Raw genomic sequence first — 144,179 nt, forward strand, 5'->3', positions numbered from 1 at the left:
TAATTCCCCCTCTCTCTCTAACATGAAAGATATTATGCTGAGTGAAATTTGCCAACCATTCCATGACATATACCATATGATTCTGCTTCTATGTGGTATAAAGAGCAGCCAAATTCATGGAGACAGAAAGAATGATGGTACTCTCAGGAGCTCAGAAAAAAAAGGTCAGTATTGAATGGCCATACATTTTCCCTTTGGGAAAACAAATAGTTCTGAAGATAGATAATGATGATGATGACACAGCAATGAGACTGTATTTAATGCCAATGAACTATTCAGTTAAAATTGGTTTTAAATTGTCAATTATGTGTATTTGACCACCATGAAAAATTAAACAAACAAAAGAATATCTGAAGATTGCCAATGAAGCCAACAGTGATTAGCCAACAGTTTAAAACTTCTGGCATATAAACTTCCTGTGGTGATGGGACCCCATCCACCTGGTCACACAAGTACAGACTTCCTGTGCACTCTGGGATTTTGCCATCTGTCCTCATCCTCATTTGCAGGCCATGAAGACACTTGCCATTGCACTTCATTTGGAGCCATCCAGTGGCAGGACACAAGGCCTCATCCTACTTACCCACCAGGCAATGTGAACAAGAATTTCTCTACCAATAAAAACTTCACACAGTAAGAGTCCCACTATTTAGTCAAAATATTGCCATTACTAATACCTTTCCATCTTAAACTAATGAATACTAAAAGACAAAAAGCACTGGGTACAGTGACACACCCCTCTAATCCCAGTGACTCAGAAGGCTGAGGCAGGAGTATTACAAGTTCAAAGCCAGCCTCAGTAACCTAGTGAGGCCCTGTCTCAAAATAAAATATAAAAAGGGATAAAGATGTAACACAGTGGTAAAATTACCCTGGTACCAAAAAACACAACAACAAAACAAACAAATAAACAAAACCCAGAAAGCTTCACACCCAGGATTCCATTGAGAAGAAAGCCTCCTAGACTATGATTTGAATGCTTACACCAACCAATTACAGTCAGTTGGATTTTGATTGAAAGTACCTCCAACTGAAATCAGGCAATTAAGAGAACACTGAGAGCAGAGTTTTCCCAGGTGATTGCCCTTTAGACTGGATTCCTTGGGAAAAAAATGGAGCTGCCAAATAGGTGAAACAGGTATGAAGACTACAAAGTCAGCCTCTGGCATGCAGAATAAAATGATGTTAATAAGGAAAATAGTACCTGAATAAAGAAATAACTTGGAATAATACAGCTAAAATCAGGAGAAAGAAAACAAAGCAGAAAACAAAAACAAAGCAAGCTCAACTGCAAATTAAGCTTACATGAGAAAATAAATTTGAAATGGAATTTGAGAATGATATAATAAATTATAAATAGATAAGGATCAGTCTAGACATATTCTTTGAGCACCATCTGGGAGGACAAGTGAAATAAGGCTGCAGCAATCAGGTGGAATCCCTCCTCTTCTGGTGGGTTATACCGCTGCAACTTCTCACCTGTATCCTGAATTTATCATTTCTCCCTTTGCTTTGTTGGTTCTTGGCCTGCATCACAAAGAAAGCATTTTGCCCAACACTGAATGCCTCCTTGATGCTGCCTTATGAACTTGGGGAACCATGCCTGTTCTCTGTCTCACCCTTGCTAGGAAGACAGAATCCATATAGGCACCACACAGTTTGGGATCTTTGCTTTCTTGTGAAAATTTGAGAAAAGGTGACAGTCATCTATGAACAGGAGTACAGCAAAATGACATAACTCAGCATCCTCACATGAGCAATGCCCAGGACTCCTCTGGCCACTGTCCTCATGCTTGTGTACTATTGAAATGATTAAAACAAAGCCTGGTACACACTATATTAAATGACACTATTCTTCATCTTGATACAAACTTGGGCTTCCTTTCTGGATCTAATGCCACATATCCCTCAGAGTTGCTGTTCTGTCATGCACACACATTCTGTTTGATGAAGAGTCCAAAGCATTTTGTGATAAATTTCTTATTAACCCCCATATCTTAGTTCTTCCTCCCTTCTAAAAAACAAATCAAACAAAATGAGAAAATGCCTTTTCTCTTAGAAAACTATCACTTATGCCACCTCTGTCTTTCCTGGCTACATTTGCCAAGACTCACCAGAGAAAGAATCAACAGGAGATGCAGACAGATGACAGATATATAAAACAGATAAGACAGATGAATATATATGGAGGCTATTCTAGTAAATGACATACATCATTATAGAAGCCAAGAAGTCTCACAATCTGTTGTGTGCAAGATCTAAGCCTGAAGGTCTATGAAGAAGGAAGCCAAAGGTTTAAGTCCAAGCCTGTGTCTGAAAGGCCTCAGAACCAGGCCTGAATGTCCAAGGGCAGGAGGATACCAATATCTCAGCTCAAACAGGAAGGAAACTTGCTGTTCCTACTACTTTCCATTCTTGGCAGGCCCGAAATAGATTGGATGCGGTTGAGGGCAATCCTCTTTATTTAGTCTACCAATTCAAATGCTAATGTTTTTCAAAAACAACCTCCAGACATACTTAAATAATATTTTGACAACTACCTGGGCATCCCTTAGCCTAGTCAATTTAACACATAAAATTAACCATCACAGTGACCACTATCATGTTGAAATGTTGTCATGTTGTTAAGAATTTGTCTTAATCTATTCTTTTTATTGCTATGACAGAATGTCAAAGACCACATAATTCATAGAGAAAAGAGATTTCATTTTGACTCATAATTCTGAAGGTTAGAAAGTACAAAATAAAGTTATGCTACATTATAACATGCAGGATGGCGTCACTTAGGAGAGTGATGAGTGGGTACATGCAAAAAGGCAAAAAGTTTTGCATAAACTTGCTTTAGAATAAACCCTCTCTCACTGACTAATCCAATCTCATGGGAGCAAGGACTCACTGTTGCAAGACAAGCATTAATTACTCCTAAGGATTTAATCACCTTTTAGGCCTTAAGCCACCACACTGAGGATCAAGTCTCAACAAGAGTTTTTGTGAGGACAAAGTGTATTCAAACCCTAGCAATTCCAGGAATCTTTAAATGTTATCTTATTTGAAAAAATTGTCTTTGCAGATATAATCAGGATGAGGTGACTGGGGGGAGCTCTAATACAGTATAACCAGTACACTTATAAGAAGAGGAAAAACACAAATAGACAGAAAAGAATTCTTATGGTTTAGGAATGAGGTGTCCCCCAAAGGCTCATGTGTGAGACAATAAAGAAAGTTCAGAGGGAAAATAATTAGATTATGAAAGTCTAAACTCAATCAATGAATTAATCCACTGATAGGAATTAACTGGATGGTAACTCTAGACAGGTAGTTAGTGACTGAAGGAAACACTGGGGGGTTTGCCTTTGGAATTTATATTTTGTCCCTTGGGAACAAATCAGAAATACCCACCCCTCTCTATTTCTCCCTTTCCTGGTTATCATAATATGAGTTGTTTCCCTCTCCCATGCCTGTCCACCATAATGTTCTGCCTCACCTCTTGCCTCACCTCTGCCTCACCACTGACTAATCCAATCTCATGAGAGCAAGAACTCACTGTTGTCCAGAGCTATGGAGTTGTCCAATGATGGACTGAATCTCTGAATCCATGAGTCAAAATTAGCTTTTCCTATTCTAAGTAGTTCTTGTCAGATCTTTGGTCACAGTGAAACAAAGCTGACTAAAAGAGAAATCAGTAATGAGAGTGGGGCATTGCTGTGAACCTGTGGTTTACAAAGCTGGTTCACTGGGGGAGTATTTTGAAAAGTTTAGAGACACAAGCTGGAAAAGCTTCAGAATACTGTAAATAGAATTTAATTGGTGATTCTGCTGGGAATTTAAAACACCAGAATGCTGATAGAACTGTGAAAAGTAAAGACTGGGCTCATGAAGTTTCAGTAGAGGAGGATTTTATTGGAAATTTGATTAAGGGCCATTAGTGTTATAGTTTGGCAAAAAACTTGGCTATGTTTTGCCAATGCCTTGAGACTTTCTGAGACACTTAACTTAAATGTGATTAAATTAATCTGGTGGAGGAAATCTCAAAGCAATACACATTCAGGTGGCGGCATGGATACTGCTGGTGGCTTTTAACGAACTTTTATTTTTGTGATAATCAGAAACAGAAAGCGAAGCACACAGATTTCAAAATCATAGACTTTGGCCAGAAAAGTGTGAATAAAACTGGGACTGAGATAGTTGTGATTGTTAAACAGTTTATAGTCACTAAAGAGATGCTAAGGAATTGGCATAGAGAAAACAGGAAGATAGACTGAGGGCACTTTGGAAATTGGAAAGACCATACCCATTTCAGATTCAAGGGTGTAAAACAAAAATTCCATTGAGAAGAAGCCATAAGGGCATCCTGCTTGCATAGGGTGGGGGTCTAAGAAATTTTTTCAGCATGCTCAATTGCCCAGGAACTCAGAGACTGCTTTAGCCAATAGTGTAAGAGGATTGGGTACTGCTCAAGATGATGGCTGACCTTGGCTTCAAGCATGTGGTGCTTTGTTTTTTTGAAGGACTTTAGGATAATGGAGTTAGGGATTCATGGAGGCTTCCACTGGGATTTCTAAGGAAGACCTGGGAGACCAGGCAGAGTGCAGTAGGTTTGGAGTTAGAGGGCTATCCCTGAGAGGATAATACAGGAATATGTGAGAAGGAACCCAAAGCTGCACTGGAGACCATCAAGGGTGTTAGTAACATGGAGCATCTGCTGAGGAAAACTGTAGAAACATATCAGAAAAGGTAAAGAAGAAGTCCATGTGGACTACAAATAGCAAGTCAAGAGGTGACGTTATACAAGCCCTTTGGAAAGAATTGTGGTGCCAGGTGCTCCAGATATTGGACATGGAGCTTCAGAACTTGTTTTCCCAGGTGAATTTAGTTCTTGCTTTGGTCCCAACCCTCTATCTATGTCAAAATAGACTAAGTCTATTTTGCACTGTGAAATAAACATGAGCGTTTGGGGTTTGGGCTGAATGTTATAATTTAGACATGAAGTCAAAAGCTCATTTGTGAGACAATACAAGAATATTCTGATGTAAAATAATTAGATTGTGAGAGCTTTAACTTAATCAGTGGTTTGATCCATTGGTATGGATTAACTGAGTGATAACTGTAGGCACATCAGGATGTGGTTGGAAAAAGTAGGTCACTGGGGGATGTGCCTTTGGAGTGTATATTTTTCCCTGGTGACTAGACCTCTCCCTCTTCTTTCTTATTTCTGTGTCCTGAACTAACATCCTCTGCCACACCTTTGTACCATGTTATCTGACCATGAACTGAGTTATGAGCTATGGAGTTATCTGACCAAGAACTGAGCTTATAAATCCATGAGCCAAAATGAACTCTTCCTCCTTTAAGTTGTTTTTGTCAGGTCGTTTGGTCACAGTGAAGCACAGTTTACTAAAACAATGATGTAACACAAATAGAGTGCCACATGATGACAGATTGGAGTAATGCATCTGCAAACCAAGGAACACCAATAATTGCTGACAGCATTAGAACCTGAGAACAGATATTCCCCTAGAACCTTCAGAGTAACATCCCTGCTTGCACATTGCCTTTGGATATCTAACTCCAGAACCATAAGGTAATAAATTTTTGTCATTCACACCATCCAGTTTCTGGTACTTTGGTACAGGGCAGCTAGGAAACTGAGACAGAACTCTTTTCTTTCATTTTTAAGATTCATTGCTCTGACTGACAGGCAGGTGTATCAATAAAGCCTGGATATTGCTGGAAGCTAATTGAGTGTATACACTTTTGATCTACTTCAAGGATATACAGTTAATTCACCCTTTCTTTCATTACCTAGTGATATACAGATTAAAAAATAGTACCACAGCAATTCTGTATTCACTTCTTTTTATAAAATATTTATTTTTTAGTTATACACAATACCTTTATTTTTGTTTATTAATAATATGTGGTGCTGAGGATCAAACCCAGGGACTCGCTCATGCTAGGTGAACACACTACTGCTGAGCCATAACCCCAGCCCCTGTATTAACTTTTTAGAATCTTTTTTGATAGCTCTAAAACTTTTTTGCAATACATAATTGTATAGAATTCTTAAAATTCAAACTTCTAAAAAGAACAAACAAATATGAAATAGAATACAGGTGCTCAAACCCAAAAAACATGCATTTGCCTGGTGAACAGGAAGTGTGATTTATTTTGAGCATTGCTCAGTGTATTGCAGACATATTTTGAAGACAAGTTCTGGCATTTCTTCTGCCTGCCCTTCTTCTTTGTGCCCTGATGTTTTAATTTTTTTTCAAAGCTGTGCTCTCCCTCAGCTCTTAGCGAGGGAAGACCTGTGTTCTTTCTTGAGGATAAAGTGAAAAAAAGTCTTGTCAATCATAAATCAGGGAGAAGAGAGTACCTTGGATATGAACAGAAGGTGAGCTGCATGCTGCTGTCCTGAAACTGTCTTTGTAAGTATTTAGAAAGACACCATATCAGATGTAATAGCAAGATACATCCCTAGAGGACTTGTCCTTTTATCTTTTAAGCAGAAATATATTTTATTTATATCTGTTAAGACTATTTTTAACAAAACTCTAAGTAAGTAGAAGAAAACCAGTAGAGAAAAAGAAATGGAAGCGAGAAGGGGAGAAAAAGGAGAAGTACTGGGGCCTGAATTGGAACAAATTATACTCATGCTTGTATAATTATGTCAAAATGAACCCCAATTTTATTTATAATGATAATGTACTAATTTATTTTTAAAAAGGGTAGCTGGGCACAGTGGCAAACACCTGTAATTCCAGCAGATCAGGAGGCTAAAGCAGGAGAATCGTGAATTCAAAGCCAGCCTCCGCAAAGGCAAGGTGCTAAGCAATTCTAGAAGACCCTGTCTCTAAATAAAATACAAAACAGTGCTGAGATGTGACTCAGTGGTAGAGTGTCCCTGAGTTCAATCCCTGGTACCATAACAAAAACATTTTTTTTAATGCAGTGGTATTTATTTTTATTTTTTATCAAAGAGGTTGTATTAGGAATATATTCGCGGTAGAGATAAATGATTTAGATTGTATTGATATGAAGGAAACTCAAGACTAAATTATCACTTAAACAATAATTTCAAAAAGCAATGAGTTTTTCAAATGTATCAACTTAATTTAATTTTAATTTATTAAATTTTGCAAAATGATTAGAAATAATGTCTTCTAGCCATTATCATGTATATGTTATATATGACAAACTTTATGTCAAATGTATAATTGAAGGAAGAGATCAACATGGAAGACCAAGAGAAAAAAAAATAACTGAAAGTGCTTTAGATGCAAAATGGAAAGCTTAGGCAGGAAGCTGTAGATCTGCCAATCCAAGAAACTCTCTAGACAGTGGCAAGATTTTAGAAACCATCCCATAACAGAGGAGACTAGGCTCAGTGAAGATCATGTGGATTTTCTGGGCCTCCCTAAGTAATGACCCAGAGTGCAGCATGTGTGCTGGTGCACACAGCAGGGTGCTCCACAGCAGAGGAATGCTGAGCCACAGGAACGACAGCAGCAGCAGGCCTTCCCTTCATCTGAGGGGCAACAGCACCTCACTTCTCAGGACTATTGTTTTAAATACACCTGGCCTGGATAAGCTGAAGCCAGAGACTTGTGTTTCTGGGATATCAACAAGAAAATGCAACAATAAATCAGGGTGCTCAAACCCAAAAAACTTGCATTTGCAGACTTCCTTTCCCTACACATCCTAGGGGTACAATAGTCCCCCTATCCCAAAGGGAGCCAAATTTGGACACCCCAGAGGAGGCCCGATAATGCCAAATCCTAAATATACTATGTTTTGTCAATACATGCACAATTTTGATAAAGTTTAATTTATAAATTAGACACAGTAAGAGATTACCAACAACTGATAATAAAATGGAACAACTATAATGATATGATAAATGTTATTTATATGATTGTGGTATCTCTCTCTTCAAAGAAAAAAGACAAATGTTAGTGTTTTTAAGAAATGGTTGACCATAGTAACAAAACACAGAAAGAGAAACATGGATAAGAAAGAACTACTTACTATATTTCAATGGGTAAAGAAAATGAATGAAAACAATTTTATGGGAAGAGTGCAAAGAAATTACAATCCATATGTGCTGTTGATAAAAGCAAAATAATGCAACCACTATGGAAAACATGAAAGTTTCTCCCAAAAAAGAATTAATGTAATTTTTTAAAAAAATTAATGTAATCCAGCAATCCTACTTCTGAGTGTGTGTATATATATAATATATATATATATATATATATATATATATATATATATATATATATATATATATAATCAAAAACATTGAAATCCAGATATCATAGAAATATTTGTATTGCCATATTCACCAAAGCATTATTTGCAGTAGCAAAGAAGTAGAAACAACCAAAGTATCCATGAACACATTCAATGGATGAAGAAAATGTGGAATGCACATATAGTGGAATATAGGAAGCCTTATAAAAAATGGAAATCCAATCACATGCTGTAACATGGATAAAACTTAAAGACAATATGCTAAGAAAAATCAGTCTGTAATAAGAGGATATACACTGTATAATTTCACTTGGTAGAAAGTATTTAAAATATTCAAAATCATAGAAACAAAGAAGTTGCTTCCAAAAGACAAAGGGATGGAATTAGTGATCAGTGGTACAAAATTTTAGTTTTGCAAGATAAAAAAGTTCCAGGGAGCTGTAGTCTAACAATGTAAGCCTTTTTAAAACAACTGAACTACATACTTTAAAGAAGGTTAAAATAGAAAATTGAATGCTATAATTTTTTAAAATTCTATAAAGTATTTTTTTTTCTTTATTCATTTCAAATCCTAGTATTTAATTGAATAGCAATGCATGTATGTTGTTTAAAACTGGAAATAATTTTATATTCTTTACCTCTACTTCTATACCCAGAAAAAGAAATTCCATTAATATTTTCTTAAGTATTTTTCCAGAAAAACTCCATACATTTATGTGCATGAAAATGTATGTCAATCTCAAGAATATAAAATCGTCACACAATGTAGTATGTCGTATCTCATGACTAAACACTCAGGGTCACTCCAGGTGAACTAAGCTGCATGAAATAACCACACAGAGACAGAAATATACCTTTTTTATTTGGGTCCTGTGATGGCTCCTCTGATCTTAGAGGTCAATGAAAAGAGAGAGAGAGAGAGAGAGAGAGAGAGAGAGAGAGAGAGAGAGAATTGCTGAACCCTTTTATTGGAGAGGACACTTAAATGAGGCAAGGGGTCAGGTTTGAGGGGATTGAATCTAGTCTCATGATGTCTGATGTCAGCAGGTTGACTGACATCTAGGGAGGCCATGTCCATCTTATGAGTGTGTGGGGATTATGGCAGAGCAAGCAAAAAGACCAGAGAACAGAGGGACAACATCAGTTCATTTCACTTTGTGTTCGTTTTTTTTTTCTCCATAATACTAGACAATTTTATTTACTTAGATTTATGGAGAAATCTTTGCTTCCCTCAGGAAGAATATTATGTGAAAATAATCCACTGCAAAATCAAGAAGCATAGCACCATTCCTAACATCCACAGGCCTATCAGGAAAAAAAGATCACAGGGTGCAAATTTGAATTTAAAAAGTAACTAGGAAAAAAATAAAATACAAAAGTGAATGGAGGGAGAATCTTTAAAGGGTTACCAAACAAAGGTAAAACAGAATATACAACTTGATTTTTGTGCCCAAAATGGCTGTCTCCCTTGAAAGTCCAACTTTAGTATGCTTTTTCCTCCCACTACATATGCAAAATAAACTCACTTGTACTAAAAACAGAAAAGTGTTATCACCATTAAGAGGTAAGCCTCATCTTAGGAATCAGATTAAAATATTCTCCTTTCATCTAGTAAAGTGGAAAGAACAAAACAAACTACACAGATACTGTTTCTGGGTTTTAGGCAGTTTGGGTTTTTCTCTTCTCCAGAGGCAAGGGTTCTATCCCTCCCCATTACTGAAGACCCTCTGAAAGTCACAGTGTGATTCTTTGGTAGCAGATAGACAGGAGCTTCACTAACTGCATCCCTGGTAGAGAAAGAAGGCAGAAAAGGGCACAGACATTCATTATTTAGAGTCTGTCGTTAAATTAGCCTCCTTTATCATATGGCAATTCCATTACAGCACACATTATGCAGAGGGCAGGGTGTATAGCATGTGTGGGCAGAGCACAGCAGATCACATTTCGCCAGAACAAGATTTCATCTTTTCAAACACCACCAAAAATTGGCAAATATTTGAAACTGCTATTAAATGCTCAGGGTTAAATGACTGCATAATATCAACAAAAGTTTAGAGAAAATTAATTAGCAGGTCTCTATCTGCTCAGAGGTAAGCTACAAAGAGAAGAGGTTTGAGTATCTCCGTCTGCCCCTACCCAGGCCTGGGGATCTCGCCCTCAAGCTGAGTCTCTAGCAGAGGTATCAGATCTGGTCAGTGCCCAGAAAACAGGGGTGACGACGGGGCCCAACCCTTCCCTTAGTTGGCGCCCATGGGGCCTCCCTGGGCCCTGAACCCTGCCTGGTTCATCAGGCAGACAGGACGGAGACTCGACGGACAGACGGGACGGACAGACACTACAGGACAGACGTGCAGAGAAGCAATGCGTCCTACCCGGAGGGCTCCCTCCCAGGGACGGCAGAGTACCTGCTCCGGTCATCCAGGCTGCGGTTGTCAGCGGCTGCTGCGCGCCAGTCGGGCAGCGTGCTGGCGCACAGCACCACCATGGACACAATCACGAACACCACGGACACGCTGGCCAGGATCTGAGCGGCCAGCGACGACGTGGGCTCCTCAAAAGTCCTCCGCATGCGCTCCAGCCAGCGCCTGGAGGGAGCCGCCTCGGCCCCGCGGGGTCGCACCTCGTCGCCGCCCAGTGCGCCTGGTTCTTCAGCAGAGTAGAAGGTGTAGGTGTCGGACATGCGGTCGTCTAGACGGCGCTGGCAGCAGTACTCAAGGTGCACTCAAGGTGCTCGCCCTCCAGGCCCCAGTAGATCATCTCATTGTAGAAGGAGAGCTCGCACATCCGCGGGGCGAAGCGCAGCTTGCCCTGGCCGCGGCATGTAGAGCAGGATGAAACCGAAGGCCTCCGAGTGCCGGTTGAAAAAGTACTCGTTGCGCTCACGTCGTCGCACACCTGGAGCACGTCGCGTTCCGAGCCACAACCGTGCAGCTGGCTCACCGGGCATAGCGGAAAGTCCTTGAGCAGCTCCTGAGACAGCGAGTACGGGCGCCGCCCATGTTCAGCACCACCAAGGCCGCCCCTGCTGCGCCCGAAGGTCATGGCTGGCTGCCCTGGGGACCCTCAGCTCAAGGGTCGCCCGGCCGCCGCTTGGGGCCTGCCTGGGGCCTGCCTGCCTCGGGCAGACTGGGGAGAGCGCCATCGGGGCCCGCTCTCCCTCAGGGCTCCTCTCTGCCCTGCATGGGTCCGGGTCCACAGCCCCTCGGCTTTAGCCTCCTCTCCTTTAGCTGGGCTTTTAGCAGCCCAGCGTCGCGGCTAGCAGCGCGCCTTCCGCGCGGCAGTACCTGCGGGTGGCGGGGGAGTCCCCTCAGGTGCCAGCGCTGCGCCCCACTGGCTGGGAACGAGTCTGTGTTGGCGCCGCCGCCCCTCGTGCCGGGGATGCCCCCTGCGATGCTGGGGTGCCCTCTCCAAGGCGGCGGCGCCGTCCTCCCTGAGTGGCGCGGGCGCCGAGGGGAGGCGCCATGCGGAAGACTCCGGGTTCCGGGAGGCGCTCCCGCCCGCCGCAGCTCGGGCAGCTGCCTCCTCACTTTGTGTTCTTGATGCCCATAGTTCATACACACATGGACAATGGCTGGCTTGCCACATCTCCATATTCTCATCACTCAAGGCTAATGGGCACTTGTTTCCTGAGTGGCACCTCTCAACAGTAGTACATTGTTTTTCTGTGCTTTACCAAATGTTTCTTAAACCTTGTTTATCAATAAGTATATTTACTTCATTCCTTTAACAGAAAGGGCCTGCATATTCCAGTATTCCATAAAAGGTAGGTGTCATGATGTGTCATGTGTTCATCTATTTACAAGAGCTGGATAATGATTGTTAAGAATGAGGCAATGGGCGGGGGGGGGGGCTGGGGTTGTGGCTCAGTGACAGAGCACTTGCCTAGCATGTGGGTTCAATCCTCAACACCACATACAAACAAATAAATAAAAGGTCCATCAACAACTAAAAAATATTTTAAAAAAGAATGAGTCAATAGGTAGTTTGCGCACAGCATCTGTTCACCTCTGTGTCTCCTTGTGATTAATTTCAAAACAGTGGGTGTGTTATGTGGTGTAGATGGTATCTTTAGGGAACTTAAAGCACTGATCCTGGGGCTGGAAGTATAGCTCAGTGGTACAGTACTTGCCTAGCATGCACAAGGCCTTGCACAGGCCCATAGCCCTGTAAAAAAACAATCCTTTTTGATTCTCATTTCTTGTAGAATTGAAATACAGATGCTTTTAGACACTGACTTAATTTCACAGAAACAAACCTTGAAAGGGTGTAGTCATTTTTATGCACCTGCCTACACTTAGAGAACCTGCTTCCCCTGTGCCCTGAGGAAGAGAATCAACATGCTGAATCATCTTAACTTCACAGTCACAATTGCATCTCTGACCTGAATCCCCCATGCTGGCTGTGACAAGAAAGTTTTTTGTGTAGGCCTGCAGCTGATGGCCTGTGACTTCATAATGATCTGGGTTACACCTGGAGTCCTCTCTCACACAATCTCTTTATTCTTACATAGCAGGGCCCATGTGAGGATTCGGGGAATAAATGTACGTAAAGCACAGAGCATGGTCTCTGGCATTCACCAGGCACTCAGCTACGTTAATTTCTTTTGTTTGTTTCATAATTCTCTTTCTTTATTTTTATGCTCTTGCTATCCTGTGATATCATAGATCTCATATGCTATTTACATTTTAATCTGAAATTTCAAACAAGATGCACAAATTTAAAATGAAAAGCAGTTTTTACTATGGGAAAATACTGTTCTAAGCAATGGTACTGGCAAATATTTTGTGTAGCACACTGTTGTATCTTGCATGTCTTCATGAGTAAGAGGAAATGAACATATTATTAACATATCTCTTTTTTTTCATTTTGTAAACTACCTATTTCTATCACCACAGCTCTCCCACTGCCCACAGCATAGGCTACTTGCCTCCTCTTCACCACCTTCAGCCTCTTCAAAGAAAACTTGGCAGAATAAACAAAACAAAAGCAGCAACAACAAAAACCTATTTATAGAAATAAAAACATGTCCACAGGGCCCCCATTGCACAGAGCAAGATCCTAAAGTCTGGGAGGCTATCTGCCACAGCAACATTTTTCCGCCTGTGTAAAGATCCAATAAGAACATGTGTGAAGTGCCTAATAATTCCCCTCCAGGTACCATAACCTGATGGAAAACAGTCAGGCTGCCTGCAGCAGGTATTGCTGCCCTCATGGCAATTACAGCAAGAGGTCACACCAAGTGCTGCAATCTGTAGCAATTCCATGATTAGTCATCAGTCATCTGACAGTTTTACTACAGGTTCCTCAGGAGGTAACTCAAAAATATTGAATAATTTGGAGAAGAAGATGAGAAAATGAAGAAAACAAAACTAGCCACAATCATGTGAAAAGCTCAGGACTTTCCCTACCTTCATTACTCGGGCCAAAGATGATTACACTGGCCAATGCTTTGGTGGCCCCTGGGAATACACTGCCCTATTGAGTGTCAGCTTTTTAAAGAGAGGAAAATTACTTAGAGATGAAAGGTGAAAATAACTGCATGCCTTCCTCTATTTTTTTTTTTTTTGTCTGTGTGTAAGTACTGGGGTTTGAACCCTGGGCCTTGTGCCTGCAAAGCAAGCACTAACAAGCATAAGAGCACAGATAAATTAAAAGATTTGCCCAACTTCAGGGCATCCAGATTTCACTCAAATACATGCTAAATTGGAATTGTAGCCAAGGTATGTTTTCCCCCACTGTTAACATTGTTTCTAATTGCATTGGAACCAGCTCTGTATCTTTCCTCACTTAACTGCATCTGAATTCGCAGGTGTCTCATTTGGGTTTCTAGATAACCAGTGCGAGTTGGAGGGCAGAGAACAGGCAGTGTTCACAGGAAGATGCACGCAGCTGGATGCATGGTACTTGCTCACTCTCTCAGAGATCTCTGGGCTTTACACCTGAGGTTTTGCACATGACCCTGGAAAATACAAAAGTATTTACTTTAGCTTTCATTCCTTAGTGAACAATTCCAGTTATCTACATGCATGTTTTCTGGCTACCAGGTTGTAGAAAATGCAGAATCTTATCTCTAGATCCATCTAGCTGTGCTCTGATTCCCTTCTCCATGTTTCTTGCAATTTTCCAGAAACCTGAGCTGGTGTGCAATTTCCCAAAAAGTACATCCATAATTTAAAAAATCACACTCAAAAACCTAATGGTAAAACTGTTTCTCATGAAGTGCATACATACTCTACAGTGGCTCTGCAAATAAGCAACTCAAAAATAAATTGAAAATAAGTTTATATTGATCAATCTGAGATGTTCATTAAATGTCAGAAATACTGAGGCAAAAAAGTACATTTAAAACCAAACCCTTGCTAGATGGGCCACAATCATCCCTTGGGCATGTAGTAAAAGAACGACCTACAATGGTAAATATGTATCTTCTGTAGCTCAAAGGCTCCATCAAGGTCAACCTCCTATTCCCCACTCAGGTAATTCTCAAGAACTTAACCATCAGAAGAATTTGTCTCCCAAGTATCCAAGGGAAAAAAGAACCCTAAATTTGACAATTACTAGCCTACAGCAAACACAGCTGGCCTACTCTCACTTAAACTAATCAAGCCTTTGTACTTCTCTGACTCTGAGGCCCTATACTCCCTGCTTAGTTACTTCTTTTAGTTACCTTTAAAAATCACTAACTCTAAAGGTCATTCAGTTTAGCAAAATAATATTAGTCTCCTACTAGCCTTGCTGCAGCCAGCACCTCTGACACAGGTGTTACAATGATAATGGTTACCAAGATTATATTTCAGGCATGAGAAGGCTGTTTTTAATTTTGTTTTATTTTTTGTTTGTTTTTTAAAAAGGACTCTTCCCATGGGCCTGTTCAGGTATGCAACGGGTGTCCTATTGATGTCAAAAGGCCAAACCTCCACTCTCATATCATGCTAATGATGACATTTTCTGAACACACAACCCAGGAAGAGCCATGAAGATTGATTACACCTATAAAAACCACTGATTACCTCACCTCCAATTATGCCCACATCTTAAATACCCTGTTTCCAAATCCCATTAATGTCCCCAAACTCTATTCCCAGGAGGTCATAAGACTTATGCTTCCCATCTTCATGCTTGGCCAACTTGTGGATAAACTCTTGCTCCTTTACGAAACTCATTTCAGTGACTGGCATGCTGTTATGTGGGCAAAAGGAGCCTGGTTTGGGAACACATCATGAAAGGTCACCACTAGCTTCCTGAAGTTTTGTTTGTACCATCCCCAGCAACAACTTTCAGTGCCTTTTGGCATTTGATATGCACTTCTGTTGCTCTTCCTACATAAACAAAAATCTACCAATATTGTGTGTTACTCTTTTTTTTCATGTGCACAGTCTCCTGGACAAGTTGAAAAGGAAGAAGCCAGAGAGGCACCATGACATTTTGAAGATCTGTGTTTATCTGGTGCTTTCAGGTCTTAGTTGTTGGAAGTTCTTTACTGACAAATTCTAAAACAGTTCTGCTAACTTTTCACATTAAAAATAAAACTAGAATTGCCTAGAAAGCCTATTAACAATCTAAATATATACAGTATCTAATTTATGCATGAATAAGGTATACCACCAAGCTAATTTTCTCATGTAAAATCCTCACATTTATGAGGTGTTGTTTAAAGATCTGATCAGGGTCAATGAAAACATCTCTGTGCATCTTCCAGAGGTCCCCTGAGTTACTTCAATACATAAGATTTCAGATTGCCACACAGGAGGTCAGAACAGTAGTATGTCCCTTTGATATCCTCATAACAATTGGGAGTCTGCCCAGCAAGCAGGAGGCCAGGTACCCCAAATCTGAGAGCTTTTTGTTACTATTCCTAAGGAAGTTAGTTAGTCACTGTTTTTTTTTTTTTCAAAAATTAAATGTAGTATACATCCATGGCAGGAAATTCAATGGTGAGGCCCTCAGAAATAATTCCATGAGAACTAAATACAATGGTATGGTCTGCCAAATGATTCTGGGAAAGAAATCCTATTGATGGAAAGACATTTTCTCTAAGGATACTATGATATGTTAATTCACTGCAACTTTTAAATGTGCTGTGAGGGTCTTGGGAGAGAAGAGGCACAAGTAGATTCCCTGTCATAGGATATATATATATATATATATATATATATATATATATATATATATATATATATAATACACATGAGGTCCAAGAGGAGGTCCTAGAGGTGGTATAATAGAGGAGGTCCAAGCTTCACAAATGGTGAATTCCACTCATAAAGAACATTCCAAGAGGGGGCATGTGTCCCCATAGTTTAGACATTTGAACTTATTTCCATGGAGCAACATCATAGGAGTCAAACTTCAAGGATTATGGGGAAGAGAGGTGAGGGAGTCCCAGAAACAGTCTTATAGTCAACCCTTACTCAGAAAGGTCTCCACTAACATTCAGCAAAATGAGACATTCCATTAGTCTGGAGCAATTTCTATGCTACAAATTAGACCTGCTGTTTAGGAATCCCTTGTGCTTTCATTTAGAAAGGATCCATGCACTGTAGTGATCCCAACTGCCTCATAAAAGGTCGCTAATTCAACCTCAGCCTTTGGCTAGGAATGAAGGCTCCCTTTGTTGGTAGACCTTTTACCAGGATCTCTGAATGTGGAAAACTGAAATTTCTCATTCCCCAGAAGAGGCAATGCAGCTGTTTGTGCATGGATGAGAAGCCATGGAAAATATGGCAAGCCATGGGTAAAATACACCTCAATAGGGACAAGCATTTCATTCATAAACAGGTTAAGTAAACAAAGGCATCTTGGTTATATAAAGAGCACACACTAATATTCTCATTGTACTGCAGTGTATCATGAGTAATATAAGAAGCTAAAAAATAAGAATAGTTATATTGCAGAAGAAAAGAAAAAGAATTTGCTACCCAACTAGGTTAGAATTTGGTTGGTCCCAAGAGGCCTCCCAACACTATTTGGGAAGGTACCAAGTGAGCATTAGGTACTACTTATTCTCAAATGATTGGAAATTTTTCATGAAAAAATTGTGGTCTACATGATACACTAAACACACAGATCATATACACAAAAATAATTTTGAAATAAGTTACTTTAGTTGTCATTCCTCACCTTTAGTTATTGCTGTTTGCCAGGGATCATTATACTTTTAAGTCCCAGAGAATCCAGGGAGAGTAAGAACAATTCAGAAAAGAGGAAAGTAGGATGTGATGACTTTTGGTTGCTCAGGAGGAAGAACTAGCTAACACATGGTGGGACAGTAATCCACACTCCTTTCTCAGGGACAAAGGCCCAGAGGATCAGAAAAGTCAGAGGAAAAGTACAGGCAGTCTTTTGCTTTGTTTCCCTGTGGAATTTAGGGATATGATTTTGTAGGTCAAAGTGGTCATTTGCCTTTACCACCCTTTTCCAAATACTGTATTCATTCACTTTATATGGCATTAAAACAGGTAAACCCATCATTTAAAAATATTGAAAATGGAAAAAATGTATTAAATACACCTAACCTACCAAATACACAATATTCTATAGAGTACAGGTTGTTCAACCTTAGTATTAGATCATGTGGCCCAAGAAATGTTCAAATACAAAATTCAAAGTACAATTTATACAGAATGCATATCACTATCACACCATGGTAAAGCTGAAAAATCACATGTTGGACCATGCCAAGTCAGAGACAGTCTGCAGTTCCTGGTTTTACACTCCGTGGCAATGTAAAGCTTTTATTTTCCATGCCCTCTGTGGTTTCATAGGGCAAAGTTATTAGCTGTTGCAGCTGAGCTGATAGGTCATTTCTGAGCCTAACCTGCCAGGACAAAACCCATCAATACTTTTTTCCACTGGCTCAGAGTGACCCAGAATTCCCATCAAAAGGAGGCAAAGAAGTAAGCTGAGTCTAACAGAATCTAAACAGAAGATCAACATGACAGGGGCAAAATAAACATAATCCAGGCCCTGACTTTCTGCTCCAGCCATAAATGAGACTCACATACTTCAGGGAGGCCCCACCATCATCAAGAAACCAAATGACATGGGACACATTCAGCACAGGATGATGACTGCTCCCTGGAAACACTTAGAAAGTCCACCACAGGCTTCAGGAGAAGATGTAACATGTCTTCAGGGTTAAGGCCAGGCAAAATCCCTCAGCATCAGGAAGAGCCAAGGACCAGCATGAAGAGTTGACATATACCATGATGTCTCCTATCATGCACTTCCCCAAGTGCAGGAGACTGTCCTGTGCATCCAAATACCATATTGGAAGGAAGGAACAACACTAATAAATCTAAGCATTCCTGGAAATTGTTCAACCATTCAAACCAGGCAACTGAGTCAAGCAGAGCCCAGATTCTGAGGGTAATTCTATAATTTGATGTAGTTGGAGACAAAGTCACACCTCTCTGAAGGCTGCTGACTACAACAAACCTGGCCGATTTATTCTGTTTGTCTCATATGGTAACTTCAACTCTATGGAGAATATGGAAGCTCTTAAACTAGAGGAAGAGCAGGAAAGAACCAGAGCAGATCAATGTTTACCTTCCATATAATGACTCCAGGGCAGATTCTGTCCAAACCTTGTTGTTTCAAGGTGCTTCACCAATACTACCGTTTTGAAGTCTGTAAAAGCTGAATAAATAAAGCTATGTAGTTGCCAAGACAGGATTGTGTGCTACTATATGGAAATATTGAAAACACAAATTTTTACCTTTGGCCTGTCCACAGCACTTCACACTCACAGTGCATCTTGCAGGGTTTAAAAAAAAATTTCCCCCTCAGGACAAAAATAATGGTAGCTTAAAAACAGAAAATTTCTTGGCCCTCATAGGTCTAAAATTTTTAGAAAAAATAAATCGAATTAAATATCTGATGTGCAAAGGCAAAATCATCCCTGTATTTCATTCACCTTTATAGAAATCTGGTTTGCAAGTCCCTTTGCTGTGATTTGAATTGACCTACTTGATGGAACATAGACAAATTCCATTAGGCATCTGCCTGTTTATAATGATGAATATACAAAAACAAAACATAGCAAAACAAAAAAACAAACCTAGGTTCTATGGAAAAAAATATGAGGTAAGACTCACATTGAATATTTAGTAATATTTTGATTTGTATCAGAGATTGACATATTTTCAGATATTTTAAATTATCGTTTACTCTTTCAAGTTTTTAAGAAACATTCCTTGGATTAAAAGCCAATAAATTTTATATCATATGCTATTTGGAAAATTTCAGAATTCAAATAGTCAATCCTCATGTTGTAAGAATCTATTTAGTATCTTATGGACAAATTTAAATAATTTCCCTTATCTAATCATTTTATTTTTAAATTTATCTTCCTGATGCTCATAACATAAATGTATATACTATTAACTCTATGGAAGTGAGAAATAAGTATCTTAGTGTTAACAAGAGTTTCTAAAATGCTCAGCAATGACTAGTATTGGAAGTATTAGGAAAATATTTTCCTGGCTCCACCAACAGATGAGGTATAAACGTTAAAATACAAAATTCAAAGTACAGTTTCCACAGAACGCATATCACAGATTAGCTCATGCTAACTCACAATGGGGTAGGGGGAGAATAGAATTACTTTGGATTAGATAAAGGGGAATGAAGGCAGATGAGTGCAGTCCATGTTCTGTGGAAACATATTCAATGGCATTGGTAAGGCCAAGAATTACAAGGAAAAAAGAAACAATCAAATCAGTTCCATTTGTCTCCATGTTCTTTTGTTATGAAAAAAAAATGATACTTCATTCTCACTGCCACTTTTGATACAGTTGCAATAAAAGCAGTTTACAATTTCCACTATCTTCAATGTGATCACCCATGCAGGTGGCCACTTTCAGCTTTAGAGCTCACAAACTCAGCATCTGAGTTATGAACAAAGCAATCCTTTCCTGAAAAGGAGCATTTATGCAAGCACTTGGGGAAGTAGAAAAAAACTGATATGATTTGCTAGTCAATTTAACCACCTCTGCCAAGACCATGGCTCTGGTCTGGAGGTCTGCACCTATAGCCCCCATTACTGACAGAATGAGAAGGTGCCAATGAGGCTGGAAGGCAGAAGCATCTGAATGCTATGAGTCAGCTTTATCAATGGTCACTAGACTCCATGAACAAGCAAACTGTGAAGTGAAAGCTCACATGAAGATAGTTCTTTGGGTGTTTTTTTTTTTTATTTTTTAACATTTAACTGGATAAATGTGGAGTACAAAGATTCTTAAGAAAGTTTTTGAAAAGTAAAAGTGAAAATTAGTATTATAGCATGTTCTTATTTAGAAGGCATATTCAGCAATCTACTTTTATATGAGACATACTCTTAATTTTAGAAAATACAAATTTAATTTTGATGGCAACAAAGTAAACAGTCAAATCCAATTTTGTTAGAAATTTCACCTCTATCAATTGCATGAAAGGTGGAAAAAGACCCTCGTCATTATACAAAATACATCGATGATTATGTGAGGGGGGGGAAGAGAAATGTGTCACATTTGATTGTGTGGAGAAAGGTGATGGGAGGAGAGGGGAGGGGAAGGGGGCGATAATAAGGGCAGCAGAATAAAGTAGACACTAGTGTTGCTGTATGTATATACGTGGCCGTATAACCAATATGATACTGCAACCTGTACACTTGGAAAAATGAGAAATCAAACCCCATTTGATTAAAATGTATGATATGCCAAGATCATTGTATTGAGAGCAACTAATAAAAAAATTTAATAGATAATTTTAAAAATTGCAAGAATATAATTATTGTTGGACCATGTCAGTCAAAATACATCTCAGTAACAATGCATTAGATATGCACTTCTGGTCAAAAGCTAAAATTGAGAGTACTTCTTTAATGGACAATTCAAATAAGTAAACTTATAACCCCTAATTAAAGAGGAAAATATTTTGGTGCAAAAAGATGGCCATGTTCAAGGCTTTAAAATTGAACTGATATTTAATTGTAAATTAAACTTGTGCTGAAAGTAAACACCAATAAAAAGTGTCTTTAAAAAAAAAGAAATTTTACCTGTATCTAATGACATGAATTTTCTTAATTGGGAATAAGTTTTACTTCTTAAAATCTATCAATTTGGGGGCTGGGGTTGTGGCTCAGTGGTAGAGCGCTTGCCTCACATGTGTGAGGCACTGGGTTCAATCCTCAGCACCATATAAAAATAAATAAACAAAATGAAGGGTTTTTTTTAAATCTATCAATTTAAAAAAATTAGTGGAGACATTGTGAGATGTTAACTTTTAAACAGTTATATTTCTTGAAATAAAAAGTTAAGGCATATCATTTCAGGGCCACTCTATTAAATGTATACCTGGAATTTATTCTCAGGATTTAAATGGGAATTCCAGAAAAACCACCACAAGCAGAGCTTTGAAAACTAAACTCTTAAAATGTAGTATGTATACACAATGGAATATTACTCAGCCATAAAGAGAAATAAAATTATGGCACTAGCCAGTATATGGATGGAACTAGAGACTATCATGCTAAGTGAAATAAGCCAATCCCCAAAAAACAAAGGCCAAATGTTCTCTCTTATATGTGGATGCTAACTCATATTAGGGTAGGGGAAGAATAGAAGTACTTTGGATTAGATAAAGGGGAATGAAGAGAAAGAAGCGGGGATGGGAATAGAGAAGATAGTAGGATGAATCTGACATTACTTTCCTATGTTCAAAGATGAATACACGACAAATGTAATTCCACATCATGTACAACCAAAAGAATGGGAAGTTGTACTCTATTTTTATATGTTAAAATATATTCTACTATCATGTATAAATAAAAAAATGAACTCAAAAAGCATTTAGTTCTATGTTTAATGATAATACAAATCCATTACTATCGCTACAATAATTTTTCTCTTCCAGTAAGAAACTCAAAAAAAAAAAAAATCACTGACTCTAACATGGCCACAAGATCACTTACCATGATGCTCAGCCCCTTGGGAACTACCTCTCTGTCTTTGGTCACTGGAAACACCTGAACCTGCCCAGACTTCTCTACTCAGCCTTCTCAGTACAGTTCATAAGACAACTTTCCTTTATTTGTCACAAAAGTGTTGCTAAGAAATAATTTATTACTTTTCATAAATCAATAGAAAACAACACAAATACAGAAATAAATAAAATGCATGAGTATAAAAGGAAAATCATACACATAAAACTGAAAACACATAAGCACTCCTTCAGAAAAAGTATTGATGCATTAAGTTTTGTAAATCACACTTTAGGAATAAGCATGAAGTTTGGCAGCAATATCAAGGAATATTTATTGAAACACACATTACATGCAATCAGAGTTGCATCCATAAACAGTAAACCTATTCAGCTGAATGCCACTCTCTCAGGAAAAATTAACTTAAATATGCAGTGTAATCTAAATATACATGGTGAATTTAGTACTACCATTTTTTAATGACTGCTTATCATATTCTGAGCTGTTAACTTTTTAACATGATATATAATGGAAAAGAGTAGATTTGAAACTAGAAGACTTTTTCCTCTGTATGTTTATAACCTCCAAAGTACCTACTGCAGGGAAGCCTGAATCATAACAGGTTTGTGCCTTTGCAGATCAAAAACACAACATGCAAGCCCACTGGGCTTCTTTAAAATAATTGAATTGACCCTTCAGTAAATGAAAGGACAAAACAATGTGGCATATATACACAATGGGATATTACTCAGCATTAAGACAATAAAATCATAGCATTTGCAGGTAAATGGATGGTGTTGGAGAAGATAATGCTAGTGAAGTTAGCCAATCCTCCCAAAACAAATGCCAAATGTTTTCTCTGATATAAAAAGGCTGATTCATAGTTGCGTAGGGATGGGGAGCATGGGAGGAATAGATGAACTCTAGATAGGACAGTGGGGTAGGAGAAGAAGGGATGGTGCCACAGTTTGGCTGACTGGGCAAAATAGCCCTGGGGGAGTGACAAGCAACTTGTGAAGATTGATTCAGTGCAAGCCGCTTTATTGTAGGACAGTAGAGGTATATATACCTAACTCATTATACACAGCTTATTTCAATTAACATCAGCCATCAAGGAATCCTCATCATCTTAATTACACACAGCTTAACTCAATTAACATAAACTAGATACAGCAGTCAGTCATTAAGGTATCTCCACACTTAATGGCTCGCTGGCACTGGCATTACTTCACAAACCACTCCCTCTGGCAAAATGCCAAGCACCATCTTGACTTATCTGTGACTCTCAACAGGAGGGGGGTTAGCAAGGATGGTGGAATGTGATGGACATCATTATAAAAAGTACATGTGTGAAGACACAAATTAGTGTGAACATACTTTATATACAATCTGAGATATGAAAAATTGTTCTGTATATGTGCAATAAGAATTGTAATACTTTCCGCTATCATTTATTAAAAAAATAAATTTTAAAAATTTTAAAAATAAAATTTAAAAAAATTGAGTGCTTACTTAGTTATTATAATCTTTGCAACCACTGAAAATTTAGATGTTAACATGGTATTAATCACCAGATAAAAATTAATTTGGTAATTTGTTAATTTGATAATGTAAATAATAGTTGAACTCTGGTTTCAATGACAATATATTTTACAATATATTGAATGAGATTTGAAGTTTTATTCTCAGGCCACAGGATGCTCCTGCACATTATTTTTAAAGGGAGAGAGATAGAGAGAGAGAGAGAGAGAGAGAGAGAGAGAGAGAGAGAGAGAGAATTTTAATATTTATTTTTTAGTTTTCAGGGGACACAACATCTTTGTATGTGATGCTGAGGATCGAACCCGGGCCGCACACATGCCAGGCGAGCACGCTACCACTTGAGGCACATCCCCAGCTCTGCTCAAGCACATTTAAAAAAATGAGAGAGGATAATCATGGGCAATTTAAATATTTTATATTTAAGTATCACTTTCTGGATTTTTCTCTTGTATCGACTCTTTCCTATCAATGTATCTGATAACTAAGCATCATGCTTGATTTTAAATGGATAAAGAAACTCAAGCTATACTAAAACCAGATCTCTGGAATATTACATAAAGAAAGCACATACTCAACTCCAGGCTACATCACCAATACTTACAAGGATGTACTTAGAAGTGGCAGAGCTCATTTTAAATTGTATTTCCTGAATGAATTAGCTCACCTTTCACAGAAAAATCAGTCTACCTTTTTAGAATTTCTTAGAGAGATTTATTTTAATTGTATTAACTTATTTAATCCTCTGAACTACTATTTGTGCAACAGAAAAAGTAATTTACTCAGTGACACTGGAGTCCTAAGATGGAATGATTCATCTCCAAAAAGCAAGTCCACAGCTTCCTTCATACTACCTGGGAAGGAAATCCCTACTATCAGTACAGCCTTCCCCTGGCTTCCTCTCATATGATGTCCCAGGATGATGCTCATTGTCCATCAGGCAGCCCTGGACTCTTTCCATCACAGAGACACTGTGTGGTGGCCTGCTGACTAATCCCATTGGCTCTGATGTTGGCTCTTTTATAATATTGATATATTTCAGTTTTTCATGATCAGCTCACTTTTCATAGTCTATTGTTATACTAAAAAGATTTGGTATAACTGGAAATAATGAATAGCTCCAATAATTCCATTCTGACTTAATTTTGTTTAGGAGAATTTATTGGCAACTAATAAGGATGAAATTTATCCAAAGAAAATAAAAATACATTTAAAATACAAAGAAAGAGAACATGAAAAGTCTAAATTCTTCAATTTCATTAAAATGAAAATAATTAATTTTTGAACTACAGAAACAAAAATAAAGATGCAAGCTCTCTCTGAGGAAGGAGCAGAGACAACGGCTGACTCATCATCTCTCTGATTTAGACTTGCAAAGCCAAGGCCATGGCTCCTGGACAGCTCTGAAGAGCTGCTGAATGACACCCAAAGCACGGCAGAGGCCAGCAGAGCATCACAGATATCTGCAGAGAAAAGCAACATATGAAGGTTAGCACACTGGGAGAAGCTCTGCTTTCTCCTCTTTTTTTCCTTCTCTCCTTTCTTTTTTAGTTAAGAGTTTAGAATTTGCACAATTGTGGTCATAAGCATATTAGTCTATGCCTGAAAACAGACTAATAAGGAAAATAAAAGCCCTAGTTTCCAGTCTTTGTCATTATCCTATTATAATTATTCCAATCATGGCCACGTCAAAGACTTCAGTGTGATGTGACTGGAAGGCATGCAATCACTCACCACGGAACACTTCCATCTCGCAGACACAGAAGACATATAAACAGCCTGAAATGCAGGGATCATAGCAAGACACCACAAAAAAAGCAGAAGAGGTGAGTTTTGATCACTGATTACCTGTATTTTTAATATGATTGGCTTAGTTTCACATATCCATAATTTAATTTTACTTTTTTTCCCACAGATTCTATCAAGAATAATTTTATTATACATGTATCATATGCACACTTTGCTTTGAGGAATATTTACATGCAGGGAGTTGAATTCTAGACCTCCATTTCATCCATATCAAATATAACACACATTCATCTTACAGTGAATGAGCCTCACAGGAACAAGATGTGAAGCTATTGCTTTTTGAACAGAGAGCCCTGATTAAATAGAATCTTCCAAACTAAGAACAAATCTCTCTATCTTCTTACTTCTTCATATCCTGTGTACAGATTAATAAAATTGAAACACATGTTATGAATTATCCCACCACCATTAAAAGTTAATATTAAAATCGAATCCTGTTTCTCAAAAACTTGTAAGAAATGCACCAGTATTTACAGATCCCATTAAACTTTGCATAAATAAAGTCTGTATACTAAGCACACTGTTTCTCAAAATACAGAGCCTCCACAGGGGCTTGAGGGATGACAGGCAGCAGCAGATGCTTACTGCCCACCATTTACAAGTTTACTTGAAAAATAAAGATCTAAAATAAACATGCAAACAAAACTTTCAGTTCCTTACAGGAACGTGTCATTCCAAAGAGTCACCCATTTAAAGAGTTAACTTTCAAAGTTAAAAAAAAAGAGACAAAAGAAAAAATGAAATGTCAGCAGGAATTGTTTCTACAAGTTTCCTACAGTAGACGACCCCTCTGAGCACCGGGTTTGCATCAAGGTAGCATCTGTTCACTGGCAGCAGAGCACATGGTACCTTTCCCTCCTCCTGGAGGGCACCATCACTGAAGTAGGTAGATAATCTGAATATCATCAATCTGAACTTTCAACAGCTAGGCACATGACTTCTTGTCTGCCCCTGGGACCTTAGGAGAAGGTTCTAAAACTCTGTAGCACAACTTTAAGAGGAAGGAGAGATGGGGTGCCAAAAAATAAATGCTGAACCAGTAAAAACAAAACAAAAACCAGTACTTGTCACCTTGAGATCATGTGTCCAAGGAAAGACACTGCAGTGCTAGAGAAGCTGCAGGGATTCTGGAGGACAGGTAAAGATCCTGCATGCCTCAAGTGACAGAGGACTTTGGATCCTTTGGGTAAGAGAGGTTGGAAACTCCTCCCCCAGAAAGAGTGCCTCCAGTCTGTTCCAGTGGAGATGGATTCCTCTGTCCTTTCCCTTCCCACCATGTGCTCACCCCCATTTTACTTCCTGTGCTTCTCCATTTTCTCCAGGGTCTTATTAGAATCTGCTGGATTCTGGTCTTCAGGGTTCGTAGAGGATTTGTCTATGACAATCAGGGCTTCTTTGATGCAGTTCTGCACCCCACACACAGGGGGACAGATGGCCTGGCTGCTGAACCTGTGGGTAATCAGGCTAAAATGAGACAAGTGGTTGTGTTTGTAGGTTTCTAAGACCAGGAAGGGCCTGTTGTTGCTGTTGGGTGTTCTGTCTTGATTGGGGAGGTCCGTGAATTCTTTACACACTTACCGAGCCACCCACAGCATTATTCTTCCTTGTTAACATCTTGGTTTACCTCCCTAGGTGAGGCCTGGTTAAATATTTGGCCACTGGCCTACTAGAAAACTCCAGTTCACAGCCATATTCAAAGTATCAAGCCAAGTGAACAGCATTTTCTTCCACCAAGGATGTCATGAGTGTCACAAGAGCAGTTTTCTGTCTTCCAGGTGGAAGATTCAGCCCAGTCTTGTCCAACTTTTCCCACAACAATCAGCCATTTTTGGACTCTGATTTCCTGAGAACACCTCCCAGCAGCAAGGCATTTAAGCATTCAGAAGGTGACAATTGCCTCTGCACTTCAGCCACAGTCACTTATATTTGGATGTCGAGCTGAAGAGAGACAGTCTTCCCAGAACCGAGCAGAAGACTTCATGGGATCCATCAGGGCTACCACCAGCTCCTTCTGACAGGGGAGACCCAGGGGGTTCTTAGCCATGGAAAATGGGACTTTTGCAGATTACAGTCTGGTCAGGCCCAAGCAGATGTGGGTTGATGTTCTGCACCTCTTCCATCTGGTGATTCATGTCATGGAGCCCCAGGTACTTTGACAGGCCTGCAGCATCCAGGGCATGCCGTGGGGTAACAGTACATCTGAGCAGCTGTAAGCATCCCCAAGGGTGCCCACAGCACCTCCTTCTATCCTACAGAGTGGGGAAGCAGGCCAGCCAGGCACCCTAGGTGAAAAGGCAAGGCAGCCCCCTCCTGGCTCTGGCGGCCAGGCCAGGACTGTTGCTGGCTGCTGGTGGCCGCAGGCTGGTGCAGGGGGCTAATGGCTGCAACATAGGCTTTGCTCAGATGTGAATAGGGATCCACCGACTGAGTGTAAGCCAACTGCTGATAGGGTGGCGGAATGTAGGATGGTGGTTGGTATTCAGGGACTCCAGTGTGGGACAGCAGCCAGGCGGAGATGTGAAGATGCTGCCCTGCAGTTAGATGGAAGATACATGGGTGGGGGCGGGGATGAGTCCTCAAAGCCCTGTGAGAAGATCTGGGCGCTGGGTTCCCAGGGCATTCAGAAGCAACATCTCAGGACATCCGGTCCCAAGCCAGATAAGTCCAAGCCTGAGCTCCAGAGGTAAGTCAGCTTGCAGCAAACACACTGTCGAACGTGCTCACTCATCAGCCCCAAATGTTGGAGTTATAATTTAATTTTAAATAATGACTACATTTTAACACTGATTTGTAAAACTCATGAAAAGTTAATGGTTGGCTCTTGTTAGCTGCTGAAAATTGGTGCTAGAACATGACTCAATGTGGACATATTAGAAGGATTTTATTTAAAATCAGGAAGACGACTCACTGATATCACTGCTTCTGTTATCATTGTACCAAAAGTACTATCAGTAAACAGAAAAAAAACGTAAAAATGAAGACCATATAAACTGGAAAGAAGAAAAAGCAACTGTTAGAACTTCCAGATGATGTGACTGCATAGATAGAAAATTAAAAAATAAAATGATCACTTAGCTATTAGCTCAATATTCAAAAACTAATGCTATATGGGAACACTAGATATACTTAAAAAACAAGAGAGAATATCAAATGGTAACAAAATACACTGGCTTCTAAGAGTGCATCCTACAAAATAATGCAAGTGTTTATGGGGATCATTATAAAAACTGTGTTGGGAAATGGGGGTGGGCTACCTAAATGCACTCTGCAAGAACCACAAGCAGGAAGACTCCATATTTTTAAGGTATCATTTTCCCTAACTTGATTTCACTAGAAGCCCAATTGAAAGCCCAGGAGGTTGTTCATGAGACTTGAAGGAGTGCCCCACATGGCTTAGGGTTCTTAATCCAGGGGAATGAAGGGAAGGAGCTATGCAAACATGAGTAAAAAGCAATTACATCTTTGTTTTCACTAACCTCTAACTAAACTCAACATTTACTTCAATGACGGAAGTAATTAGGCTACATAGGTCCAGCATGCCCTGTGCATTTGTTATCAATATAAATTACATATTTTTTTTGGTAATCACTGCATGGTTGGAAATGTTTGTTTCTCTCATCTCTTCAAAGTAATAGTAGTTTTTAAGTTCACCACCAGATTTTGTTCTTTTACATGTTAATTAATAGCCAAGGATGCCTATCATATTAACACTTCTAGTATTCTCATTACTGCACTTTAAAATTTCTTTTGTCTGTAATTCCAGTTGCAAATGTTCTGCATCTACTAGCATTACTCTGAGAAGATGGTCATTGGCTTCAGCAAACTGCAGAATTGATTTGTTCTTGGTGCAACCACACACACACACACACACACACACACACACACACACACAAAAGTTTAAGAAGCCCCAAAGTGGTTGGGATGTTAATGGAACATTATATTACTGTGGTATTATGAGCATTTCAATGAATTCTCTTTGGGATTTTCTACCTGGAATGTTACCATGGCAAATTTTCCAATGCCAAAAATTTAGCAGTTCAGTCAGAGTTATTCATATTTTATGCAAAGGGGATTCCCCATTGGTGGGGGTCAAGTGAGTATTTACCCATGAACTGCTTAACATGAGGGCCTGCTTCCTTTCCCAGTTGCAAATGTTCTTGCATCTACTAGCATTACTCTGAGAAGCAGGTTGGGGTGGGGATGAGTCCCAACAGGCCTTCATTTATGAGTGTCCATTGACCATCATGGCCCATGATTCTCACTGTAGTCACTTCTGCACACATTTTTTTCCTCACCACTATGGTGTCTCCCTCTCCCTCCTCCCCAAACGCAAACCTTAGCTTGTTGAGGACCAAGCACAGATTTGAGAAGCAGAGCAATCAGGGAGCATGTACCAGTCGACTAATCTTGGGATGTTCCTCTGCCTCAGCCTTCTCACCTATACAGTGGAGATCACACAACCAACAGGGTTGCTGCTAGGATGAAAAGCATTTGTGTAATTTTCTTAATGGGGAAAAAAGTTATCACATATTAAGACCCTAAAAATAATCCTGTGAGGACAGTTTCCTCAGGTAATGAGTATTTATTATTTTTGTAACCTCCACATCCAATTTGAAATACTAGAGTAGGAGAGAGGAATTCACAGTGCCAAACAACAAATTCATTCATACCCCAAAGCTTATTATTAAGAAGAAAAAGAAAAAAATGGGCACAGTAGTGCATGGGATTATGAGTTCAAAGTTAGCTTTAGCAACTTCGCAAAAACTTAACCCTCTTATCAAGACCCTGTCTCTAAATAAAAAAAATGAAAAGGGCTGGGAATGTGGTTCACTTAACCACAGTGCCCCTGGGTTCAATTCATGGTATCAATAATAATAACAATAATATTTTTTAATATATTTATTTATTTATTTTTATGTGGTGCTGAGGATTGAACTCAGGGCCTCACATGTGCTAGGTGAGCACTCTACCACTGAGCCACAACCTCAGCCCAAATAACAATATTTTAAAAAAGAAAAAAGAAGTAACAACTTTTATAGTATAATCTTTCCTTGGGAAGAACAATTTGATACTTTCTAAAACATGATCATTTTCTTTATAAACCTTACTGGAAGGCCTTAAAATCAGCTATTTCAGTTGATTCCTGAGGTCACTGTGAAATCCTAAGATCAAAACAAGGTGCCCTGATGCCTCTGACCCACTTGGACCACTGAACTTAAGGTTGCTAATGTGAATTTCCAGGAATACCAAATAAAACACAGACACATACTCTACGTTTAAACAAGCTTCAGGATGGCTCCACCGCTCTCAGCCTCAAGCTCGCCAAATGGGAGAGCAAGGGAAAGTCAGGAGAGGCTGGCCAGAGAGAGGGAGCATTTTTGGAAGTGGACTTTTATTGGGAGGACCTTCATTCTTAGAAAGTCCATTAAAAAAAAAAAAGGTCAGGAAGGGCAGGGTTACATAGATCATTTGGGCGTAACTCTACCCAAGAGGCTGCAGGGTGACATTTCTGTGTCTGAAGACACAACCTCAACTTCAGGGACCAGGGCAATATCCAGGTCACTACTAGATGTACTGATGGTCAAAGCCTCTCTGCTCAGGAATGTAAAACACAAATCATTCAGAGTAACCTCCCACAGTGCCCACCTCCTGTGAAGACCTGGGACAGGAGCATCTCTCTACCAAAGCACTGGGACAGTGCATTTCCTGCACTTCTGCAACTTTCAGCTAATTGACATACACACAAGGTGCAGTCTCAAATACCGTCAAAAATCTTCACTCCTTGCTGTTTTCAATATGGACTGTTCTTTATTTTATACTATGATGCCTGAAGAAAAAGTTGGTAGGATCAGATGTCATTTTGATTCTCTGACATCATTATAAAATATGCATTTTCCTTAACTGAATATTATTCTTATAAATAATCTGATAAATAATGTGTCTATAAGAAACAGATAAATCTTGAAATGCTTCAAAGCTACAAAAATTTTTCAAAGTAATTTTTAATAGGTGAGATGATAAAATAATTGTGAAAAACTATAACTTAGAAAAAAAACAAGCTGAGGACAAATAGTAAGCTTATAAGAATGAACATAAGAGAAAAGAAAATACTGTAGTTAGGCCAAAGCAAATTTATTTCTTTGCATAATAGTCACTCATATACATGAGAATGATTCTGCAAAGTTATCTCATCTTTTGAATGCATTTATTCCTTCATAGGTATGACATACTCAAGGTTGTATTTCTAAAAGAAGCTCAAAAATTGGGCTGGGGCATAGGTCAATGGTAGAGTGCTTATCCAGCATGAGCAAGATGATGGGTTCCATCTCTAGCACCACAAAAGAAAAATGTTTAGTTGTGATGTGTTTTATAGAAAAACTAAAGACATCACAAATGTACACAATTGACTCTGACTCAGATCAGATTGCTAGGGATATCCTCTTAGACAGTCTGATGCAACAAATTCATATTTATGAAACACTTAAACCATATTGAAAAGCCACTTTAATCAATAGGCTATTGTTTGTCATGCTATAATAACAACCTTACACTGAGATAATAAAATAATACTTCAGCTTCTAATTTTAAAACTTAAGACACACTCATTCTTATGATTTGGATAAGCTCATATAAAATGAAGGAATGTTCACAGGTGAAATAATTAATTATGAGAGCCATAAACTAATTGGTAGATTAATCTATTTGAAAGACTAATGATTTAAATAGACTACTGGGTGGTAACTATCAGAGGTGGGGCAACAGGGAAATAAGCAGGTCACTTGAACAAGCCCTTGGGAATTATATTTTTGACCTGGCTCCTCGATGTCTGTCTGCTACCCCTATAATGTGAGGTAAACAACTTTTCTCTGCCACACCCTTCTGCCATGGCAATGTCCTGCACCACCTCAGGCCTACAGCAATGAATGAATGAGGCTGACTCTGGAACTCTGAAACTTTGAGCCCAGAATAAACTTTTTCCCTTCTAAGTTATTCTTTTCAGCAACACAAAGCTGACTAGTATACACACATACAAAATTATATATATTTTTCCCCAGTTGAATTTAGAAATATGGAACCTCTTACAGTTGGGCAAAATATAACTGACTCCTCCCAATCTAAATGAACAATATTACAGTTTTCTAGGCCATTTACCTCTTTCTAAAACTATTTAATCTATTCTTTCCTTCAAATGAAAAACAACTTCACACTTCTTTGTTTAACTACAGCCCCTCGGTAATACATTTGCTCTTACTTTCTTCATCACTTTCCAAATTCTATGCAAACACAATTGCATATAAGTGATGTATTTTGGGGATGAATTATCTTCTGAGCTAGATTAAATATTCTTCAAAGGAGAATATGTTTTTTATTCCTCAACAAATCATAATGGAACCTATACCCTGGACGGTAAAGGAGAATGTATAAAAACTCCCCTGGAGGTGGACTTTGACTCTACTTGGTCCTTACACATTAACTGCTGGGATGTCAGGAGGTTCCAATGCTTAAGACCCACAGACACACAATGACTCCCCTCTAACTCTGGACTTGGGCCAATGTTTGGATTCAAAGAACCTATAAATATCTGGGATCATTTCTCTGTTGATAAGAGTGATGTCTGAAACTTTTCTTTGGATCCAGGATCCCCTATTCCTAGTGCCTACACATTAAGGCCTCTAAGAATTTGTGAACATCAGGGTCCACCTACTCATCCTTCCCAAGTTTGTACTCACTCTTCTCAGGTTGCACTCACCCCACAAAGCTGGTCCTTAATCCATCATCATGAAGATTCCCATGGTGTCTTTGCTAGCTTATACCTAGTTATGAACTTTACCAAGTGTACTGGAGTACTAGACCATTTTTAACCCCCAAATATACAAAGTAGAGAGAGTGCAGATACCCCTTAAAACTCACAGTGCATTCCAAGCTCAGAAACTTTGCATGTAGAATCCTTGAATGCCTAATTAATTCCCAAACTCACCACATACCCATCTAACTGTTCCCTCATTTGCTTCTAAACATGTCAGCAATGGTTCCAATTTTTCTCTGTCAGCAACCACTCTACCTGGGTGTATGTCTGTCACCATTTTGCATACCATGAGCTTCAACAGCTCTGCCATATTGCTTAACTCCATGACCCTCAAAGCCCAGCCCAAAGAAATATGAAAATAGGGAAGGAGAACAGGGGTGATTTGGTATCTTTTCTGCTTTCTGTTAAAATGAACATGGATATATCTTTGACAGAACAAAGAAAAGGCACACTGCCTAATTTATTTATTTTACACATACGAAGGGTTTCTAGCTAGTAGCAGCATCCTAATTTAAGCTCTTTTGTTTTTACTTCTGCACTCCTTTTTCCTATTATAACAATATATTCATGAATTATTTCATAGGTTTGCTTTATGCCCATTACATTAACCCACAGATGTGTCATGAATCACTATGTTGCCTGTGAAATTATTCCTCACTGTTTGAAAATTTACTTGTAAATTTAAATCTAGTGGTAACATTTCAAGAACAATTTCCATTCAGTTTAGGGTTGCAATACAGTCAATAAGTACCCATCAATTAAAACTATTATTAAGCTCCATTTGGTATAAATGAAAACAATAATAATAGTGTTTTTAGATCACAGTATTTGTGAGAAGCCTTACATAATTATTATAAAAAGATTGAATTATAAAAGTAGTGTCTTCCAAATACTGAAATTTTAATAGCAGAGGACATTTATTTGGACGGGTACTTGCTACTAAAAAGAGTTTCCTGTGTAATAGCTGGTTTTAACCTTCCAGAAAATCTGGGAGAACACACAAAACCTGCTTTTAAAAAGGCTTCCTTTTTATGTACAGACCTATTAATTCAGTTAAAAATGAAGACTCTGATTTTAACCACTTTACATGAAATAAAACATTAAAACTTCTCTTCAACCAGCTGACATGGTTTTGCAGTTGTTTTTCTAGCTGTGTGGTAAGAGCGTATTGGGTCGAGCAACAGAAAGAATCAAGCCTGTTGCTTCATGGTTTTAAAATTGTAATAAATCTACAGAACCTTTATGGAACTGAACCTATGTTTTAAGACATATTCCTAGTTCTTACTGAGTATTCTGCTTGGTGCCCTAAAAATAAAATGATTTAGATTTTCCAGAAAGCCAATTTTTTAATAGTAGGAATTGAACCTAGAGGTGCTCAACCACTGAGCCTTGTCTTTAGCACTTTTTATTTCTTATTTTGAGACAGGGTCTACGTTTCTAAGTTTCTTAGGGCCTCGCTAAGTGCTGAGGCTGGCCTTGGAACTTGTGATACTGCTCCAGGGGACAGTTGGGGCAAGGCACTGAAAATAGCAGGAAACAGTTTTATTTGGCTGCAGCTAGGTTCAGAGGGCACAGTTTTCCTGTAATCAATTAATTAATCAATTAATCCCCCGAGTTCAGGCAATTTCAGAACTTTATACCCAAAGTGTAAGGGAAGGGGCTCAGAAGTTCACAGTCTGCAGAATTTTACACAAAAGCAACTTTTTCTTTCACTGTTCTAGGCAAGTTAATCCTTCAAGGAGAACATCTGAGAAGGAGAGAGCTTCTTCTCCCCTTTCTTCCCTCCCACTTCCAGATGTTACCATGGAACCCAATTAGTAACCCCTTCTCTTATGTTTGAAATGTAGATATCTCTGTGAAGTTGCATCTCAAGGTCAGAGGCCTAGTTAAAACAATCTGTTTTTCTTATCACACTCTGCATTTGCAAGCACACTTCTACAAACTATTATATATGTTGTTATTTACATTATACAGTCCATCAATGTTTGTGAAAAACTAGTAAAGGGGTATACAGCACCTGGAGCACTGACCTTTTCTAGGCAGTGGCCAAGAAGGACAGAGCAACAGGAAATAGGAAGTTTAATTTCATTGAACTCTTTTGTAGAGCTGCTTTTTCGGATAATCCTAAAATTCAATTATAGTGAAGATTTTTGGAGAAGCTAATTAGTACTTTCTATGGAGAAGGGGGTACCACCACAATACTCCTTCCTCAGCCTTCCAAGTTGCTAGCATTACAGGAGAACACCACCACACCCAGATTTTACAAAGCCAAATTTAATAATCATCCCAGTTATTATTCTCACCTGGCCATGGGAAAAAAAACATGAATTTAGCAAAATTAACATATTCTAAATAATCAGAGTGGTTCTAAAATTTTAACCAATGTTTCTTATATAGGCATATATATCTTACAGGATTAGCACATTTTTATAAAACTAGTATTTATCTTCACTTTCTCTGCATTCATCATCATATCAAATGTAGGCATTTGATAAATATTTCCTAAATTAAACTGACCACAAATTGGAGAACTCTTGTACAACATTCTAAAATCTATCTAAGTTATACTTTAACTCTGACATATATTGAACTCAAAGCATTTAAGAACCAATTTATCAGACCAACTTGGGACCAATGCCTGTAATTCCAGTGACTCAGGAAGCTGAGGCAGAGTATCTCAAATTCCAAAGCAAGCCTAAGCAACCTAATGAGGTCCTCAGCAATTTAGCTAGACCTTGTCTCAAAATTAAAAAGTAAAAAGGGTGGGGTATGTTGCTCAGTGGTTAAGCCCCACTAGGTTAAATCTCTGGTATCAAAAAGAAAATAAATCATAATAAGAACCAGAGTGTCTAAATTTTCCAGGTGGGTGTGGGGTAAGTAAGTGACAGCAAAAAGCAGGAGAACAGACTTGAAAAAAGGCTTCCAATTATCAGGAGACACTGTTCCATGCAGCACTAATTTCCAAAGACACTACTGACTCTGCTTAAACAAGCATATCAGCAAAATTCATCAACCCACCATACTCAGTTTTAATTTTCAGAAGAAATCCAAATATTGAACATTTAGGGTATTTTTGCATTATGAAAAAGTAACATCTCAGATTTGTAAAGATTGCATAATTCTACAGAATAAAATTCATGAAAACAGGCACAGCTGTGGTTTTGCAGACACATACAATAAAGGAACAATTTTCCACACACCAAATCATGCTGCTCTCCAATCTCAGAGTCAGAATTCAAAAGAATGTCTGCCTAGGGTGGGAGGGTTTTCAGGCTGTGTTTACTCAGTCTTTCCCAAGGCCCTCTGGCTTGTCTCAGACTTTCATTGATTTGGGAACCCTGCAGGTAAAGCAATAGTCTTCAAACTTGGAAATAAATATAAATTTCCTGGGATATTTTTAAAAACAAACAATTCTTCATCACCTCATTTAAAATTCTGACTTCCTAACTTAATATGAGTCCCGCCAATCCATAGCAATCAGGATAAAGTGGATTGTATTTGTACATTCAAGGCATTCAGACTATGAAATCCAAAGAAGGAAATACAGAGATTCATTTCAGCAGCCTTCACATCTCTACAGTAATGGACTCATGGACTATGCAGGGAGCAGTTCACTGTGAATCCCAGAGTTTGTCCTTCAGTGCATTTGCACAAGGGTAGTCCTGGTGTCTACAGCGTGCTCTGTAGTTGAGGATAGCACCACCACTGGAGAGTGAGGCAGTGTAAAGACACAATGCAAAATCCTAAAGCCCAATCAAGCTAGAGCTTGGGAACTCACAAATTGGAGGCTTGGCTGTTGGACTCGCATTAGTATTGATCTTGACTTAAATATTTAGTTTTAAAAGATTTTATCCATGGCTTGCTATCTGGAAAAGTGCCCTGCTACATAACTCTTAAATATTATATTTAATAACTCTTAAATATCATCTATGATTTTACACCCAAACATTTTGTGATTTTTGTAGAATTCTATAAAATGCTCAAATTTTTTATATGAATTATTAAACTGATCATAAATCAATCAAGTATATAGTTTTAATTTTTTGTCCATACATTTTTTATTAGTTGTTCAATACATTACAAAGCTCTTGACATATCATATTCATACATTTGTTTACATAATTTTTTCTTTAGTAAATAACTTATTTAGTAAGCTTTATTCAAAATTTTTACACTGTGAGTACCTCGATTTTCTCCATGGAAAATTGAAGACAAAATTATTAACTAGCTCTCTGTATGTTGTTGTGGAATAATTGAAAATTGCTTCACAATTTTATAAAAACCCTAGAAATTATATGAAAAATTTCAGATGATCATTTCTATTTAGAGAAATATTTCTTCTGAAAATAACATGAACTTTAAAAACTTACAAAAATTTAACAACTGTGCTGTCACATTGGATCCATAAATATAATAACATGGTGGGTATTCAGGATAAGACTTAGGCTGCAGGAGAATTTTTTTCACTATCTTAGAAAAAAATCTGATAATTTGAAAATTTGCAGTTGAGAAGAATTTAGAGAAATATTAATTAGTGATCCTGCAGAAGAGTAAAATAGCCCAATCCAAACACATTTCTTTGGCATATTTCAAATTGGATAATTCAGAGAAACTTCAGGCTCTTGAACACAGAAAGGGCTCTGAAAGGTGGTTCTTTTCCAAAAGAAAAGTATCTATCTACATATGTAAATAGCAGCTGTGCCTTGGGGTAGGAGATCCATTTTATATCCCCCACTTCTTTTCCGCCTGGGAGGGCTCTAAACGCAGCAAATAGAGATTGGGATTCTAACACCTGACCAAGATAGTTGGCCACAGGTGGTTGTTCCTTGGAAGACCCCATCTGCATCACAAGACACCCTTGCTTGCTGTTCATATCCAATCCTCCTGTGATCTCTCCCCACCCCCACGCATGCTGGGTTTTCCTTTTTCTACCTCAATAATTTTTTATTTCTCTTCTCCAATTTAATCTCCATCAGAATGTACCAGTGAACCTTGAGAAGGACCAACAGAAATGTCCCTCTGTCTGAGCAACACCATGTGTGGATAGTGACTTTTCTTTTATAAATCTAAATCTAAATCTGCACCCTATAAGTACTACTAAAGCAAGAAAACTTAAATTATAAGAATTAAATAAATTTTTAATTTCTCACAGAAAAAAAAAACAACTGTTTGTTCTATAATTTACCAGCAATAATGAATGTAAAAACTTCTTAAATATACTGGTAGGACTGTAGAAGCATGAATTAAATACACACCATGGATCCATCCAGGGATTACCTAGCCACCATGTTATGCTCGAATTCGGGACCCCAAAAGACCACCAGAGACCAAGATCGATGTAAACAGTAAAGAGGTGTTTATTGTGAGCTAGCTCAGTCCTCCGCATGCACACACTGCAACTGGTGATGCTGAGAGGCCCTGAGCCCATGGTTTGCAGCAGTTTTTACATTCTTTAGAGAAGGCAGGGACCCCCACATACATCATAGAATCTCTTAGGAAATCATCACACACTGTGGGAAAATCAAATAGCAACTCTAAAATATGATTACCACATTCACTGGTGGCAAAAATTTGGGTAGGGGTGATTGGTTACTAAAAGAGGGGGATTAATTTGAACTGATTGTTTTAAGCCAAGAGGGGTGTTTGTGCTGAATTACATTGTTTCCCAACACGTTACCAACCACCATAAACTACTGGGAGAGTCATCTGGCAACCCAGGTATTTCCCTGTCTCATGCTGATTGGTTGCTGCTAGGGGGTTCCTATGGATCTCCATCTAGCCTGAATGAGTCAGGGACACCTGGCACAGCAGATCTTTCCTGTTATTTGTAGATAAACAACTTAGAAGGGTGGGAATATGCCTAGGAGTGCACTGTGGGTCTTTCCAAGGGCAAAGGCCATGTCCCTTCTTTGGATAGGCTTTGCTCTGAGGTAGTGGCTGGTTTTTCATTCCCCCCTTTGTCTGGAAACTTGGGAACCAATCCTGGTTCCCTCAGTTGGGGGCCTATTTGGGCAGGCTCTACATTTTGATAAACAGTAATCCTCAGGGGATAGTCTTCAACTTTCCAGACTCACTCAAAATTGGCTTCCTAGATCCAACCTGACTCCATTTACCTATCTACACTGTCTATCTATTTCTGGCTTCATTCCCCCTAATTTTAGGAACTCTTTATTACTGTAAGGAGATGGGGTGATGGCTCGTTCTGGCTGCTTCACAGCTGAAAAGGGGTGTCAAACATGAGGGGGCTCGACAAAATGGGGGAAGACATGGGGGACGTGAATTCCCTTTTAGAAGTTAGTTCCATTTGAAGTCTGGTTGGGGAAAAACACGTAGTCATCTGGGGATGGGTGCTTTTATGAGAGAAACAAAAACCATGAGTACTGAATGAATGTTGCAGCAGCTGGAACATGTCACTGTATAGAAGTTCCCTCACCAGGCTTTAACATCGCCAGTTATTAGGACTGTAAACATAACATTTAACTTTTAGGGTTACAGATGTCCTTCCCCTTAAGATACAGTTTAATAATTTAATGTCATCTGATCTTGCAAAATTCTTTTACTAGTATGACCTCTGTGTCTAATAGAAAAACCTTTAATTCTGTTACTTAGGGCTGGATAACCATACTAGCAAACACTAAGCCTACATGTGTAGGTTAGGAATTCCTGTAGGCCTTAAACTAAAAACTACTCTGGCAGTTCATCTTGGTAGTTTCTTTTGATAGTTCTCAGGCATTCCTGCCTAAGAATCTCTTTTGTAGACTCCAGTTTACTTATTCTTAGAAGTTACATTTAACTATTATTATTATTTGAAATGCCCAGGAATAGCTGTGTTTTTGTTTTAACTGTCTTTGCTAAGTGTTTAAGATGAAGCAGTCAAACTGACTTTTGTTTCTATCTATTGTTAACAGTCAGCTGAGTTTCCATGGGAGTCCTGGGGGAACTTTACAGCAGTTTCTTGGTTCTGCTAGTGCCATTTGTGCTAGGATGGGTCCAGGTCTTGCTTGACCATGTGGATTCCCTTGGAAGCATCAGGGATGTCTCCCTTCTCTGGAGACAGTCCTCTTCATAGCAAATGCATTGATTGGCTTTCTGTTCTCCAGTGTCTCATTAATCTCCCTGATCAGGAGGTTATGTGGCCTAGAGTTGCAAAGCTCTTTAGAGAAGTCCCCTGTTCCCTGGATTCAGACTGACTCAGAGGGCAAGAGCCAAACATTGGTTTTCTTGGCCCTTTTAATTTAACTTTAATTTTAAAACTTAATGTTAAACATCCAGAAAATAAATTTCAACAGCCTTATATTAAGAGTACTGGGTTTTAATGTCTATCTCTCTATCCTGTAGGTGATAACTCATTATCTTAAATCAACCCAGGTTGTGTGTTCTTAAATTAGTACCTCTGCAAAACATTAACAGGCAATCTTTAGTCCATTTATAAGAAAACTACAAAATAAAAATATCAAGAGCAAAAATATATTTAGTTCATTAATTCAAGCTACCTTGAATTTTGGCAGAGTTATACCTTATAATCCCCTGTTTGAGGTCCTACTGATCATGACAAAAACCAACTTTTGGACACAACTTTAAATGTACAGAAATCTGGCCTATTTCTTTCGTAGTCATTTTTAACATGTTGTGAGATGGGAGACAGAGCCTTATCTCGGGTAAGGCGGGGCTCTTCATAAATCTCAAGTACCGTAGTTCTGAAGCTGATCTTTGCTTTTTAAACATCATTTTATAAAGCCTACATAAACTGTTGCTCAAGTTCACATAAATATTAGCTAACACAATATAATATCACATCTAAAACCTGAATTAAAAAAGGCTGAAAGCTTTTAACCTTTTGTAGAAAAATAGCAAAGTACTTTTGTGTTTTACAATATCAACCCTCACACAGATTAGGCTCTCATTAACTTAAAAATACATTAAAATTGTATCTCAGTGTAAAAAGCAACATAGAACTTTACATATATTATTGATAACAAGTCCAGTTTTAGAACACTTATGATATAAATACATCTCCAACATGTTTTTCTTTTTAAGCCTAAAATTACCATATAACTTTAGAACAGCAGCTTGATATGTTCTTTTAAAGCTTCTACCTTACAGATTTCTATACCTGGAAGATATGAATAAATTAATAGCACCACAATTACATTGATGTTTTTACATTAACCAAATTAGTTCTTAAAGAAATAACATATTACAATATTGCAAAATAATAGTTGTTGTTTAACCACAGTTGTATAATTTTTAATTTCTTTAAGATTACTTGCTCAGAAAACTTACACATATAACCAATTTACACAGACCTTTTTTACCACTTACTTAAGCCTTTTTATTAACTTAATCACATAGATTCTCTTATCCAGAAACACATTTTCCTTCTATTAAATCCATACCTAGAACCTTTAATTCCTCTTTTCCATTTGTTAACCTCCTTTTTCTGTTCAGATTTTGAAAAAATCCTTCTAAATTTTTGAATTTAGGCAGATTATTTTATAGACATCACCATTTTATTAGTTTTTTTTATCACCTAGGAAAAACTAATAAGCTTAATTTTAAAGACATCTTATTTACATCTGTTTACCCAATTTAAATTGAACCATTTGAATCACATGAATCAAAGATATTTGGATACATTTTTTTTTAATTTCATGAGGCTCCTGATATATCTGCCAATTGTCATATCATTGCATGATATATGGACATACACACACTGACATACAACACAAAACCCAAGTGGGCACACATAACACAATAGTGAAGGCTTTGTAGCTTTTCTCAGGTGAAATCTCCATTGCAATGTTTAAAAAAAACTCCACAGTTGATCAAAAATAGAACTGATCAGAAAAATATTAATTTAGGTCTATAGGATAAAAAATCATGATAGTTTGAGTCCAGGAAAAAGACACCTTTATTTTTTTTCTTCCTTGGGCCTCAAATCAGTCTCCTACTGAGCTCACAGGCTTCTTCTATTTGCATTTCAACTTAAGTCCTGGCTGAGGTCTGAAAGAAGCAGGAAAAACTGGAATTCTGAGCAGAAGCTTCATGCCTAAGGCATTTTTAACCTTAAGTCATAATATTCAGGTTTGAATGTTGAAAATTATGATACAAGTTTAAGATAAAATTCACAAAATTTCATTTTTTTATATCTTCCTACACTAGAAAAACTTGCTCACACAAAATTGAAAATAGGATCTTACTTGATAATATAAAAGCTACCATCAGAAGAAATTTCTTCAGAATCATTAAGTTACTTCCTTTGTTCTGAAGTTCCTAAAATAGTATTAAGTTACATTAAATCACCTGAAAAAAATTCCAAAAGAGAACCACGCACTACTTATTTCCAAAATTAAGCTTTAAAAATTCCCAAGACTCTTGCAATTCAATGTCATTTCAATAAGCCAGACCAATGTCCCAAGCCAACACTTTTCTTTCCTCAGTCCTACACACTGAGGGGAACAAATACCATATCATAATTTACTATCCTTGCCCAGATTAATGTATTGGTACACCTAGTGAAATCTTCCCAGGCCACCTAGTTCAAAAATTAATGAAAAAATAAAACTAAATGTTTGGGAGTTACTTGCCAACTTGTAAGTAGAGGTCTTTAATTTTCTATCCTAAGTATTTAAGTTAACTGGCATGAATTATCTGAAATCATAAAGTAAAAAAAAATTACCTAAACCCAACTTTTAATTGCAAGATTGTGCAATGGTTCAAAAACCCATTCAGATACTAGATTGTTTCAATAAAAAATCATCTTTTAGCTACACATTCAGTCAAGATCATTCCCAAGAAACAATCTATAATAACATTTTAAACATATCAGATAAGAGAAAAATCTCCCCAGGTTTCTAACTCCTATTTAATTATGACTCCTACATCAGTGGCACCATAGATTTCCCCACGAGTGGACCAGATGTTCTCACATAGGGGCAGCCAGAAGAGTAAAATCAAGGGTCTCCGTGTGGTGACTATACTGCATTTAATGTCCCCTTCTTTTTAAGTAGACAGAGATAGAGCAATCCTTACAGTGCAGGGAATAAATGAGGGAGGTCCCCTGAAGCAAAAGGGTCATCAGAAGCTGCTGGGAGTCCCTCAGTCCCTCCTTTTACTTACAGGATTAGCTCCTTTGGTTAAGTCTGATCCCAGGCATGCTGGCATATCTCCTAACTTTCCAGTAGTCACCTCTCAAAAAGTTAATCCTCTGCTTGCAGTTGTTTCGAGTGCTAGGCTTCCCCCAAGAAAGCAGAGTGGGGGGTCCTCTAAAGTCCCATCTTGGGTGCCAAAATTTGTAACTGAAAATTCGGTTCCAATCCCTGAAGTCAATTAATGCCAATTTAATAATGAGAATAGGGTTTTGAGAAAAAGTAAAAGCAAGATATCAAAGTTCTTAGACCCCCAGCAGGCATTTCCCTCTGCGGTGGGTGCACTCAAGCCAACTACAAGAAGAAAAGAAAACGTGGAGCCTAAAAGTTTGAAACTCACATTATCCCCACTTTACAGATGAGGAAACCAAATAGGCTAAGTAACTAGAGAAAAGTTAATAAAGTACAGCCAGGCACAGTGGCTCACGCCTGTAATCCCAGTGATTCAGGAGGCTGATGCAGGAGGATCACAAGTTTGAGGCCAGCCTCAACAACTAAGTGAGACCCTGTCTCAAAATAAAATTTAAAAAAAAAAAAAGAAAAAAAGGCTGGAGATGTTGCTCAATGGTAAAAAAAAAAAAACCCAGATTCAATCCCCAATACCAAAGAAATTGAAAAATTAAAAAATTAAAAGCAATAACAGCTAAAAAGTTACTCTTCTTGAAAGCATTAAAAATGTTAAAGAATTACAGTTGTAGCTCAGTGTTGGACCACTTGCCTAGTATGTGTGAGGCACTGGGTTCCATCCTTAGCACCATATAAAAATAAATGAATAAATAAAGGTATCATGTCCATCTACAATTTAAAAAAAAATAAGTTCAAAAAGTATTCTAATGCCAGACTGACTCAACTCATATCACATGAAATAATTTCAGCAGTTTCTTCTCAAGTTGACCAATTGAAAATGATGGACTGATGCCTAAAATTGTCAAGGGATGGTCCACACCCTCCACTCATCATCTTTACACTCATGTGAGAAAAAGGAAAAAAAATCTAGCTGAATCAAGAATAAAATAGGCCAGGCATGGACTAGCCAATTTCCTAGAAATTTGTTTCTGCCCAAACACATTTGGAATCAGCCTGACACACAGGCCAACTTGTGTCTAACTGAGAGCACCAGCCAAGGTGGGTAGGCCAGTCAGTACTTGTCACCCAAGGAAAATGGTCATTTGTAGTGTCCTTCTCCTAGACTGACCTGCTCAGAGCTATCTCTAAGCAACCGATGAACATGCATCTTCCTGCCATCCAGTCAACTGCAGCAGACTCTGCTGCCTTCTACGTACCTCATGGTCCTGTTTCTAGAACAACCAAAGCAGAAATGAGAGTGCTGCTTCTAGGTAACTCTAAAGCCAAGGCCCTTTGTGACACAATGACCACCAGAAGAAGAGATTATAGCCTAAGTTATTCCAGAATGGAGGTGAGCTTTGCTACCACAGCAACCATCCAGCACACAATGCTGACCTTGAACTAGAATACAACCTGTCATCAGAAATAGACAACATTGCTGGCCAGCCACCGAGGTGCAAATTGAGCTTTTCTGTTTTGAAAGACAACATCTACCCTCCAAATTCTCTTAAGGAAGACATCCACCTCTGACATTATTAACTCTCTAAGAGGATACAATACACAAATGTGAGATGTTTGGAAACAACATGCAATGATATTGGTGTCTTCTCAAATGTCCTGTGGTTCTTCTGGAGAGCATGATGCTACTCATCCTGTCAGTCCTCAAATGTGACTACTGCCACCTGGACACTGAGAATACAACAGATGAGAGAAGGGATGTGGGCCTGTCCTCACCGACAGTCTAATCAGGCGTGGGGTCACAGATGGAGAATCCGTTCCCTCAAGTCTTCTCTGTGTCCAAGTCAAAAGCGGGCAACTCTACTCAATAAAAACCACAGGCTTTCATAGGTTGTGTTGGAAAATTTAAAGTATGTGACACTTCTATCACTTCTTAGAAATTCATCTGCAAAAATCAGGGGTGCAAAAATTAAGTGGCAAGGGACCCACTAATACAGCATCTCCAATACTGATCTATTCCAATTATACTATATTGATCACTGGCCTCCTTTATTGGCCCATGTCATGATTTAGATACATAGTGTCCCCCAAAAAGTCATTTCAGAATTGAAATGATTCGGTTCTGAGTCTTAACCAGTGGATTAATACACTGGCATGGATTAACTGGGCAGAAACTGTAGGCAGGTAAGATGTGGCTGCAGGAGGTAAGCCACTGGGGACATGCCTTTGAGGTTTACATCTGGTCCCTGGTGAGCACAGTCTCTTCTGCTTCCTGTTGTCACATTCTGAGCTGATTTTCACCTTTAGCCCAAAGTTAAAGAGTCAGTCAACCATGAACCCAACCTCTGAAACCATGAACCAAAGTAAACTTTTTCTCCTCTACATTGTTCTCATCAGATCATTGGGTCACAGCAACAAAATCCTGACTAAAACACCCCACATCATCCCCATCTTGCATACTTTGATAACAAGAAAATCCCAAGAGAGCCAAACCTTCCATCAAAGGAGAGTATTTGAATCACTTTTTTTCATTGATCAAGTTAACAGTTATTTAGATCATTAACAGAAGTCAACATATGACTGTGAAACATGCAAACAGCAGGACATTTGCAGAGCCAAAAAAAGGACACAACTACCCAGCTGAGCTTCAGCTTCATAGTCTAGATAACAGCAAAAAATCCCATTGATTGACAGTCAACCACCGATGTGTGCTTACACTAGTGCCTGTGCACATACATGCAACCAATCCAGGCAGTATAAACCCTGAACAAGCATTTAAAAATAACCTATCTCTCAGGTAGTAATCACCTATCCAAGGGCAGCCAACACCACCAGGGATCAGCTACTGTTTTAAATAACCGCTGTGGGCCAGGTACACACCCCATCCCAAGGGGCAGCGGCTATTTAATTCTGGCTTAGCGACATTGCCAACCAGCGAGGAGGCTGCCTAACTCCCAATTTTTCCAAAGTAACCTAGTTTTTTATGGGAATCTCCCACGAGGACAGGAGGTTCCATCTGTTTGGGTCACCATTGTCTTACCAGTGCATAGAACAGCACCTGGCACATGGAAGTTTCTTGGAAGACACTCTAAGGTATGAATGTGAAAGGCTCCATATTTTTTCTCTTTTATTTTAAACTCAGTCTGGTCAAACAGAGCATCTGTTGGCTAAATTCTCTCTACCAAATCCAGATCATCGAAATAACTGTCCTCTCTCCACTTCTGTCTTCTACATTAAGACCAAAAATATCCAGAACTAGCCTTGAGTTCTCATTTTAGAGAGATTCCTTCCTCACCACTCCAACCATTAGATTTTTTTGTTTGTTTGTTTTATTTTTTTCCTGGGATGGAATCAGGAATGCTCAACCCCTGAGCTACATCCCCAGCCCCCCACCCCACTTTTTTTTTTTTTTTTTTTTTTTTTTTAGCGAGGCTCTAGCTATAGGCTGTCCATGATCCTCCTGCCTCAGCCTCTGGAGTTGCTGGAATTACAGGCAAATGACACCACACCCAGCTTCAGGTATTTTTAAAGTCAGTTTTTAAAGTCATCTCAAAACTTCATTGGCATGCACAAACTTCTGATTTTATTAATCTGGAGTTTTGAAGAAATAAGGTTGATTGTTCATTTAAAAAACACAAAAAAGCGAGCCTGGGACAGTGTTATTGAGGGGTATTATACATGTAGTCATGTTTCCTGAATCAGGTATTATTATCTTGTTTTAATGTAAAGAAATTCAGACTAACTCCTGCTGGACTTCTGTAGCAGCAGTGTTATCTTTGGGGTATGCAGCTGGGATCCAGATCCTTGGTGTACTCAACAGAGAGCGGAGCAAGACACACAGAAATAATAGCAAAGTACAGATAAGTTGAAGGCAAAGGTAGAAATAGAACTCCAAACGGTATAGCAGAGTAGGACCAGCAAGAGAGAGGCTCAAGGCCCCATGTCTGGAAGTTGGTACCTTATATGCTGAGCTGTGAGGCATTCTCTTCCCTATAGAGACCTGATAGAAGACCTTACTCCATTTGCTCCCATTGATTACCTTATGACACCTGACCGGGATGAGTGTCCAATTTTCCCCCATTAGTTACTCTAGAACACCTAATTAGAAAACTATCCACTTGCCAGGCTTGGTGGTGCACTGTAAACCCAGAACCTCAGGGATGCTGAGGCAGGAGGATTTCAAGTTCAAAGACAGCCTCAGAAAGTTAATGGGGCCCTAGGCAACTCAGCAAGACTCTATCTCTAAATAAAATATTTAAAAATGGCTGGAGATGTGGCTCAGTGTATAAGCATCTCTGGGTTCAATCCCTGGTACCAAAAAATAAAATAAAATACTGTCCACTTTACCCCCATTAGTCATTTTAGAATACCAACCCTGTCGCAGGAGTTATCATGGGATAACTCATCCATGATGCCTCATCTACAGGTCTTGACAATAGCATTCTTTTTTGTATCCTTCCTTGGCAAACTTGGAGTCCCTGAACTCCTACTAACAGCATCAGTTTGTAAACCTGATTTCTGTCTGATGTCACTGCCTTTGATCTGCACTTCTGCTGACATTTAGGGCACACTGTCACCTACTCCTTTTGTCTTATTTATGTATGTACATATGTATGTATTTTTTCAGTAACAAGGATTGAACCCAAGGGTATTTTACCTCTGAGCCACAACCCCAGCCCTTTATATGTTTATACAGAGACAGAGTCTCAGTGACTTTCTTAGTGCCTGACTTTTGCTGAGGCTGGGTTTGAATTCACAATCCACCTGCCTCAGCCTCCCGGGCATCTGGGATTACAGGTGTGCACCACCACTCCAACCCACCTTCTCCTTTTTCACAACTAACCCTCTGCAGTTTACTTGGTGCTTTTTCACCCACATTTGCTCATTCATGTCACCAACCCAAATACCTCCTGCTTATTTATAGCCTCAAAGACCAAGAACTCTGATTCCCAATCAGGGTGAGGTCCCTGAATTACAAACTCTTACTATTATACCCTGGAATGGCTTTGCTATTCACTACTGTAATTAAATGTCACAAAAGCAGATAATAAAAGTAGATGCCATTTATTATTATTATTATTTTTTGTGGAACTGGGGATTGAACCCAGGGTCTTGTGCATGCTAGGCAACCACTCTAAAAATTAAGCTAGATCCCCAGCCCTATGAAAGCAGATATAAAGTCCTTCTAGTTTACCACTCTATCACTACTCCTGGCCCATAGGTGCTCAACAAATGTCTGCTGAATAAATGAGTTTCTGGTGGTATGGAAACTTACAGCATTCCATTAACCAGAATCTGCCCACCACCTTGTTGCTACTCCATAGAGATATTTTGTTTTCCCCCCCCTTTTTTTTTGTATCATGCATTGAACCCAGGGGCGCTTAACCACTGAGCCGCATTCCCAGCCCATTTTTTTAAGTTTTCATTTTAAGAAAGGGTCTTGATATGTTGCTCAGGGGCTAATTAAATTGCTGAGGCTGACCTTGAAATTGAAATCCTTGGGGCTCCTGAGCTGCTGGGATTAACAGAGTGCAACACCTGCTCTGCTCAATGGTACCCTCTTGAAATTGTACAACCTATAGACAAAAGTGGAGGCAATATTTTCTTTTCTTTGGGATTTATAAAACACCTGGCTTTTCTAAAGGTAGCAAGGTTAGCAAGATAATAGAAGGGATCTTAGCTCTGTAGGAAGCAAACTCACAGGAAAAGAATTAGGAAGTGCACCTCACAAATCACAATAAGCACCAGGCATCTGATTTGCACATTGCAAAAGGGCCAGAACCCTGCCAAACTACTGAGCATAGGGTCCATAATCACAAAAATTCCAAAAGAATTTTAGAAGCTATTTAAGGGTGAAGAAAACATCCCCAAAGTAATCAAAACCCTTCAAATGATCACACAGCTGCCTAGCCAGCCACTTTGACATAACTCAGAGGAAAAAATTCAAAATCCAAACCATCTCTTGCCAAGTTCAAGTCCAGCTCCCTCCACCTGTGCCTGAAGTCACACATGATTCAGAGCCTGTAGCCTGCACTCAGATGATATACAGGATAATAAAAATACCACATTATTACCAAGTATCTATAGTCAATGCCCCCAAACTGTAGTTCTCAAACGACAAATCAAATTGATTTTGATTATTCTTAAGAGGAGTCAAAAAAAAAAAAAAAAACTTACCACCAACAAATTCACTCTATCTACACTTACTATCTGCTTATTCAGAAACTGAAGTAATTTGCTAAAAGTTCGTCCCTTTGATGAAACCAAATAAAATCCTATGCTAATTACATTACTTTCTTATTTAATTGTAGCAAATATAGGAAAACACCTTTATTTCACCCAGCATTTAGGGGACTTACTTACATAGGAAAAATAATAGTAGAAGGTGTAAAGTTGGGTCTTTTAATTGTCTCTCCTGTGCAATTAGAAAAAACTGGAAACTGCCTTCAAACAGCAACTGCTCTGAAAACCAAAATAATCCTGAGAGATGATTAGAGAAACCTACTATAGCCACCCCCACTAACTGCCCAGGTGACCTCAGATGAGTGAAAATTTCCCTCTGCTCAAGTTTGCTAATTCCAAAGTGGCAATAGGCAGGGTTTCTACTTACAAAGAGAATTAAAGGTGTATATAAAACTCAGGCACAGGGTCTAGGTGGTGCACATGCTCGGTGAGTATGGGCTATTATAACCACTGCACCCATTTTAGAGATGAAAAAGCTGAGGTCTGTTTGCCCAAGGCAACTGCTACAATGCACCTAGAAATCCAGGCTTAGTGAGTGAGGACTTGGTATCATTTCTAAATAAAATGTATATATGACCAGACCAGTGGAGCCGGGGCGCAGGCCGGGGGCGGAGGCGCCAGGGCGGGGGATGCGGGGCCGCGGTGCAGTCCCCCGGCCCTGAAAGCAAGGATAGCGCCGCTCCCGCTGCCCAGCGCCGCCCTGTCCGATTCTCGCGTCTGGGCCAGTCGAGCCCGGGCGTCCGGGCGGAGCCCTCGCCGCCTGGCCAGGGGGTGCGCGTCGCGGGAGGCAGAAGCCATGGATCCCGGGCAGCAGCCGCAGCCCCAGCCGGCCCCCCAGGGCCAAGGGCAGCCGCCCGCACAGCCCCCCCAGGGGCAGGGCCCGACGTCCGGGCCTGGGCAGCCGGCACCCCCGGCGTCCCAGGCGGCGCCGCAGGCCCCCCCAGCCGGGCACCAGATCGTACACGTCCGGGGGGACTCAGAGACCGACCTGGAGGCACTTTTCAACGCCGTCATGAACCCCAAGACGGCCAACGTGCCCCAGATCGTGCCCATGAGGCTCCAGAAACTGCCTGACTCCTTCTTCAAGCCGCCGGAGCCCAAATCTCACTCCCGACCGGCCAGTACTGATGCAGGCACTGCAGGAGCCTTGACTCCACAGCACGTTGGAGCTCATTCTTCTCCAGCTTCCCTGCAGCTAGGAGCAGTTTCTCCTGGGACACTGACCCCCAGTGGAGTAGTGTCTGACCCAGCAGCTACACCTACAGCTCAACATCTTCGGCAGTCTTCTTTTGAGATACCTGATGATGTACCTCTGCCAGCAGGCTGGGAGATGGCCAAGACATCTTCTGGTCAGAGATACTTCTTAAATCACATTGATCAGACTACAACATGGCAAGACCCCAGGAAGGCCATGCTATCTCAGATGAATGTTCCAGCCCCAACCAGTCCACCAGTGCAGCAGAATTTGATGAACTCGCCCTCAGGTCCTCTTCCTGATGGATGGGAGCAAGCCATGACTCAGGATGGAGAAATTTACTATATAAACCATAAGAACAAGACCACCTCTTGGCTAGACGCAAGGCTTGACCCTCGTTTTGGTAAAGCCATGAACCAGAGAATCAGTCAGAGTGCTCCAGTGAAACAACCACCATCTTTGGCTTCCCAGAGCCCACAAGGAGGTGTTATGGGTAGTGGCAACTCCAACCAGCAGCAACAGATGAGGCTGCAACAATTGCAGATGGAGAAAGAGAGACTGCGATTGAAACAGCAAGAACTGCTTCGGCAGGCAATGTGGAATATCAATCCCAGCACAGCAAATTCTCCAAAATGTCAGGAATTAGCTCTTCGTAGCCAATTACCAACACTGGAGCAGGATGGTGGGACTCAAAATCGGGTGTCTTCTCCTGGGATGTCTCAGGAATTGAGAACAATGACGACCAATAGCTCAGACCCCTTTCTTAACAGTGGCACCTATCACTCTCGAGATGAGAGTACAGATAGTGGACTAAGCATGAGCAGCTACAGTGTCCCTCGAACCCCAGATGACTTCCTGAACAGTGTTGATGAAATGGATACAGGTGATACTATCAACCAAAGCACCCTGCCCTCACAGCAGAACCGTTTCCCAGACTACCTTGAAGCCATTTCTGGGACAAATGTGGACCTTGGAACACTGGAAAGAGATGGAATGAACATAGAAGGAGAAAAGTTGATGCCCAGTCTTCAGGAAGCTCTGAGTTCTGACATCCTTAATGACATGGAATCTGTTTTGGCTGCCACCAAGCTAGATAAAGAAAGCTTTCTTACATGGCTATAAAGCCCTCAGGTAGACTGAATTCTAAATCTGTGAAGGATCTAATGAGATGAGACGTGTGCCTGAAATTTCCAAATAAGCCAGCTGCAATTTTCTGGCTAATAACAAACAATATATATATATATATATATATATATATATATATATATATATATATATATATGAACAAACAAACGTCCAGCAAGATTCTTTCATCCACTATTTTGCTCTTCCTTGTCCATTGCTGTTGTTAATATATTGCTGACCTCTTTCACAGTTGGCCCTAAAGAATCAAAAAAAAAAAAAAACCCAAAACAAAAAAATTCTTTGCTATTATAACTACTGTTTATTTGGGGGGCTGGGGGAAGTGAGCCTGTTTGGATGATGGATGTCATTACTTTTGCCCAGTTAGATATTTGACTCAGACTTGGAAATCAGATGCTTCATGTCACAGCATTTAGTTTGTTCACAGTTACTTCTTCAGCTGCATTTGGCCAGTGGAAAAACATGTCTTACTGGTCTAACAAGCCAAAAATGTTGTATCTGATATTAAGTACTTAATGCTAATTTGAAGAGGTAGCTGAAACCAATACTGAAGACTTATTTTTAGTGTTTTGTTTTTTCCTCCTAGTGCTATCATTAGTCACATAGTGACCTTGATTTTATTTTAGGAGCTTAAGGCATGAGACAATTTCCATAGAAATATATTAATTATTGCCACATACTCTAGTATAGGTTTGGGTGGATATTTTTGTGGATGTTTTGGGTTTTTTGGTGTTGTTCTTTTTTTTGTTTGTGTTGGTTGGTTGGTTTTATTGAAACTTAGGCAAATTACTCTATTAGTAAATCTGTTTAATCTGTTTATAGTTGTAGTTTGGGACATTTATTGTAGTTCTTTTGATAAAATTTATATTTCCTGAGTTTTTTGCCATCTTATTTAAATCTTGATTATCTGCTCTCTAAACACAAACACACACACATACACACACATATACACAGTGTTTATAATAGTGTGATAGCAGAATGTACTTAAGTTTCCCTACTTTCCAATTTATTTTTAAAATGGTAGCTTTGAATGTATACATTTATAATACATGACTAGTAGTGCATATCTCACAAGCAGTTTTAATCTGGTTGGGCAATCTGCAGATGTTTGAGATAGTTTTGTCTTCTAAAAGGGCTATTACTAAGGATAGTGCCTAAAGGAATACTCTTTGCTCTCTGGGCACATGATAAATACCTGATGAATTAGAAAGGAGCAGACTAGAAATGGTTTTATTTTCTCCCTTGTACAAGTTTGAGTCTTAGAAACCACTGAGTAGGTTTATGATGTACGTGACAGAGTGAGCTTTACAGCAACTCACCTTCCTTCAACTTTGGAAATTTATACTCGCCTTAGTTTTGGAAGTAAACTCTGGTACTTCAGTTCTCATTTATAATGAGTACATTGAAGACTAGATTAAAATATTTTCTATAAAATTGTTCTTGTAAACAGAGTAGACAACCCTCCCGAAGCCACACCTCCACCCACCCCACCCCAAGTGCTGGGGCTCGAATCTGAGGCCTTGCTTGTGCTAGGCAAGTGCTTGAGCTACATCCTCAGCTCCTACAGGATTGTTCTTAACAAAACTTGCTCCTACTTTCACATGCTGAAAATTAAACCTCTAGGTAGTATGTGGACTAGTATAAGGTCATGAGTTAGCTGGTAAAGTGATAAAATTAATAAATGTATATTGGTTGTTGAATTTAGCAAAATAGTAGAGATAATCATGATTATACCTTTATTTTTACAGGAAGAGATATAACTAGAGTATGTGTCTACAGGAGTAATAATGGTTTCCAAAGACTATTTTTTAATCAACAAAGTGAGCATGAATTTACTCTTCAATATATAAGCTATAAAGTAGTGGTTATGAATTAGAGTGGTATCAGCTAGTATCTCTGAGATTTAAGGGTCTTTCAGTGCTTCTAGCATAAGCCCTTATTTTCAAGGGTTAATAACAGACAGAATCTGTTTTTCTGGGTTCAATTACTATGAAAAAGGTTCAGCTCTGGAAGGTAGATTTTTTTTTCCTTTTTCCAATTACAAAATCCAAGTATTTTGACCCTTCAATTTGGAGGAGTGCAAAAGCGGAAGTAAGAAGTTTTATTTTAAGTACTTTTTAGTGCTCAAGAAAAATGCAATCACTGTATTATATAAATGATTCATGGGTTGTTGTTTATAATAATTTGACTCAGCTTTTATTTTAAAAACAGCAGAAAGATTCAGTGTTGAATCAAGTTGGGGTGGGGATGGCCAGTGTATGCAAATGCGTTGAGTTTTAGAACAATAATGAAATTCTACCTAGAATGCATAATTGAGCATTTGGATGAGATAGCATGTTGTTTTTACTGTGCAGATCAGAGCTACTTAGTGCCTATAATTTGCCAGTAAGTCACAAATTAAAATCATATCTTATATATCAGCGGAGTAGTTTTAGCTTAGGGGGAAGGTGGGAAGGTGGGAGTGGGTTGTGAAGAGTTAGTGACATTGGTGATATATATATATCCAATGTATCAATGTTACCTTTTGTTTTTAGATGTTAAGCACATGCTCATGTTAGGTACTTACAAAAATTGTTACATTATTTTTTCTTATGTAATTCCTTTTTTGTTTGTTTATGTTGTCCAAATATATTCTTTCCTTAAATTCTTAAAAAAAAATGTATATATACCTGGAATTCCCAGACCCTCAGCACCACCCAATCCCACTTCCAAGAGACGTTGGGTCACTTCCAGAAGGCAGTGTTGCCACCCAGTGACAGCACAAAGAACAGCCACCAGCCCTGAGCCTCCACAGTCCCCAAATGGCAACACTTCAGAAAAAGGGGTATTATTATTTATTTATATATTTATTTTTGGTACCGAGGAATGATCCCAGGGGTGCTTAACCACTGAGCCACACCCCCAGTTCTTTTTATGTTTTATTTAGAAACAGGGTCTCACTGAGTTACTTAGGGCCTCCCTAAGTTGCTTTGAACTCTTAATCCTCCTGCCTCAGCCTCCCAAGCCGCTAGGATTATAGGTGTGCACCCAGCTAAGGGGTATTATTTTTTTAAATGGACAGGACTATTAATACATAACAGACCCTCCTAAGAATTTTGAAAAATTTTTAAAAACAATCTTGACATCAACAGCATGTTCCTACTCATGGAGACTCTGCTTGGTAAATGGCTTCTGGCTGCACCCCCATACCCAATTATTCCAAATTAAAGAGTTTATCTGATTGAAGTGCTCTGAGGAATTTGGGAGGCAGCAGCAGCATGAGAATTCAGCTCTTTGATTCACAGAGTAACTGATATGAATTCCTCAAAAGCAAACCTGCTGCATTATACAACAACTGCTCCTCACTCACCTTGTTAGAAAGATAGTGTCACAGACCCCAAAATAAGACCAGTTGTCCTATTTTCTTCCATGGAAGTGTTACATATTCCATTAACTATGCTTTCATTCCTCCCTTTTCAGTTGCTAGATTTCAGTAGCCAACTGTGTCACTTTGCTATGCCCCAAGAAGAGCTAAACCGAGTTGTTTAAAATCACATTTTGTTGTTTGGCCAGAAAACCATCAGGCTAATTTTGGTTTAAAGGAAAAAAAATGATTAGAGGACAGAGGCCACGCCTGAGTCTGGGGGTTCCCTCTTGTCCCTTTGGCAGGTCTGGATCTGTGAAAACAGGGAGACAGGGACACTATGTGTTGTTCCAGGGTCACTCAGGTGCAAAGGGAGAGCAGCCAGTCAATAGTACTGTTTGCTTCCCATCAGTGTTGCCAAATTAAAGCCCCAGAATGCCAGCAAAAGAGCACAGGTCCACAGAAGAGGAGCCTCACCAAGGCATTCTTCCTGCAGGGGACCTGGGAGACGCACATGAAGTATTTTCAGCCTTCAGGAAGCATTTTTCCCATTGGAAACAGAATGAGGATGAGGAGGGATGAGGCAGTACCTTACACCTCATAGAGATGATCTCATCTCTTCAACCTCAAAATTTAACAGCTATACTCATTTGACCTGGGATGATCTCCAGCCAGTCCTTCTTCTCCAACCCCACTAGCAAGGCCAAGCACAAAAACTCATCATATGTCCATTATACAAATAAAAAAAACCCCCAAAACAAACAAACAAACAAAAATGTTTATACCTACGTGGTGTTTGACTCCGTTCTTCTCTTTCCATACACTCCTATCCAAATCTCTTTCATACCCATGAAAATGGTGAATGTATTGAGACTCACTATTTATCATGTAATGATAAGGATGATACATATGAATGATAAGTCTTTAACATGCATTTTCATTCAAGTCGCATAATGATCTGAGGAGTCAGGATATGATCACCATCTTATTTCACAAAGTGGAAAACAAAAAAGAGGGGCACAGAGATGTTAAGTAACTTGTCTAAGGTGGCAGAGCTAGTTAGGACAGAAGCAAGCTGGTTCCAAATGCCCAAGTTCTTAGTCCTCCAATAATCCATACAACTCTCCTTGGGAACCTGATTTAGAAAAAGTTAAATGCATTAACAAGTTCCAATCTACTACAGGATTTCTTCTTGCTCTGTGCTGGCCAAGATGCTCCTAAACTGGCCGACACATACCAAAGTTCTCATTTATGGTGTGAATCGCCTCCAACAGGACCAACCCCAAGGATAATAGAAACACCACCCAATTCGAGCTTCCAAAAAAGTGCAATGCATAGAGAGAAACTGATGCTCTCATTACCCAGTATAAAGAGCACTTGTTAAAATGTTTTTAAAATATTAGTCATATCAAGTGCACATTAAAACCATGAGCCCACACAGACCTGGTAAGCTATTTCCTGTTGATTTTTTTCTTCTGTCTGAAACACTAAATATTTTGTTACATATGACACCAAGTAAAATGGCCCCTCCAATTACAGGTGTCCCTAAAGGAGGACATTGTTCATGGCATCCTCTAGCTAAACCCACCAATCCTGCACATCCACTGCTTACAGAGCTGGTCATCCTTCTCAGAATAGACATCAAGTGTGAATCACCTGCTAGACACTCCTGGCGTCATGGACTTCCCTCCAAGTGAAATTCACCAGAGTTACTTCCAGATTTTTATTTTTCTAAGATATTAAAAATTCTTTGTCTCTGGAAATTGAGACAGGAGAATTGTGTGGGGGGAGAACAAGGGGAAGTAAACACAGAATAATGAAACACATCATTTTTAGAACGACTGTGTGCACACGTGCATGCCTGTGGTACTGGGGATCAAACAAGGGGCCTCATGCTAAGCAACTCTACCACTGAGCCAAGCCCCCAGCCCTGGGATCACAATTGTTTTGTTTTGTTTGTTACAATTTAATATAAACAGCATTAAAATAAGTCAAAACAAAATCGGTAGCTGATCATCGTTTTTCCTAAATGCTAAGAACATTCTCATAGTCACTGAACTTATTTGGTTCTTTGCAGGCAAGAAGGTCGCCCCCATTCCTCAGACAGGGAAATAGAGGTACTTGGTGTGTTAATCCTTTGCAAATATTTACCAAGGGCCAAAAGCATGCAAAGACAACTTTGGCCTAATATGTGTCCAGGCTACATTGTTCTGGGACATATATTCAGTGACAGTTGCCAAATTCCACAAGAAGATTTCACAGTCTCAGAACATTTCTCACTTGCCTCAGCCCCTCCCTCTACCTCAGCAGTGACTGCTGGCTTGACCCAGATTGAGCCTTTGTGGAGAATTCAGAATTGGGACCCTCTTTCTTGGCTTCCACTACATTATTAGATTTTATTCCCTACACAGGTGCAGCCAAGAACACAGCGCAAGGGATTCTCACTCATCATCTGATAGCAGCCAACCTGTAACCAAGGTGTACCAAGGACTTACTGAAAGACATAAAATACTATTGAGGGACTTCAAATGTTCTCAGTTTTTCCCATTATAAAATATGACCTCAAGAAATTTGTGCCCCAGGATAAAGGGTCAATCGTAACTTCTAATCTCCAGATTCCAAATACACACTCACAATCTTCAACCTGCTTTAAAACAACACGCATAGCCCCACATACTGCTAGCAAATCACTGGATGGAGATTAGATTAAAAACCACCACCACACAGAGTGGTGGTGCATGTTTATAATCCTGGGGCCTTGGAAGGCTAAGGCAGGAGGATTGCAAGTTTGATGACTTAGCAAGACCTCAGTGACTTAGCAAAACCCTGTCTCAAAATTTAAAAAAAGTAGGCGGAATGTGGCTCAGTAGTTAAGCATACCTGGGTTCAATCCATAGTATTACCAAAAAAGAAAAGCAACCACCATCACCTTTCACAGTCAAAGGCTAACTTCAAAAACAACCTACTAGCCTCCAGTGCTTAACCAAGTCAGATCAATTCCAATGCTTATACTCTTTTTTGGGGGTAAGAAGTTGCCAAAAAAAGGGAGAGGAGAGATAGGGAAAGAGAACAAGTAATAATGATCACATTAGGGCATTTAAAATGATATTACATGAACAGCAAGGAACTGGTGCACAATCATAACCCCATATGCACAATGTTTATCTTAGGAGATTTTCAGAAGAAAAGTAAATCTAAAAGTTTTTTTTTTGTGTGTTGTTACAAAAATTGTTAGCATTTCCTGGACAGCTTCATGTAAATAACATAATTTGTGTCCAGTGAAAACAGGGACCTGTTCTCAGATTCACCTTGGGAAAGCACCTTTAATATGCTAACAAACCTTTCCTACACCCTTTCTTCCTCCAGGGACCCTTACTCTCTCTCTATTTCAAAAGATCCTGTAACACCTATTTGTATTTATGTTCCTGCTTCATCAGTCCTCTCTCATGAACACTGTCTAGGAGGGAATATCAAAAAACTTATTTCATGAACATTGTCAAAAAAAGACCTAGTTTAGAGACTGGGTAAAGAGTCTTCCAAGGATACATTTGACATGGCAGAAAGGAAGACGCTGTGTGATGCCTCACAAGGTATCTGAGAGTAAGATGGCCAACTTCCAAATATTACTTTTGTCTTTTACTAAGAAGGCCAGAAGAGATACCCATCAGGACTAAGGCATGCAAAAACATGCAAATGCAGGAAGAGATGGCTAAGGGGATATTGGGATTCACAGGACATCAATCATGGATCTTCTAATTCTGATATATCAGGCTATACAGCTGAGCTTGTCCATCTGATGTGTTTCCAACAGCAGCCACCTGGAAGCAAAGGAATCACAGTACAAAACACTGGAATGAAAAAGAAGTTTCACTCTCAAGGCCAAGAGAGAAACCTATTTTTAAAAAGAGTTTGTGCTGAATAGCTGGAGAATGCAAAAGAGACAAAAAGGTTAACCCTTCCAGGTAACATGATTTTAACATCCTGTGACTGGAGATACAGACCAGATATTTAAACGAATTTTAAGTAGAATTTGCTTTAAAATAATGAGTAGAGAATGGCAGAGTAAAGGAACATGACCAGAGAGGGGAAACCGGGAGGTACTTGGGAATGAAATTAGCCAAATTAACTGTTATATTATGTGCATGTACAAATATATAACAATAATCTCACTGTTGTGTATAATTATAATGCACCAAAAAAGGAAAAGAAAAAAAAAATATTTGGACAGGGTGGAGTGGGGTGCGAAGGGGGCATAGATGAAATCAGACTGAGTTGACAATTGTGGAAGCCCAGTGAGAGATATAGAGGTCCATTATAGTCTTCTGTATTTATGTTTTTATAATATTTTTTGACAAAGATATAGAAGAATGCAAGATGCACAATATCAGGTTTGATAATCCTTCTGCTTTGCACTTTGAAAGCCATCACTTGAATCACTAAAGGGGAGGTGGATTCCACACCAGCCCTGCTGTTCAAAGAGTAAAAGCCACCCTTTGCTGATTCGAATCCCCTAGGGAAACACCTATGCAAGGGTCTGTTTTCAAAGCCCTCTTCAACTACAGAGACCCTGAATCCTGAACTGGATTTAGGTTAAGATTTCACAAAGAAGACCCTAATCGAAAACTAGAAGCATTTTTATCCCTCTGGTCAAACACTGAAATCTTTCAGAGGTATCATGGGAGTCCCCCAGAGAACTCTGGACACATGGCAACCCCCACGATTTCAGCCGTCCAAGGAGCTGCAGAGCAGAGCGGTGGCGCCTTCTGGTGCCCAGGGGCGTCGTAGCCCCCCATCCTGGGTGGCGGAGCCCCATCCCCGCTGTGTGGAGGTGGCGGAGCCCCACCAGTGGAGGTGGCAGGAACACGATGAGTAGCTCGTAGCTCGGGGGCGCCCCCTGAGATCCACCGGCAACCTCGGAAAACCAAAAACCGGTGTCTTTCAGGAATCTGACATTTTAACTTTGACTGGTTCTAAAAGCCACGGTACACTCTTCTGGCTGCACTTCTCCAAACCATGCCTCCCACCACCTCTCCTTCCCTTCCTACACCCCTCAGCTCTTGGACAAGGGTAAAGACTATTTACCTAGCATCACGGGCACAAAAAATAAAATAAAATAAAATAAAAATAAGGAAGAAGAAAGTGGTCCAAGCCCCATCAAGGCAGCATTCCTGACAAGTTTCATTTTGGATTTCAAGCTTTCTTCATCAGAGAGAGATAGAGATAGATATAGATAGGTAGCGAGAGAGGGAGAGAGAGAGAGAGAGAGAGAGAGAGAGAGAGAGAGAGAAAGAAAGAAAGAAAAATGAAAATCACAGTGGGAATATTAACTCCATCACCAAGTAAAAAGGCCAGAAATGATATTGGGAATTGGTTTCTCAATGCTGCCCTCCGCTGCCTTTCCCTTCCCCTATTTAAGGATGGCCTTCACAAAGCCCCTGTGTGTACCTGAACCGACTCAGTCGCCAAGTCCGTGCCAAAGGAGTTCCTAGCAAGGGGAGACGACTAATACAAACACTGATGGTGGCCTTTATGCGGGAATGGGTGGCTCATTCTTAGGAGAGATGCCCCATGGTCCCCAATCCCGTGGAGGCAGGACTTTGGTGGGCAAATACCAGGCCTCCAGGTTACTGTGGACATACATCCTCGCTCAGCCTCAGGGTTGAGTTTCTGGACTGTGGCAAGAGTTCAGTGATGCTCCGGGGACTGAAGGATGCACAGAGAAAAAAGGGGGGTGCGAAAAAAGGTGTGTTTTCCCTCTCTGTCCCTCAAGGCCACCCCAGAGCCTGCAAAGGGTGCACTCGCAGCCAGTCCCTCTGGAGAGGTTCCCGAGGGCAACCAGGATGCCTGTGTCTTGCTCTGGGGCACACAACGGAGCTATGGGACCTGCTGCACCAAAACCTGGAGCTCTGACTGCCGGGGACAGGCAGCTGTTGCCAGGGAAAGCAGAAACATCGGGACACAAGCCTCTTTTTTTTACTCAGATAACCCCACCTCCAAGTACCCAAGAACTGTGAATGAGAAGCCAGAAAAAACGGGAGATTCTATGTCCTTAGGGGAGTGAGAAATGAAGAGTTGCCTCCTTTTCCCCACTCTTTTCCCCAGGCTAAGGGAGAGGACATGGCCTCCATCCCCAGGGAAGGAGCTGGACAGCTTCGAGGGAGCTTGGGGATGCAGCACGGAGGCCCAGCCAGAAGGGAGAGAAAGGCATCTGGCCTCTGCCCTCCCAAAGCGGGGAGAGTGTTTGCCAGCTGCGGGAAGTGGAGGGTCGCAGAGCTGCACACCATTAGGTGCAGTGATTTCTGAATGTCAACAGTCGCCAATATTGTTCCTGTCTAAACCTGGCCAGAAAGGAGCGGGTCTGGGTCTGTCAGCTGTGAACAGCCTGCAAAAGGACAAGGATGAAGGTAGGCAGGGCGTGCGAGGCAAGGAAAAAATCCTCCCCGGCGCAAAGGGCAACTCAGATGCCGACCCGCGCCCCGACCTTCACCCCTGCGTCGCTACCCCGGCATCCTGGCAAGGCAAAAAAGCTAAGGAAAGGGGGTCATGGGACAGGAGAGAACCGATCTCCCTTAGCAGCCTACTCTCTGCCCTTCCACTGTACACAGGTCCCCACGCCCAGAGAGCTGTCTGGTACCAGCACCGAGGCGTAGCCCGCGCCCCAGATCCAAGCTGGGGTAAGGAGAGGCGCCCCCGGCCCCTGGAAACAGAACGGGGGCTGTTCCCCATCCTAATGCTACGTGGCCAGCCTCCAGTTACTATTCCCAACACCAGCGCTTCCAAGAGGTCGGAGAAGTGCAAAAGAGCTTCATTTAAGAGCCCTTTCAATCCCCGCTGGAGCGACGGAAGCACCCAGGACACCCCAAAATCCACAGAAACACCCTTCTTATGGCCTTAGTCTTGCCAACCATCCTACAAGTCTAGCCTACCAATTGGTGCCGGATAAGCAAAGCAAGTACCCTTTTCTCCAGACTTCAGCTTCCCGAGCCTCCACCCCCCCCTCCACAGCCAGAGGTGGAGCAGACCCCTGGGTTCCAATCCTCCTACCTGGCTGGCCCCTGCTTTCACCCTCTCAGACCAGCAGCCCCGCCAAACATCGCCAGAACCAGTGAAGCAGATCCGTTTTCCTCCCCAAGGAGCCCGCCCCCGCCCCCCATGGTCTCTAGGACTGGGTCCCAAGCTCAGCGCGCCGAAAACAACTGGGCATACCCAGCTCAGCAGGCCTGGGCTGCGGCCCCTAGCCTCCGGCAATCACCGGGGAAGCACACCACATAATGGAGCACGGAACTGGTGATTTTCAGGAATAAAATCCACCAACACGATTGTAGTAACCTGCGCATGTCCGAAAACTCCGAAAGAAGAAAGGGTGGGGGGGGTAAACTTGTTGAATAAGTTCTTGCTTCTGTGCGAGCCTCCGCTAAGCCTGGGCGCTTTCCCTGCTTGCCAGCTCCACGCCCCTCCACGCTCAGCAGTGAGTCCCCCTGGAATCCGGGAAAATGCAGACCCCCCCCCCCCAAAAAAAAAAAAAAAAAGAAAAAATCTCAAAAAGTGACTGAGGATGCAAAGCCACGCTGGGGACGATCCTCTCGGCGGAGAAGGGCTGGTTGCCTTTCAAACAGGACCAAGCAGAGCGGGCAGGGCGAGGAGTGGGCAGAATGCGATGATGCCTGGGGCAGGGACCACGCGCCGCGCCGGCAAGCAGCCAAGGATCTCCAACTTGAGTCGGCAGCCAGAGAGCCGGCGGGAGGCAGCTGACTGATCTTGGCGTGGCGGCTCCAGGCTTCAGGCAGGCAGCTCCTTCCAGGGCCCCAGGAAGGAAGGAGGCACATTTGAGATTGGGGAAGGAGAGGGCAGAGGTGGGGGGATCGAAGGGCCCCTCCCCCCAGAAGAGAAAGGGCCGGAGGAAACGCAGGAAAACACAATGGATCTGAGAGGGGCACTGGGGCGATAGCGCCTTCAATCCAAGCTCCTGAAAGTTGTGGCTCCATCGCAGGCTGCGGAGGAATCCGGAGCGCGGGGCTGAAAACTGGCCATGCCTCCATACAGGAAGTAACTTGTGAACATGGATTCTTGCAGAGACTTTAAAGCCAGCGAGGGGGCAAGCCAGCGAGCAGCAGTCGCGCGCAGCGGGGACGCGCTGTGACGACGGGGGTCACGCAGCCCGGTGCAGCCGGCGACGGGATCGCGCGTTCTGCCTCTTAAACGGCCACGCTTGGCTCCCGCCTTCCAAAGGTCCCACACCACAGCTTTGCAGACGCCCCTGGGAGCTGTGAGCTTTACTGGGAGGAGTTTTGGTGGCTGGGGGTGACTCTGGCTCAATCTTACAGACAGAGGAAGGCGGCAGCCTTCTGGGGCCTTGCCTGCCAGATTCCCATTGTGCCAGTTCTCAAAGACACTGCGTGCTCCACGCCTTTGGCTAGATTCCCCAGTCCGCGTATCTTGCTGATCCCAGACTTGGGGTGGGGTAAGGGGTGGCTTGGCCTGAGTCTGGGGAAAAGACAGAGTCAACCAGCTGCCTGTTCTAAGGCGAGAGGGTTTCCTGTTTGGCTTCACTGCCTTGACAGAGCTGTGGTGGGGCGCACCATCCGGGCCCCCGGTTAGTGCCCCCAGCCGAGCGCTACCCCCCCACACACACACCCGCCTTGAAACAAAGCGAGCATCCTTTGCACTCAGGTTGCCTTGAGATTTAATTTTTCTCCCTTTTTTTGAGGTTCCATTGGCCCGAGTCCACGACTGGAGAGGGGGAAGGAGAGGAATATCTATCTCAGGCTTACAAAATCTAGCCCTTCCAAGTCCCACACCCGATTTCCCGGCCACTAAGAAAGGTGGTGGAGTTTTCACAACTCGCATGTCCTCAGCTTCGTGCACCCCAGTCTGACCACGCGGAGGGCACAGGAAGTGCGCCTCTTACCCCTGGCGGGGTGAAAGCAGCGCCGCCAGGCAGGACTGATTTACTGGCAGCTACATGGGGAGCCACTGCTTCTTTAGCAATGGGGAGAGGCATGGGGGAAATGGTCTGCCTCTGTTTAAAAGCGCTGTTGACATGTTTTTAACGTGCCCCTGCAGTTTCATTCCACCCCTGCAGAGTCCCACACATGCTGAAACCTCCAAACCTGATGCTCAGTTTTCAAATAAGATACAAATGTTCGGAGATCCTCCCACAAGATGTAATTAGGGAAGCAATTTCACACCCACGCTTCGAAAGCAAAACCTTTGAAAAGTTAGATTTGGGATGACAAACTAATAAAAGCCAGGAAGTACCTGGGGAGGGCCCAAGCTCTATCTTTAGCAGAACGGGGTGAACACCCTGTGCAGGGTGGGGAATAAGGCCAGTTTGTTTGCTTTGGAATTTGGTCCTTCCTGGTTTTGTTGAAGTCCTGAATCCTTCATGAATGCTTCTGAGGGCCCTTTTTCTTGGAAGTGTTGTGTTTAAGGGACATTCGTGTGTTAGTAGAGGTTTGAGACAAGTTGTAATGACCCCAGCAAATCTAGTTCTTTAAAGGTTAAGTGATACAATGGGGGGGGTAATCTGTTGAATTTAAAGAACGCTCAGATCAGCATCCTGAGGCAAGTTTCCTCATCTGTAAAATAGACATAATAAAAGTTGCCCTTTGTGAAGCCCTTACTGTCTACCAGGCAGTGTGCCAAATTCATTCTAGAACTGTTCGCTGCTTTAACAAAGTTATTGAACAGTGATGTTGCAGAGCATGCTGGTAACACAACACACAACTCTGATAATGAAAAGAAAGGGCTTTCAGAGTTCCAGGGGAAAAAAAAAGGCAGATTTGTACAGTGAATCACCACTGTGCAGGAGCCTCATGCTAAAATTTCATCTCATAGTAGGTCTGGGCCTGACTGCCCTCAGGCCCCAGGTTGAAGTTTACCCCAAACTGCTCTCAGAAGCACAAACCAGGGCCCAACTGTTCTTATTAAAAAAGTTTTACAGGTACATTGCACAGATATGTTTCCATTCATTCTACAACCAACATAAGCACCAGACACACTTTCTTTTTTATTTTTTAAGAGAGAGTGTGAGAGTGAGAGACAGAGAGAGAATTTTTTAATATTTATTTATTTATTTTTAGTTTTTGGAGGACACAACATCTTTGTTTGTATGTGGTGCTGAGGATCGAACCTGGGCCACATGCATGCCAGGCAAGCATGCTACTGCTTGAGCCACATCCCCAGCCCCAGACACTCTTTCAATACTCTTGCCCCCTGATTACCCAAGATTACCAGGCAGTGACCCTGCCATGCTCCCACCTGATTACAATGTGCCCTGCCTCCACCCCATGTGGCTGCTGCACAGTCCAGAAAGCAGAGCTGGCCTGATGTCTTGGGGATGGGCGAGGAAAGAGGAGCTCACTGAAAACGGCACACATTTGTCTTGCAGATCTAAAAGTCTGAGTTTGGGGCTGGGGTGGTGGCTCAGTGGTATAGCACTTGCCTAGCATGTGTGAGACACTGGGTTTGATTCTCAGCACCACCACATACAAATAAAATAAAGAAAATAAAGGCATGATGAGAAGGCTTCAAGGAAAAGATGCTGCAGTCCACAGCAAATTACCCTCCAGTTAGCAGCTGAAAACGGCACACATTTGTCTTGCAGATCTAAAAGTCTGAGTTTGGGGCTGGGGTGGTGGCTCAGTGGTATAGCACTTGCCTAGCATGTGTGAGACACTGGGTTTGATTCTCAGCACCACCACATACAAATAAAATAAAGAAAATAAAGGCATGATGGCCATCTACAAACACCAAAGAATTTAAAAATAAAATACAGGTATTGTGTCCATCTAAAATTTAAAAAAAATGCTTAAAAGCCTGAGTTTGGGGCACAGCACAGCCGGATCCTCTGCTCAGGGGATCATGTGGCTGAAATCAAAGTGTGGGCCAGGCTCTCTCCTTAGGATCTGGGGGTCCTCTTCTAGTTACTGGAAAAATTCAGTTCCTTGTTGTTGTAGAACTGAGATCTTCATTTTCTTCCTGGCTCTTGGCCCAGGTTTTTCTTTGTTACAAGTTCAATTCCACACACAACATGGCAGCTTCCTTCTTCCAAGCTGGCAAGAGAACCCGAGTGATTGGGTTAAGAGTAACTATCTGGCACTTTTGCAATATGAATGATTAACTCACTCTTAGGACAAGAGGATTGTATATAAGGGAGTGGGAAATTTTGGGACCATCCTGCTAGCGACCTATGGGGAGTACAGATCCTCCTTAACATATGGGGTTACAGCAGGGTGGGGTTACAGACTTACCCACTGTAAGTCACAGATGCCATGAGGCAAAAACACATTTAGTACATCTACTGAACATATTAGCTTAGCAACACAGAAACTGTAGAGTATCAGTTCCCTTCAGGATCACATGGCTAATTTAGAGCTGCTGCTGCCTAGCATCTCAAGAACTTGTGCTAGCCCCGGTCAAAGTTTAAACTTCAAAATTCAAAGTATGGTTTGTACTGAATGCAGATCACTTTTTCACCATCATAAAGCCAAGCCCTCCTAAGGTCAGGGACCATCTCTATAAACTGGTGTTAAAAGCACTTGTTCTCAAGCTACCTTAGCTGGGTTATGGTGTGGCTTATTTAAGTGTCACCAACAGCAACTTAACCTCTTTGTGGAAAGTGGAAAAATAACAACATCTACTTCCAAATTGAGAGGATTAAAAGAAATTAATATACATAAAGTACTCAAAGTTGTGCCAGGCACCTAATAAACATTTAATAAATGTAAGCTATTACTGTTATCTGTTCAACCAGCAATGCCATAGAGAGTGAACATGTGTTATTTTCTAGCTGTGCAGGCTTCCATTTCTTCTAGTAATAACACCCCAGTTTCCCTATGTACAAATATCCCAAGATGGTCTTGGTGAGTCTCCTCCAATCTTTCCCCACCCCTTACTCTCTGCCTCCCTACTTCACTTACTTTGGGGAGCAAGCATCTCAGCCCCCCAACCTGACCAGCCCTGTTTCCACTTGGTACAATGAGAGTCAAACTTCCTCTTGGGTTGGCCAGGCTGATGAACTTAAGCCTTGAAGTTCAGAGGGGAGGGGCCCAGCTGCATTGAGGTTGCCTGAGGATGAAATGGACATAAGGAAGCATAACAGAGCAGAGGTGGAGGCCAAGGAACTCCCAATATCTTTGCTGGAGTCCTTGAATTAAGTTATACCTGAAGCCAGAACCAACTGGGCTTTTCAATTACCTGAGCTGATAAATTCCTCTTACTTGGTTATTCCTCTTTGAGCGGAGTTTTATTGAAACCAAAAACCTGAAATCTGGAACCAATGATGATGGGTACGTAAAATGTCCACATGTCACCAAAGAAAGAGGCAGGAGCTGATAGGACTAAGCGATTTAGTTGAGGTGATTGAGATGGTCAACAACAGAAGACTCGAGCTTCTGACACCAGATCTACTGTATCAATCACTTATTGTAAGGTTCACAAATCACTCCAAAATTTAGTAGCTAGAAGCAACACCATTTTGCTTGTCCTCGATGCTCTAAACTAGGAGTTTGGGCATGACCCAAATGTGCAGCTCTGCCAGCCTCATCTGGGGTCATTCATACAATGACAGTTCCAGCATGCCGAGGCTCTGCTGGGGCCACATCATTTAAGAAAACCTCATTGCTTATGCAGTGTAGTGCAGACTGTTCACATCCATTTTTCTTTGCAGCAGCCCATATTAGATCCATTCACAAAATGGTCTTTGGACTGATAGAGATCCATGCCAATAGCTACCAGACATCAGGAGACCCAGGCTTAGCAACCCTATGACATCATTTCCACTGCATTTTATTGGTCAAAGCAAGTTGCACCATCAGGTCAGATTCAAGAGGAGGTGGAAACAGACTCCAGCTCTTGATGGGAAGAACAGCAGAGTCACATCACAAAGGGATGTGACTGTAAGACTGGGAGGAATTGTGGTGACCTTCTTTGCAAATGGAAAACATCATCTACCAACTATTATTAAAATTAATTGGTGGTGCTTAGCATGTGCAAGGCCCTGGGATCATTTGCAGCATTGCAAAATAAAAAGAAGAAGAAGAAGAAGAAGAAGAAGAAGAAGAAGAAGAAGAAGAAGAAGAAAAGGAAGAAAGAAAGAAAAAGAAAGAAAGAAAGAAAAAGAAAGAAAGAAAGAAAGAAAGAAAGAAAGAAAGAAAAAGAAAGAAAGAAAGAAAGAAAGAAAGAAAGAAAGAAAGAAAGAAAGAAAGAAAGAAAGAAAGAAAGAAAGAAAGTTTTTAGTTTGTTTGTGGTACTGGGGATCTGGGGATGGAAACTGGGTACACTTTGCCAATGAGCTACATTCCCAGCCCTGTATTTTTCATTTTGAGACTGGATAACAAACTTGCAATCCTTCTGCCTCTGCCTCCAAGTTGCTAGTATGGTAGGCATACACCACAATGCCTGTTCTGACTGCTTTTTTTCCAAGCCTGTTAGGGGTTGAAAGTATTAATCTTTGGTGTTGAAGTCCTAACCTTAGGTTTCTCAGAATGTGACCTTATCTGCAAATAGGATCTTTACAGAGGTAATTAAGTTAATCATTAATGTAGGCCCTCGTATAATATCACTTGTATCCTTTTATTTTTTTTTTTTCAAGTTTTTGAAGGAAATGTATTTGTTCAGCAATACCATGATGTTTCTCACTTACATCTGTGACTTACCATCTGGTGCATTATGCTATCATTGAGATTTTATATTGTTTTATTTATTTAGTTCTTATTAGTTATACATGATAGTAGAATGTACTAGGACACATCATACATAAGTGGAGTATTACTTTTCATTCTTCTGGTTTGTACATGATGTAGAATCACATCAGTTGGACTGGGGATGTGTCTCAAGCAGTAGCTTGCTCCCCTGGCATGCACGGGGTGCTGGGTTTTATCTTTAGCACCACATACAAATAGAATAAAGATGTTGTGATACCACTATCACTGGTATCCTTTTAAAAGAAGAAGTTTGGACTTAGATACCAGCCAATAGTGAAGACACAAAAAGAAGACAGCTATGTGACTGTAGTGATGCATCTAGGAGCCAAAGAGTACCAAGGAGTACCAGCCACCAGCAGAAGTAAAGAAGAGTTTAAGAATTCCCCTAAAGGTTTTAGAGGGAGCAGATCCCCATCCACACCTTGATTTTGGACTCCCAGTTTCTAGAACTGTGAGAAAATAATTTTCTATCATTTGGAGCAACCCGGTTTCTGACATTTTGTTACAGCAGCACCATGAAACTAATCTTGAACCATCCTTTTCCTTGCCCTCCTTCCCTGACTCCTGGTGACTGCTGTTCCTGAAATATTTTCAGTGTTGATTCCCCCAAAAGATGTCATAATTTTTTTCATTAGATATTTCTTCTTAAATTTTAGTGGACACAATATCTTTATTTTACATTTATGTGGTGCTGAGGATGGAATCCAGGGCCTCGTGCATGCTAGGTGAGCGCTCCACCACTGAGCCATAACCTCAGCCCCAAGATGTCATGATTGATCTTGAGTCCTATTACCCTTCCTGGACCAAGGTCCTGGGATTGGCCAACCTGGTAGTAAAAGAAAAACTCACTCCTTGTTTTCAGCACTTTAGACAGATAAGGAATAAGTAAAAGGTAAGATAGGAGAAAGTGACCACAATCTCATTTAATTATCGACATCAACTTTCTGAGGTAGGAACTGTTATGATTCCTATTTTGAAGGTATGGAAACCGAGGCTCAGAGAAGTTAGGTAATTCAAACTGAAGCTTCCAAGGAGAAGCTTGGGAGAAAACCTTTGCCACTGACACCTCAGAGAAAGCATTAATCTCCAGGGACTCAGTTGCTGGATACCATAGCCTCAGAAATAAGCTGTGAGGCCTAGTTACCAGACCTCAATGCTGAAGTCAGAGTTAAATCATTGTAACATCGGATCAGTTAAAATGAATCATTGTTTAACCACTTAGTGGAAAACTATGCTGCTATTCATGATGAGGATTTTAAAACCGAACATGTTGAAACTTAAAACAGTTCTCACACAGCCATAACAATGCTTTCCACAATTTCAGAAAATAAGGGAACTTTAAATAAAGTGTGTGAAAACAATGTTTTTAGGATGTCTGTTTAAGTTTCTTCCATGTTAGTGAAAAAAAAAGAAGCTTCCCAAATATTTTTCAGAAATGATTGATTTCTATACACATAATATCTCTGCAAACCAACACCCCACCCCACCCCCCAAAAGGCAAGCAAGCAAACAAACAAAAGAGTGTGGGGAATTCACATGAAAAATATTCATTGATAATACTAAATGCTGGTTAAAAAATGCAGTAATAAGGGAACATGAATTGATATACATGTTCTGAAAAACAATTAGTCTATTTTTCATCACTTAACAAAATACCCGAGACAAGCTACTTCATAAACAAAAGAGGTTTATTTTGGCTGATGGCTCTGGAGATACAAGGTCTAGAGGTCTCATCTGCTACAAATCTTTTTGTGAGCATCACATGGCAAGAGACAAAACCATGAAGAGTCAATCATAGGAGCTCCATTGTAATGATCTTATTGAATCCTAATCACCTCCTGAAGGGCACACTTCTAAATATCTCAGTCAAATTAAATTTCTACCCTCTAAATAAATCACAATGGAGATTAAATTTCTGCATGAATCTAGAGAGCCAAATCAAATTCAGATCATTGCAGTAAGTCTGTATCAAGAACCTCAAACATTGTCATATGTTTTTGCCTAATAATTATACTTTTCATACTCTGTTAAGTTAGTCATAATAACAAGAAGGTGAAGAGTTTGCCTACAGAATGGGAGAAAATCTTTTCTAGCTGCACCTCATCCTGGATATACAAAGAACTCAAAAAACTGAACACCAAAAACAAAACAAAACAAAACAAAACAAAACAAACAAACAAACAAAAACCAAATAACCTAATCAATAAAAAAAGGGCAAAGGAACTGAACAGGCACTTCACAGAAGAGGAAAAACAATCAATCATTGATCAATAAATATATGAAAAATATTCAACATCTCTAGCAATTAGAGAAATGCAAATTACAACTACACTGAGACTCACTCCAGTCAGAATGGCAGTTCTCAAGAATATAAATAGCAATAAATGTTGGTGAAGTTGTGGGGAAAAGTACACTCATAAATTGCTGGTAGAGCTTCAAGTTGGTGCAACCACTATGGAAAGCAGTATGGAGATTTCTCAGAAAACTGGCAAGAGAACTATCATTTGATCCAGTTATCATTCTCCTTTGTATATACACAAAGAACTTAAAATCAATATACTATAGTGATGCAACCACCTCAATATTCATAGCAGCTCAATTCATAATAGCTAGGCTATGGAACAAAACTAGGAGCCCTTCAACAGATGAATAGATAAAGAAAATATGGTATATATACACAATGGAATATTACACAGACATAAAAAGGATGAAATTATGGCATTTCCCAGTTAATGGATAGAAATGGAGACCTTCATGCTAAGTGAAATAAGCCAGTCTCCCAAAAAACAAAGGCTGAATGTTTTCTCTTATATGAAGATGCTAGCACACAACAAGTGGGGGAACAGAACAGAAGTTCATTGAATTAGACAAAGAGGAATGAAAGGAAGGTAGGGGATGGGAATAGGAAAGACAGTGTAATGAATGGGACAGTACTTTCCTATGTTCATATATGAACACATGACCAAGGAAACTCCACATAATGTCCAACTACAAGAATGGGAAGTTATACTCCACGTATGTGTGATATGTCAAAAAATTCTACTGTCATGTATATTTAAAAAGAATAAGTAAAAAATTTTGTAAAAAATAGTGATAATTGCAAATGGAGCCAGGCATGGTGGTGCATGCCTCTAATCCTAGCTACTTGGGAGGCTGAGGAAAGAGGATCACAAATTATTAGCCAGTCTTAGAACTTAGTGAGACTCTGTATCAAAATGAAAACAAAGAGGACTGAAAATGTAGCTCAGTGGTGGGTAGGCTGCCTCATACGCACAAAGCCCTGGGTTCAATTCTCTTTACTAAGAGGGAGGGAAGGGGTGGGAGAAGGAAGTCACTCAAAAATACTTAGGAAGTTTTTCCTTCCAACAATATTTATAATGGCAAATTACAAATGCACAAAAATATCTTGAAAAACCTACTAAAACCTACTATCAATATAATAGGCTATTGCACAGACATTAAAATAGGTTTACGAAGACAGAGAAAATAGCTTAACTTTCTCTGTCAGGTAAGAATCATGGCATAAATTTAAATACATGGTTGTAGTTCAATTTTATAAAAAAGCTACACGCATATTTATATTATTAGAAAGAAAAACACTAAAATATTTACAATGATTATCTCAGGATGGTGAAATTACCAGTGATTTTATTTTCTTTAAATTTCTTACATTTTTTAACTTTTCTAAAATGAAAATTTTAACACAGAAACATTTACTTTGAAAAAATTTAAAAGAACTGTTGCCTTGAAATTGATTTGAACAGAGAAAATTAGAAAGTCAAATAACAACTCTTCAACTGTACAATAAACCCACTTAATTCTTATTTTTATGTGAAAATATGAGGTTTGCTGCTCAGCCAGCCCTCATTAGAAGATTCTCAAAGACCCTTGAAACATATTCCTTTCAGCATATCAAACAGGGGGACATTGAGAAACTAAGGGATCATTTGAGGAAATCAAATTGTTTTAAGAAAAATTTTCTGTAACTGCCATTTTGTATTGTACTTAATAAGACACCAACACCAGGGATTAACCCAGTGATGCTTAACCACTGATCCTCATACCAACACCTTTTATTTTTTCTTTATTTGTTTATTTTGTGTGTGGAGAGGGGGAGTTTTGGGGGATTGAACTCAGGGAACTCAACCACTGAGCCACATTCCCAGCCCTATTTTGTATTTTACCTAGAGACAGGATCTCATTGAGTTGCTTAAGACCTCACTTTTCCTGAGGCTGGCTTTGAACTTGAGATCCTCCTGCCTCAGCCTCCCAAGATGCTAGAATTACAGGCGTGCACCACCAAGCCTGGCATTAGTTTTTATTTTGAGACAGGATTTCACTAAGTTGCTTAGGGCCTCACTTTTGCTGAGGCTGGCTTTGAACTTGTGATCCTCCAGCCTCTGTCTCCCAAGCCGCTAGGATTATGCGCATGTGCCACCCCACCCACCTTTTTTTTAATGGTAGTGGGAATTCAATCCAGCGGTATTATACCACTCAGCTACCTCCCCAGCCCTTTTATTTTATTTTTTTTTAAATTTTGGAACAGAGTCTTTCTAAATTGCCAGGGGGGGCTCCAACCTGCCATCCTCCTGCCTTCAACTCCTGAGTAGCTGGGATTACTGTTGTGCACTGCTGTGAGCACCTCACTTTATTTTTTTTATTTTTTATTTTTTTGCAAATTTAATAGAATTTATTAGAGGGAGAGCAGAAAGATGTATTATATTTTATTTTTAACCAGGAAAGAATCATGATGTTTGCTATGTTTACAGATTAAAAACTATTATCACCAAAACAGAACAAAAACCTGTTTTTTTAAAGGGGGTGGGAGGGGGGGAATCACCAAAAGAAATTCTGTTTTAGAAGGAAAAATATTTAGGTTGCTCACAAGTCAAATTCAAATCTCAGACAGCCTGCTTATACATATTTAAAGACAAACAAAGGTTTGGTATAAGAAAAGCAACAAGCAGACTGTAAAAAGAGGAGGTGAAGGAGGGAGGTGGAGATGGCTGGAGATGATGTGGATACTCCTGGGTAGTCCCTAACCCAAGCCCATGTGTGGAATGTAGAAGATTGGGTGGGGGCCCTGAGTCCTGGGGCCTCAAAAATCTCAGGGAACCATATTATATCCATTGCAGATTCCTGTTTTCATAAAATTATTCCCTGGGTAATAGATGTTTTCTTCATCTTCTGAGAAGCTTACTCTTCTATCCATTTTGGGTTAAAATAAGCAGAAGGGGGTAATGAAGGTTTTCTTCATAGATATCTGGGTTTTCTTTTTTCAACTTGGAGTGGAAGTTTGAAATGTGTTCATCATAATTTTCATGTCTTTGGAGAGAGAAACCAGCTTTTTCAGCTAGATTGCAAAACTGGTTTAAAGTATTCCCTCGGTGTGGGGCGAACACCATTGCTTTTCCCATGGGCCAGAGTAATCTCTTTATTGCATCAACAAGGCTGGCTCTGTACTGGTCCAGAAACAGACAGTCAGCACACATAACAATGTCAAAATGTTCTTCCAGTTGAGAGACATCTGTCTCATTATCCCATCATAAAACACTGCTTGAAATGTTCTGAGTCTTGAATATACCAGCCTTCTGATTCCTTGTGATAATGTCTCTCACATTTCTGATGGCCTTTTCATTCCCATCAGTTAATAGAACTTCTTTGACATCTGCAGAAATGGCAACCATGAGCCCAGCCAAGCATGTCATGCCACCCCCTAGCTCACACACAGCAAGGTCCCTGAAAACATCCCTGTGCTTGAGGCAGTAGTAAGCTAGGACTCCTCCGACGGCCAGACACAGACATTTCCTGTATTGTCAAAGCTGGTAAGAACATCTTCAACATTCAAGGATCCTTAATTATGTCTTAAGAAGATACGATATTCAGGATAGAAGACACTTGTAAATTGGACCCATGTACCAGCCTCCTCTTCAGTTTCTGTTTTCTTGGCTTCTGTTACTGAAAACAGATTAAATGACTCAAATCTTCTTACAGACACACGTCACAGGCAATCATCCAGGTGCTTCTGCCTCAAAACCTGGGGCGAAGGAGGCGAGGTCTAGGGCGTCTCTCTGGCGCCGGCTGCAGAGCCCCCGCTGCACTCAGCCCAGGCTTCCACCGGAGACGCGACCCTGCCTCAGCCGCAGCTTTGCCCTGGGGTCTCGGCCACCGCCTCCGCTGCCTCGAGGGCTGTTTACACCGCCCGGCCCCTCAAGCCGCCGCCACCACCTCCTCTCCACCCTACAGCCGCTGCCGATTCGGCCGCCGCCACCTCCTCCGCCGCAGCCTCGTCTCTCTGGAGCATCTTCCAGCCACCCAACCCTGAGAAACAGAGACTCCAGCCACGCCGGCAGGAAACTCCACCACAACTGTAAGGGGTACCAGGCGGTCAGAACACCGGCGGCTTTTCCGCCATTGAGCAGCAGCCGCTGGGCTCCTTCCCACCTCACTTTATATATTTGACTTCCCAGTGTGCTTTGCAACTAGGCATAGTCATATGATCCAGTTCTGATCAATAAGATTGAAGCAGAAGATTTGATGGGCAGGAGAGTCATAGATAGAGTGTTTGGTGGAGCTTAATTTTAATACCTGCCTCCTGAGAGAAGACTACACCCCCACTTATAAAATAATGCTCTGAAAAATTAGCCCAGCACAGAACACATGCTTGTAATCCCAGATACTTCAGAGGCTGAGGCAAAGGGATCTAAAGTTCAAGATTACACTCAGCAACTTAGGGAGAATCTGTCTCAAAAGAAAATTTTAAAAGGGCCAGGAATGTCACTCAGAAGTAGAATAACCCTGGGTAAAATCCCCAGTACCTCCAAAAAGTTAATCAAATAAATTTTAAAAATTAAATATGAACTGTGAGTCAGATGAAGCCTGTAGATTCAACTATCATTTTATAGCAAATACAGAAAGAAGAGAAATTGATTTCATGACCTCACATCAATAACATCAGAACCCTGACCAAGGAAAACCAGGGGAAAGCCTTATTTTATCTGCAAACTCATTGCAAAGGAAGAAAAACAATATGATCTGTAGATTGAAAAGTGACTTGAGAGTCATCAACCATTAGCAGAGGCCCTGAATTTAAAAAAATGAATTTATTTATAAGAGTAGTGATGATATTTAGCATTTTATTCATGCCTCACCATTGGTTCTGGAGATGCAAACTAAAATGTTTGAAAATGAAATAATAGTGAAGGCTCAGACTTGCTTCAGAATATCTTTGGAGTGGGAGAAGTAAATAGGGAGATAATTAGACCATTTTGCCTATTAGTTGATCTTCCTTGAAACCTACATGATGGATACATGGAGTTTGTTACATTTATTTGTATACTTTGGCATAAGTTTAAAATTTTCCAGTATGTCTTAAAAGTGCACGTGGTGGGTGGATTTAGCTGATACTTTCCTTTCTCTCCTTTCCCTTCAGTTGGAAATGGATGTGATGTTGGAGCTATCATTCCTGCTACCATGAGGCTTAAGAGCATGAAGATGAGAAGGGCAGAGCAATAATATGGAAGAAATCCCGGGTCTTCAGTGATTTTCATGAGCTCCAGACTTCCTATAGCATACACATTTGTATTTGCTTAAGCTACCTTTGCAACAGTTTTCGGTTAGTTATTGTCCAAAGCAACTTTGATATAATTGCTATATAATAAATCTTTCTCAAAACTGAGGTTTCCATGTCCTTTCCCACCATTATCTGAAATGTAAAACTTCTTTATGAAAATGTCTATTTTTAAATATATATATTTGGGCATTGGGGACAGAGCTCAGTGGTAGAGTACTTGTGTAACATTTGCAAATCCCTGGGTTCAGTTCCTAGTACTGCAAGAAAGGAAGGAAGACAGGTGATAATGAGTAAGTGAGTGAATTTGGTACGGAGAGTTGGTTGTTAGGCAGAACAGTTTAGACAGAGAGATTTAATACACAAAATATATCAATTTTTGCTTAATTTTAAAAATTAAGGTGTAGAGGTGTAAATTCTGATGTGGGAAGACATCCAAAATTGTGCTATCTAATGTGGAAACCCAAAGTCACCCATGGTTATTACAAATGAATGAAAACTAAATACATATATTTTTTTTAAAATTCCATTTCCTAGCTACTTTCCAACAGCTCGGTAGCCATCAGGGGCTAGTGACAGTCATAATGGAGAGCTCAGATTAGAGTGTTTCCGTCACTGCAGAAAAGTCCTCTTGAATAGCACCAGTCTCAGAACTATTTCACAAAGATGAAATAATGATTCAATAGATTAATAACAGCTTCAGCTTGGGGTTGTGGCTCAGCGGTAGAGTGCTTGCCTAGAACATTTGAGGCCCTGGGTTTGATCCTCAGCAGTACATAAAGATAAATAAATAAAGGTATTTTGTCCAACTACAACTAAGAAATACATTTTTTTTTTAAAAAAAGAATACATTCTTCAATAAGTGGAGCTAGAGCAATTGGGCATCTGCAGTCAAATATATAAATATATAGCCAGGCACAGTGGTGTACTCCTATAATTCCAGTGACTCGGGAGGCTCAGGCTGAAGAATCTCAAGTCCAAGGGCAGTCTCAGCAATTTAGCGAGTCCCTAAGCAACTAGTAAAACCCTGTCTCTAAATAAAATATAGAAAAGCACTAGGGATGTGGCTCAGTGGTTAAGTGTCCCTGGGTTCAATCCCTGATTAATATATATATATATATATATATATATATATATATATATATATATATATATATTTTTTTTTTTCCCCAATATATAAAAAATTTTAGCCAAGTATATCATGTACTTAAATGTCAAATGTAAATTTGGAGGAAAAAAAGAAAACATCTTTAGGATCTAGAGCTGGGCAAAGAGTACTTAGAATCAACATCAAAAGCATAAGAACCTGATTAAAATTTACCTCATCAAAATTAACTGTGTTTGCTCTGCAAAAGTTCATATAGAAAGGTAAAAAAGACAAGGGTAAGAGAAAATATTTGCAAACCAATCATCCAACAAAGGACCAGTATTTAAAGTACCTAAAGACTGCTCAAAGCTCAACAGAAAAAAAAAATTAATCAATAAACTAATTAGAAAGTGGGCAAAAGACATGAAAAGACCCCACAGATGGCCAATGGACTTTTCCCATCAATAGCCTGGTTGTGATATCATGATATATTTTTGTGAGACGTTACCATTTGGACACCTGGTATCTCTCTGTATTTTTTTCTTTTTTTCTAATAACACTTTTATTGAGATATTATTCACAGATTATAAAATTTATGAAATTTAAAATTCAGAAATGCACAATATGTTGGAATTTGACATACTTACAAGGCCATGGAAACCATCCCGGGTACTTATTCTAGAAAATTTTCATCACTCCCAGAACAAACCCTATGCCCAATAAGTATTCACGTCCCATTTCTCAACCCTCCAGCTCCTGAAAACCCCTGATATTCTTTCTGTCCTACAGAAATGTCTTCCTATTCTGAAAATTTTATGCTGCCTTTACATATGTCCTGTACAATCTCAAAAAGTAAAGCTACTTCTTTAGTAAAGTAGCTTTACTTTTTAAAAACAACTTACTTTTGTGATGTAAGTCCAAGAATACATATTAAATCAACCATTGGAAACTCTACAATAATTTAATTCCATCACATTTTTTTATGTTTACTACTTTTTTTTTCTCAGTACTAGAGATTGAACTCACCACTTCTACCACTGAACTACATCTTAATTTTTATTTTGAGACAGGGTCTTACTAAGTTGCTTAGGCTGACCTCAAATTTGTGATCCTCCCACCAAGTAGCTGGGATTAAATGCATGTGCCACTGCACCCAGCTACTATTTGTGACAGGTATTACATACCTCTTCTGAGTAATCATCCCTGAATGTAACATTCAGAAATTATTCTATTTTTTCCTTAGTTCTCACACTAGTTTCTTGAACCATTAGTTGTAAGTGACAGAAATATAACTTTAACTGGCTTAAACAAGAATAAATAAATAAATAAATAAATAAATAAATAAATAAGGACTGGGGATATAGCTCAGTTGGTAGAGTGCTTACCTTGCATGCACAAGATCCTGGGTTCAATCCCCAGCACCACACAATAAACAAACAAATAAATACACAAACAAAATAAATAAATAAATAAATAACGAGACTTTGAAATCCTCAAAAACATAATGGCAAATTGAGTTTCACGATATATAACAAAAAAAAAGTATGAATGAATGAACCATAACTAATTGTGATTCACCCTAGGAATCCAGGCTGGTTCAATATTTGAAAGGCAGTCAATATATTGCATCATTCATGTATATGCAAATGCTCTACCCCTGAGCAGCATCCCCAGCCCTTTTTTTTAAAGAAGAGAGAGAGAGAGAGAGAGAGAGAGAGAGAATCATTTTTGTAGAAGGACTCAACACAATGCCTTTATTTTTTTATGTGGTGCTGAGAATCAAACCCGCGTCCCACCCGTTCTAGGTGAGTGCTCTACTGCTGAGCCACAATTCCAGCCCCCCAGCCCTTTTTAGTTTATTTTGCAACAGGGCCTCACTAAGTTGCACAGCCTGGCTTTGAACTTGGTAATCATCATGTCTCCACCTGCTGAGCAGCTGGTATCACAGGCATGAACTACTCTGCCTAGCTTATTTTATCATATTGACAGACTAAAGAAAACTATATGATCATATTAGAACAGAAAAGGATGTGACAAATTTTAAAGTCCATTCATGACAAAAACTCTTAGCCAACTAGGAACAGAAGGGAGTTTCCTTAATGTGGTAAAGGGCATCTATTTTTTTTTAATAATTAATCTCATATTTTTTGTCAAAGACTGAATTCTTTGCTTCTAAAACTGGCAACAAGGCAAGAATATCCACTGACACTACTCTTAGTCATCATTACACTAGAAATCCTGATCAGTGCAATAACACAAGTTACAAAGTCATATATGGCTGGGTGCTGTGGTGCATGCCTATAATCCCAGAGGCTTGGGAGGCTGAGGCAGGAGGATTAAAATTTCAAAGCCAGCCACAGCAACTTAGTGAGGCCCTAAGCAATTTAGCAAGATCCTGTCTCAAAATATAAAAATAAATAAATAAATGGGCTGGGGACATGACTCGGCAGATAATCAACTCTGGGTTCAATCCCTGGTACCAAAAATTAGCAAATAAATAAATATAGATAGAAATATGTTAAAAAGGAAGAAATAAACCTGCCCTTATTTGCAGATGACATGACTGTCTATATGGAGAAACCCAAGAAATCTATAAAAATAAATCCTAGTGAGTTTAGCAAAAATCTAGGATACAAGGTTAATCTGTACACACCAGTTGTTTGTTCACATATGAACAGGAAATAATTTGACACTGAAATTTTTTAAAGCACATTTACAACAACCCCTCCCATCAATTAAACACTTTGGTATAAATCTAGTAAACCATGCACAGGATTAGTATACTGAAAACTACAAAATGCTGATGAAACATAGAATACAAGTTAAACAAATGATAACTATACCATGCTCATGGATTGGAAGACTTGTTACAGTTCCGAAGTCCTTTTTCAATCAATCTACAGATGTAAGCATTCACTAACAATATTCCAGAAGGAATTTCCATAGATATAGGCAAGCTAATTCACAATATCACTACATATCTGTTAAAAGAGATTTAAGAAAGACTGACAAAGCCCAGGGATGCCTGGGATTCATAGTAAATTGGATTCTTATTCATTTCTAGTGGGAATATAGTATACACAGCTATTCTGAAAAACATTTTGGCAGTTTTCTAAGGTTAGATATATTTTTATCATACAACCCAAAAATATCATTTTAGACACCTACTCAAGTGAAATGAAAAACCTATGTTTGCACAAAACCTGGTATGTGAATGTGATCACAAGCTGTACTCATAACCACTCAAAAATTGGAAACAAACCAAATTCTTTTCAAAGGGAGACATATAAACAGTGATATGTCTTTCCCATGGAATACTTCTCAGTAGTACAAAGATATGAATGCTAATATGTATGAAACCTTGGGTGAATTTCAAAGGAATAATCCTTGGGGGAAGGCACCAGTCTCAAAAAGTTAAATTTTCATGTTTTTTTTATGTAATATTCTGGAAAAGATAAAACTATAGGGAAAGAAATAGAACAGTAGATGAGAAGAGTTAGGGCTATGAAAAATCAAGAAGGAGGGAGTTTCAGGGGGTGATGGAATTTTCCTGAATCTTAATTGTGATGGTAGGTTCATGAATATACACATATGTTAAAAATCATTAGAACTATTGCTGCTTTCTTGCATGTAATTTATATATATATATATATATATATATATATATATATATATATATATATATATATATATGTATTAAATGGTATACTGACTTCAGGCATGGCTTAATCTAGGAGCTTAAACAATGCCAATAAGACTTAACCTCCTCCGACTCTTGTCTCTTTTGCTCTAAGTTGGATGTAGTCTCAGAGAGACTTTCTTTTTTTTTACATTCATATTTTCAATATAAATTTATTGAAGGGCTATCTGTAAGTGCTACACTGTAGCAAATATAAACCAATGCACACACAATTAAAATAAGAACACATTGAATTGTTTTTGCAAAAGATTCTCTTTGTTCAGACCAATATCTCTAATGAACATAATAAAACAAATAACAAAGAAGCAAATGGGTGTCATTATGCCAGAGATGGAACCAGATATAGAGAGCCCATTTAACTTCAATACGAGGGTGTCAACAGACTAATTTTAGCATTAGAAACTTTATGATATGTACAGTGCTGTGTTGAATAAACCTAATGCATTTTAAAGTATTTTTCCCCACTTTGACTCAATTTACAATTTTATTGGAACCATTGAAGAATCCGTTTGTCAATATGCCAGGGTAGCCTATAGAATGGGACAATAAATTTTCCATTGTAATTTTCCACCTCCATCCAATGGCCAGGTAAAAAGCAGATAGTATCACTAGCCAAAGCAGGGTTAATTTCTGAGAAGTATTAGTATATTCCATAAAGAACAGGAAGTGGGAAATGATAATGCCATTAGAAAGAAGAATAAAAATATTGCCCCTACTTTTGCATATTTGTATATTATTTTTTTGAGAGAGAGAGAGAATTTTTTAATATTTATTTTTAGTACTCGGCGGACACAATATCTTTGTTTGTATGTGGTGCTGAGGATCGAACCTGGGCCTCATGCATGCCAGAAGAGCACGCTACCACTTGAGCCACATTCCCAGCCCCTATATATTAATTATCTATGGCTGTATTACAAATTATGTACAAATTTTGTGGATTAAAACAACAAATATTAATTATCTCCTACTTGCAGTGTGCCAGGAATCTAGGCATAGATGGATTGAGTGGGTAACCCTTGCTCAGAGTCTCTCAGAAGATCACATGTCTGGGAATGCAGTGATCTTGAGGCTCACCCCGCGGTGGCAAATCACTTCTGAGGTCATATTAATGGTTATTGGCAGGATGCAATCTATCCCTAATGAATTGAGGGTCTCATTTCCTCACTGGCTGTTGGTCAAAGGCCTCCCTCAGTTACTGGCCACATGGGACTCTTCATAGGGCAGCTGGAAAGATGATGGCTGACTACCCTCATAACCAGCAGGTGAGGGACCAATAGCTGGCAAGATGGAAGTCTGAGTCTCTAGATCCAGCCTGCCCTCAGATGGAGGGGCTTGCACAAAGGCATGAATACCAAGAAGCAGTCCAACACAATTTCTTTATTTTTTATTCTCAGATTATAAAAGTAATACACACAAACACACAAATCCAACCACTAGAGAAGCAAACATTGGCAACATGTTTTTGGAGTGCCTACTATTCTACTATGTAGCAGGCAGGGGAAATATAGTAATGTTCAAAACATGCAAATGTCTATGCCTTTTTGTAGCATACTTTTTGGAAGGAAGAAAACCATTTCAGAAATTTTATTATAGTGCCTGGTACATAAGAAGCCTCTCAAAAGATGTTGGTTATTTTTATTTTTGCAAGGCAGACATCCTATCACACAAATAGAGCCAAGCTCCCCAGTCTGTAGAGTTTCTAATCCTATTGTAGACAAATGTGATTTGCTTAACCAGGGCAGAAATGGCCTTTCATTCACTTATGCTTGAAAGAAGCAATTCATAATAGTTTGCAACTCTGCTCACTAGTGGCTGCCTCCCTCCACATTTGTGTTTTCAAAGTGGCCTCTGCCTTGCTGGGCACAGTGGTGCACACCTCTAATCCTCTAATCTCAGTTACTTGGGAGGCTGAAGCAAGAGGATCACAAATTCAAGGTCAGCCTGGGCAACTCAATGAGAACTTATCTCAAATCTTTAAAAATAAAAAGGGTTGGGGTTGTAACTCAGTGGTTGAGCACCCCTAGGTTCAATCTTCTGCATTGAAAAAAATAACAGCAAACAAACAAAATCCAGAAAGTGGCCTTTGCTAGAAAAATGCAAAAAGCACTAAAAAGTTTCATAGAAGAAACTGTTCTAGTAGTTTTCCTGGAGAATCAGCCACTGAATCCTTTAGTACTATGCATGCCGAGTTGATCTAATGTCTTCTAACTCTGAATTATTTTAATTGCTTTTTTTTCTAGATGCATATTTTTAGTCTCTCAAGTGCTCTTTAAAAATGGCTTCTTGAACTACAAACAAGATCTTCAAATGTGTGCCTTGTTATGCCAGTGTGCTGTGGTTACTTTTTCTAATTAATATTCCATATCTCAAAAACTGTCTCAAGATTTTAATTGACTTTTGTCACCCCCATCTCATTCAAGCACTCTGTTGGTCATCCTTGTACATTATTAATAAACTATGAACACTATGCATCTCACACCCCCTACCACTCAATGTTTAGTTCTTTCTCAAACTTTGTTTAGAATGACAATTGAAGGGTAATTTATTGAACTGGGGTTTTAACACTAGTATGGTCAGTTATGGTTGCTGTGCTAATTAGAAAAAAACCTGTCAAAGAAGTTACTCACTTGAGAGAATATACAGAGCTTGTTTGTCTTGGACATAAATTCCATTATGTGGTATAGAACTGACCTGACCCTCCACCCTACTGAGAGAAGTATACTAACAAATATGAGTTACGAGATTTTTTTTTATAAAAATATTACTTTAGTCCTCTAAGGTTTAGAAATAGGTTTCCCAAATATAAGAAATGTCAAAGAATTTTCAGGAACACAATGTTTGTTTATTAAAATTGATTCTTTGAAAGCAATCTTTAAAATATTTGCTTTTCCATTCATCATTCTTTGTTGTTAATTTCACAGATTCCGCCAAAAAAATTTTCTTCCAACTCCTTTTCAACGTGTCAGAAATTTCACATGGGTTACTAAATTAGCATCATGGATACAGTGGTAGTGTCCCTCAAAATTCTGTTGCTCTTCTGTGTAGGTTCATCTACTCAGGGGACTTCTAGGTGTAGAATATCTATTTATTATCTTACTCAGTTTGAAAAACATTTTTGTAATGATCTTATTGTTTGTTTGAGTCTTGTTTTATTTGGGGTGCTGGAGGTGAAAACCAGGGCATCCTTTATGTTAGGCAAGGTCTCTACCACTGAGCTACACACAATGAGTTATAATTTTTCCTCCTTGGTTATCAGAACACTGGACTCTAAGGACAGTAGAGTTACAAGAACAAACACTTGGGGTATGATGTTATTCAAATGAAGTCTTACAGCTGGAGAAATGTAGTTAGATTTTAAGAAAATTACCTTGATGTTTTAGCATATGATGGACTGGTCTTCCTCCAATTTCAAGCATACACAAGGCCACCCAAGAAAGACATTTTTTTCCCTGTGGCTTCTGATATATTTACTATGTTATTGCTGTTATCCTGTAATTCTGTTAGGGCCATTCCTATTCCAAATCCATAACAGCTCCGAAATAACTATCCATCCATGTGCTGGTCTTCTATTTTATTTTCCTCTCAGACTTAGTCTCTATCAATCCCTGCAAATTTCCAGGGCATCCTTGCCAACTGATATCTGGCTGTGTTTGACCATTGGGAGACACTGGGAGTGGACCAGAGGGAGAGAAGAGGGGTGAAGTCAGGGTATTTTTAAGATACTTTTTCCTATTTTTTGTTAGGGATAAGAGTCCAACTTTGGCTGCTTTGCCTTTATTGTTCAAATTAATGCTGCACAATCTCTTCCTCATTCATTCACTCTCTTACCAGAGAACTTCAGCCTCTGGGCTTTGCTAACGCTACCTACATACTCTTTGTCTTACTATGGCCCTAAAGTAATAGCCACATCCTCATATTGCAAATCTTTGGTTTGCCTTGTTATACCATTTGTCTTTTCAACTCAGCTATCCTTCTCTAATTAGTTCCCTATATTAAATATTACTTGTAAAACTACCTGATGTGAACACTGTTTCCAAGATGAATGAACATACTTTATGCTATTCCTTTGGCTGTGTGTGACTAAAACCCCTAGATGTTATATATAAAACAAACATAAGAAGACTGTGAGAGGTAGAAAGAAGAAGTCAGATCGGTTTCCAAATAGGACAGGAAGAAGTAAAACTCATTATTTGTCAAAGGCATGATCTTATATATATATAAAAACCTTTTAAAAATCTGCCCAAAAGTGTTAAAACTGATTTTAAAATCCAGTATATGTGTAGGAAACAAAATCAACATGCAAAAAATAATACCATTTCTCTACAGTAAAAATAAACTTTCTGAGAAAGAAATCAAGAGAATAATCCCATTTATAGTAGCTCCAACAAAAGAAAAACAAAACAATAGTAATAATAACAATGAATAAATTTAATCTCAGGTATAAATTTAACCAAGGAGGTGAAAGACCCATACATGAAAATCTCTAAAATATTGATGAAAGAAATTGATGAAGGCACAAACAAATGGAAAGATATTCCATGTTCATGGATTGGAAGGGTTAATACTGTTAAAATTTCCACACTACCCAAAGTGATCTACAGATTCAGTGCAATTCCCATCAAAACTCCCAAGTAATTTTCACATATATAGCAAAAATAATTTTAAAATTGATATGGAACCATAAAAATCTCAAATAACCAAGGTAATCATGAGCAAGAAAGAACAAGGCTGGAGGCATCATACAATCTGATTTCAAATCGTTATATAAAGCAATAATAGAGTACTGGCATAACAATAGACACATAGACCAATGGAGGGGAACCCAGAAGTGAATTAATGTACTCACACAATTAGTTGATTTTCAATAAAGTTGTTAAGTATATACAATGAAAATAGAACAGTTTCTTTAATAAGTGGCATCAGAAAAATTGGATAGCCAAATAGCAAAAGAATTAAGTTAGTCTGGTATCTTATCATACCATATAAAAATAAATAGAAAATAGTTTAAAGACTTAAACATAAAACTTGACACTATAACACTACTAGAAGAGAGTATGGAGGCACCAGCCGCCGTGTTTCCCCGGCGCTTCGGGGTCTCTATCGAGAAGCCGCTCGCCGTTGACCTGAGCTGCTGAGCTTTAACCGCCCCTGCCCTCGCGGCACGGCCGCAGGGCCATGCTGGCCTCGCGCCTGGCGCACCGCTCGTGGGGGGCCCTGCGTGCGGGCACCTGGGTGCTAGGCGTGCGGTCGGGTAAGGGGCGCTCCCGCGGGGCCTTGCTGCCGCTCGTGCCCTGCTGCCTGAGCTGCCAGGCCGAGCGCTGGTCGCTGCGTCCGGCCGCGCTTGCCCTGTGGCTGCCCAGAGCCGGCCCACGGAACCACTGCTCAGGCGCAGGCAAAGTGGCCCCCGGGAGGCGGGTGGGTCCCGGCAAGCGCCCCCAGTCCGTATGAAAATCCATGGACAATCCCAAATATGTTGTCAATGGCAAGAATTGCCTTGGCCCCAATTTTGGGATATTTGATTATTGAAGAAGATTTCAATGTTGCACTAGGAGTTTTTGCTTTAGGTGGGCTAACCGATTTGTTGGATGGCTTTATTGCTCGAAACTGGGCCGATCAGAAATCAGCTTTGGGAAGTGCTTTTGATCCACTTGCTGATAAAATACTTATCAGTATCTTATATGTTAGCTTGACCTATGCAGATCTTATTCCAGTTCCACTTACTTATATGATAACTTCAAGAGATGTAATGTTGATTGCTGCTGTTTTTTATGTCAGATATCGAACTCTTCCAACACCGCGAACACTAGCTAAGTATTTCAATCCTTGTTATGCTACTGCTAGATTAAAACCAACGTTAATCAGCAAGGTAAACACATCAGTTCAGTTAATCTTGGTGGCAGCTTCTTTGGCAGCTCCAGTTTTCAATTATGGTGATAGCATTTACCTTCAGATGCTTTGGTATTTTACAGCTTTCACCACAGCTGCATCAGCTTATAGTTATTATTATTATGGTCGCAAAACTGTTCAGGTGATAAAAGGCAGATGAGAGTCACCCATCACCATTAGCAAGGAAGCAATACACATCGTTCGTGGCAATGCCAGCGAAAATCTACAGGAGTTTCCCTATTTTGGTGTTCAGCTTTTAAAAGGACTTGTCAGAACAAATCATGTCATCAAAATTGAAGTAATGTGCATTAAAAATAAGCTTGATCATGGGCATATGCAGAATTTCCAATGTATTTTTAAGTATAAATAAAACTATAATTTAGAATTTTTAATCTTAGGTTTCTTGAATATAAAGAGATGAATGATTCCAATTATTGTCAGTCCTTTTTTATATTTTATAAAAATATAGTTCAGAGCATGGAAACTGAAGTGTTGACACCTATCTCTAGAATCTAAGTTGCTCATGAAGCCATAGGGACTTGCCTGGGATTAAATATATATCTTATATAACTTGGCTATTCGTTTTTATGTTTGATTTTTAGATTCATGTATACATTAACAGTTCATGTGGTTATTATTTGGTCATTTAGGGTAGTGAGAATAAAGTTAGCTGTGAATGAAGCTAAGTTGTAAAGAGATAAGTGTGGAAAGTTTTAAAAATAAATAAGATCAAACAAAATAGAAGGTATTGGAGCTCATCTCATGTTCAGTAGTCTTCCAGCCTCTCAGGTGCCTAATAGTTCATATATCAGGATAACAAGTAACAAAGATAGTTGAAATATGAGAACTTGTCCATTAGTCTTTCATCTAAAAGCAGTGAGTTACATCATGCCTTCCAACTGTGTTTCTAACATTACAATATTTGTATGATATTGGAACCTGTACTCATATATTGTGTAAATAATATGAAACTGTATATTTTTGAAAGATTTTTTAAACTTTGGGAAATCTTCTTTTGTTAAGATGTTAAAGGAATAAAAGCTGGAAAAAAATAAAACTGTACCTTCAAAAAAAAAAAAACACTACTAGAAGAAAATGGAAAAATCTACAAGACATTGTTCTGGGCAATGATTTTTTGGATATGTCCCCAAAAGCAAAAGCAACAAAATAAAAAATACATAAATGGAATTACCTCAAAATAAAAAGCTTCTGTCTGATAAATAACAGAAAAAAGAGACAACCTAGAGGGTGTGGCTCAGTGATGGAGCAGTTGCCAAGGACATGTGAGGCACTGGGTTTGATCCTCAGCACCCATAAACATAAATGAAACATTGGTCTAACAATGAGATGTTTAAAAGAAAAAAGAGACAACCTATTGAATAGGAGAAAATAATTGTAAGCCACACTTCTTCTAAAGGATTAGTATTCAAAATGTATAAGAAATTCAATAAACTCTATAGAAGACAAAAATTTGATTAATCACCAAGCAAAAATCTTTATCTTACCAATGAAAGTTAATAAGAATGAAAACACAATTGCCAAGTCGTGGAATCAACCTAAGCATCCATCAATGGATAAATGGATCCAGAAATGCAGTTTGTACACATAATGGAACACTAGTCAACCTTAAGAAATTCTGTCATTTGTGACAATATGGATAGAAAAACAAGGTAAATACAAGAAGAAAAATAATGAAGGTTTTTACTTACATGTGGTGTCTAAAATAATTGGACTCATAGAAGCAGAGATTGGAATGGTAGCTACCAGAGATTGAGGGTTAGGAATGATAAGGATTATTATCAAAAGGTAAAAGGCCTCAATTTGATAGGAGACCTAAGTTTGATTTCTTTCTTTTAAAAATTGTTTTGATCTTTGTTGCACAGCATGGTGAATATAGCTAATAGTTGAGTATAATACATTTCAGCATTGCTGGGGGAGGGGATTGGATCCCAAATACTGTCATCCCAGAATATGTCAAATGTTTGAGGTGATGGATAGTTGATTGACTTGATTTGTTTATTCTACAATGTATTAAAAATGATAGCATCACTTTGTATCCCATAAATATGTACAACTACAACTTAAGATGGAATAAAAAAGAGGCAAGTCTCAAATTAAAGGTCTAAACTCTGACTTTGAGAGACTAGATTGAAGAGAGCTTTATGAAGATCACTAACAAGAATCAGAGGACGGGTGGTGGGAGGGAAAGGGAGGGGGCAGGGGATTAGCAAGGATGGTGGAATATGATTGACATCATTATCCAAAGTACATGTATAAAGATACGAATTGGGTGTCAACATACTTTATATACAATCAGAGATATAAAAAATTGTGATATATATGTGTAATAAGAATTGTAATGCAAAAAAAGTACATGTATAAAGACATGAATTGGCATGAACATACCTTATATACAAAGACATAAAAAATTGTGCTCTATATGTGTAATAAGAATTGTAATGCATTCCACTGTCATGTATTTAAAAAAATAAAATCAATTTAAATAAAATTTTTAAAAATCAGAGGAGGATTAAAAGAAATTAGCAAGGGATGGTGAGCACCCAGATTTTGCACTAAAGGAATGTATTAGCCACCAATAGGCCTGCAGGTCTGAGAACAGGGAGCTTCTGCTAAAATGTAGTGAGAACTGAAGTTTTGGGCTAAGACAGTCTGGTAGGAGCTTGGTGTATTGATAGACAATCTTGACCAGCTTGCAGGGAGGATCCAGGGGTTGATTTGTGGTTCTTCTCCAGGGCCACCCATTGTCTGAACCCATCAGGAAGGCAGAGGACAAAGTAACCTCCTTTTTTCAGGAAGGCCTCCCAGAGCACTGAATAGGATGGAGAAGGGTACAAGTGGGTTTGAAAGGACAAATGGAGAATATTTGGCACATTTTCTTTCAAGCTTATCAAATAATTTCAATTATAAGCCCAACATTTTCTACAAAGTCTCTAAACTACCTTAATAACATAGAAAGTTATTTGTACTAATCAAATTTGTAGGGATTTGAGTATAGATGTTATATTTTAAAGAGCTTGAAATACTTGAAAATAATTGCCTTATTTATTTTAATGCCTGTCCTATCTCCATACTATATATAATCAAGTATATGAGAGGAAATATTGCTAAGCAATGGTAGATTTAAATTTAGGTTTAAAATGTCAAAAACACACTAGTATTTGGCTCTTTATTCTGCCTTTTTAATTTTTTTTCTTCATACCAGGGATTGAACTCAGGGGCACTTAACCACTGAGCCACATTCCCAGCCCTTTTTGTGTTTTATTTGGAGACAGGGTCTTGCTGAGTTGCTTAGGGCCTTGCTAAATTGCTGAGGCTGGCTTTGAACCTGGCCATCCTCCTGCCTCAGCCTCTATGCTGCTGGGATTACAATCATGCATTTCCGTGCCTAGCCTTCCTTTTTTTTTTAATAAGGTGACCTTGGGCAAGTTACTTAACCTCTCTGAGCTTCTGTTTACTCATCTGCAAAATAGATGTGATAATATGTACTTTCTAGAATAGTTGTGTAGCTTCAAGAATTAAATGAAAGATATCATGTGAAGGCACCTGCATTCAATACATTTTGATTGAATTTGAATCACAAATTCCAAATTAGTGGCTTCAAAATTCATGAGATAAGACCACAAGTTAGAAATAAGAATGAATTTTTCAAAAGAGAAGGAAATCTGTGTTTAGATCAATCAACAATTATGATAATATGATCAGCAAAAGGTTCTCTATTGATGGATTTCACCATGTTTTGATTACAAATGTGAAATCTTACCAGGATTCAACTCATATTAGGAATGCAATGAATTTCTTAATTATCTGATAAACTGTTTTTTTTTTTTTAAAGCAAGCCTTTTGGTAGAGGTTACTGGTTACATCAAGAGTTTGTACCTTACCCATTTAGTCAAAGATGGGAATTATTGTTGTATATCAGCTATAAGGCAGCCAGAGGTACATCTCTTTGCAGCCCTTTACAAACAGGTTGCCATAGTAATGCTGACAATCACAAACTCTTAATAGGAACAACTGAAGGTGTGGGAGGTAAAATAAATATTGCAGGTAGAGTTTTGATTCAGAAACATCTTAATTCATATGTATTAGCCAGGTTTCTTTTTTAGGTGCAAGCTCAGATTTGATTTTAATAAACGTTAATCAATTTCAGCAATCTTTGTTTCTATTAATTACCTTTTAATTGGCAAACTTGTCAATAACAAGCCGGGTGTGTAATTCTAACAGGCAGGTGTATTTCATACATAAGACTTACCCTGCTGGGTCAGATTCATAATCTTTGTAACTTGCCTGAAAGAGAAACCCCCTAGAATGATATCAATTTCCATTCTAAAGAAATTTTAGGACACTGTTGGATCCGCTATCACTACATACTTGTTTTAAACAAAAGAATGAGAAGTAAGTGATTATCTGCATTTGAATGATTAGCATTTTTTGCAGCAGAAGATTCCCCATTTGTAGAAATACACAAAATCTCGTGAAATCCATGATGGAATTATAACCACCATGAGAGCAGGAGCTTTTGTAAAGTTCTGTTTATCACAATCTCCCCAATGTCTAGAACAATGTCTGGTACATCATAGATGCAGTAGAGGATGGTAGTTTAGAGCAGTCCAGCAATGTTTTCCTATGGAGAATCAGTAAATATTTTAGGGTTTTCAGGTTAGATGATTTCTGGGGCATCTACTCAACCCTGGTGTTGTAGCAAAAGCAGGCATTGACTAGATGGAAATGTCTGTGTTCTAATAAAACTTTATTCACAAAGACAGACAAAGGAATGGAGATGGTCCATGGGTTGTGGTTTACCAGTCCATTCTGCCAACTCCAGTTTAGAGCAGGGACTCTGCAGCTAGAGCACTGGGGTGTGTATCTTGGCACCACCACTCACTAATTGTATGACCTTATTGTTAAGTTATTAATATGGGGAGCTATGAAGTTTTCTGTGGCTCAATTTCTTCCTCTGTGAAAAGGGGGCCTACAATTGAGTCCTATTGCTGGAGTTGTCATTGAGATTTCTTGAGTGAGTATGTTTAAAGGACCTGACTTGTGTATCAATATTCACTATTAGTATGGTTTGCAAAATAGTCATTAAATAAACAAATTAGTCTTTCAGACTGTAAAATAGGAACACCGTCTTAAATGTATAAAATTATATGTTCTTTAAAGGTTGTCAGAGACAAGCTGAGGAGTGCCAAATATGAAATTGTGGGTGTTGGGTGAGAGTTAACAATCACTGGTTCCAGCATCCTTTGTTGTTGTACCCTAGTAGAAAGAGCCTGAAAGTGGGTTTCAATAGTGACAAGGCTGAGTGTGGTACAGATGGACGGAACTTGCCTGGTGTACAAGAGGCTTGGGAATTGATCATCAGCCCTACAAAATAAAAATAAAAAAATTAATTGTGACAGTGTTTTTAATGATATCATCCTGCAATCTCAGAAGACTCTTAAAATAATCAGGAATAGCAAAGGAAATTTAAATCTTATGTAATACATAAAGGTGTTTATCTGACTCCACAAATTCATATATTAAATGTAAACTTGAAATATGATATATTTGTGTGCACATATTTTTAAATATTTCTTTTAAAATTTATGTATAGATGTATATGTGTATGTATATACACATCTATGAAATGCGAATCAGTTAAATATGTATTCTCCACATGCCTTATAAATAGACATATGTGTACATGTACATACACACATGCACACACACCAAGACACAGGACATGAATCCGTTGTGTGTAGAGTCTCTGGATGGCTTTGTGGAATTCCTGCATACTATCCAATGTGTCCTGCAGGACACTATGCTCTGTGGTTCAGGTTATAGTTAGTTTGCTCCCGAGTCTCTTGCCCTTCTATAATCTGTTCTCCATCTGGTCACCTGAGTGATCACCTTAAAATATGCATCAGTCACCATCATTCCCTTTTTTCTCACATCAGGAGCATCAAATCCAATCTCCTATCTGAGCCCTACAGGAGCTCATGCTGTCTGGTTTCTGCCTAATTCTCAACTTAACCTTGACTTCCTCCCCTCACTGTCTCTTTTAGCTCCCCACAGATGCATGAAGTAGCTGCAGCCTCTTGATAGCCTTTCAGCCGCCTCTCTAGCTCCTGCGGTTCTTGTGTCCTTTGCCTTTGCTTATGTTAATCTTGGCCTGAGCTCTCTCCAGGGTCTTGCCTGTCTGGCTCCATCCCAGTCTCAGGCCTCACCTGAGTGTCATTTCTTCCAACAAAGGCACTCTGTGTAAAATGGCACCCCGTGCTCATTTACTTTATCACCCCATTTACCTCAAGCATCCACCCTAATCTATAGTTAACTTACTGTTCCCTTGATTGTTCTCCCTTAAGTAGAATGGCAGCTCCATGATAGTGAGATCTTGCACTTCTCGTGACTATTTATTCCTCAACCCCTGCCCAAAACAGCACCCGATCCATACTCTGTGTTTATAGAATAGATGTCTCCAGGCAGGATCAACTTTGCTATTTGAAGTCCCCAGTGCAAAATGAAAATGCAGGTCCCTTTGTGCAAAAATTATAATTTCAAGCTAGCAACAAGGGACCATTAAACCAAGTGTCAGGGCCCTTTCAGGATCGCTTGCTACTTTATTTCTCTAGGCTTCAATTCAACCTCTGTAAGATAGTAAAGTGCCCCCTCATAGGATACTTATGAGCATTAAAGGGGATCACATAAGCACAGAGCTTGGCAGCAGCACCCTACCAACCATCAGCACTCGGCACATGACAGTATTGTAATTATCAAATTAATTACCAGCTTCATCCAGGTGAGGCAAAGCCTCTACAGCATCCTTCCTCTCTGAACAACCTCCCTTGTAACTCTCCAAAGTGACTAACCCAACTCTATCAAATGGGATGGGGATGTGGGTGTTGCTTGCAAATTATTTTGACACATTCCAAGGTATGGACCAACAGCATATTTTGCTTGCTGAAAAGAATGTGTCAAACGGAGTTAGCTGTTATGAAAACTCATTTGACAATAGGTAAATCATGTCACCCTTCTGAGTCCACCAGTGACACTGAAATGATAAATAATATCTGCCACCCACCTCTCTGACAAGAGTGAGGCAAGAATGAATTGGATGAAGAGAAAGCCAGTCGAACACTTTGATTTTCTTAGAGAGAGGAGATAAGCAGGCGCTGCCTGCTAGGGTACGTGCACCTTGTCAGTCACCCTGTTTACTTAGTCTGTGTGGCTCTGATTACCGTGTGCATTATGCAACATATCAATTGCATCTTGAATGGAAACTGTTCACAAACTCACATTTTGATATATTTTCGTGGTACCGCCAGTGATTCAAGTTAATTTAGAAAGGCAGAAAGGAAGAGCAGCATGTCGTTTACATTTATAGCATAGTTTCCTGGGTGCTATAGAAAGCCTGTAGACTGTAATATGTGGATTTATTCCCCTGGAGGGAGAAGGGTGAGGCTTTGTTCATTTGCTGGGGGGAGCATCGTGCCGTGTGAGGGTCTGGACACTGCGATTTTATCCATAGTTTCTTTTTGCTAATGAAAGCACAATGAAGTGGAAACGAAGTTCCGTGAAGCACACATTGTATATAAGGAACTCCACTTGGTGTTTTACTTGCTCCAACCATTTTACTTGACAACCATCAAGGACAGCGATTAAGAACATGTTCTCTGGATCAGTCAAGTGGCTTAACCTCTCCAAAGCTCAATGTCCTCATCTGCCACATGAGATGTGTTGGATCTATTTTCTATGACCTCCCAGAGCTACTTTTGCTGCAGTCTCTGGCTGGGCACAAATCACGAGTCACCACACAGCTTGTAGATTCAAACAGCAATTCTTTATTTCCGAACTCACACCGGCTGTCTACAAACACGTTCTGGGGGAATCCACGTTCTCTGCCCAAATCCACTACCTGCCCTAATCCACACTCTGCCCAAATCCACTACTCCTGGGCTTCTGTCTCCCGAAATATACTGTCTGACCCTAAGAACTCAAGAGGAACTCAGCAGCAGGATACGCCCTATTCTAAAGGGGGAACACCCTAATCTCCTATTATGCTAAACCAGGGACACCCTAAACATGGATCCACCCTGGTCCTTGAGCAAGGTCACCTTTCAGAAGTCCTTCCACTAGACAGCATGAGAGTAAGCTAGCAAGGAAATTGTCATACCTACTTGGCTGATGGCTCCCAGCATACTTTCTACCTCTATAGAAATCCAAACTTCTGTTCCAAGACTGGATGGTGGTTATCAGCAGGCCACTGTGTCCTCTTCTTTCTGTTCAGGATGGCCAATAAGGAGCACTTCCCATTGCTGGAGGGAGAAAGAAGAGTGAGGTTAGTGTATTTATTTCCCATGTTTCCTCACTGAGAATAGGTCTTGGATTGATTGTGCATTTGGCCAAACTAGTTTCTATGAAGTTGCATAGAGCATATTTAAACAACCTACCCCATTGTCCCTGCAGGCCCAGGAATGGTATCAGCTATCACTCCTACCTTCATGTACCTGTATTCTCCCTTTAGTTCCTTACATCCAGCCTACACTTTTGTAACTAACCTCTTTGCAAACAAGTCCTCCACAAAGTGATTCAACTTGAAAATGTTATTTGTTTTCTATTGGTATCCTGGCTGATACATGGAGATAACCAGAAGAGTTATATCCTATGTTTGATATGGGGATTAAATGAGTTTACTTATCTGTAGAATGATGGTGTCTGACATACAACTGAGACCTGAGCCCAATAATTTGCTTCCATTACCCAGAATAGTGAACACCTACTGGCCTGTTAATACAAATCTATTCATCTTTCTTTATCCCATCATCCAATGTTTCAATTTGAAACCTTTTGGGGCCTAGGAAAGCTGATTCTCCCTCTCAGGATGAGTTCACAACCTAAGCAGAATCAGTTATCATGTTCCATTCTCCACCCACCATGACTGGCTTAAGAGTGGGCACATGACTTAATCTAGCCAGTTATCCAGTGTGTCTCTAGGGACTTCCATTTGAAATTATGGAGCACAGATTGCACTGGCATGCCAAGCATTGGGTATGGTTCCAGCTGGCCTAGCTGTGAAGAGGAACATTTTATCAATGACCTTATGTCAGGTTGCCATTGCAGGGGATGATTGATCCAGTTTTATCAGTTTTATTATTGTTTAAAAATTCTCTGGAAATAGCATGCCTCCCATTATCTGTTCCCAATGTGGACAACTCCCGCCATCTTGTTCTTTGTAGACCACTGTACTAGAGTTGTGTTCTGAAACAAGATACACCTACATAAAGATACTAGGGGAAAACAGTCCAAAGGAGATGATACAAAGAACAGAGAAGAGTGTGGAAAAGAGTAAAAACAAAACTGGAATGTTGCTTCAATCACATTGCAAGCCCTCCCCACTCTGAGACATTTTTTTTCAGTTGTGGGTGCACACCATACCTTTATTTCATTTTTTTCTTTATGTGGTACTGAAGATCAAACCCAGTGCCTCATATGTGCTAGGTGAGCACTCCACCACTGAGCCACAACCCCGGCTCCTGCTGAGTTTTTTTTTAAAGCCAAAAAATCATCCATACTGATACTCTTGGATGGCATTTGGATTTGGAACCAAGTCTTTCTGACTCTGGAGACTGACATTTTCATCTGCACATTTTCTTCATCATTTGACTTTTATAGAGCAAACCACACCTCATTTTCCTTTAGATGAGGTTTTTCATGGTGCACTTTATTATGTGAATTTCAGGGTGGAGGCTAAACCCATATTGGCATCTCACTTGGTCATTACTGATTTTGAGTGGATTATTCTTCAAAGCCTCTGCTTTCCATCTGTATGAAAGGAGGTTGGACAGGATATGTCCTTTCTATTTCTAACATTATGTGTAATGAAAACCAGTCTCTGAGTTGGTACAACCTCTTTAGTCAGAGGCTAATGCAGGTTTGTGTCAATTAATAATAAAAATGGAGCAACCCTTGCTCATTACTATAGAGATGTGGGTCATCTTGTCCACCTTCAAATTAATTTCCTTTAATTCAGGCTTCTTGAAATAGTTGTGTTCCACATTTCGGCCATTTAGCACAAACTCTCTTATACTATTCCCAAATTGTCTCCCATCTGAAAGTCTCATTGCCCTGGAAGAATATTAGGTGACTTGAGGGCATGATACACTGTAATGGATCTTGTAAGTGCTAAGAGATTTAATCTTCATTACAGAGCTCTTCCCTGAATGTCCTTTAGGCACCTCCAAAGCAACTTGTCTATAGCCGAACCTATTATTTCCTCTCCCAATCCTTCTTTCCTCCTGTATTCCTCATCTCAGTGAAAGCACCAGCATTTGCTCTGATGGCCAAACCAGAAACCAAGGACTCTGCCTTCATTCCCACTCAGTCCTACGGATTCTGTCTCCTTTGTTTGTTTTGTTTAACTTCATATCCATCTTCTGAAGTTACTATAATGAATCAACACAAAGTTATAAGCTTTAGAGAACAGAAATGTATTTTCTTACAGTTCAAGTGTCTAGAAGTCCAAAGTCAAAATGTCAGTAAGGTTGGCTTCTTCTGGAAACTCTGGAGGTAAACTGTCCATATTTCTCTGCTACCTTCTGATGGTTGCCAGCAATCCTGGGTGTTCTTTGCCTAGTACATGCATAACTCCAGTATTTTTCCATCTTTGTAGCAATTTTTTTTGTGTCTCTGAGTGGTCTTTTATGTTTCTTATATAAATACTGGCTTTCAGGTCACCCTAATCCAGTCTGGTCTCATCTGGATCTTTACCTTAAGTTCATCTTCAAAGACCCTATTTCCAAATAAGATCCCATTTTGAGGTTCTGATTGTACATGAACTTGGGGTGAGGAGTACTCTTCAATCCACTCCCAGGCTTTTTATCCCATGATCACACTCTATATTCTTGTCCTTCCCACGAAAGCTTCCTAACATTTTTTTTTTATTTCTAACTTTGTCTTCCTCTTACCCCCAATTTCCCCTTTGTTTAATTTCAGGACTTTTTGAAATGCAAATCAGGCTAGTTCCTTGCTCTTCTTGTTAAATCATGCTCCTTCCTCCCCAATGTCAGAGGAATAGTCTTTAAGCTGTGGTTGGACTGTGCTAGCTTCTCCATGGATTGTTGGTTGATTGACACGGATTGTTGTCTATCTCCCCAGCGTCCCCTCTACCCTTCTTCCTTATGACCAGAGCTCTAATGGTTAGGGGCAGCAGTAGGTCCAGCTCAGACCCTGGTTACCAGCCAGTCCAACAGTTGTTTTAGTTGGGAACACGTGGCATACTTCTGCCCAGTAAGATATAAGATGGGTGCTATGGTTTAGATATAAGGTGTCCCCAGAAGCTCAAGTGTGAGATAATTCACGAATTCTCAGAGGTTAAATGATCAGATGATGAGAAATGTACCGTCATCAGTGTACTAATTCACTGGTGGATTGACGAGGCTATAGCCATAGGCAGGTCAGCTCACTGGAAGTGTGCCTTTGGTATACAAAGTTCTCTCTCCGTCTTTTGGTTGCTATGTCTTGAACTGCTTTCCTCCAACTTGCCCTTCTGCATGATGTTCTGCCTCCCCTCAGGCTCAGAGCTATGGAGTCAGCCAACTATGGACTGCATCTCTGATACCATTATTCAAAATAAACCTTTTTTCTCCTCTATGTTGTTCTTGTCAGGTATACAGTCATGGCAATGAAAAAGCTGACTCAAACAATGTGCTTACAGAAAAGGTGAAACTCTGGCCTCCCTTTTCTTCCTGTTTGGAATCCATGTAAGATGCTGAAAATTCAGTAGCCATCTTGTGACCATCAGAGTCAAGCATATACCCAGAGTGTCTGCACAGAGTAATAGAAAGATGTCCCCTAAGTGCCTCATGGTGACGTCTGCACCAGACCTAAATTGCCTACTCTTGGAGTCATTGTTGTAATAGAAAAATACAGCCTTTAAAATGTTTAAGATGCTCTTTTAAGGAATCTCTTGTTCATATTCAAATGCAGTGCTTTACTGACATGTGGAAACATATCTACCTCCAACATCATCCTGTACCTTCCCAACTTGAATACTAAATTCTGGCCATACTGAAATGCTACTTGTACTGCAAAAACCACGTTCTATTTTTTACCCCTGGGCCTTTGGAGATGATGCTTCCTCTGCCCTGGAATGCTATTCATTCTCCTCTGAGCCCTGCTAACTTTTAACTTATCTTTCACACTCAAGTGCCACCTTATCAATAGAAACTTTCTTAATTTTCTCATCTAGGTTTAGTATTTTTATCACTTCATATATATTTCTAACCTAGTTCTTTATTGTACTTCATTATAATACTCTACTTTTTTGTTTCTTTCTTTCTTTCTGAAAAATGGAGATCTGGATTTCTTTTTTTAAATGACCCCAGGGTGCTTTAAATTTTTATTAAAAAAAATCCCAGTCCTTCTAATTTTTATTTTTAAAGTGGGTATCACTAAGTTGCTGAACATTTTGCTGAATTTCTGAAGGTGGCCTCAAACTTGTGATCCTCCTGCCTCAGCATCCTGAGTTGCTGGAATCACAGGCATGCCCTAGATTGTCATCTAATGCATAATGATTTGCACAATTTCAGAAACATACTTGATATTAAATAAGTATGTGAATGTAAGAAGGGTCGTGTTTGAAACATAAAAGCAAGCACACAGGAGGGATGGAGGAAATCCTATTGAATTAGATGTGCATGAGCCACATTCTATCCTTTGTTATTTCTATGATTATGAATACCATCTATAATAAAAGCTTGATACCATACTGCAAACCAGATTAATCATCCATTGTTCAACAAACATTTATAAGTTGACTATTATAGATTTTTTGAGGACTGGCTCCTTATTTTGCTCACATTGGCATTCCAAGCACACTGTATGGCAGTTGAAAGGTGCATGATAATATTTTCTTTTAAGTGCAAATCAGTACTGGTGGTTTTCAGAGGAAAGAGGGTTGAACTCAGAATCCCAGAGGATGCAATGTTGGAATGGGTTTAAGAGGGATGGCAGGGGCTGAACCTCAGCACCAATACCAGCAGGAGCAAAGGTTTAAAGACGGGAAGGCACAGGACACGACTTTCCTATGTTTCTTTTAGGAATACACCACAGTGAATCTCCACATCATGGACAACCATAAGAATGGGGTTCTAATTAGAATAAGTTATACCACGTGTGTGTGATATGCCAAAACACACTCTACAGTCATGTGTATCTAAAAAGAACAACAAAAAAGATGGGAAAGCACAAAGAGAAACTTCTAGTACTGACTGAATTTTTCAAACATGTGTACATGCCGGGAATTATGGTCAGCAGTTTAAAAAAACACGTCGTAGAAATGCCAATTTCCAGATGGATTTGTTATGCTACAAAGTTAGTTAACACTGGATTCGTGAAATAGCGAAGGGAGAGGGGGTGGAGAGCGGGTACTTACACCCAAATAGGGGGAAACCTGCCAAGGAATGGATGGCCAAAAAGAACTGAGGAAATGAAAAAGTACTCAGAACGATTTTCTCAAGAGAAAGAGGAAAAAAAGGCAAAAATCAAAAGCCTGCAACCTGATGTGGAAGTGTTAACCCTTTTTTTAACATTCAAGTTGTAAAATAAAGCTGTGATTTGTTTCTCTCTGAGACTGCCTGTTCTGTGACTGACTGGCTTAATCTGTGTATCAGAACAAAAGCTTTCAATCTCTTTTCCTTCCCTTCCTCTCTTCTTTTTCTTATTTTTTTTTTAAATAAATACTCATACAAATGGCATGACCCAGTCGCATCTGAAGGAGTTGAAAGGAAATCTTACCAAGCGGCCCTTTATGTATTTAGACATGTGCTAATTTAAACCTTGAAATTGAAGTGATGTTGTTGCTCTTTCCAGTTTTAGATTGACTTTCCCTGTGAGGTGCTCATTCAAGGAATGTTGAAATAATGAGTAGATGATACATGGGAGTTAGTCTGAGCTGCTGGACTTCATGTTAATGATATCTCCATTGGTCACTGGATGCAATGTTGGTAGGGTGGTGGCTTGGTGTTTCATTTTTCTCTTCTATACCTCACTGGGGTTCTGTGATGATTACCATGTAATCCATGCATTCTATAAATATTTACTGAGCACATACTCTGCACCAGCCCTGAACATAACATCGGAGGTACAAAGAAGGGCTAAACAGAATCCTTGCTCTCATGGGGCGTATTTTTCAATGGGGAAGATAATCAACTAAAAAATAAATGTCTTGATGAACTCACCCTTCCACCCTTCCTGATATCTATGTCTAGCCTCCTGCTGGAAATGAATTCTTTACACCTATATTCTCACCAATTCTTAGCATTAGGCAACTTCATGATTTTTTCTGAGTATAGAGATTTATTTTGATGGTTTTATAATTAGCAACAATTCTGAACATCTTCCCATATCTGAGTAGTATTTCCCCTATCATAATTTACCTTTTCGAGCAGGGCATGGTGGCACATGCCTGTAATCCCAGGGCTCAGGAGGCTGATGCAGGAGGATCATGAGTTCAAAGCCAACCTCAGCAACTTAGTGAGGCCCTAAGCAACTCAGTGAGACCCTGTCTCTAAATGAAATGCAAAAAAAGGGCTGGGGATGTGGCTCAGTGGTTAAATGCCCCTGAGTTCAATAACCAGTACTAAAAAAATATAAATAAATAAATAAATAAATAAATAAATAAATAAATAAACAAATTAATAAAGTGTCTTTAGATATTCTTTTTTCATTTTCCTATGGGAATAGACACCAGAAGTTGTTATTATTGATTTGAAGGAATTCCTCTTGTATTTTTCTAGGCCTGGATTGTCTAACATGGGAGATTATAGCCACATGTGGCTTTCCAGCCCTTGAAATGTGTTTAGTCTGAATACTCTAAATGTGAAATACCAAAATGAGTATTGGTTCATATATTTAGTATTTGTGAGACCTAAGAGACCTCAATAATTTCTTATAGAAGTTACATGTTGAAATGATGGATGGAAATAAAATAGATTTTAAAGATAATCTGGGTTTCGTTTGTTTGTTTGTTCATGGTACGAGATTTAGCCTGGTAGCACTCAATCACTGAGCCACATCCCAGCCCTATATATTACTTTGGAGACAGAATCTCACTAAGTTGCTTAAGGCTTTGCCAAGTTGTCAAGTGTGGCTTTGAACATTTGATTCTCCTGCCTCCCAGGCTGCTGGAATTACAGTCATGCACCACCATGACCAGATAAGTTAATTTGTTTTTAGTTACTCTTCTAGTGTGGCTACCAAACAGTTAACATTACATATGTGTCTTATATTATGTTTCTATTGGACAGTGCTCTTTCACATAAAAATCTCCTGATTTATGCATTGCAAACATCTTTCCTGATATGTCGCATATCTGTTAACTTTGTGGTGACATATTGCAATGGCACATATCACTTATATTGCTCTGATTGATGTTTTTGAAGTTTTGTTAAAGAGGTCCTCCTCTATACCTATATACAAAGATATTTTTCCCATTTTTTTGTTATTTTTTTAATGTCAGCTTTTGTATCCTTCACATATGAAATCACATCAGGTTTCAGTTTTTTTTTTTCTTTTATATGGGGGGTCATAACAGGGATTGAATTTAGGGGCACTCAACCACTGAGCCACATCCCCAGCCCTTTTTTGTATTTTATTTAGAGATAGGGTCTCACTGAGTTGCTTAGGGCTTTCCTTTCACTGAAGCTGACTTTGAACTCTTGATCCTCCTGCCTCAGCCTCCCAAGCCACTGGGATTGCAGAAATGTGCCACCAACCTGGCTAATATTCAGTTTTTGATTTTCTGTTTGATGTTGGGGATTAAACTCAGGATCTCCACTGCTTAATGTGTCACTGAGCTGCACCCTAGCCTCAGGATGTAGTTTTATTCTTCTCTGAATTCAGTTTTATTTTCTTCTATAAAATAAACCAGTTTTCCCAACACTCTAGCAAGCAATCTTTTCCCCATTGATTTGTTGCTATGTTATTGTATGTTAAGGTCCCTTATGCAAAATTCAGTATAATTAGATGACAACATTGAACAGTTGAAAGATTTTACTTGAGAGTTTGGATTTTCAGTATATTTCACACCATTGGAAGCACTATCAGCTTTGAGCGTGATTTCCTCCATAGTGGTCAGCTGCTGGCCCTGAGCAAGAGCTACTCCTTCAGAGAAGCAGAAATCCCTTGTTGTTCTGTCTCCAGACAATGAAGCTGAGGGTCAGAAGCCAGTTATCATGACATGATCATTGTTGTTTTCTTATGTAGAGTTAAGAGGAAATGGAATAATATTACCCTCTTGTATCTGTCAACAGTGGGGAAAAGGGGGATTGAGAAAGTTAGCTTGGTGCTGTAAGGTTAACTGTGGAGAACAGACCACACTGCATATAATAAAATGTTTTATTGGAGCAGACTTTCAGGCAGACAAAACTAACAGAGTGCTATGCCTATAGAAAATTTTCAGGAAGGCAGGGGAAGGGATGGGGAGATAGGAAGGTTAGAATAAAACAGACATAATTATTTCTGTGTGTATATATGTGACTGCATGACCAATATGATTCTGCAACCTGTACACTCAGAAAAATGAGAAATTATATCCGATCTGATTCAAATGTATGATATGTCAAGGTCATTGTACTGTTATGTGTAACTAATTAAAACAAATAATATGTTGTAACATTAAAAAAAAGAAAATTTGCAAGGGGTTTTTAAGCAAGATATTTTTAAACTATTTATTTATTTATTTATTTAAATTAGGTACATATGACAGCAGAATGTATTTTGATTCATTGTACACAATTTCTTTTTTCTTTTTACTATTATTAGTAGTAGTAGTTGTTCAAAACATTACAAAGCTCTTGACATATCATATTTCATACATTTGATTCAAGCAGATTATGAACTCCCATTTTTACCCCGTATACATATTGCAGATTCACATCGGTTCCACATCCACTTTTTTACATACTGTCATACTAGTGTCTATTTTATTCTGCTGCCCTTCCTATCCTCTACTATCCCCCCTCCACTCCTCTCCCCTCCGCTCCCATCTTCTCTCTCAACCCCATTTACTGTAATTCATTTCTCTCTCTTTTTTCCCCTTTCCCCTCACTTTCTCTTATATGTAATTTTGTATAACAATGAGCGTCTCCTTCCTTTACCATGCAATTTCCCTTCTCTCTTTCCCTCCCCCATCTCGATCCTGTTTAATGGTGATCTTCTACTCATGCTCTTCCTCCCTATTCTGTTCTAAGTTGCTCTCCTTATATCAAAGAGGACATTTGGCATTTGTTTTTTAGGGATTGGCGTGCTTCACTTAGCATAATTTGCTCTAGTGCCATCCATTTACCTGAAAATTACATGATTTTGTCATTTTTAGTGCAGAGTATTACTCCATTGTGTATAAATGCCACATTTTTTTTTATCCATTCATCTATTGAAGGGCATCTAGGTTGGTTCCACAGTCTAGCTATTGTGAATTGTGCTGCTATTAGCATCAATGTAGCAGTATACCTAAAGTACGCTGTTTTAAGGTCTTCAGGGAATAGTCTGAGAAGGGAAATAGCTGGTCAAATAGTGGTTCCATTCCCAGCTTTCCCAAAAATCTCCATACTGCTTTCCAAATTGGCTTCACCAATTTGCAGTCCCACCAGCAATGTACAAATGTAGCCTTTTTCCCACAACCTCGCCAGCACTTGTTGTTGTTTGACTTCATAATGGCTGCCAATCTTACTGGAGTGAGATGATATCTTAGATGGTTTTGATTTACATTTCTCTGACTGCTAGAGATGGTGAGCATTTTTTCATGTACTTGTTGATTGATTGTATGTCCTCCTCTGAGAAGTTTCTGTTCAGGTCCTTGCCTATTTGTTGATTTGGTTATTTGTTATCTTATTGTTTAATTTTTTGAGTTCTTTGTATACTCTGGATATTAGGGCTCTATCTGAAGTGTCAGGCGTAAAAATTTGTTCCCAGGATGTAGGATCCCTATTTACCTCTCTTATTGTTTCTCTTGCTGAGAAAAAACTTTTTAGTTTAAGTAAGTCCCATTTGTTGATTCTTATTATTAACTCTTGTGCTATAGGTGTCCTATTAAGGAATTTGGAGCCCAACCCCTCAATATCTAGATCAGAGCCAACTTTTTCTTCTATCAGCTGCAGAGTCTCTGATTTGATATCAAGCTCCTTGATCCATTTTGAGTTAACTTTTGTGCATGGCGAGAGAAGGGGATTCAGTTTCATTTTGTTGCATATGGATTTCCAGTTTTCCCAGAACCATTTATTAAAGATGCTATCTTTTCTCCATTGCATGCTTTTAGCACTTTTATCAAATATAAGATAGTTGTGACTTTGTGGATTAGTCTCTGTGTCCTCTATTCTGTACCATTGATCCACCTGCCTGTTTTGATACCAGTACCATGCTGTTTTTGTTACTATTGCTCTGTAGTATAGTTTGAAATCTGGTATCGCTATGCCGCCTAATTCACACTTCCTGCTTAGAGTTGCTTTTGCTATTCTGGGTCTTTTATTTTTCCATATGAATTTCATAATTGCTTTATCTATTTCTACAAGAAATGCCATTGGGAATTTGATAGGCATTGCATAAAACCTATAGAGAACTTTTGGTAATATCGCCATTTTGATGATGTTAGTTCTGCCTATAAATGAACAGGGTGTATTTTTCCATCTTTTAAGATCTTCTTCTATTTCTCTCTTTAGGGTTCTGTAGTTTTCATTGTATAAATCTTTCACCTCTTTTGTTAGGTTGATTCCCAAGTATTTTATTTATTAATTTTTTTTGAGGATATTGTGAATGGGGTGTTTTTCCTCATTTCCATTTCAGAAGTTTTGTCACTGATATACAGAAATGCCTTTGATTTATGCATGTTGATTTTATATCCTGCCACTTTGCTGAATTCATTTATTAGTTCTAGTAGTTTCTTTGTAGACCGTTTTGGGTCTTCTAGGTATTAAATCATGTCTTCTGCAAATAGTGATAATTTAAGTTCTTCTTTTCCTATTTTTATGCCTTTAATTTCTTTTGTCTAATTGCTCTGGCCAGTGTTTTGAGAACTATATTGAATAGAAGTGGTGATAGAGGGCATCCCTGTCTTGTTCCCGATTTTAGAGGGAATGCCTTCAATTTTTCTCCATTTAGAATGATGCTAGCCTGAGGCTTAGCATAGATAGCTTTTACAATCTTGAGGTAAGTTCCTGTTATTCCTAGTTTTTCTAATGTTTTGAACATAAAGGGATGCTGTACTTTGTCAAATGCTTTTTCTGCATCTATCAAGATGATCATATGGTTCTTATCTTTAAGTCTATCTTATGTGGTTAATAACATTTATTGATTTGTGTATATTGAACTATCCTTGCATCCCAGCGATGAATCCTATTTGATCATGGTGTACAATTTTTTGATGTGTTTTTGGATCTGATTCACCAGAATTTTATTGAGGATTTTTGCATCTAGGTTCATTAAAGATATTGGTCTGTAGTTTTCTTTCTTTGGGGTGTCTGGTTTCAGAATGAGGGTGATGTTGGCCTCATGAAATGAATTTGGAAGAGCTCCCTCTTTTTCTGTTTCCTGAAATAACTTGAAAAATATTGGTATTAATTCTTCTTTAAAGGTTTTGTAAAACTCTGCTGTATACCCATCTGGTCCTGGGCTTTTCTTGGTTGGTAGTCTTTTGATTGCTTCTTCTCTTTCATCCATTGATATTGGTCTGTTCAAATAGTGTGTTTCCTCCTGACTCAATCTGGGCAAATCATATGACTTAAGAAATTTATTGATATCTTCACTATCTTCTATTTTATTGGAAAATAGGGTTTAAAAATAATTTTTAATTGTCTTTTGTATTTCTGTAGCATCTGTTGTGATATTGCCGTTTTCATCCCATATGTTAGTATTTTGAGTTCTCTCTCTTTTTCTCTTTGTTAGCATTACTAAGGGTCTGTCGATCTTATGTATTTTTTCGAAGAACCAACTTTTAGTTTTGTCAATTTTTTCAATAGTTTATTTCAATTTTGTTAATTTCCGCTCTGATTTTAATTATTTTTTGCCTTCTGCTACATTTGCTGTTTTTTTGCCCTTCCTTTTCTATGGCTTTGAGATGAAGTGTGAACTCATTTATTTGTTGTTGTTTTGTTTTTTTTTTTTTTTCTTTTCTTTTTTTGTGGAATGACCTCCAGGCGATGAATTACCCTCTTTAAACTGCTTTCATTGTGTCCCATAGATTCCGATATGTTATGTCTGTATTTTCATTTATCTCTAAGATTTTTTTTATTTTCTCCTTTATGTCTTCTGTAACCCATTGATCATTCAGTAACATATTGTTCATTTTCCATGTGATGTAGGATTTTTCCTTCCTTCTTTAATCATTGATTTTCAGTTTCATTCCATTATGATCAGATAAAATGCATGGTATTATCTCCAACCCTTTATATTTACTGAGGGCTGCCCTATGGCATAATATATGGTCTATTTTTGAGAAGGATCCATGTGCTACTGAGAAAAAAGTATATCCACTTGATGATGGTTGATATATTCCATATATGTCAGTTAATTCTAGGTTATTGATTGTGATATTGAGTTCTATAGTTTCTTTATTCAACTTTTGTTTGGAGGATCTGTCCAATGGTGAGAGAGGTGTGTTGAAAGCACCCATAATTATTGTGTTGTGGTCTATTTGATTCTTGAACTTGAGGAGAGTTTGTTTTATGAACTTTGCTGCACCCTTATTTGGTGCATAAATATTGATAATTGTTATGTCTTGTTGGTTAATAGTTTCTTTTATCAGTATATAATGTCCTTCCTTATCCCTTTTGATTGACTTATTCTTGAAGTCGATTTTATTCGATATGAGGATGGCCACCCCTGTTTGCTTATGAGGACGGTGTGTGTGGTATATTTTTTCTCAACCTTTCACCTTCAGCCTGTGTATGTCTTTTCCAATGAGATGTGTATCTTGGAGGCAGCATATTGTTGGATTTGTTTTTTTTTTTTAATCCATGTTACCAGCCTATGCTGCTTTATTGGAGAGTTTAAGCCATTAACATTTAGAGTTACTATTGATATATGGTTTATACTTCCAGCCATGTTTGATAATTTATCATTTTTTTAATTTGGTTTATTTCTCCATGATTATCTTCCCCCCCCCTGCCCCTCTGGCTTTACTGAGGTACTTCCCACTGTTGGTTTTGGTTATTGTTTTTCATTTCTTCCTCATGTAGTGTTTTGCTCATGATGCTTTGCGATGCTGGTTTTCTGGCTGCAAATTCTTTAAACTTTTGTTTATCATGAAAGATTTTTATTTTGTTGTCATACCTGAAGCTTAGTTTTGCTGGATACAAAATTCTTGGTTGGCATCCATTGTATTTCAGTGTTTGAAATGCGTTGTTCCAGGATCTTCTTGCTTTAAGCGTCTGTCGTAAATAATCCGTTGTTAAACTTATTGGTTTACCCCTGAATGTAATCTGCCTCCTTTCTCTTGTAGCTTTTAATATTTTCTCTTTGTTCTGTATATTGGATATCTTCATAACAATGTGTCTTGGCATTGGTCTACTGTGATTTTGTATGCTCGGTGTCCTGTATGCATCTATAATTTGTACATCCATTCCTTTTTTATTTCTGGAAAGTTTTCTATAATTATTTCATTCAGCAGGTTGCTCATTTCCTTGGTTTGAACCTCTATACCTTCCTCTATCCCGATCACTCTTAAGTTTTTTTTTTTTTTCATGTTATCCCATATCTCTTGGATGTTTTTCCCGTGATTTTTTTCCGGCCTTTCTGAGTTGGCTAGACTCTTTTCAAGATGATATATTTTGTCTCATTATCTGATGTTCTGGCTTCTATTTGCACCACTCTGTTAGTGATACTCTCATTTGAGTTTTTAATTTGGTTTATAGTTTCTTTCATTTCTAGAATTATTGTTTGATTTTTTTTTATAATCTCTATCTCCTGATAAAGATGCTTATTTGCTTCTTTTATCAGTTTATTTAATTCATTTTTAATGTGTTTTTTTCATTGCTTGAATTTGCTGTCCCATATCCTCTTTAAGATTTCATTCCATCTGTCTAAGGTATTCCTTGAGTTCTTTATTTGACCATTTTTCTGATGCCTCTAGTTCCTCCTGAATATTTTGGCTGTCCTGCATTGTTTGTACTCCTTTTCTTCCTTGCTTTTTCATGCTTCTCATGTTACTTCTTGTTCTGTTTGACTGCTGACTTACTGTTTACTCCCATAAATTTATTTGACGCTTGGGAGGAAAGGTATTAGAAGGGAAGGGAAGAAGTCACTAAAGAGAATGAGAGTAAGCAGGTAGAATTCAAGGAAGGGGGAATAAGGAAATTGAAAAGAAATTAAAAGACAAAATAAAAAATAGAAAAGAAAAAAAAGAAAAAAAATTAAAAAATAATCAAAAAATAAATAAAAAATAAAAAAAATAATAAAAAATATTTAAAAAATAAAAACTTTTTAAAAAGTGAAAATTAAAAAAAACCCAAATAAAAGAAATATTTAATAAATGCAGTCTTAGGGTTTGATTAACTTCTCTTCCAGTTGGTGGAGCTGTGCCCACCGGGCCAAGCTTATCCTCTCAATATGCGGGAACCAATCACTGTGTAGCAGCTCCTCCTTCCAGAGTGGGTAGGTCTTCAATCCTGAGTGCCTAGGGCCTTTTCTTGTGTCTAGTTACTTCCCCACTTTCCCTCAAGCCAGGTCCTCCTCACCGGTGATGCTCACCACAATACTGGCTACACGACAGGTCTGCTGCTCCCGGGAGCCCTATTTTATTGAACAACTGGGCACACTCACCCTGTTTGCCATTCCCTCAGACCCTAACTTTGTGGAGCTTGGGGCTAAGAACCCTCAGTGTATTTTGCTTGCCCTCCAGTAGCCAAGCCCCCAGTAGCTGGTGCAAGAGAAATCAGTTGTCAGCACTGGTGGGAGCAGTAGCCGGGGGTTCTGCGCTGCGGGTCCCACACCACTCCTGATTCCCTCGGTCTGACTATAGCGCTCATGGGAGAGTTGGGAGGGGCCCTTAAGGTTTCCCCGATGTGTGGAGAGGGAGGGCTAGGGGATTACACACCTGTCGCCGCCAGTTTCAATGAAGTTATCTCCTCCGCTGCATTCTGGTGATGTCAGTTCTCAGCCATGGTGGTATCCCATGCAAATGGCGACAGTTCATTCTCTTTGCCAGGTGACTAATGCAAGTGTGGGTCCTGACTGGCTCTCCCAAGCCCTGTCTCAATCCTGTAGCCACTGCCAATGAAGGCTCAGTTGGTATTAACCTCCTCAGGTTCAGAAGGGCCAATCAGTTGTCTCAGCGGGATCATTTAGTGCTGAGTCACAGCGGTTTGTCTGCGAGACACAGGCGAATGGGAGCTTGAATTCAGCCGATGTGGGCTTGGTGTGTGTTCTGAGAGGAACAGACTGTTCACCCCAGATCCATGCCAGCTCAGAATTGCCTAGTGATCCTGAGCAAATAGAATTTAGAGGGTTTAAGACTCCCTATGCCCGTGGAGCTGAAGACGTCAGAGACTTGATCTCTCCACACCGGCTGCCATGTTGGATCTCCTCCATTGTACACAATTTCAGCACAACATTTACTTCTCTGGTTGTACTCTATATAATGTTGCACCATATGTGCTGTTATAAGTGTACCTAGGGTAATGATGTCCATTTCATTCCACCATCTTTCCTGTCCCCATGCCCCTCCTCACCCCTCCATCCCTTTGCCCAATCAAATTCCTCCATTTTTCCTATGACCCTCCCCCACCATTATGGATCAGCAGCATCCACTTATCAGAGAAAACATTTGGCCTTTGGTTTTTGGGAATTGGCTTACCTCTCTTGGAAAGCAGTATGGAGGTTCCTCAGAAAACTTGGAATGGAATCACCATTTGATCCAGCTATCCCACTCCTGACTCTATAACCCAAAGAACTTAAAATCAGTATACTACAGTGATCCAGCCACATCAATGTCTATAGCAGCTCAATTCATAATAGCTTAAGCTATGGAACCAACCTAGGTGCCCTTTTAATAGATGAATGGATAAAGCAATTTTTTTTCTTTTATTAAGTGGGGGACAGTCTTTAGTTGGAACAGCCACTGCTGCAGAGGGCAGGGTTAACATTCTTGGTCTGCTGTAATAGTTGGGAAGTTTCTTTCAGGAAGGGCAAGTTTCTGTTTATGTTCAAGGCCAGTTCTCACTAAAAGCTAGGCTTAGGTTATCTAGCAAGAAGAAGAACAGTTATTTAAAGTTAGGTTTCAGTTAGCTAGCAAGAGGAAGAGGGCACTTTCCTAATAGGTACCTCTCCATTACCTTTCTACCTCCATATGTTTTTGAATTTGTCTCTTAATCCAGACTAATTCTTTTTCTTTTGCAATAGAGTCTCAAGTGTAACCCCACTGGGTGGGGCTGACTTTGTGGGTATGTGACCTAGGCAAGGGCACAGGGTCCCTTTCTCAGAAGTTCCCCATGCTCAGGTTAGAGATCTGCTGTTACCGCCTGAAATTGTTTGTAATTCTATTTGTGAACTTATGTTTTATAAAGATGTCCCAGGGACCAATGGAACATGCTCAGGAACCAGTAGGTGCAGTATTAGAGTTGTCTGTTCCTGGCTGCCTCATTTGCATATGGCTTCATCATTTGCATACAGAGTTGGATAATATCCCCTGAGAAAGGACTTCTAGTTGACCCACTATGTGTGGGAGTTAGGGAGACTCGAAGCCATCCTGACATAAGTATGTCACATCTACAACTGAGTAGACATAGGCAGAGAAGCCACACTTTTCATTTAAACCAGAATTTGCTTCTAACATTGAGAAAGAAATGGCATTCTAACAGACACAATCAACAAACTCTATTGTAGCTTTCCTTATTCCTGTTACTTGTTTCTAACAGCTAACCACTTAGGCTGAAAAGGTGAGGGGGGAGAAAGAAAAGAAAAAGAAGTAACCTCTAGTTTCTTTCCCTGCAGTCCTTCCTAAATCATCTGTAAACCAGTAGTGAAGAGTATTAGAAGAATATGTGCACATCAAAAAGTAAAATATAAAAAACAATTGAGGTAGATTTGTGCAGCATTCTTGTTCTTGTAAGGACAAAATATGTATGCATATACAAGCTACAAAATTAGAGTAATTTCAGTGATTTTTTGTTTATCAATTAAATGTTCTCTTTGCATTTAAAACTGTGTAGCACACAATATAAAGATAAATGGTACAACTGAGGTAATAATTTAAAATTTTAATTTTTCCTTACCTAGAACAACATTGAAAGGCAAATTTAAAAAGCATTGAGATGAATCAAGAGAGAAATAACAGAAGAAAGGAAAGAATTTTATATTGTAATACTGATAGTGGAGGAAAACCTTTTTCTCTTCCCTTTTTTGTTGGTTAATTGGGGACCTTGGAATTAAACTGACAAAAGAAAAATTAGCAAAAGAAAGAACAGATTTTTTTTATTTTTATTTTTTTATTCCTGTGGGTATGCTTGAATTGACAGAAAAATGTGACTCAAAGGACTAGCTAGAAATAAGGGTTTACAAACCATCTTTATGAGGGGAGGGGTCAGGATTTCAAAGAACCAGAAATGATTGAGGAAAATAATTGAGGGGAATAATGGAAGTCAAGGTTTGTTTTGGGAAGGTCTGTCTATGCAATTTCTCTTTTTGTCACTGGTTTCTCCTCTCTGGTGACAGGTGTCACTCTTCCTCTGGAATAGGAAGCCTCCATTGAAGGTGGATTTATGACACTTAAGTTCTTTTATGAAGCTCTGATTTTAAGCAGGAAGGGTCATTCAAACAAAGCCTCTTCTTGCATCTGCTGATTTTCAAATGCCTTCAGCACAGAATGATTTTTGTGCCATGTGACCTATGTTAGATCTGCTTTTATAACAAGAGGCCTCATATTTTTCTTTTGCAATAGACACTGCAAATTATGTAACTGCCTTTGGAAATGGGGCAGGGAAGGTAATAAAGTCCAGGATCTCACTTAGTAAACTTGTCTTTATTAGGTGCTCAGAAGGTATGTTCGTAGAATCCTACACCTCTACTTATCTAGATGAATAAACTTGTGGGGTTTTTCCCTGGTGTGTTTTTCTATTTCTTTTCTTTTGTTTTTTGAGCAAGAAGCACAAGCCAGGCATGGTTGCTTATACCTGTAATCCCAGCAACTCAGGAAACTGAAGCAAGAGAATTGCAAGTTGGATGTCAAACTCAGCTATTTAGTGAGGCCCTAAGCAACTTAGCAAGATCCCAACTCAAAATAAAAATGCTGAAAAGGGCTGGGGATGTGGCTCAGTGGTTAAGTTCCCCTAGGTTCAGTTCCCAGAACAAAAACAAATAAACAAACAAAATCCATAAGTCCCATGGGGAAGAGTGTATTGCCTTTAAGTCGACAGATTGTAGAATTTAAGAGGGTACCACTAGCTGGGCATGGTTGTACTCACCTGTAATCCCAGTGACTTGGGAGGCTAAGGAAATAGGATCACAATTTTCAGGACAGCCTCAGTAACTTCATGAGACCCTTTTTCAATATAAACATAAAAAAAGAATTGGAGGTATATAGCTCAGTGGTAGAGTACCCCTGGGTTCAAACCCCAGTACCACATACACACACATACACACACACACACACACACACACAAAGAGGACACCATTTACATTAATGATGACCATCAAAAATTATGCAGCATATCAGGCATGGTGGCACATGACAGTAATCCCATCCACTCAGGCACTAAGGCAGGAAAATCTTGAGTTCAAAGCCAGCCTCAGCAATGGCAAGGCACTAAGAAACTAAGTGAGACCCTGTCTAAATAAAATACAAAATAGGGCTGGGGAGGTGGCTCAGTGGTCGAGTGTCTTTGAGTTCAGTCCCGCGTACAAAAAAAAAATAATAATAATAATAATACATAGCACAGTGGCCTGGCCTACACTTGTCCCTTAGTATCCATGGGGGATTGGTTCCTGGACCTCCCATGGATACCCAAATCTCTGGATGCTCAAGTCCCTAATATAAAGTTGCAAAGTATATGCATATTACCAATGCATACATCCAGTATTTTAAAACCCAACTCTAGATTCTAGAGAAACTGATGTGACTCCATTTTTTGAGAAACCAGCCTCTACCTCAGAGCAAAGCCTGTCCAAGGAAGGGGGTATGGTCCTTGTCCTTGGAAAAACCCACAGAGAACCCCTAGGCCCATACCCACCCTGCTGAGTTGTTTGTCTGCAAATAATAGGAGAGATCTGTGGTGCCAGGTGTCCTTGATTCAGTTAGGCTAGGTGAGGACCCTTAGCAACCCCCCAATAACCACCAATCAACATGAGACAAGGAAAATACCTAGGATGCCAGATGACCTCCCAGTAGTTTATGGTGGTTGATAACATGTTGGGAAACCATGTAGTTCAGTCCATACACCAATCAGTCCTTAAACCAATCAGTTTAAACAAATCCCCCTCTTGTACTGACCAATCACCCTTACCCAACTCGTGACCACTAGTGAATGTGATAATCATATTTTAGATTGTTGTTTGATTTTCCCTTGGTGGGTAATGATTTGCTGAGAGATGCTCTGATGTATGTGAAGTCCCTGCCTTCCCCAAAGAGTGTATAAAACTGCTGCAAACCCTGGACTCAGGGCCTCTCATCATCACCAGTTGCTGTGTGCACAGAAGACCGATCTAGCTCGCAATAAAAGCCTCTTGCTGCTTACAGCAATCATGGTCTCTGGTGGTCTTTTGGGGGATCTGAACTCGAGCATATCAATATTAGCTAATACAGTATAAAAACAATGTAGACCATTGTTTCACTATATCGTTTAAGGAATGATGACAAGGAAAATGTGAATGTTCAGTACAGCTATATTTAAAAAAAATTCACCTGCTGTTGGTTGAGCCTATAAGTATGGAACCCACTGATACTGATGGCTGAGTATACTTATTTCTTGTATAGTAAGGCTGCACAGAGTGAATGGTGAGAAATTGGTGACAGAAATCAATGTTAGTTTTTTTTAGCTTCAGATCTGTTCTTCCTCCATTGACCAACTCCAATGCCATTTTATCTAGTTTTAGTTTCTCTCAACTGACATTCTCCTTTTTTTCTCTCTCTTTTACTTTCTGGGATATGGGATTGATCCCAGGGATGTTTAACCACTGAGCCACACCCCAAGCCATTTTTACTTTTTATCTTGAGACAGAGTCTCACTGAGTTGCTAAGGGCCTTGCTAAGTTGCTGAGGCTGATTTTGACCTTGTGATCCTCCTATCTCAGCCTCCCAAGTCACGGAGATTACAGGCATGCACCACCACACCTGGTATCAATTGACATTCTTCTAAATTTCTCTTTGTGGTAGAGGAATACTTGTTCTCTATAAACCCTCATTTTAGTATTTTTTTCTTAGTTACATAAGCTAGTGGATGTTTATTGCAGAAAATATTTATAATTATAACACTAGGAGATAAGAATTGTAAATATTTTGATAAATATTTCACTCCTTCCTCAAACATACCAGTGTAAAAGTATTTTTCTATTCATTCAGAAATGAAATCATATTGTAGACAATATTTGCTTATTTGCTTTTTCACTTGGTAATATTTCATCCACAATTTTCCAGGTTCTTAAGTATTTTCTCTGACATCCTTTATGATAGTTTTAAATTATTTCATCACAATTAATAGGTACTTTTTGAGACAAGTATCATTTTTAGTTAATCCCTATTTAGGATATATGCTTAAAACATACAATTTTCACAAAATCCATATAGGCCATTTGTTTCATATCTCTGTGATTATTTCATGAATGTATAATATTTTTAATTTTTTTTAGTTGTAGGTGGTTAAAATGCCTTTTATTTTTATTTATTTATTTTTATGTGGTGCTGAGGATCGAACCCAGTGCCTCACTTTTGGTGGGCAAGCACTCTACCACTGAGCCAAAACCCCAGCCACACTTTATATAATCTTGTTGGCTTATAGATGCACAAGTCATTTCTCTCTCTCTCTTTCTTTCTTTCTTTCTTTGGAGGAAGATACTGAGGATTGAACTTAGGGGCACTTGACCACTGAGTCACATCCCCAGCTCCATTTTATATTTCATTTAGAGACAGGGTCTCCCTGAGTTGCTTAGCACCTCACTTTTGCTGATGCTGGCTTTGAACTTGAGATCCTCCTGCATCAGCCTCTTGGGTCCCTTGAGATTACAGGCATGTAACACTGGGCCCAGCTCTACAAATCATTTCTTAACCCAAAATTGAGCTTATAGAGATTCAAATTCAGGCCAATCCATGTTTGCCTTTCTCAGGGTCCTCTAAACCAAGGAGGCCTTCTGAAATGCTTGTCAGATGAAATAATTTATTGAAATGAGCTCTCCTGAAATTGAATACAGTGTTCCCCCCTTATCTATGGAGATATTACCAGGACTCCCAGGGGATGGAGGCCTGAAACCATCAGTAAGACTGAATCCTATCTATGTTATGTTTTTTTCCTATGCATATATGCCTATGATAAACTTCACCTTTTTACTTGAAGCTCTTTATTGCTTCTCTGTGGCATATTCAAATGGTCAGCATCATTACAATTGCACTTGGGAATTCAAATAAGGGTTACTTAAACATAAACAGCTATTACTGAGATTCTTAATCTAATAACTGAACTGGCAAGTGACTAACAGGTGGATAGAGTGTACCATATGGATGTGCTTTCCTATCCCAGGAAGGAATAGGAGTAAGACACTGCCACCTTTCATCATTCTACTGAAAATGGTGCACAATTTGCAATCTGCAAATTGTTTATTTCTGGAATTTTCCATTAAATATTTTCAGACTATGGTTGTCTGGGAACTGTAATGTCAGGAGGTGATACTACAGACAAGAAGGGACTAACAGCAAAAGGATAGTGAGATATGAAAAGAACTTAAGCTAATAAACAATGGTGATTTCTTTGTTTTTTGTTTGGTACTGAAGATTGAACCCAGGGGCACTTAACCACTGAGCCACATTCCCAGCCCTTTTTATTTCATTTTGAGAAGTTCTCACTAAATTTATTAGGGCCTTGCTAAATTGCTGATGGTGCTCTGAACTTGCAATACTCTTGCCAAAATTTCCCAAACTGCTGGGATTACAGGCTGTTCCATTGTACCCAGCAACAATGGTAGTTTTTATTTTTTTAGTTTTCAATTTTATTTATTCTTCTTAGATATACATGACAGTAGAATGTATTTTAGTATATTATACACACATGGAGTTTAACTTATTCTACTTAGGATCCTATTCTTGTTGTTGTAAATGATATGGGGACACCCTGGTCATGTATTCAAATACAAGGATAGAAAAATTATTCCTGATTAATTTTACTGTCTTTCCTATTCCCCTCCCCTCCCTTCCCTTCATAAGTTCCCTTACTGGAATTATAATGGACTTCATTTCTTCCCCTTCCACCCTCCCTTGATGTTTTAAAACATCCATTGCCAGTCTTTAGCCATGAAGGCTATTCTGTGGATTTTTCTTCCTCCTATCATGTGTCTTTTTATTTTCTGAATCAAAAACATCTGGCTGCATTTTAAATTAATTCACACAATTTACTTCACCAGCCTCTAGGCCCCAAACTGTTCCTAGTGAAGCATGAGTGTCTGCGGTGGATGTCAATGGGGGCTGTGCTGGTGCATTGGAGAATGTAATCTGCCCTTGAGTCATTATGTTAAAATGATTCCTCAGGTTGAATTGTTTAGTGTGTGCTGTGCCCCTCCCCTGACTCAGGCAATGGCAAGGCCCTACTGAGGTGGATGGCGCAAGGCGTCCATCCTCTGGAGGAGCGCAGTATGTTTCTGGGAATGGGCTGATTTGTTTTTGTATTCCTTTAATAAGTATAGTTGTGACTTCTCATATGACCATTGAGTATGAGGGAAAAAACATGACTTTCCCAATTAATGCAACTACTTCTAAAGAATAGATCTGTTTTCTCTAAATGCGATGATTCAGCTGTGGAGTGTAAATTGTTAATGTCTAATGAAAAACTCCCTGTATTTCTGTCAAAGAAGTTTTTGAGAAATTAAATTAAAATCTAGAGAAGAAAAATTAATGTTAAGAAGACAGATTAGTGCTTAGTACTGGGCAACTTATTCTTGTTCCTGTGCACAATGGTTTGTGCTCTTACTCTTGTTTGATTAAAATTAATAACAAGTCAACCACTTGCCATTACCATGGCACCGGTTCCAGTCAGTAAGTCAAGAAAGAATAGTCAAGGTATAGGCCAATAGTTTGGGACATTTGTAATTATTATTAAAAGTTAACTAAGCAGAAACAGCTCAAAGCAAAACACGAACTGAAAGTACAAATGTTTGCTTATGCATAAGCCAAGATACATTCTTCTATTCTGATTGTAGCTAGGTAATATTTTGTTTCTTTGAATAATGATTCCTGTTTTGTAACCACAAAGTACTGTGAGCCTGCCAAAATGAAAAGTATATATGATCAACTTCACAAGTAAAAATTGGGATCAACACCTGCACTTTGGTGTCTGTGTTGTATCTCCACCCCTCTTTCGCCGACTCCTCACCATCCGTTCATCTCCTGAGACCCCCTGTTGGAGCTGGTCTCCGACAAGTGTGAAATTGGATTGTTTGCATTCCATTTACTCTTTCCTTTCTTAATTAGAGTGACCTCCATCTGGAATCCACCTAAGGCAGAACATCATGGTGAAATGGTATGGCAGAGGAAAGCTGTTTAGCTCATGATAGCCAGGAACTGGAGAGAGAGAGAAAGAGAGAGAGAGAGAGAGAGAGAGAGAGAGAGAGAGAGAGAGAGAGAGAGAGAGAGAGAGAGAGAGAGAGAGAGAGAGAGAGAGAGAGAGAGAGAGAGAGAGAGAGAGAAGGGGCCAGTGACAAGATATAGTCCCTAACAGTACATTCCCAGTAACCTACTTCCTCCAACTATGCCCCACTTGCCTATAGTTCCCATCACCTTCCAGTAGTCCATTCAGCTATCAATGGCTTAATCAACTCATGAGGTCAGTGCCCTTGTGATCCAATTACTTCCTCAAGACCCACTTTTTGGAATTGCTGCAGTGGGGATCAAGCTTTGAACCCACAAGCTTTTGGGGGACATTCCAGATCCAAATCACAGCAAAAGGTGATGAAGAAGACAAGGGAGGAAGGAGGAACAACAATGAGGATCATGGCAGAAACAAAGAGCAGATGGGCAAAGGAAACAGCAGAGGCCCTCGGCATCTTAAATGTGCTTGTATCCAGCACATTCTTCTTGCTTCTGGCTCTGCCAGATACCACCATATGTGCTGGTGATAGAGCAGTGAATGTAGCTAACAGGAAAGTGATAATGGTGTTGAGTACTGGTATGTTATATCTGTGGAAGAAGTAAGGAAAGAAAGGAGATGTTGGGATTTGATGAGCAGAAAGGTTTGTTTGCTTGTGGTATAAAAATCAATGGCTGGAGGAGGTGGTGAGATAAGGCTGCAGAGGCAAACATGGGTGATAATATGCACAGTGGTTACTTGTATTTTGTGTGTGTGTGTGGGGGGGTACTGGGGATAGAACCCGAAGGCACTTTGCCATTGAGCTGTATCCCCTACCTTGCCCAGATTGATCTTAAACTGTGGTACTCTTTATTCAGCCTCCAGAGTTACTGAAATTATAAGCACATTCCACCATGCCCAAGCTAGTTATTTACATCTTAAAAGAATTTTGGATTTCGTTCCAAGGACATTTAGGAAATCATTTATCAGTCTTAAGTGAGAAAATGAAATGCTTGGATTTTTTTTTTTTTGGAAGATAGATGAGGTATGGATAGTAAATTTGTAAAAGTTAATGGTTCATGTGGAAATACCAGGTAGGACAGTACTTGAACATTAATCTACATATGAACTTCTTGCTGCTTTTAAAATGTAGATTCTGATTGAATAGATCTGAAATAAAACAAAGAGTTAGTATTTTTATTTCTAATAGGATAATACTGATAGTTCATGTACTTTATTTTGAGTAGCAAGTATTTAGGAGATGCTTGAGTTGCCTAGGTGAGAGATAATAGTTGTTAAGAGAGTGGACTCTTGGCCTTATGAGTTATTATCTGTATGACTCTGGGGAACGTGTCCTGATCTTGCCTCAATTTTCTCATATATGAGATGGAAGTAATAATTCTAACTGCTGAGGAATAATTTAAGTTTTTAATGAGGTAACCCTCATTGGAAAGTACTTAACAGAGTAGCTGGCAATCATTTAATGGTAGCTTTTGATTTTACTGTTATTAATGTTAATAAAATCACAACTTTATGCATATGCTTTATATTTCTTTATCATATATTGAATGTTGAGTGTAATATATTAATACGTTTAATTCTACTATTTTTGTTTACCTCTCATATATCATTTCTGGAACTTTTTTATTCCTTTGTAAATGCTTGGGTATTATGGATACAATGGAGAACTATTTTTTTTCTCACTCATCCTAGACTTATGGCAAAAGACAGATTAGTAAGATAAAAGAATATAAATTTATTTCATAAAATTTTTGTGAAACATGGGAGTCTTCATGAGGAAATGAAGACCTGAATAAATTGGTAAACCTGTGTATTTTTCATGCTCACTTTGATGAAAATGGGATAATTATGAAGAAGTCTGATTAGATTTTTAAAGTCTGATCTAATGTTAATAAACTGGAGGAAATATAACATGGACTCTTTTTTTAGATTCTTTGCTATTACCCTTGTCTCCAGAGATCAATATGTTCTTTTTCTCTAGGTGTGGGGAGGACACTTCTTATGAGAGGTCTTATGCCCTGTTTCATGAGAAGGTCAGAAAATTCTCCAGGGTTTTATGACCTGCTTCCAGGGAATGGAGGGAGGAAGAACCTTCTTGCTTCTGTAACTTTTTCAAATTCCTTTGCTTTAAGTATTTTAGGGTATAATGTAATGAATCCTGTCATGGGAAAATAGATGTACATCACACCGTGCAGTTGAGTCTCTCTAAATTCAAGGATGAATCTATGATCCTTAAAGTTACATGTTATATCTGATTATTAAGGTAGGAGTTTAAGTTATCTTCCCTTCTTATGGAAATTTATTTTTTATGTAATATCAATCTGTTTGGATTGCTTACCAACCAGTGGTTCTCAGTGCTGGCTACAGTTATATCACCTGGGGCTGGTCTTATCCAAATAGATCAAATCAGACGGGGTGAGGTCTAGGTAGGTGCTGGTATTTTCCTTTTTAAGCCTCTCAGGTGATTTCAAAGTACATATGGAACTGAGAGTCACCAATGCTAAAAACAGAATATTGTGAAATGAATCATGTATAAAAATATAAAGGCCTCGGAGGGATATGAAATATCTAGAAAGTGGCAATTTGAAGGCTTTGGGAGTGAAAGATGTGAAACGGCCCCTCATAGAGCTCTTGTGCAATTTGATAAACTAACATCAGGTTGTGACCTGAGTTATGTTTGAGGGTGAGGAAGCTCTTGTATCTCTGGCTTTGCTTACCTGTATCAGGATTTTCCATATATCAACTTTCAGGTTGTTTCTTTCTTTATTGTATTTAGTTTGTTTCATTCTTCATAGCTGGATGTGGGGGGGAAAGAATAAACCCATTAAAGCTATGTTCAAAATAAACTTTCATGGCCCATGATAGTATTATGGAAAAGGTTTAAAGGATTGTTATGGTAAAATGCAGCCCACCTTTACTAATACTATTATTACATTCTAAGGCAGTAGCTTGAAATGAACTACTTAAGCTGCCTATTATAAAGTTTGTTTTCTTTCTTTCTTTTTTTTTTTAAATAGTTATCCCACTCTTCATTTCAGGGCAGAATAATTAGGCTAATTTGATGAAACACCTTTAATTTTCTGGATTATTCATTATATATTGGAGACTATAGGGGAGGAAAAATATCTTTTCTGTATCCTCCTAGGTTCTGCTCCCAGGGCCCTGGAGACGAAACTGACAATAGCCAGATTAAGAGGAGAATCTGTTTGTTATGTATTTACATGGAGGCCTTCATAGGAAAGAAGACTCCAAACCCATAAGCAGACAATGGGGCTTCTGTGAGATATGGAGAGAAACTAGACAAAGAAAAAAGTGGTGTGGCCTGGGCTGTAGGGGTGTGGGTGTGGCATAGCTGGGAGAAGATGGCTAGGAACAAAATGTTGTTTCTTGTAAGGTTCCCTATGTAGATAAGACTCCTCTCTGGTTTCTGGGAGGGAGCCAGGACCACCTTTACAAATATGTCTCCTTTGCTGAGGGAAATTTATGCCCTGATTTTAGCTATATGGGGGAGGGCAGAGTTGTTTTATTTATTAATTTTTCCCTGTGTCTGGCTTAAAACAACCCTGATGCTAAAGTGGTATATTTTGGGAGTGGCAGATTCTGATCCCCTTTAGTTTCTCTTTCTTTTAAGATTTTTTTCCTTCACAGAAAATGAGTGCACTTATATTTGTTTGAGTATTTGTATGTAAAAACTAATGTCAAAGGTCCAGGAGCTTTCTTAGCCTGAATTTATATAACCCAACACCATAATCTCATTTTCTAAGCCTCTCTACTTACCACAAGGTTATTTCAAAATATGGTAGATTTATTTTTCTATTTGTTGACTCCACAGAGAGCAAAAGAGAGTGGAAAAAAGAATGTTGTTGCTAAAGTGTTTAATACAGTAAAAAATTACATGCATTAGGGACATTTTGTAGGTATGCCAGTGTTTTCTTGTAATGAATAACTATGGGTGGAAGAGAAAATTGATGAGGTGTTCAAGTTCACAAAAGCTTCATTGACAGTTTTGTGGAAATTAAAGACTCAGTCTTTTTATGTGTTTACTAGCATCCTTGTTATGGATTTTCTTCTTTCTATTAATAATCAGAATTCTATTAAAATTCAGTATATTTTCCAGTTTATCACACTTACAGTTACTGGAGTTAAAAACCATCATAGATAATGATGAAGTATCAGTACTCCCTCATGAGGCTTAATGCATGCATATTTCAGTTGAAGGGAAACTACAGTCTATAGTTACTTAATCAGTGAAGTTTGTGGTGTGTGGGAACGATAAAATTTTCATTTTCTAAAAGTCTTGAAGTCTTCTGGTGTGTTCGGTTTTAAAAACTCTGCTTCTTTCTTCACACTCTGCATTACCTAAAGGACACTTATCTGCTTGAATGAGCCAGGCAGTTTATGTATGGAGTCAGAGCCTGAGGACAGATGGAGGGAGGGGTGGGAACCTACTAGAATAAGGTTGTTTTAACCCTGGAGCACTGACAACTCCTGGTAACCTCTCCCAGGAATGAGCCTTGTGAGAGAAAAGGTAGTTATCCAGGAGAGAACACGGACTAGAGAGAGGATAAATGCAGAGGCTATGGAAGAGGAACATAGCAACGAAAAGGTGGCTGGTGGAGGAGGAGAGAAAGTTTGTGTTTTTACAATCATCTGTATAATTAAAATTAAATCTCTTTCACTATATAATATGAAAGTGGTAGGTCTGATTTTTACTGACTTTTGTATACCAATTTGGAACTCCCTTGAAATACAGACTATAAGTTATTTAAAAATCATAGGTGGATATTTTAGAGAAACAGGTGGTCACACTCCAGTGTAGTTGAAATTGTGGTACCAAGGCTTGCACCAACTCCTCCAGTGCCCGATTTGATCTAAATGGGACCCATTCTGGGTGATTTCCCCTTTTACCATGGCCACAAATAACTGGTTAGAAAGATATCCATTCAGGTCAAATTTATGTAAAGAATTGGACACTATATTTGGGATAAATAAATTTCTTTTGAGAGGCAAAGGAGCCTCATTTTAATCTTTTTTAAAAATATTTTTTAGTTTTTGGTGAACCTTTATTTTATTTATTTGTATGTGGTGCTTAGAATCGCACCCAGTGCCTCATGCATGCTAGGCAAGTGCACTACCACGGAGGCACAACCCCAGCCCCTCATTTTATTCTTAATATGAGATATAGCAGGTATAATATATTATTTTAAGTTACCAGGGTTTTTCTCTCTCCAAATTTAGGCAGACTCAATTTTATTGGCTGAAATACACCCATAATATACCAATATTTTAAAAGGGTTGAGGACTTCCTCATGTCATATGCCAACCTCTTCGAATTATTTCTGTACCCAGTGGGAGGGGATTCTGTGACTGGCAAGTCTTGGGGAATATGTCCACCCCTGGAGAGAAAAGGTTCATCTAAAGGAAATAGGGATGCCTCATTGCTCAGCAACAAAGGTACCATTCACATGTACTTTGATGTATATGGAATTGCATATCTGGCATGAATATACAGAGAGATGCCTGTTTTAGTCAGCTTTGCATTGCTGTGAGCAATCTACCTTTCAAGGACAACTTGGAGGAGCAAAAGTATTTGGCTCCTAGGTTCAGGGGTTCAATCCATGGTCAGCTGACTCCATTGCTCTTGCGACCAAGATAAGGCAGAGAATAGCATCCCAGGATACAACCACTAGGAGAAAGAGGGAGAGAGAGAGAGAGAGAGAGAGAGAGAGAGAGAGAGAGAGAGAGAGAAGGCAGGAAGGGAGGGAGGGAGATGTGTTCATGGGAGGTGGCAGGGGCAGATTATAAATCCTAAAGGCATGCTCCCAGTGACCTACTTCCTCCAGCCACACCCTACTTGCCAGTAGTTAGCACCCAGTGAATCCATTCAAGTGGATTAATCCACCAATCAGATTATAGTTCTCATAATTGAACATTTCATCAGAATTCTTGCATTATCTCACACATGAGCTTTTGAGGAACATCTCATACCCAAACCATAGTGATACCCTATTCAAGTGGAGGTACTGATACATTCAGAAGAGGGGAAATGATACTCAGGGTATAAAAACAACAGGTGAGTACTGCAGTTTGAAATCCTAGTTGTTAGGTTCTACTGGTTTAGTGGGTAGAAACAAGGTCAGGAAGCTTCAGTAGCCAGTGGCCATAGAAAATTCTGCAGCTGAGGCCCACTCTTGGCTCCTTGGACCAGGGGATAAAGCTTCCTGTAATCTTAAGACTTCCTCTGGGCTCTTGAACTTCCACAAGGCAACAGTCCAAGGTTTTACTGGCCTAGAGGAAATAGCTGTGTTTGGCTTCCTGGTGCAGATAGAACAGCTGGGTCCAACTCCTATGGGTGAAGGACTGGCTAGAACTATATGCAAGGGTCCTGATGAGATCAGAAGCTTCTGCATTTCGAACAAACTCATAGGTGTTGCATGAGCTGCTAGTTCATGGTCCCCCTTGGAATAACAGTGTTCTAGATCTTATGTCTTCTGTTTTAAAGTAATGAGTAGAGTTGTTTCCAAATTCTGTCTGCCTATCTATCATTATATTATAGGGTGAGGATTATCATTTTCAGAGATTTATTTTTCTCTGAAAAATGAATTTAATACCCAATTTATGGGTAGGTCTGAATTAGATGGGATAATCTGTCAGCACAGTAAATACTTTCAAGTAAATACTTGGTAAATGTTAGGTATTTTAATCAGCTATTATGTTTTACATTTTTATTATTGTTAAGCTCAGAGGTTCATATCCATTAAATCCAAAATATGTGCTTTTCTAATTACCAGATGCATGTGCTTGGACAAATTTCTTGACTAAGCCTCAGTTTCCTCAGCTTTAAAATAGGGATTATAATGGAAATGGCCTATGAATGTGAGGGTTGAATAATATTGGATATATTAAGGCCTTGGCTCACATTAGCTAGTCTCATTACTATGAATACTAACCAGTGGATTTGAGGGGTCTACACAAGTAGCTTCCACTAATAGAGTTTGACTATGTTTCTGTGAGTTCTTGGCAGTAGACTGTCAGTGTGGTGGAAGCAGTATATGGTCCCCACTAGGTGTATTGGTAGGTAAGGGGAGGGGATCTTGGTTACATCAAGTAGGCAGATGGAGTATGACATAATACTTTGGTGACATGTCCAGACACAAATCTGATTTGATACTGAAGGTTGCTCTAAACTTGAACCCCAAAGGCCTCAATGCCCTTCTTATTGTGGCTAAACCCAGGCTCTGCTGTGGTCTCAATGTGACTCAGTACATGCCTTGGTAACCTGACGTGCCTGCTACCCCAATTTCTATCCTAAATCCCCAGCTATATTCTTGCCAGCCTCTTTGAGTATGAGTCATTCTCTTATTTATCATTTATTTTCTCAGCAAGCATGTACTGAGGCATCCTGTAGGTCAGGCACTGGGCTAAGTGTGGATATTTATCAATAAAAAAGGCAGGCACAGTACCTGCCCTTATGGGGTATAATGGAAGAGATGGGAAACATGCAAGCAGACACTTGTTATTATAGAATGCCAAGTTCAAGAAGGATGACTGTGAAGTAGTGTGATAGTGAAAGGGGTGGGTAACGTATTTAGACAAAATGGCCAGTGATTTGAGCAGATACCCAATAAAAGGATAAGAGAGGGTGCTGATATTTAAGCATAGGCCTGAGTAATGGATGAGAGGAAGCCAGCCATGTGAAAAGTTGGTACATAGGAAGGAGCTTGCCTACTCAAAGGGATGAAAGAAGATCTCTGTGGCTAGACTGTAGAGATTAAAGTGGGGACTGGCACCCATGAGATTGGCCATCTAGGCAATGCCCAAGTTATTTAGGGCCTTGGAGTGAAGGTATGGAGTTGGGGTTTAATTATCTAGGTAATGGTCCTATTCTTGAATTTTGGTACTGTGGTTTGAGCCTTGTTCTTTGATGTCCAGACCTTTTTTCCTGGCTTACTTCTTTACTGAGAACCTGCTCTTAGACTTCTTTGTCATTCCATATTGCCAGAACATCAGTTACAGTCCTAGATGATTCCTCTCTAAGGTAGTATCTTCATAGGCTGCTTCAGATGCCTGTCTACCTGCTCATCAGACACCAGGTCCCATGTGTCTAACAGTTCCTTCTTATTTTCTTTATCTGACTTCTGTTCAGTGTTTGTTATATCTGCTCTCAATGTGCTGTCAGGTACATATCCTTCCTGATCTCATTTCTCATTCTTGTGGCAATGATAATCAAGAGCAAAGCCATTGCTGGAGGGTGTAGATGGACAGAATGAAAAGGACTGAGAAAGAACAGTTTGGGATCTATTGATTAGTGGAAAGAAGAGGTAATATACAATTTTACATGTTAGAATTATGACATTTTATATGTTAGACATGTGAGCTGTAGAGGCAAGTGAATCTACACAAGTCCTAGACTTCAACCTTCCTTAAGATTTCTCTGAGCTTGCTTAGCCTCCCATTTCCTCCCCATATTGGGTATAATACCTTGTTTATTGTGTAAATATTGTCTGTCTTCCCTCTCTAAAAAGCTCCAGGAGGACAGGGACATTGTTGGACTTTTTCATGGCTCTGTGTTTGTACATAGAAGAACGAATGGCCTCTGATAGAACAAATTTTATCTCATTGTTGCCATCAAGATCTGAAAGTTGATCTCCTGGTTTTACCCTGTAGGCTGATACTCTATTCATATTGGCTATTTGTACTGTGCAAATAATAGGAATTTTCAAATTTTGGAGAGTCAAGAAGAGACTCTTCAAGGGGAAGGAATAAGGGGGAGCTTATTATCTGGCTCTGAGGACTGACTGCTGGCTTTGCTTTTCATTTACTATGTCATTTTGAGTGAAGTATTCAACTTCTGTGTACCTCACTTTTCTGGAAAATGGAGATGACAATACTACCAAGCTCTTAGAGTTATTGCAAATGTAAGTAAAATCATTGATGTAAACAATGCCCCACATAGTGCCTGGCACATAGTGAGCCCTCAACAAATATTATCTAAGATTGGCATTGTTAAATCTGCCTATCTCTTATTGCAGGCTAATTCTTATACGTATATGCTAATTTTCACTTTAAAAATCAAAACTAGCCCTTTCTCTGTACAATGTTATTTGGTGAAGTCTCATATTCACTTTGGTCCTCAAATAAAGATAGAGAATGTTAGTTTTGAGTATGTAAAATATATTAAAAATGTTGATGAACAACAACCCAGAATTCAGCAAAAAAATTTAAAAAAAATATGTGCTGGTTGATGTAAAAGGCTGGACTATAAATCAGAAAACAAACATATCCACAGTATTGTAATATTTAAATGCCTTCTCATAAACACTTAAGATTCTCATTAGTCCAACATCAGAAAAATGATCAATATTAATATTTGCCATCAAAGAGAAAGCTTAGAAATCAAAGCAGAGTAAATAGGTGTTGTATTTCAGTTTAAATTCAGTTTCCCAAAAACTCTATTAAAAAAAAAATCTGTATGAGACAGTTTATTTTTATCCAATGCATAAACTAAGAAAAATATACATTAAATAAAAAAAATTCAAGTAATTTGCTGATTCAGATCTTGTTTTCAAAGATTTGGGTTTTGTTGTGTCTTACCTCAACAAAAGAGACACACATGTATCGGAGCAAGCCCTCCTTGTCCCTTGATCTTGAATTGTATTTCAGGAGATTCGCAATGGAAACGGACCACAGGCAGATCATGAAAGCACAAGGGTGCTTCCTGTCATCCTTGGGGGCTCTCTCCCCAGGATTCTCAGCTCTTCTCAGTTCATGGTGCTGCAACTCTGAATGTTCCAGAAAGCACATGCTAGAGTCTCCAGGGTCAGGAGGGAGTGCAGGCAGAGAGGACAGACTGCTGCCATCACTCTGATGTGGATGGGCTCTCTGTTTCTGTTTTCAAAGGATGTGAAGTAACAAACTCAACATTAGAAGGCCTCACTGTGACTCTAAAAGAGCATACTACTGACAATCAGCAGACCTAGAATATATTTCTGGCTCTCCCAATGCCTTGCACAAATCTCTTTCTCTTGCTGGTCCTCCCTTTCCACATCTATGAAGCCAGGGCTTAGGTCTGATCATACTGAATTCCTGTTCTTCTCCAATACCATGTGATATGAGTGTAGATCTGGGCTCTGATGAGCACTTCCCTTGCCTTCTGCAGAGGGTAATTCTGCCATAGTTGACTCTGGGACCCTGTGTTTTCATAGATAATTCACTTAAGTCCTTGGCTTCCTCATCCATTAAGTAGGAATAGCGCAGGGTTGTTTTAAACACAAGAGAAGATGTTTGGAGAGTATCTGGTATTGCATCTGTCATGTCACAGGAATTAAATGATGATGATGCTGTGATATTGTTATTAATGTTATTATATCATAATATTGTATAGTGTGTTATTGGTTTAGTCTGCTTTTTCACTGCTGTGACTAAAAGACTTAACAAGAACAATTAGAGGAGGAAAGGTTTATTTTGGTGCTCATGGTTTTGGAGATCTCAGTCTATTCAGTCCATTCAGAAAGTCAGCTCCATTCCTCAGGGCTTGAAGTGGGCAGAACATCATGTTGGAAGAGCATGGTGGAAGAAAGTGGCCCAGGACATGATCAGAAAGTGGTGGGGGGAAGGAAGGTAGGACATGACACACAGATACTTCATTCACCAGATGAAAATATATACCCCAAAGGCATGCCCCCAATAACCCACCTATTCTAGACACACCCTACTTGCCTTTAGTTACCACTCAGTTAATTCTATGGGGGGGTTAATATACTGATTGGGTTAAGGCTCTAATAACCCAATTATTTTACTTCTAAGCCTTCTTGCATTCTCTCACACATGAACATTTGGGGGATAAATAAATTTATAAAGTATAACAGTTATTTTCTATATTTATATAAATATAATGTATAATATCTTGACTTAGCACTTTTCTGTCTCTTTGTCCTCAGTTTCCTCATTTGGAAACTAGGGATGGCAAGAGAACCTACCTCATTGGTTATTCAGAGGAATAAATTAGATAATACATGAAAACATATAGGATACTTTCTGGTACACAGTAGGCAGTAAATACATGTAAGCAATAATCTATCATTTTTTTTAAAAAAACTTTTTTAATATTTATTTTTTTAGGTGTAGATGGACACAACACAATGCCTTCATTTTTATGTGGTGCTGAGTGTCAAACACGGGTCCCGCCTGTGCTAAGCAAGCGCTCTACCACTAAGCCACAATCCCAGCCCAAATCTATCATTTAAAAAAAAAATTGGTTGTAGATTGACATGATACTTTTGTTTTGTTTGTTTATGTTTATGTGGTGCTGAGGATCAAATCCAGTGCCTCACACATGCGAGGTAAGTGCTCTAACACTGAGCTAGAATCCCAGCTCATATCTCTCATTTTTTATAATCATTGATAATACCTTGAATATAATAGTGCTTTTTATGAAAGAACTAGATAGTATGAGATGTATAGTATAGTAACCTTCTCAAATACATATACTGAATATTTCCGGTAGTTCAAAAGACCAAACACTTCCTTAAACATCTCACATATTATAGAGAATGCTAAGTAAATGATGTTAAATCTGTACTTACAAGTTAAATATCCAACATTGTTTCTCAAACCAGGATTTTGAGGCTTCCTTAAAATCTGCTTTTTCAGGTTCATGATCAGGAGTTGAAAGCAAGTTAGGAGATACCTTACATTTTATTGGATTAGTATGGGCTAAGCATGAAATCAAGGGCTTTGCATGAATTCTCTCATTTTATTCACATAGCAACTCTCTGAAGTAGAGACTGTTATTATCCTTGTTTTGTAGAGGAGAAAACTGAAGCTCTGAGAAGTTAAATAAATTCTCAAGGGCACCCCGCTGGTAAGCGGTAGGGCAAAGACATGAATCCAAGCCATCCATCCAGGGAGTTTGAACTCTGTCAGCTGATTTCTTTAGATGGTATATCTGCTTAGTAGTTGCTTCCTCTGTATAATGAAGTCTAATGGACAAAGACAATATAAATGGACTTGCTTTTTATCAATGGAAGCAAATTAACATTTGTTTTTATTGTTTTTGAGATCATTCAATTCCAAGTAAGTTGATGAATTTCAATATAGAATAGATTTATTTAAGTAAACATCAATATTTTTCTCAAATTGGCAACATCAAAACTATATTTATGGAATTAAAGAAAATATATTGCATTTATATAATGTAAATTCACTAAGAAACATGAAACTTTTTAAATCATTTTCTGTAGACTAGTTTGCAGCTGTTAGCATCAGTCTATTTTGAAAACACAAAATAAATTGTTTCTCATTAACTCCATTGAATCTACAGGAAGATATTAAACAAATATCTGGTGTCAAATGAGTCCAACATCTTGATCAGAGAGCTCAGAATAATCTATGAGAAGGTGCTATTAAAAAAAAAATAGGGCTGGAATGTGGCTCAGAGTAGAGTGCTTGCCTTGCATTTATGAGGTCCTGGGTTCTATTCCCAGCACCACAAACTAAATATCTTAGTAGCTACATAAGAAATTTTAGATTTAAAACATATAGAAATAATGCCTTTGCCATTACACTCTTAGGTGATAGCACTGTTTATGTTTCAGGATAGGCCCTTTCTAACCTTTTTAAAAATTACATGTATGTGTTTTCTTAGTTTTCTAAACTGGGATCATTCTTTATATATAATTTTATTACCTGTTGTTGCTCATATGCATTTTCTCAGGTCATCACTGTTTCTATGGTTTATCCCTGTTAGAACGGATGTTCTGTTATAATTTTCCCAATTGTTTTAACATTTAGTTTTCCCCATCATTTTTTCCTTATATATATTAATAGAGAATATTTGAGTATTGTGTAATCACATCTATGATTTTTTTCTTAGGATACATTCTCGTAAGTGGCAGTGCTGGACCTCACTATTTGCTATGGTAGCATATGCCTGGTTTTCCTTTGCTGCAGGCAGGGATCCCCTGTAGACATGGAATCCTCATTAACTGCTTCCACTGGGCTCTGCTTCCCAGGAGCTTCAGAGAAGAGAATATAAAGCTGGAAGCTTGTGGGGCAGTTTACTCTCTCAGTCTTCAGACTCTGCTGGTTGATCAAGATAAATGAGTTGAATTGCTTGTGCCAGCCTTAACCTGCCATGTATTATTTAGTATGTTAGTATGTTGCCATGTTTTATTTATTACATTAGTAAATACTACTACTTAATATGTTTCCATAATACATGTTATGTTTTATTAAGTATGCCAGAATGTCTATAGCTGCAAGTAGCAGAAAATCTGATTTAAGATGGGTTTAAAAAAGAGGATTTTTTTTCTTTTCCTTCTGTATAACAAAAACGACAACAAAATCAGAAATAGGTGGCTATTCAGCAGGTCAGAAATGTGGAAAGTATTTCTGCAGTGCTCTGGGCTTTTCCCTCATGGTCATGGAATGGCTGTGGCTGAAGCAAGCATTGTCCTTCCAAGAAGGAATGATAGAAAAGAGAGATGAGTGAGATATATTCTTGATCCTGGGAGTTGTTAGCCTGATCCAATAAAGTTATTCCTGTTTCTCTTATTGTGACTTAAGACGACATATGTAAATATACGTTCCTTATCAAAAATACATTTTACTTGTAATCTCACAGGTAATTATTGCTCTCAATTCCATATCTATGCATATAATCTAGTTATAAATGCACAGAAAAGTGGGATTGTCCTGTTTTGTACTGCATATTCTATCCTTTTGTGTACTGGCCTTTATTTTTGTGGTGCTAGAGATGGACTCCAGATCTTTACACAAGCTGGACAATTGCTCTACCACTGTTATAAACCCCAGCCTATAACTGACCTTTTTAACCAACATCCAGATTTGTGCCTAGAACCTGATAGATGCTTAAAAGGTTTACTGAAAAGAATTTTTTTTTTTTTGGTATTGGGGATTGAATCCAGGGATGCTTAACCACTGAAGCACATCCCAATCCTTTTGAAAATATTTTTTTTTTGTAGTTGTAAATGGACAGAATGCCTTTATTTCATCTGTCTATTCTTATGTGTTGCTGAGTATCAAACCCAGTGCTTCATGCATGCTAGGCAAATGCTCTGCTGCTGAGCTACAGCCCCAGCCCCCCAGAACTTTTTTATATTTTATTTAGAGACAGGGTTGCACTAAGTTGTTTAGTCCTCACTAAGTTGCTGAGTCTGGCTTTGAACTTGTAATCCTCCTGCATCAGTCTTCCGGAGTGCCAGGATTACAGGTGTGCACTGCCTTGCATGGCTGAAAAATTAATGAATTTTTTTAAAAAACAGACTCCAAATACATTTCTGTATCACTGAATACTTTTCTACAGTTATGTATTTTACAGCACAGTTTTTAATAGCTGCACATTGCTCAGATTTGGATGTTTCATAATTTCCTTCACTCATTTTCTATGATTTTACATGTAGATTTTTCCAGAATTTTAAATATAACAATTCTTCAGTGAACCATCTTCTTATGGTTGTGTATAAGTGTGTGTGTGTGTGTGTGTGTGTGTGTGTGTGTGTATGAATATCTTATTTTTTTAGATAAATTCTTTTTAAAAGTGGAATCACTGGGTCTAGGATTGGCTGTTATTGAGGACCTTGGAGAATATCACCAAATAGACCTCTTCAAATGTGCTACTTTCTTTCTTTTTAAAATATTTTTTTAGTTGTTGATAGAGCTTTATTTTTATTTATTTATATGTGCTGCTGAGAATTGGACACAGTGCCTCACAGATGCTAGGCACAACCCCAGCCTCAAATGAACAGCAACCCCAGCCTCAAATGTGCTACTTTCTACTACTACCAGCAATGAGAGTTCTTATAGCCTTTTAGATATTTGTTTTTAACAGAATTAGGTGTGTGTGTGTGCATGTGTGTGTGTTCACACGCACGTGCAGGTATGCCTGAATGCACATACAGGCACCCTGTTCTTCTGGTTCAAATTTCCCAACAAAACAAAAAAGGTATAAAGTGAACTTTTTCTCCTGTTCCTCTTCCCATTCTCTCATCTCTGTCCTCATCTGCCCTAGATTAACTACTATCACTATTTTTTTTAACGTCTCTTCTGTGTTTTTTTTTTTTTTTGGTGCACACAGGAAAAAATACAGATACATTATTTTCCTTTCTTATACTAAAAGTAGTGTACAATATACATTGCTCTGCACCTTTCTTTATTTGGTTTGACTGCTGTATAATGTTCCATTAAATGAATATTCCATAGTTTTATTTATTTCTTCTCCTCTCTAGCTTTATTTGAGACCTGTTTCTTTTATTCAAATGAGGCCCAAACAAACCATAATATTCTGGCCTTGCAGCTATGCCACTAATAGGAGTAGGCAGCTGTATCTTAATTTCCTATCTTACTGCCTGGCCTACTGCACATTTTAACTTTGCCTTCCAGGGTGTAGTTGACAGTATCTGAAATATTCTGAATTTTCCAAGAACAGAGAATTTCAAGGTAGGCTTATGCTCTTTGAAGGTCATGTGTTGTCCTTCTCCCCCACCTTTTTTGAATTTTTTTTAGTTGTCAATGGACTTTATTTATTTATATGTGGTGTTGAAAATTGAACCCAGTGCCTCACACATGCTGGTAAGTGCTCTATCACCGAGCTACTACCCCAGCCCTCTCCCCTAGTTTTGATCATGAAATATTTTCATGTTCTAATTTGGGTAAAGAGCCAAGTTCTTCATTTCATTTCAGGGATAGTGGGCTCTTTTAGAAACTTATATTCTTTAAGGAATTTATATGTTTTAAGGAATTTAATCTTAACAGAATGCCGAGTTAATTGTATGATTAATTTGACATCTGGAAAATCTTGTATTGCCTTTATTAAAGGCAGTCTTGCCTTTTCTTCTCATTTTTTTAATTGCTGTGGAGGAGTGGTGGCTCACTTTAAGAACATACCATAGTCTCAATCCAAACCATGTTCTTCCAGTATTTGGGATTTATAACAGGTTAAGAATACAGGAATATAAGAGATAAGGGCCTAAATGGCAACTTAATTTTTCATTTCTACAGTCCATTAGTTTCCTGGAGCTACAATTATATGTTTAATATGTGTCCTTTGTAAAAGGCTTAATGGTCAACTCTTCAGTGAGCCTTCCCTGATCATCCTAAACAATCCCTCTATGTTTTCAATCTCACCTCCTTCTTCTTTTCATAATACTTGTTACAAAGTGAAGTTATTTGATTGTTTACTTGCTGCCTTTCTCTCTGAATAGAGTGTAACCTCTGTGAGGAAAAGGATTGGGTTAGCCAATGGACTCCAGGGCCTAGCACAGTGCCTGGCACATAAGAAGATCCTTAGGAAATTTGCCAAACTAATGCTTCATAATAATCACTGTGATTATGCTATATATAAAAGATGGTTTCTTACATTCATTTGAATTTGACTAAATTAATGAATGGAAACCAGGACATTCAGAGTTCAGTGAGCATATTTTCACTGAGATGTCCATTGGTTTTAGATTCACATGCAGCTGTACAGTAGTTTAGAGAGATTCTTGTGTGCATTTACTTGGTTTCCTCCAATGATAACATTTTGCAAAACTGTAGTTTAACATCCATAATCAGGATATTGACATTGATGTAATCTACTTGTCTCACTGATATCTCTCCAGTTTTACTTTGGTTTATTTTAGTTCTGCATAATTGTAAGTATTTTTGAATTTTGAAAGAATGGCTTCTTAATCTTGAATACTTCCTTGATGGCTAAACTCCATAGTTTTATAATTTCTTTAAAAACCATAGCATATTAGCTCTGGAATAGAACTTCAATGAGGTACTATGTGTTGTCGAAGTTCCCAAACTTTAGAATTTCAGAAACTATAAATGTTATTTTTAAATTTTTCACCTGTTTTTTGGGTGTTTTGTTTTTATTGTACTGGTTATTGAACTGAGGACCTCATATAAGCTAGGTAAGTGCTCTGCAACTGAGCTATGTCCCTAGCCCTTATACATTGTTAGTTTTTGGGGTTGGGGTATTGGGATTGAACTCAGGGGCACTCAACCACTGAGCTACATCTCCATTTCTATTTTCTTGTATTTTATTTAGAGAGGGTCTCACTCACTTGCTTAGTGCCTGGATGTTTCTAAGACTGGCTTTGAACTTGTGATCCTCCTGCCTTAGCCTTCTGAACTTCTAGGATTATAAGTGCACTACTGCACCTGGATTACATTATTTTTTAATTGGGAGATAAAATACGGTGGGGACTGATATAGAATTGCTAACTTTTAATTCTCCCAAGCAGAGACATTGGAAAAAAACATGTTTTATGTTTTTCTCATTTTCCAAGGAACCCGTTAAAAACTTTGTGATAGTCTGATCCTGGTTGGCCAACTGGCTCTTGGGAAGCTGGAATCTAGCCTAATTGCTTTATTCTGAGGATCAGAACATTTAATAGTGCAATCAAAGTCATTGTCATTGTTTCATTGCATTCTCAAGGCAGAAATACCTGAGAGATGATTAGAGCATGCTTCTTACTTTATATCTGAAGATAACATGGCCTAGAAAAGGGAGGGGCTCTCCAAGGTGACAGAAAAAAACCTTATTTACATCCCCCATGTTTTCCTACTGAATGACTTGATCTATGGATCTTGAATTTATGAACCAAGGAGAAATGATTATGGGGTTGATCCAGAAGGAGGTGTAGACGACGTTTAGTCCAGCTTCCCACATAATATAAACATTCCTTCTCCAGGGTTTCTGGAAACATTATTTATTTTGTCTCTATTGGCATATGTTTAATAGTGGGGACGTTTCTATTCTATAAATTAATTTTTACACCTGTGATGTATCCTCATAAAGTCTACAGCTGTTTTCCTGTCACTATGAACACATTGCTAGCAACAACAATGTGTACAGAGAACTTTGTCCCAAGTCCAATGCTGTATATTAAATACTGTCACCTTAATCGCTAGCCTGTGAGATAGGCACTCTTATTTTTTTCCAATTTCCTAGGGATGGCCTTATTCTCAAAGGGTTAGAATTAAAAGCACTAGGTAACACATTTAGAAAGGGGAGTGGTCTGTCTATTAGTTTCCTAGGGCTGCTGTAACCAGTTAGCACAAACTTTGGGGCTTAAAACAACATAAATTAATATTATCACAATTTTAGAGGCCAGAAGTAAAAAATAAGGGCTTGGCAGGGTCATGATTACTCATAAGGCCTCAGGTGAGAAATCTTCCTTGCCTCTTCCAGTGCCCAGTGGCATTCTTTGGCTTGTAGTTGCCTACTTATTTCTCTTGGCTTTCTCTTCAATCTTTCTTAAATCTCCATCTGCTTTCTCTCATAAGGACATTGGTCATTGTATTTGGAACCCACCCAGATAATTCAGTATGATCTCAAGAGTCTTAATTTCATCTGCAAAGACCCTTTTTCTTATTAAAGTAGCATTTGCAGGCTCCAGGGATTTGAGCCAGACATATTTTGAGAGGGTCTGCCATTCAACCTGCTGCAGGCTTACATTCTAGTGGTGATTCCAGAATCTCTGCTTTGCTATGTCATATTCTGTGGAATGCCACAGATACAGTGTCTTTTGTCGTTCATATGATAAGGAAGTCTCATATCTTCATTGCTTTGTCTAAAGGAAATGTTCAATAATGGTTTTAGCAATGAATAACCCATGGAATATATAAAGGCAATTTTCCTGTCTTCCATTATTTTTCTCCAGGCAGAATATCCCTAGGTTTTTTCTGTGAAGTTTGGAAGCTGCCCCATTCTTAGTTGCCCTCCAATAACTGATTTCTAATTTGGCCAACACTTCTCCTCAAATATGCCTTCCAGATTGAACCCTACTTAATATCTAAGTACAGATGTAGGGAAAACAAAATTATACCTCTACCTTTTATGGATTTGACTAGTTCTGAGAATTAAATTGACATATGATAGATTCATAAGGAAAAAAGCACTTGCATTTAATTAATATACATTTTTGTGGCATAGGAGCCCTCATAAGAAAATAGGGGCCCACAGATAAAATTATGGCTGAGTACTTATATGCTGAATTAGAGAGAGAGAGAGAGAGCAGTAGATTGTGAAAATGTGACAATGCATGGGGGATTGGGTTAAGGAAGTTAATTGGGTGAGGAAGTGACTAGGAAGATAAAGGTTAGTGTAACAAGGTTTGTTCATACAATATTCTATTGTTTCAACTTCTTGTACTTACAAGAATATTAGTTTCCATTTCCTATAGGGAGGACAGTTTTTCCATTGAGAGTTTTAACTCTTGCTTTCAAGAGAAAAGGGGGAGGGTCAGAGTATTCTTCATGTGCTTGCTATTTTTTAAAGTGCTTTGTTTTATGCCAAACAGGAATATTTGGTGATGGAATATTCTGCTACCCTTCACACTATAGAAGTAAACTTAATTCTCATGGTTCATACAGTCTGTTTCTTTACAATAACTATGAATTGTGCTCATTTTAAAGTAGCCACCTAAGTCATGCTGATGTTAAACACATTAAGAAAAAGAACTCCCTATATTAGTTGCCCTACACAGTCATTGAGTTTTTAGGACCAAATTCATCCATCAGTTATGCCAATGCAATTTTTATTATTTCTGGATTCTGGAGATGGACTTTGAATTTGGAAAGAAAATAATCCAAATGGCATACTCTGGGGGTTTAGTAGAAAGGGCAAACATATTCATAAATATGTCTGGTTTTCCCTCTCTTTTCCAATTTTTTATTTCCATGCATAAAAATTGTATACTGTGAGAGATGAATAATAATCCAAAACAATTTTATGGACAAAAATAGAATTTTTATGACCAAATGTTGAAGAAGGGATTACTTTTCTTCTTCACTTCTACCCATTATGGCATTAATTGGTAGTCTTTTTATTAATTTATTTATTCTTTAAACAGGCACATACTTGTATGTAATTATAAGGTATGATGTGATGTTTCATTAAATATGTATTCAAATCAGCATAAGCAATCTTTTTCCTTTTATGTAAATTAAATTTACTGACTGCTTTGGTTAATTTCCATGTACTTGACCCTGAGCAAATTCATGCTCTCAGTATTGTATGTGCTACAAGTTTTCCTGCTGTCAAAACATATTTTTAAAAATAACCCATGAGTTTTAGATAATACAGTCAAAATGAATTAGATTTTTAAAAATAAATTCTACCTTAATATGTAGATCAGCAAGAAATTGTAATTATGATTAACTTTTGCCCTTAAGTGGCGAAATAGGACAGAGTTACACTAATGTTTAAAATTAAACAAAATTAATTAAATTTTTAAATGAGGGGTTAAAATAGAGAATGGATAAGTAATCCCAGTTGTAGACTCTGTGGCTTTCTTTAGTCCATTAGGCTTTCTACTACATCTTGCTGCTTTTATCAGAATGGTTGCTTTGGAAAAAGACTTTTTGAAGAAAAAAAGCCCTGTGCTTGGCCCTCTTCCCCTTCTCTCCTCCATTCCTACCTCTAATTACACTTGAAACCTGGACTTGACCAGCTCTTCCACAGGGAAACATTTTCTAACCCATAAGACTGTATTACTTTTTTTTATTGCAAGCTCCCTTAGTACCTTGTATTTCATTTTTTGCAATCTTAATTAGTTTAATCTCAATTGCATGTTAATGTTTGTCCTTTACCCTTGACTGTGAATGCTACAAGGGCAAGGGGCTGTGTCTGCTTTCAGTCTTCTATCACCAGTACCTACTTCAGTGTCTGGCTCCTACTAGATGCTTAATAAACGTTTCTAGGCTAATTGGCTGGAGGCTGAAAAAGTCACTTAAGAGCATGCGAAACAATCATCTTAGCAATGTTTGCATTTGTGTTGTGTGTGTGTGTGGACACTAAGATAGTAATAGGGAATTCTTTCTTTTTCTCTCTCTCTGTGTGCATTGTATATGTATGTGTGTTTTGAATACCACTGCATCAAATTACTGAAGTAGAAAGAATAGTTGACATTATGTTTTAAAGTAACCATGTATTTGACCCACTTCTTCTCTAGTAATGTCATCACAATTATATCTCATTACAGTGGGTTCTTGGAGGCTGACAGGCAAAACAAGTTGCTTCAGCACACAGTCCTCATCTGTCATACAGAACAGCTTGCAGATTCTTATTATGTGAATGAAATATGGAGAGAAGGATATTTTTTCTTCCTGGGCTATCAGAGTAATTGAAAGTAACCATATCAGGCCATGAGGGGAAAATGCAGGAAAATAGACTGCCTTTGTGAAGGGCAACTCTTGACACTTAGCTGAAGGTATTGAACCTCATCTCCAAATGCAGAGGCTCAGCATGTGTTTCCTGTTATGAAAAGACCCAATATTGAATCAGCACCTCATTTCAGTAAGGACAATGCATTGGCTCCTTAGTTAATATTACTGCCCCTCAGCTGTCTGATGAGATACCCCCACAATCATCTTTGGGGCTTCATCCCAAGGGACCCTGGGCATAGGCTTTGTGTTCTTTAGCCAGAGAGGAAAACCTTTTTAGTATTCTAGATAGATAAACTGTAGTAGAAAATTGGAAATATGCTATGAAAAAATCATTAAGCAGAGAAAGTCTACTGTTCCCAAGTTTAGGATCAGAAGAAATAAATAATACTTGACTACTCTTATACTTGAAATTTTACAATCTCAGCCCTGGTGAAATGGAATATCAGATAATACTGTATCAATGACACTCTGCCTTCTAAATGGTTTGGTTCTGAAGATAGAAATGTGGTTTATAGAATTGTTTTAGTTCAGCAGAAGCTTTTTACTTAACACTGGTGAAAGTTCTAATGTGGTGACAAAAAGCAAGGTACAATTCAGCAGTCATTCAAGTCATGACTTGGTTATATTTTGAGATAGCTTTAACATCACTTAGTCGAAAAAAACTCTAAAGTACTGTAACTGCCAGGTTGCTTTATCTAATTTATAAAACAGAGGCAAAGGAATCAACAATAACCTTCCATTTACCATTATTAGATTAGTTATTACTGAAACCACAGAAAGTATATAATCCTTTACTTTGTGTTCACTTGAATTCACTTATTAAGCTTTGATGGGACTTTCATTTAATCAAATACCTTTGTTTACAACATTAAGCATGTTAACTCTTTTGTTTTTAGAATTTGATATGACCATTTGTGCCACAAAAAAAATGCATGTTGAAGTTACAGATTCTATTTATTTGTGTACTATCAAATATTTTTCATTCACTCTGGTCAGGGTCTTATTTTCCCCCCTGATTTTCAGAAAGACATTTTTAGATCTACAGGCTTCTACTTTTTCAAGAATATAACCAGCCACTCAAAAACATGTAACTACTCATAGCATCTCCATAACATTGATTTTTTAAAAATTAAATAAGCATCTGGTGGTCTGAAAATGTTTTATACCTGATATTTAAAAGATAGTTTGACTATTGCCAAAAGGAATCAATTCCTTCTTGCCATCTCCCTGGTGGATGCCGTCATATGCCACTGTATTGTGTAGAGCACAGACTCTGAAGGGAGACAGTGTTGGATTTGTACCTCAGCTCTGCCACTTACATGCCTACAACCTTGGACTTCACCTTTTAGGAAGGTTAGTTAACTGTAACCACTTTTTCTTTAGTGTATAACAGACTTCTTAATGTTCTTATGGTGCTATACATGAGTGGATGTATGTAAAGCCAGGAACTGTGGTGGTTATTATAATTGGTGTGTGTCTGTCTACATGTGATTTCACATAAGTGAAGTCTTACTGATTCTAAATTGAGATTGATAACAGAAATGCCAGTACTTGAAAAAAAAGGTTTATTTGGTTTTTGATGGATCTTTTGTTTATTTATATACAGTACTAAGAATCATACCCAGTACCTCATGCATGCTAGGCAAGCACTCTACCACTGAGCCACAACCCCAGCTCATCCTATTGGTGCTTAATATTCTGATATTGTGGCCATATCTGAAATAACATAGTTACCATTTAGGATGTAGAGACACAACTTAAAGACAAATCTCTGTGAAGGTGGCTGTTTTATTTGTTGAGATTATAACCCTGAAGCCAAATCCATACTCTAAGAATATTACTTTTAAAATGGAACTTTATTTCAGTCCTTTTGAATTGACATAAAAGCTGGGAGATAAAACATTTTAGGCATGTGAACTAGACTTTTATGGCCCTTACAATAAGAAGTGGTCTTCTCAACAATTCATTGTTAGGGTTTCACTTTCTTTCTTGCATCTGTTAAGCTTGTATCTGCCTTGTAATGTATGGTTTGCTTTTTTGTCTTCATTTTGATTATTCACATCTGTGTTTCTGTGATAGTAGAGTTGGGTTTGGAAATATCTGCCCTATTTCACCTACTCTCCTTTAGACCAGTAGCCCCTCGAGGAGAAGTCAGGTTGGGAGATCTGCTCTCTAACATTGGTCACCAGCAAATGCACATGGTTCTTATGGGTGTGGAATTTTCTTGTCATCTGGAATAATGAGTCATAGAAGAATGAAACTTCTTTAGCTGTGTAAGTTTCAGGAAGAATAAATGCTATGCCCATGATGTTAGTATAATACAAAATAATGTAGCATTTAAAGACAGTCTCAGCTTTAGCAATGAATTGACAATGGCTATTATTTGAAAGAATGTTGCAATAATTTGTCTGCAGTAACAGCTCACTGAATGTCGCATCAAAATGAAATTCAGGGCTGAATTTATTCAGTCTCCTCATTCTTGTACCTGAATGCACATACTCTCTCCTAGGTATGTAGATATTTTTTAAAGACTTAAAGGTCAATAACCAATCCTTCAACGTGGCATTTAAGTCAGGTGAGGTCTGCAGAACTTAACAATGGAGGCAAATCCCTCAGTTCCAGGCAATCTTCCCTTAGGCAAGGTGTGGTTGGATGGTTTCCAGTAATAGTTTTCAAATGGGAAAAGATGAATCACAATCAAAGCAGGTTTCTATATTTGGGAAAGATGTTTCTTTAAATTAATATCAGTTTTTAATGGAGCTGGGTGCTGGACCATGGATTGAAGGGTTTGGGATTTTTAAGATCTGAAAAACAGGATAAATCAGCGTGTTATTGGCCTGTTCTGCTCTGCTTCCATGTTGACTTCTTTTAGGAGCAGCAGAAGGCCAAACCTATTTGGATTCATTTAAATCTAATTTAAGTTTTGCAGAATGTCATATGAAAGACATAGAAGTTGTCTGCCCTAGAACAAAATGTGGGGCAGTTGGGCCTGAGGAGAGTAAGAAGTGGTGTTAACATTGGAGCTATAGGTGAATTTTTTTGGTGGCCTGTAGTTTAGGTTCTTGAATTTTGGAGTCAAGGAAAACATGGGAAAGAGGGGAGGCTTGAGTGGCTTTCCTGATTTTTTAGCTGGTGCATGTACTTTGGCACAGGAACAAAAATTTTTGGGATTTTCTCCCACTTTGAATAATTAGAGCAAACACATGCACACTCACCATGCATACACACCTACACACACATTTTCAAGCACCAGAGATGCACACAAAGACTGTAAAATCCACATGGACTTGTTTATTCAACAACTGTTTATTGAATGGGGGATGTGGATATAACTCAGTTGTAGAAGGTATTATGCTCCAGTCCCTGAGTTCAAGATCTAGTACTGCCAAAATCCAACAACCATAATAATTGCTTCATGTATATCAAGAATGCAATAAAAAAAGAACAAAAGTATTTATTGAATGACTATGGGTGCTGGCATAGAATCAGGGGCTTGAAGTGTGTAAATAAGGTAGGTTGGTTTGAATAATAAAGCCCACAGGTTTCAAAGAGCTTAGATTCTAATTGAGGAGAGAAAACAAACACCTGAGAAAGTAATACTTTAAGGTGATAGCATGAATGTTTATTAGAAGGCTTTAAACGCTTAATGTTAGACCAAAGCTCTATTTAAGACCAGTCTCCCTAGCTGACTTTTCCAACCTTCTTGGGAACCTTCAGGATTAGCTACCTTTTTCTCTTTTTCTCCCCTGTACATTCAGGTTCCTTTTCTTAAATGGACCACCTTATCACCCTGAAAAATGCTCAGGTTGCTTATGTTAAA

At 38.9% G+C, this 144,179-nt stretch overlaps 5 pseudogenes; 2 read left to right on the forward strand and 3 right to left on the reverse strand.

Moving 5' to 3' along the window:
* Positions 1 to 4,603: 4,603 nt before the first annotated feature.
* On the reverse strand, positions 4,604 to 11,844 carry LOC143639935 (voltage-gated potassium channel regulatory subunit KCNG3-like; annotated as a pseudogene).
* A 15,009-nt stretch (positions 11,845 to 26,853) lies between these two features.
* On the reverse strand, positions 26,854 to 50,581 carry LOC143390073 (transcription factor AP-2 gamma pseudogene; annotated as a pseudogene).
* On the forward strand, positions 50,529 to 52,103 carry LOC143385886 (transcriptional coactivator YAP1 pseudogene; annotated as a pseudogene).
* A 22,245-nt stretch (positions 52,104 to 74,348) lies between these two features.
* Positions 74,349 to 75,474, reverse strand: LOC143386421 (calmodulin-lysine N-methyltransferase pseudogene; annotated as a pseudogene).
* An 11,228-nt stretch (positions 75,475 to 86,702) lies between these two features.
* LOC143385892 (cardiolipin synthase (CMP-forming) pseudogene) lies at positions 86,703 to 87,573 on the forward strand (annotated as a pseudogene).
* The last annotated feature ends 56,606 nt before the right edge of the window (positions 87,574 to 144,179 follow it).

Source organism: Callospermophilus lateralis, unplaced genomic scaffold (genome assembly GCF_048772815.1).
Source record: "Callospermophilus lateralis isolate mCalLat2 unplaced genomic scaffold, mCalLat2.hap1 Scaffold_101, whole genome shotgun sequence".
In the NCBI taxonomy this organism is placed as follows: Eukaryota; Metazoa; Chordata; class Mammalia; order Rodentia; family Sciuridae; genus Callospermophilus; species Callospermophilus lateralis.